The 102,198-nt window shown below is 53.2% G+C and overlaps 4 protein-coding genes, 2 non-coding genes and 2 pseudogenes across 11 annotated transcripts; 3 read left to right on the forward strand and 5 right to left on the reverse strand.

Annotated features, from left to right (window-relative positions):
- Positions 1 to 3,867: 3,867 nt before the first annotated feature.
- Positions 3,868 to 4,605, forward strand: LOC142432705 (optic atrophy 3 protein-like). Its single transcript, XM_075537936.1, has one exon. It carries the CDS (start codon positions 4,004 to 4,006, stop codon positions 4,391 to 4,393), a length of 390 nt encoding a protein of 129 aa, XP_075394051.1. The 5' UTR covers positions 3,868 to 4,003; the 3' UTR covers positions 4,394 to 4,605.
- A 1,263-nt stretch (positions 4,606 to 5,868) lies between these two features.
- VASP (vasodilator stimulated phosphoprotein) lies at positions 5,869 to 20,349 on the reverse strand. 4 transcript variants are annotated; one of them, XM_075537935.1, is made up of 13 exons: positions 20,015 to 20,349; positions 12,647 to 12,818; positions 12,396 to 12,561; positions 10,708 to 10,792; positions 10,272 to 10,327; positions 9,914 to 10,155; positions 9,721 to 9,818; positions 8,154 to 8,205; positions 7,991 to 8,024; positions 7,688 to 7,733; positions 7,464 to 7,554; positions 6,892 to 6,949; positions 5,869 to 6,758 (listed from the first exon to the last, which is right to left on the reverse strand). In XM_075537935.1, the coding sequence occupies exons 1-13, from the start codon at positions 20,017 to 20,019 to the stop codon at positions 6,721 to 6,723; spliced, it is 1,143 nt and encodes a 380-aa protein (XP_075394050.1). In that variant the 5' UTR covers positions 20,020 to 20,349; the 3' UTR covers positions 5,869 to 6,720. The 4 variants fall into 4 exon arrangements, with proteins under 4 accessions (XP_075394050.1, XP_075394049.1, XP_075394048.1 ...); XM_075537934.1 differs by having other exon boundaries at positions 7,991 to 8,027; XM_075537933.1 differs by having other exon boundaries at positions 9,721 to 9,821; positions 20,015 to 20,348.
- Positions 20,350 to 37,039: 16,690 nt separating this feature from the next.
- On the forward strand, positions 37,040 to 51,064 carry RTN2 (reticulon 2). Of its 2 annotated transcripts, XM_075536244.1 has the most exons (10): positions 37,040 to 37,238; positions 39,943 to 39,987; positions 40,170 to 40,646; positions 40,756 to 41,013; positions 45,301 to 45,508; positions 45,853 to 45,991; positions 46,114 to 46,183; positions 46,711 to 46,757; positions 50,121 to 50,179; positions 50,573 to 51,064. In XM_075536244.1, the coding sequence occupies exons 1-10, from the start codon at positions 37,205 to 37,207 to the stop codon at positions 50,652 to 50,654; spliced, it is 1,419 nt and encodes a 472-aa protein (XP_075392359.1). In that variant the 5' UTR covers positions 37,040 to 37,204; the 3' UTR covers positions 50,655 to 51,064. The 2 variants fall into 2 exon arrangements, with proteins under 2 accessions (XP_075392359.1, XP_075392360.1); XM_075536245.1 differs by lacking the exons at positions 37,040 to 37,238; positions 39,943 to 39,987; positions 40,170 to 40,646; positions 40,756 to 41,013 and adding an exon at positions 41,688 to 41,780.
- A 2,475-nt stretch (positions 51,065 to 53,539) lies between these two features.
- LOC142431589 (cyclin-dependent kinase 1 pseudogene) lies at positions 53,540 to 61,309 on the reverse strand (annotated as a pseudogene).
- On the forward strand, positions 56,185 to 56,271 carry TRNASTOP-UCA (transfer RNA opal suppressor (anticodon UCA)). The gene has a single exon. It is a non-coding gene; the product is annotated as a tRNA-Sec (tRNA).
- LOC142432870 (U6 spliceosomal RNA) lies at positions 59,067 to 59,168 on the reverse strand. The gene has a single exon (XR_012780970.1). It is a non-coding gene; the product is annotated as a U6 spliceosomal RNA (small nuclear RNA).
- An 861-nt stretch (positions 61,310 to 62,170) lies between the features above and the next one.
- On the reverse strand, positions 62,171 to 62,551 carry LOC142432022 (cytochrome c oxidase subunit 6B1-like; annotated as a pseudogene).
- Positions 62,552 to 66,356: 3,805 nt separating this feature from the next.
- On the reverse strand, positions 66,357 to 73,652 carry FOSB (FosB proto-oncogene, AP-1 transcription factor subunit). 2 transcript variants are annotated; one of them, XM_075537368.1, is made up of 5 exons: positions 72,979 to 73,652; positions 70,685 to 71,005; positions 70,323 to 70,430; positions 69,107 to 69,262; positions 68,851 to 68,972 (listed from the first exon to the last, which is right to left on the reverse strand). In XM_075537368.1, exons 1-5 carry the CDS (start codon positions 73,102 to 73,104, stop codon positions 68,970 to 68,972), a joined length of 714 nt encoding a protein of 237 aa, XP_075393483.1. In that variant the 5' UTR covers positions 73,105 to 73,652; the 3' UTR covers positions 68,851 to 68,969. The 2 variants fall into 2 exon arrangements, with proteins under 2 accessions (XP_075393482.1, XP_075393483.1); XM_075537367.1 differs by having other exon boundaries at positions 66,357 to 69,262.
- Between the last annotated feature and the right edge of the window lie 28,546 nt (positions 73,653 to 102,198).

Raw genomic sequence — 102,198 nt, forward strand, 5'->3', positions numbered from 1 at the left:
TTATAGAGCCAAGGGAATCCCTGCCGTCGTTTCAGAAGTCCTGGGTGCACGAGCTGGTATGTGCGCACGTCTGTTCAAACTGATACGCTGATTCTGCAATTGGCCAGGATTCAGTCCGACTGGCCCCAAACCCAAGGTCTGAGTAGCTGCCCTGACTGCTGTTTTAATGATGGCTGTGATACTTTTTCAGGGAGAAGCGCGGATCCTACCCAGGACCTGGGCACCACGTGGCCTGGCTGAACCGGTCCCCAGGTTTAACCCCCTGCCCCTGCCCATCGGGGGGGCAGACATTAGGACACCGCACACTGGTGTTGGGAACGAGCTCACACACCTGGTCAACGCTACGCCCTCGTCCGAGGGGAGCCCGCCCTGGCACACCTTGTTTCCGATCTCCCGATCTCCGATCTCCCGGAAGAGCAGATCTGCCTCCCCACAGGCCTTCAGGATCAGCGCTCTGCTGCAGCTTCAGGTCTTCCCCAAAGGATGCTACCTCCACGGAACTACCCCTGTCTCCATATGGTGTCGGCGCATCATTTAGATCAATTAGGTAGACACCGGAACAGCCTCTATGAAGACAGCCAAGGAGCCCTGGTGGCCTCGGGAGGTTTACAGTTGGGCTGCTAACCTCAAGGCCAACCGTTCGAAACCACCAGGTGCTCTCCAGAGAAAGTTGAAGTTTTCTGTCCTGTAGGGCCGCTGTGAGTGGGCGTCCACTAGATGGCAGTGAGCTGGATTGGGTATGAAAACAGCCAGGAACCTGGGATGGAGTGGTGAAGTGCTGGCTGCTAACCAGGCGCATCTCTGAAGATGTGGCCGTTGGCGTCACAAAGCAGTGCCAGCCTTGAAAACCTTCCCGGACACTGTCTGATAAGGTCGCTGTGAGTCAGAATCATCAAGTAGTAGGTCTGGTTTTATAGAAACGAGAGAGGCTTAGGGAGCTTTTTTATGGGTGGTGGTGGTCCAGTTAGTCCCTTTTGGGGGCGTACGAGCTGCTAACCAAGAGTTACACTCCCAGAAACCCACAGAGACAGTTCCATCCTGCCCTACAGGGTCACCCTGCCTAGAGAGCTATAGTGGGGTGGGTCTTAAAAAAAAAAAAAAGGTGCTTAAACACCCTGCTCTTGATCCCAGGGGCACTGTGAGCTATGGCAGGATCTGAGCAGCGGCAAGGTCGGAGGCAGACTTGGGCTTTAGATTGATCCTTCCTGCTGCAATGGGGAGGCCGGGATGGGGGGGGGGGGACAAGGCTGGGGAAGCGAGACTAGTGGGAGAAGAGGGGCCAGACTGGGACAGCAGCTGCACAGGGAGGAGAGGACCCCAGGAGAGACACCTGGCTCCATCCCTGCTCTGGACAGCTTCTAGCTTCCCCACTGCCCACATTGTCAGCCCCTGACACTTTCTCCAGTCTCAAGCCGCAGCTCTGACCAAGCTCAGGGAGAGCCCTCCAAAGTGGGCCTGCCACGCTTTACAAAGGCAAAACATTCTGACAAAGACTCGAGGCAAATCATGCAGATGGTTGCTGAAACAAAACCGTAAAATACTCCGAAGGGAAAGCCCGTGAAAGTTCCCAGAGCAACGAGAGTGACGGGCACACCGGGGCGCGGAGAGCCGTGGAGGACCAAGACAGGGCAGCCATCCCAAGTAGGAAGAGTTCCGACATAGAGAAAAGGGAGAGGAAGGAAGTGCATGCTCAAGAAAAATTCCCAGGACGAACAGAGAAACTGGGCTCAGATAGATGAGTGGTGAGTAAGGGAAATATGAGAAAGAGAGAGAGAAAATCTCCCTCCGTGCAGTGTCTGTGCCAGCGCCCCAAAGGCAGAGAAAGGCCCCTCCCCAGACTCCAGGCCTCCAGACTCTGGAACGACTGTGATTTTTTGCACCAAGGGACCGTGGGCCCAGAAGCGCTCATGCTGTTTCTGGGGAAGGTGGAAGAACTGGTGTCTTTCAAGCATGGCAAGGATCCCAGACGCTTACCTCCCAAGCACTCTTTCCGACCTAGATCCTCCAGGCTCCACTTCGGCCAAACGAGAGTGGGATTCAACCAAGAGGAGCCTAGGGTTTCTTCCCCCAGGCGTGAAGAACAGTCTGAAGACACTCCCTGCCCGCTGCAGCAGCCAGAGAGAAGCCAGTCACCGCGTCTGCGAGGGGCCTATTTAAAAAAAGAGCAAGCGTGTGAGGCCCTGGGTGACCGCGGCGACCTGGTGAGTTAGGCGTTTGTGGTCACATCTGGCAGTTTGAGAAACAGCACCCTAGGCACATGTCCATGCGTCACACAGTATAACCCAGATCTTCAGGATGAAGACAGGAGAATGTGGGGGGCAGTGAAGCAACCCCACGGATGCTTCGAGGGGGCCCTTTAAGTTACCGCTCCCGCGGGCCCTGCTTCCGTAAAATAAAGTCCCATCTTCATTATGGGTCCGGGGTGATTACGCTTTGTGTCATCTTAATGAATTATGTATGCACTGTACTTTCAATTTTAGACTCCAAAACACACTGGGAACTCATTGTGTCCTCAGACACCTGATATGGTTAATATGGTAACGTAGCAGGCAGCCCAGAGGAGGCAGAGTGCAGGGGGAAAGGTCAAAAATGGCAGTGAACCTACTTCCAGGTAAAGTTTGCCGAAAGCCACCATGCCAGGCACATTGTTTAGCGTCACTCATCAGCAAGTAAACGTCGTTGGTAAAAATGGGGAAGGTGGAGGGACTGGGCTAGAATATCCCCTGTATTTCATGTCAGTGGAAAATCCAGTGATCGCATATTTTGTTTTTTTTTCCCCGTGTGTAAAAAGACAGCAGGTGTGCTCGCTTCTGCAGCACATGCACTATAAAAAATGCAGCGGGTAACAAAACGCGGCATTTCAGCTCACACACTGTGTATAAAGGCGTCAACACACCACTTCGTCATCGCGCAGAAAAGTTCCAAAGTGGTTAACTCAAGGAGCAGGATGAAAGTTGGGGGAGGGGAGGAAGACTTGGGATCAAGGCCCACCAGCCGCTCCCCAGGAGCAGGGGCTGTCTGCTCCAGTAGGGACTGACCGACAGCGCGGTTACTGCAAAGCCAGCGGTTTGAAACCACCAGCCGCTCTGTGGGAGAAAGAGGAGGCTCTCTTTTTTTTTTGCCTTAAAGGGTCTCTCTGACTTGGAAACTCACAGGGGGCAGGACTGCCCTGCCCTAAAGGGTCACTTTGCTGTGAGTCAGAATCAACTCGGTTGCAAGGTTTTATTTGTTTTGTTTTTGGCGGAGTTTGATGTCAATCATGCCCCCCACCTCCAAATGCGATTTTTCTAACTGAAAGGCAGCAAGGGTACATATTTCAAGCGATCAGAGTGTGGTTATGTGGAGGATAACTGGAGGTGCGAAATACTTGTAAAGGGTTGCCAGAATTGCAAATGATGAGCTGGGTGGGGGTGGGGGTACCCCCCCACTCCCACTGGACCCCCTTTCTTCCCCTCCCAGCCAGCTCAAGTATCCCAGGGCTGAAATACTGATTAGTGCTGGAGCGTCTCAAAAGAGCATTTTTGCAGCTTGACTCCCAACAGAAAGGTTGACTGTTCAAATCCACCCAGGGAACAGCATCGATTTCTTTCGGTGTGGCGTTGATTTCTGACAAGCCTAGCTGAGAAGCCTTGTGCGTGTTCAAGGAGAACGTGAGGAAGGGGTTCTCCTTAGAGCAGTGCCCCTCAACCCCTGAACACCTTCCTTGGGGTATACCAGCACCCCCATTTCTGAAGCCAGAACCATTCCTCTTTCCGGAGGGGGTGGTCGTTCCGCGTGCGGACAATCGGATCCCTTTCACCTTTCCCTCTAAGTGCTCCCTAAAGGGCCTGAAACTGAAAAGACACCCTTGGAGTGTCCCTGGGGCTGATTCCTGCATCCCGCTCCCCACTTTGATTCTGAGGATGGGGAGGGGCGGAGGGGCGGGGCTCGCAGGGGTGCCCCAGCCCCTGCCCCGCCCCCCTGCCTGACCCCTGTCTCCCCTGCAGTGTACCACTGGGTGGAGATGCGGACCAAGATGCGCATCATGGGCTTCCGGGGCACCACCATCAAGCCGCTGAACGAGGAGGCTGCCGCCGACCTGGGCGCCGAGCTGCTGGGCGAGGCCACCATCTTCCTTCTGGGTGGCTGCTGCCTGGTGCTGGAGTACTGGCGCCACCAGCGGTTCCTGCGCAAGAAGCGGCTGGAGCGCAAGGTCGCCTGGACCAGCATGCGGGACGAAGTGGACCACCTGTCCTTGGTGCTGGAGGCGCTGGAGGAGCAGGTGCAGGCCCTGCCCAAGGCCAGCGCCCTGGAGGAGCTGCGGGCCCAGCTGCGGGAGGTGCAGGAGCAGCTTTGTGCCCAGGACCAGGACCAGGACGGGCCGCCCAAATCGCCCTCCCCTCCCGCCCCGTAAGCCCAGCCCCAGACATTGGAGCCTCGGGCCTCTGCTATATGCCATCTGAGCTGTTTGGCTGGCGACATCCCACAAGGCCTACTCTGTGCATTGCCCCTGGCCAGACGGACAAAGAGACCCTGGAACAAAAGGACCCTGGACTGGGGCTGCTCCAACTGGCCTTTAGTACCTACCTTCTCCCGCAGGGACCAACTCCCTCCCCCCTCCCGATACCGCCCCCCCTTCTTCCCCTGCACCCTGGCTGCACAAATTCAGGTCTAGCAAGGGACCTTTCTCAGTCGTGCCAGGTGCCCTTTCCAATCTCCCATTCGGGAACACTCCTGCACCATCCCTTTAACCCGAGGGAGGGCTGGGTGGTGCCCCCCCAACACCTGTCAACACAGGAACCCCCCCTCCTTTTCTCTTCCTCAATGGCCCACCTCCTTGTATTGAAAATGGGGCTTCTCTGCCTGGTCCCTTCCCATCTACCTCACTCCTTAGGGGGAAAGTTGCAAAAACAAGTCTTGATCTGGGGGATCACTATAGCTCAGGCGAGTTGGCCTGGGTTCAGCCTGGAACCCACCTGCAGGTGGGACCCACCTCTCAGGGTGCTGTTCCCGCTGTCCTGCCCCCCATCAGGGAGTCTGTGGCAGGCCACTGCCAAGGCAGGGTCTCCCACTCAGTTCCACCCAACCCCCAACTCCATAAGAGCCTGGCTTTTTGGGGTGGCTAAATGTACCCCAACTTGGCGAGTCTCTCAGGCACCACACTCTGTTTCCCCACATCTCCAGAGGCCAGACCTTGCTGCCTGCCTTCCACCATCTTCTGGGAACTCACCTGCCCCTCCTACCACATGGGCCACATCGTCACTCCCCTCACCTCCCACTCAAACCAATACCTCCAAGTACTCAGGGATCCCCCTCCTTTGTGACCTGTGCCCAAGCCCCACCGCCCCCCTTTGTTACCCCGTGGCCCCCATTGGTACCCTTGCCGTTCATCTGTGAGCCCCGACTCTACCCCAATGGAACATTCCTTGTTAAGAGCTTTGGACTTTTTCTTTTTCAAGCTGTTGATTTTATAATTAAAAGAGCACTGTGAACCTCCATGTGCGGCTGCAAAACGGCTTCGTTACGAACAGGAGGAGCCGGGCAGGATCTGACAGGGAAGGGACAGTCCTTCTGGGAGCCCGGTCCTAGGGAAGCAAGCGAGACCCAGGGGAAGAAAAGGGACTTGCCCAAGGTCACCCAGCTGAGGGTGGGGGCGGGGGGGGGCTGTCCCAGAGCCTACCCCCAGCCTGGGGAAAAAAAGGCGCAAGGGGGAAGTTAGGATTTTCCTGGGTGCTGGGCTGGCGAGGAAGATGGGAGAAGGCAGATGACTGAAAAGAGGGCCCAGTTTGTTTGGCTGGGAGCACCCAGGTTCTCGGAGGCGGAACCAAGGGTGTCCCCACCCCACCCCCACCCAAACGCTCCCCTGAAATCATGCCAAGGGTCTTCGAGTTTACAAAAACTGCCAGATTTATTTTGCAGGGGAGGGGTGTAGGGCGTTTCCAAGGGAAAGATGGAAGCGGGCGAGGAGAGCCTTCCTTCCCTCACCCGTTCTCCTGCATCTTATTTTCCCCTGGGGAATCAAAGTGACCTGACTCCCAAACCTACCCCCCACAAAGAAGAACAACAAAAACTGAGGTTCCAAAAAGTTACAGCATCTTAATTCCTCATAGAAAAAGTGAAGGAGCCGCAGGGAAGGGGCGGGGTTTAAGGGGGTGTTCCTGGATGGGGGTGAGAAACCCCCACAAAAAAACCTATTGGGATTCTCCATTAAATAGCTGCCCCAAATGGGACAGACTTGGGGCTCTAGCATTTAAAAACTCCCCACACCCCATTTTATCAAAACCAAAGAGAAAAAAATGACCCCTTCCCACCCCGCCAAAAAAACCCCAAATATATAATATATATATATTTATTTTCTTAAAAAAAAAATCGAAGGCATTAAGCGATAAAGTGAATCTAGAACCAGGGAATGTGTGAATTCCCTCTTTCCTTTCCCACACCCCCGACTGTGGGGAGAATTGGTACATCCCCAGAAGAGGAACCAGCCCTGAGGGGATGGCAGAGGGGAAAGGACCAAAGGGAACAAGGGGTCGGGCCTCCCCAGCCAATCAGCAGCCAGTATAGGTGTGGGCATGGTGCCAGGGAAGCCACACCCCCTTGGGAATTTTCCAAGCAGGGAGGGGAGTGGGGAGATGCATTCCTGTGTAGTCTTCAGCGAATTCCAAGTCAAGTCGAGGCAGAGACAAGCTGGGTGACAGGCGGGGTGTGCAGAAAGGGGCCAGATCTTCAGGGTCCCTGTGGTCAGGGGGAACCCCGCTTCTTCAGCTCCTGGACAAAGGCTGGGCAGGAACATGGTCCGCAGGTCAGAGCAGAGCCTCGACCCCCTCCCCCCTCCTTTCCAAAGTGGACACTTTCCAAGGGGGCACCATCCTTCCCCCAGAATGCCCCCAAAACCACAAGAAAACCCCTCACCTTCGATGATTTCCTCCTTCACTTTCTGCAGTTCTTTTCTCACCTCTTCTAGTAGTTCCTGTAAACAAGGGCATATAGGCAGTCAGGGGGAAGGAGGGCTTGAGGAACTGCAGAAAGGAATGCCCTCGACCTATTGAATTTAGAGCCCGGGAAAGAAGGTTCAGGATCCAGCCCTCTCCATCAAAGGCAAGGTCACGGATGACTGGAGGCTTTTACGGGAGAATTCTGGGTCCCTGGAGCCAGCAGAAAAGTACTGGAGAGCATCCAGTACCAGGGCGGACAAATGCATTCCGGACTCCTGCCAACTCCAATCAGTGCTGGATGTCTGTCTGGGGTGGTGTGAAGCAAAAGATCCTGGGTACTCATCAGGGACGAGAGCGGCGGTGGACTAGTGAGGTCTGCCACAGGCATGGGCAAAAGAGGTAGAGGTATCTGTGCCACCCCTGACCTGACACACTAGCTCCAATTCTCAGGTCGGCAGTTAGAAGTCAGGGACAGAGTCGAGGCTCGGGTCATTTCCTGTGGTCCCCTCTGGCCCCCGTCTTTACTCCCACGGCCACTGTGAGGGTTACCTGTTTCACCCGCTCCAGGTCTGACTCCTCATGGGAGCTGGGCGTGGAAGGGTGGGCCTCGGAGGTGGTCACTGAAGTAGATGACTTCATCCTGAGAGTCGGAGTGGTTTGGGACAAAAGGGCCAAGTTAGAGAGAACACCTGCTTCTCCCTAGAAATTTTGGGGGTTTGGCTTTGGGGGGGTGGGGGTGGAGAAGAGGGCGGATCCTGGTATTCAATGCCCACCTTGGCAAAGTTGTGCTGTTCTTCTCCCAGGGTCTTCGCACCGGTTCTAGGGGAAGAGCAACACCACCAACACATCAGAAAAGTAAGGGACAAAAAGTAGTTATATAGTAGAATATATATTCTCATGAATATTCTCCTCCGGCCTCCCTCAGCCACCTCCAGGCAAAGAACCATCAGGAGACTACAATCCCCAGTAGGATTTGCACAAAAAAACCCTTCCTTGGAGAGCTTTACCTGTGCACACAAAGCATCCTGGGAATAGTAGTTCCATAGCCAGAAAGAGGGGGGGGGGGTCTCACTCACCAGTCTGGGCTGGGACTCTGGCATCTGGCTCCTCCTGCTGGTGGGAAATAAAACTGTCAGGAGCCAGTCCCAGCTCATAGCCCCTCTGGCTCAAACCCAGCCCACCCCTATCAACATCTGCCAAATTGTGTGCCCCTCCCCCCGTGAGACAACCTTAACTCACATTGGCAGATTCGTCCTTGTGGGGTTTCTCCCCAACCAGTGTAGCTTTCCTTCTGCAGGAGGGCAAGGAAAGAAACAGGTGGCTTCAGCTCCCCTCCCCAGCCCCCCACATCTCCTTCCAGAGTTCTAGAAACGTCGATCCCAGTGTCTCAGCATTCTGGTACTCGTGAAAGCCAAGAGAGCCTCCTTTTAGAAGGTAAGGCTTCGCGTGTTTGGGAATCCCCAAAAGGGGCGGGGGTGGGGTGGGGGAGGCTGTTATTTCAGCATGCTGGGGTCCTCGAAATGGGATCTGAGGACCACAAAAGCAAGGGCTAGGAGACTGGGGTTTAGAACATTCTAGAGCTTTCTCTGACAGTCACCAACCCGAGCCACCTCAGGAGATGATTGCATCTAGCATTCCACCCCAAACCTGGCAATCCAAGGATGAGTTGCCCCCAAAAGTTGCCTGGCTCCTGGGCTCAGCCAGCAGCCTTGGAATGGCCCAGCCTTATAAGCCCTGCTGAGTGGTGCCGTTCAGCACCCCTAGGTCCTCAAGATCTGACATCCCAACACACCTGCTCTCCTGTGCCCAAATGGCTGAGGCCAACTCATGGAAGACCCTGCCTCGGCCGCGGCTCAGCATTAAAGCACCTGGCTGCTAACCACCAGGCCAGCGGTTCGAACCCACCAAGCTGCTCTCAGAAAGATGAGGGCTCCCTGCTCCCATAAAGATTTATAGTCTCGGAAACCCTAAGGGGCAGTTCTAATCTGTCCGTAGGACATAGGATCACTAGGAGTAGAAACTGACATGTCAAAAATGGGTTTGGAGATCTCTTTTCGGACCCAGATGGCCGGGTCGTTTCTCCCAGCCTTTGGAACCCGGGCGGCACAGTGGTTATACGTTGGGCTGCTAAATGCACGGTGAGTGGTTCGAAAGCTCCAGCTGGTCTAAGGGAAAGATGGGCTTTCTACTCCTGGGCAGAGTTACAGTCTCAGAAACTCACTGGGACAGTTCTACCCTGTACAAAGGGTTGCCATGGGTCCCCCACCTGCTCGATGGCAGTGAGGCTGGGTTTTTGTGGTTAGCAGTTGGGCGCCTAACCTTTGACTCATGGGGCTTCTTAGCTGACCACCCCACTGAAAACAGGACTCACCTCTCACCTGGCTCTAACTCCCTGCCATCAAAGTCGATTCCAACTCCCTGCCATCAAAGTCGATTCCAACTCACAGCGACCCTGGGGGGCAGGGTAGAACTGCCCTGTGGGTTTCCAAGACTGTCACTCGGTTTTGGGGGGCATAGGATTCCCATTATCAAACAAGTCAACAGCTCGGTCACATCAAGAAGCGTCGTAGAATCATTGTACCTCGGTCAGTTTCAGAAGAGACTGTAACTCTTCTACCAGGACAGGTGGCCTCCGCCTTCTCCCAAGGATTCAAACTGCTGACCTTGTGGTTAGCAGCCCAACACGGAACCCACGGACCCATCCTCCTAGCTTAGCATTTCCAGGAAGTGTTTTGGTAACACCTGCCGGATTGGGGACTGGGGGCGGCAGGTCTGCGGGTTCTGGGGCGGGGGCATTACCGCTCACCTCCGGGCCAGCATGGCGTTCATCTCCTCCATGAGGCCCCCCCCTGTGCTCCTCCCGCTCTCGGCTTTGGGGGCTGCGGGGCCCCCTGAGGCTTCCTCCTGCTGGAGAAATGGAAAAGGGGAGTAGGCTTTCTGGCGGGGCCTCCCGGTTACCCCGCTGACCCCCATTATTCCATCATGGCCCCGCCCCTCACCTTGCTGACTTTCCTGAGTTTGGCTCCCGCAAGGGCAGCGGCCAATCCAGGGGCTCCAGCCCCTCCCCCACTGGGGCCCTGTGCCGTGGGGAGTGGGGGTGCTGGGGGTGGACCGCCTCCAGCTCCATGCCCTGCAGCTGAGACCCCAGAGGGTGGCAGACCCGGGGGTGGAGGGGGTCCTGGAGGCGGTGGGGGTCCTGGAGGTGGGGGTGGACCCGCAGCTGGAGGCGCAGGCGGACCTCCTGAAAAACACAGAGACAACCCCCCCAGGGTTCAAGTGGCCACGCCCACTCTCCCAAGGCAGGCCCCACCCACTCGTCCGGTCCAGTTCTGCTTGTATAGTCAGTCCCACGGTTACCTGCATTAGATACTCGGCGTTCCCGCTCCACGTGCTCCGGCTGGCCCGGCAGCTGCCTGTGGGTCGTGGAGAACAGACAGAGCAGTCAGTGGTCACTCAGGGGGCAGAGGATGGCCAGTGACCTCTCCTGCTATGCTCCAAGTTTCCCTGGGAAAGCAGGGGCCAGGGGCAGGAGCCAGCATTCCAGGTATCAAGAGCAGGAGGGGTTTGGGACCCATCAGGGATTTCTTGGCTGCCAGATGCTAAGAGCTCCTGGGACCCCAAGTGGGGCAGGGCTCTCAAAGATGCCCGTTTCTAGTCTTTGGGGAGTTGGAACATTCTGGGCAGGGTGACTTGGCAGCATGGAACCTTTGGAGTTGAGGGTTCTGGAACATTCTAGAACCCTGGACTTGGGAAGGTTCCACGCCCCACCTCCACCTTCCATGTGAGTCCCCACCTTTTTTGCTGCTCCACTTCCTCCGGGGAGGGGCCGTTCTGGGCAGACCAGGTAGGAGGGGCTGCGGGTGGAGGAGGCCCACCTCCTGGAGGTAAAAGGAGAAAATGAGGAAGAGGGCTCTAGGGCACCCTCCCCTCCTGCACAGCAACCCTGTTACTTGGGGTCCCAGCACCAGTTCCCCCTGATAAGCCTCTGTGGAGGAGGTGGGAGAACTGCTAAGATGCCCAAGTGACAGGTTGGAGATCAAGGCCCAGAGGGCAGTCTAACTAGCCCAGAGGGCCACACACCTAGGAAGTCACAGGGACAAGACAAAGCCATGTCACCTCAGGCTCTTAAACACACTTAGCTCCTCTGAGCCAGGCCGGCCCAGTAGCATTCCCCTGAGAGGCCCTGAACCAGCAATGTCCCTCCTGATACTCACACGCTGCTCCCTGAAGCAAATGAACGCCTCCGATGACTCCCGACCCCACACCCACAGCGGGACCGCCTGCCGCTGACTTGATTTCCACTCGCACTGACTTCCATGTGACAGGGTCGCACTGCCCCCTGGGGTGTCCCATCTTCATCAAAGTAGACTGCCATACCCCTTTCTCCCTGAGAGGTTGGGGGGTTCGAATGACCAACCTTTCTTTCAGTGGGCAGCCAAGCTCCTAACTGCTGGGCCCAGAGTTCCTTGCATGCATGGTGGCACCGCCGGAAGCCGTGGCACCAAGAATACTGTCCCTGGCTAGCAGCCTTGGAGTCTGAGGGAAGCCTATGGGAAAAGTAGGGCCTGGGGTGCCCCACCCCAGTCTCCACAAACAGCCTCTCCATTTTCACATTGGGGGTGGGGAGCGCAGCTGGGTTCACCTGCAGCTTTTAGGAAACACTGACCAAGGATCCCCCCCACAAATCTCAATGGAACTATTTAACAATGAAAGGGCACCAGAATGACCTGAGGGGCATGAGGTTGTATAAGGAGACTTGGCGGAGGGGTGCAGAGAATGAGCTAGACCTTGACCTGAAAGGCGGCCACACAGGGGTGTGCCTGTGTTCCCTTGTGGGGGTGGTTAGACAGCCTTGAGTGGGTTCCGACTCCTATCGGACCCCTTGTGCCGCAGAAAGGAACGTGGCCCGGTCGGGCCTGAGCCAGCCTCACAGCGGTTGTGAGGGCTGAGGCCGTGGTGGTCTCAGCCGCTGTGTCAGTCCATCTCACTGAGGGTGCCTTCCTCTTGGTCACTGCCCCTCCACTTTACCAAGCAGGATGGGCCCCCCGCCCCAGGGTCTAGACCCTCTTAACAACTTCCGGCCCTCCCCTATTCTAAGGAGCTACACCCATAAGAATTTGGGGGACCGGCACACCCAGGAGTTCACCAAACCCTTACTTAACGTTCCCTGGTAGCAATGAACCCAGGCGTAAGCCCCATTTTACAGATGGGTAAACTGAGGCCAAAGGTCTCCCTGGGCATTGCAAATAGCTTGCCAGTGCTCAACCACTAATGGAAAGGTAGGTGGAGAAGTGGGCCTATCCGCCTGTCACCCTAGAGCCCGCGGAAAGAGTCGCCAAAAAGGAGGGCCCAGCTCTGCTCCTGCCTGCGGCACTGCTGGGAGTTGGGGGTCGACCTAGCGGCAGGAGGCTTGGTTGAGTAAACCGAGGCCCAGCCTGGCGAAGCACCGCCCCCTGCCCCTCACCCCTGGCCGCTTCTGACCTTCTAAGGCCTCTAGGGCGCTGGCCATGCCCGAGGCGAACTGGGTCGCGTCCTCCTTGCTGCCGAAGTTGAGGCCCCAGACCTGGCGGGCGTCGCGCCACTGATGGAAGATGGGGGTGGCCTGGTTATACTTGACACCTCGGACGATGGCACAGTTGATGACCACCTGACAGGAGGGCAGGTGGATGAGCGGGGGCAAGGAGGAGGGGGTGCGGGGCTCTGCCGGGAGGGAGGGCAGGGACAAGCCTTACCTGCTGGTCGGGCTGCATCTTCCGGCCGACGACGCGGAAGGAGTTGGCTGTGGGGTTGTGTAAGATCTGAACGCGGCTGAAGGCTTGGGGGCCCGTGCCCGCGGGCAGCCAGCGCTTGTTGCCGTCATCATAGAGCATGACGGTGGCCCGGCTGGAGCAGATGGCTGTCTCACTGCGGGAAGGAGGGAGAGGCAGGCAGGGAGGGGCCAGTTAGCCAAGGGGACTCCTGGCCGCCACCTCCACCGGCGGAGACCTGGGGTCCCAAGAAGGAGCCTATAAGGACAAGGGGTCCCGGAGGACCGTAGACAGCACGTGTGAGGATGAGGGGCCAGAGGGCCGGCAATAGATACCCAAAGAGACACACAGAGAGACTGGGAGACAGCAGGGCAGGCGCTGAGAAAAGAGAGGCGGGTGGGGAGCAGGGAAGTGGCAGACATGTGGCAGGGAGAGACAGACATGCAGAGGGGCAGACAGACAAGATGAGTAGAAACATGACAGTCAGGGCCAACACAAGTTGACAAACCAGCGATAAGGATGAGGTGACAGATGGAGAAATGCAGGGACACGGGCAGACGCCACGGAGCCAGAGGACACGAATGATGGAGGCTGGATTAAGGGTGAGGGGTGGAAGCAGGGGGCTGAGCTGGATTCCACGCCACCAGGGGGCTGCTCAGCTCAGGGAGCCCCAGTGGCCCTGCAAGTTAGGTACCAGGCTGCCAACCCGAAAGGTGGGCTGTTCAAACCTACCAGCCAGCCATTCCCTGGGGAAATGATGAGGCTGCCTATTCCCTGAAAGAAAGAATTCACAGCCGCAGGGAAGCCCTCTACAAGGTCCCGGTGAGTCAGGGCAGTGAGGTTCTCCGGCATTTGACACCAGGGTGGAGGAGGAAGCAGGCGTGGGGCTGCATTAAAGTAGGACTCCCGGTTCTTCCACTTTCTTCTCCTCCAGGCGATGTCAAGTGTCCACCCTGTCCCTCCAGCTCCCTGAGACCAGGACTGGCCAGTCAGCAGACACCGGCCAGGCCCCTGTGGGGGGTGGGGGTGGGGCTGGAAATAAGCCCAGCGGTGAGCCACACAGTCTCTGTCCTTCCCTCCTCTTCCCTCCTGAGGCTTTCAGGCCAGTACAGGAGGCAACTAAGGGTGGGGGGTGGAGGGTACCCTGGAGGGAGGAAAGAGGCAACATCAGCCTCAGCCTTAAAAACCAAGCCCGCCCCTAGCCATTGAGCCATTCCGACCCATAGCGACCCTCTAGGGCAGTGTGGAAGACTCCTTTGTGTTCTAAGTCTATAACTTCTTTGACAGTGTTTTATTTGGCACATGGGTGGTCCAAGGGAAAAGAGAGATGAGGAACGGGCTGACGCACCATGGGGCTGCCTGAGCGAATCCGTAAGGCTACAACCCTTTCTGGGAGCACAGAGCGCCATCATTCCCCTGTGGGGTGGCTGGTGGATTTGAACCCCCGACCTTGAGGTTGGCAGCTCAACGTTTAACCCACTGCACCACCAGGGTTCCTTGAAGCTGCCTTGGGAGTCACTGGTTCAGAGTCCAGGGGCTGGGGTCCACCAGCCCCAAGGATCACCTCCGGAGACTCAGACAAGAGACCTTGCCTCTGCTGCAGACAGGGCGGGGACAACCTCTGGGGCAGCAGGGAGGTACACAGAGCACAAGCCGTCAGGCCCCTGTCAGAATCCCTTCTCTCCTCTCCTTCCATGTGGGCACCCCACACAGCTGTCTCCTTCAGGAACCCCCTCTAGTCCTCCTGGGGTGGGGGGCTTCCACACCCCTGCCCTTCAATGAGGAAATGCAGGCTCGCAGACGGGAAGTGACTTGCCCAAGGTCACCCATGGAGCAGAGGAAGTACTCCTCGCTGGCCCCACCCCCACTGGGCTTGTTCCTGAAAAGAGGAAGTTGGTGGTCAGGGGCTTCCGGGGAGAGAAATTAGACACAAACCCCCCACACACACAGTGGCTGTCTCTGCTGTTGCTGTCTTCCCCTTGGGCAGGGTGGGGAAAGCCCCTTATCGGAGTCAGCTCCTGTCACACGGCCCAGCCACTGAGGCTTGCACCCCCATCTTCATGCCAGCCTTGCCCCATCAGGAAAGAGTACCACTCATTTTCTCTCCCCTACCAGTAGGCACTCTGGCACCCTGGCCACAAGCAGGAGAGACCTGCAAACTGAAGCCCAGGACGGTCCCAAGGATTCCCCAAGAACACACACACGGAGAGTGTGGAAAGGGGGAGGGTGTGAACTCTGGCCATCAGGCCCCGTCTTTACTCCCCCAGGCTCTGCATGGGCCCTGCCCAAAAAGCAGGTTCACGTCTCCCCAGAAGTGCAGCCCCTGGGGCCTGTTTCTGGCTCCTGGTGCCCCAGGCAGGGCAGAGTTAAGGCCTCACCCACACCTGCCACCTACTCCTTGGACAGACTCTGGCCAGGTTCCCGGACCTGCTGGCCGCCTGGGGCTACCCCACCCTGGATGCACTTTGCTCATCCAGGTGGCCCTGCCCTGCGGACACACGGACCTGGCCCCTGAGCTGGTCCTGCCCCCATCCAGGGTTTCCCTTCTCAGAAGGATCCTGTTTAAACACAAGTCAGATCCAAGCCCTCCCCCTCAGACTCCCAGCTCTGGCTGAGTCCTAGTCAAATGCTCACCTGGCTTTCCACAATCGGCCCCCATTCATTCTTGGATTTCCTCTCCCTCCTCCCTAGTTCTGTGCTGGCCCCACCGGATTCCATGCCATTCCCTATGCACACACGAAAACGCCCGCTTGCCAGAGGACCGTTCTATTGCCGAGTCAATTCTGACTCACAGTGACCCTGTAGGACAGGGCAGAACTGCCCCCAGCGGGTTTCCAGGGCTGTAACTCTCTACAGGAGCAGAAAGCCTCATCTTTCCCTCGAGGAACCGCCTGTGGTTTCGAACGGCTGACCTCGAGGTTAGCAGCCCAGAAAGAAAGTCACCAAGCCACCACCAACTTCTCCCCGCTGCACATCAAAGTCAAACTCACTGGCCTGGAGTCCATGCTGACTCATAGCGACCCTCCAGGGCAGAGGGTGGAACCAGGCTCATGGATTTGCAGAGACAGGACTTAGACACAGCAAGTACTGAATGGTCCTTGGCGCAAACAGCTCCGTGTTTCACGTAGCTGCGAGGTTGGTGGGGTAGACCCGCCTGGCAGTGCCTTGGAGGAAAGGCCCGCAATCTTGTGAACATCGGAGCCCCTTTCCAGTATGTACCCTCGGGGTGGCCATGACTCACATTCAACTCATGACCAACAACAGACCCGTCTCTGAAACAAGGTGATTCCTCACGGGGAACCAACGGGACCGGTTCAAGCCCCGGTCCCGAGCCCCATCTTTCAGGCACTCGGCTCGCCACGGGCAAGTAACCCGATTTTGAGAGGAGAGGAAACGTGGGAGCAGAGAGGTGAAGACACTGGCTCCAGGTCACACAGCAAGTCAGTCCCCAGAGGGCCTCGGGTGAGAAGGGGGGAGGGGTCGGTTCTTAGCCCCATTTAAAGATGAGAAAACCACCAAGAGGTTTATTTTGGGTTTTTTTTTTTTGTCACGCTTAAAAAAATAAAAGTCAAGGTACAACGTGGTGTGTATCAGAGATCTTTTAAAATAAAAAGGAAAAGATAAAAATATACCAGCACACAGAGGGGTGAGAAAGCCACAGGAGTGTGCTGGGGAGAGGGTGGGCCGCCTCTGAGTCAGGGGAAGGGGGAGACAGGGAGGGAAGGCACTTGGTGGTCGACCCCCTTCTGAATTACTATTTTGATCACTATTTTTCTCTCTCTCCTCAACAGCCCCTCACACACACCCCTGCCTCAGGGCTAGTGTTTTATCAAACCAAGTCACTACTTTCATTGGAAACAAAATCGCAGGAACCAGTCATACACCAGAACAGAGACACCCCCTCCCTTCTAGTTGCTTATCAGGGAGGCTGAATAAAGGTGGGTCCTACTAAGGCCAGAGGTCTCCTGAGGTCTGCCACCCCTGGATCCACCCTGGGAGAGCCTTTGTGCCTCCCCCATGCCTCCACATTCAGGAAAACTCTTAACACATGGGGGACTGGAGTCACTTCCTGCCTGTGCGGCTTCAACTGTCTGGCTCTCTATTTCTCACTGGAGAACCCGTGATCGGGTTGCCATTAAGGAATGCAAGAGCCTCTGGTCATGAGGACTGGTAATCAAAATATAAGGAAGGGAGCCACCCAGCCCTGGAGGTAATCAAGCATCGGGGTTCTGGTTTACCTAAATCTTCCAGACTAGTGGCTTACCCTTTGCTTCCATAGCTACTTGGAACTATCAGATGTGTGACCATCTCTCCAAATTACAAATCCTACTGGAGGTGAAGGAGCCCTGGGGCGGGGACCCGGACCCGGCTGCCAGCCCTGCAGGGCATGCTTGTGTGGCTTGTGCATTCCTCCGCGGGCCTCAGTTTCTCACACATGACCAAGCGGGTTGAGTTGTTTGCCCCCTTTTCTTTCTGTTTAGCTGCATTACCTTAATTGTCCCCCACATATAACCCCCATCTCCTTTTCTTGAATGCCATCATCGCCTGGAGAGGGCCTGGCTTCTAATTCAGCTGGGGTCACCTCCACGCCGTTTTGACTCTGATAGGAAATTGGCTGGGCTACTCTGAGCCTCAGTTTTCCCATCGGTGAACTGGGAGGACTGGACCAGTACCTACCTCTGGCCAGGGTTGTGAGGATTAAATGGAATTGGGGGTTTCGTGGACCAAGTGGGAATCAGAAAGGGCTGGGAGGCTTGTCAAGGATGTCAGAGGTGCCAGAGCAACAGAGAAAAGCTTTGAGCGAGTGAAAGTGATGGCCAGGAAGAGTGGGGTTTGTTGCATTTCAAAGGGAGAGCAACATTCAAAGGGCGCTCGCGCGGGGGTTGGCCTCCCATATTGCAGTTCTTGTTCTTTGTCATTTAGTAAGCCAGGTCTCATAACCAGGGGCCCACCTGGAGCAATAAAGACTGTTATTGAACTAGGGGGTAAAAACTGGTTTAAATTCTTCCCGACCCTTCAGAGCTCTGAAGGGATTCAGAGGCGAGATCCTAGGAACCCTGCCCACTCCCCCCACCCCCCACCCAAAAAAGCCCTCTCAGAACCCCAGGTCAGAGTCTGAGACACAGGAGACACTGGACAAATATTTGTCAAACGGGGGAGGAAAAAAAAGAACGTTATCTTGTAATTTTCCATCTTAACATCCTCTTCCCAATGTCCCCAGCATAACCAGCCAGAAATCAGAAAACTGGATCCCGGCCGGGCCCTACCCCCCTAGAATTGCCTCGGATTTGCTCGGGGGCCCGTCCGCCCGCCCCCTCCCGGGGAGGGTTCCTCTTTGGGCCTCAGTTTCCCCAGCTGGAAAAAGTCTCCAGAATATCCTTGTCCACAGAAAGGGGGCAGAACTCAAGAAGGCTGGGGGTGGTTGGGGGGTGGGGCAGGGTGGTCATGGGAACGAGGGACCCTCGAGGTTCAACTTCTGCCCATCCCTCAGGAGATGATGGCAAGTTTGGAAGAGGCCATCAAATGTGGGGTGGGGGGTCCTGGGGAGGGCCAGGGCTTCAGGGCTGGTGGGGTGGGGTGGGGAGGGCGAGAGGCTTGCCCACAAGCCGCTCCTGCCCTTTTAAGGTCTCACTGTGAGTGAGGCAGCAGCCCTCAACTCGGACGTCCGCCATCCGCCTTCCTTGGGACCGGAAACGCACAGAGGGTGGGGGGAGGCGGGCGGGGGGTGGTGTGTGTGTGTACGGGAGGCGGGGCTGAGAGGGCAGTGGGAGAGCAGCGTCCCTATCCCCGAGGAGACCGCAATCAGCCCCCTCTCTCCAGGGCAGGCCTCAAGGGATATTGCAGTTATGGGGGTGGGGGTGGAGGGGAGCTAGACAGGAAGTCTTAAGGGTGTCAGTGGGTGTCTCCTTGCGCCGAATTTTCCAACAATTCTTTTTTTCCCAGCAATAAGGACCAAATTCCTTTTTATGACCCTTGCAGGGGGAGTTGTCCAAAGCATGGGTCATAAAAAGAATGCCAACCCCATAGCAAAGGCAGGGGAGTGGGGGAAGTGGGAGGGCGCAGGCACCAGGGGGTTAACCTCCAGCTGTCCCCCAGGGCCGTCCCCCGGCAGGCTGGGGGCTTTTGGGGCAGGAAGTCTCGGGGAGAGTGGAGGAAAGGAGATAGTATTGTCAGCCTGAAACCCCAGGGGAGAGATTATGGGGCGGTTTTTCCCAACCAGCCCAAGCCTATCACACTAGCCCTGCCCTCAGGTGAGCACAAGAGTTTTCGGGGCGGCCCCACGGAGATACACCCCTTGGGTGACTTGGGGCCCTCACCCCAGGATTAAGTGCCTAGGAGGATAACTGGGAATCACGGGAGCCTGGGTCCCGTGGAGAGTGGGCTATGATCTTGAAGGTTTCCAGCGCCCCCTCCTCCAACCCCACTGCTCCCAAGGGCCCGGGAGGGTGGAGTGGGGTGGGGAGGTGGGGACGGTTTGGGGTGGGGAGAGAGCAGCCGGTCCACCGCGCTCCTCACTCGCCCCCTACACACACCAGCTGTCTCGACAGGTGAGTCAGAAGGACAAAGGCCCCCCTTCTCCCAGCTGCCGCGCCCCTCCCTCCCCTGGGCTGCGCAGGTGGGGGAGAAGGGCCGCCCAGCTGGCTGCCCGCCGGGGCGCCGCCCTCCGCACGGAGCGCTCGCTCAATCCTAGGCTCACTGGATCCTAGACACGGCCTGTTTCGGGAAGACTGGGTGCAGAGAGGAGGGGGAGGGGAGTCCCAACCAGACCCTCGAGGTTGCCTCTGGGTCCGTCAGTCCGTCCTCACCCACCTCCCCAAAAGGATCTGAGTGTCCCCTCTTAAACACAGGGGAGTCAAAAGTACCCCTTGAAGTTAGGGAGTGCAATTTCACTTGGGGAGACTTTTCCAGAGCCACGTTAACAAGGGACCCTGCACCTCAGCCTCCCCTCCAGGGTCCCAGAGTCCCCAGTCTGGCCCTCCACCATCCCTCCTATACTCCAGTGTTGAGGTTTGGGGTGGTGGTGGGGAAATCCTGACTCCGGTTTAAATCCTGGCAACCTTGCGGAGAGAGTCCACCAACTTAGAGGTCCCCTGGAAAAGTCTCTAAAAATTCGGGAGTCCTCGGAGCGCCCCCAAATCTGAATACTCCCAAGAGAATCTGACTGGCAGCATCCCGAACTTGGGAGTCCCACGGACGTGGCCAATATTTGGAGCCCCGCGGAGGCGATCCGGCCCCCAAGCGAAGACGCGCCGCGACGGGTCCCCCAACCCCAGCCCCGGGCGAGCTGGGGGAGGGGGGACAAAGGCAGGGCGGGGAGCCCGCGCGGAGGGCCGGGCAACAGTGCAGGCTCACCTCATGGCTGCTCACGGGCGAACGGTGCGCCCACGGGGGAAGGGCTCCCGGGGCGCCCCCTGGCTCGCGGTTCAAGGGTTCGGGACTGGCTCCAGGTTCGGCTCAGTCTTCCCTGGGGTCCCGCCCCATAGAGTCCGGCTTCCTAGGGGGGAACGTGGCTAGGGCCGGGGCGGGTCCTCGAACGCCTCCTCCCCTTGGGCTTTGATGGAGGGGGTCTCTGCGGCAGAAGGGGGGTGCGGCGTCCCCTCCCCGGCGCGCCCCCTTGGCCGGCGACTGCTACAATGTTACTCTTACTACTGTACTTCTCTTCTCTACATTTCGTTCCAAAATTCCACTCCCCGCACCCACAATGCCCCGCGCCTTAAAGGAGCCGCGGCCGCCTCAAGACTGGGGGTGGAGGGCGCTTAAAAGGGCAACGCAGCACCCTCGACTTCCGCTATGTTCCCTGTCAACCCCCCATGTGATTGCCTAGGGGTGCACTCGGGATCACCCCCAAATCCTGAGAGCTTAGGAGAGGGGCAGGGGCGCCTGATTCCTAGGTCTCCCCCAGGATGTATTCTTCGGGCGATCGAAAAAGGGGTACAATTTCTCCCTCATCACCCTTTCCACCGACTTCTTCATTTCTTTCCTTGTTGCTCAATTGTGTGCGTGGCGGGGGGAGGGGGCTGCTAGATCTCGGACCCTGCAATTAAACCCAGAATCCTTCAAATATTCTCCCTGAAAGGCTACCTTCGGCGCCCCCCACCCATGTCCCTGTCTCCCCTGCCAAAGTATGAAAGGTGACTTGTAGAGGGGAACCCCCCTCCCCCGCACAGGAGGATGGGTGGGGGGTGCCCACCCCCACCCTTCTCACCGCGCCCCCCCCCAACCGCCCCGCCCCGGGAAGGTGAGGAGGAAGTGGGCGGAGGGGGCGCGGCCCGTCGCTGACTCATAACCGCAGGGTCGGGATGTGGGGTGAGGAGGGGGTGGGGGCTGGGGAGGCTGGCGCGGGTAGGGGCAGCGGTGCTGGCCGGCGGTAGTGTTGGGGCGCCCAGCTCCAGCGAGGTCCCCTCCCTACGCAAGCCCCGTTGGGACTCAGGGCCGCCCGCGGAGGATGGAGGAATCATCCCGGCACTCTGGAGGGCTCGGAGGCAGGGGTGGGTGGGTGCGGGGCTTGGGACATCCAGCCAGGTGTCCACTCCTAGAAGCCCCAGGCACAGAGTACCGGCCGGAGGCTGAGCACCGCCACTTTCCCAGGCTTCCGCAGCGGGTCTCACAAGCCCCGCCCCAGTGACGTCACCGTGCGGCCACACCCCACCTGGAGAGCGCCACCTGGTCTCCGTGCAGTGCCTAGCCCAGGGGCAGGCACTCGGAGCCAGAGCATAAATGGGTAAAATGAGGCTCAGAGGCAGGAAATGCATCTGGCTGACAGGCCTCTGGCCTGGGCCCTCCCCCCCAGGTGTGAGTATAAAACCCAAATCGCTCAGGTCCCAGCCAACAAGAAACCTCCCTGCACCTGGGGTGCGCATCGCCCGTCTGGGCCGGACCCACTGCCCTTCTGTGGGTGGCTTCTGACTCAGCCACTACCCCTTTGGGTTTCTGAGATGATAAATCATTGCGGAAGCAGACAGTCTTGTCTTTCTCCGAGGAAGGGCCTGGTAGGTTTGAATCGCTGACCTTGAGGTTAGCAGCGACTTCACACCTCGGGCCCTTTTCTGGGCCAAGCCGACGTGAATTCTCTGAAGACCTAAGTAACCCCCTTCCCTTCTCCACTGCTCTCTGGAAGGCCTTGCCCCCTGATCCACCAGGGTAGTAATTGTGTCTCTCTTGGCTTCCATAGGTGAGAATGCTTTGGGGGCAAGAGTGTATGCGGATGGATCAATTTCTGAGCTGCCCTACCCCCAGCCCTGCCAGACTAAGAAGCCACACAGTCCACAAACATTTGTTCAATCGACCCTTACTTCCGAGTGGGCCGTGGTGAAGCCCTTTGGTTCTTTCTGTGAAATGAGAGGGGTAGCACTTGTGGGGACCCCCTGTTCTGGAGCGGGGATCATCTGTAAACTTGCTATGGTAAAGGTCCTACTAGTCGGTAGTTCAGGCTTTGTGGGGCACAGCGGCCCTCTTAAACATCTATCGCTGGTTTTGCCACCTTTACAAAAGCTCTTAGTTCACTACAAAACAGGAAGGGCCTGTTGGAGAGAAGACCCTTGCGAACATCCCGTTCGGTGGTCTCTGGGATGGCAGAGATGGCGGAGCCAGAAACTGGAAATCACCTAGAAGCGCTTTAAAAGGAGGAGGGGAAAGCCTGGGTGGCAGCTGAGAAGCAGCAGGTGGATAATTAACACGGACTAGAGCTCCTAATTCTGTTGAATGGGGGTGAGAGGGGGCCCGGGAGAGAAGACAGCCGATGATACGTCCGGAATGCAAACGACAGAGAAAATACTAAACAAAAAACTCCCCCGTCCTGGACTCGCTTCGGACTCACCTGGATCCTCTTAGGACGGGATAGAACAGGCTCCTGAGGGCTTCCGAGCCTGGGGTGGATGGGCTATGAAAAGCCTCAACTGTCCCCCACGGAGCAGCCGGCAGTTTCAAACTACTGACTTTGCGGTTAGCAGCCCCACGTGTAACCCACTCGGCCACCAGGGCACCTGGGAAATACTGACACAGGATAGATTTGCTAGAGGTACACGAGCCGGGGTGCACGTGCGACGTCCCGGTGGCTCAGGGGTTAAGCGCTCACACTAACTGAGAGACTGGTGAGGAGGAGGCTGGGGATTGCTCCCTGCATGATTAAAAACCCAGTGTTGTGAAGTGTAAACAAACAAACAAAATGCCACCACTTCCTTTTGCCACACACATTCACCTCACACCCAAAAGGTCCCCTGTTAGGCATCAGAAGACCCTTCACAAACAAACAAACAAAATTGTATGGTTGAGAACTAGGGGGATCTTAGCAGAATCCCAAAGCCCATCTATAGACATTGAAACATCCCCCACAGAGGTCACAGGGAAGGGTCGCAGTACAGCACCGATGAAACACACAATATTCCTCTGGTTCCTTGAGGCTTCCTCACACACACACACCCTCCACCACCACCACCACCCTGACCCCAGTGATCCCTCTCACTTCGGTCTAGACCGGAGCATGTACACAGGTAGAGATAAGAGATAAGAGCTCATGACACACACAATCTAGGAACAGGAATGGGAAGAGAGATACCAGATGGGTAAGGAGAAGAGGGTGGGGAGGAAGTGGGAACTGATCATAATGATTGACGCACAACCACACACGTTGTTCTTCAGGGCGAAGAACAACGGAAACTATGGGGAAAAGGAAGACAGTGGTCCGTGTGAAATATGAAAATAATAATAATTTATCATCTATCAAGGGAGCATGAGGGGGGGGCAGGAAGAGGAGCTGATACCAAGGGCTCAATAGAAATTAATTGCCTAAAAAAGAATGATGGCAACCCATGTACAAATATGCCTGATACAATTGTTGTATGGATTGTAATAAGAACTGTAAGAGGCCTGAAAAAAAATGATTAAAAAAAAAAAAAAGGTATGGGGCAGGAGCATTGGTAGTGGTGTAGTGGTTTTGTGTCGGGCTGCTACCTGAACCACAAAGTCAATAGAAAGACCAGGCTTTCTACTCCCGTAAAGAGTCACAGTCTTGGAGCCGCACATGAGCAGTTCTACCCTGCCCTATAGGGTGGCCGTGAGTTGGCATCGCCTCGATGGCAGTGAGTTTGGTTTGGTTTGGTTCAGACTCACAAGGAGAGCCTAGGACAGTGACCTCCCTAGGGTTTTGGAGATGGCCCATCTGTAGAGGAGCAGAGAGCCTCCTATTTCTCCCTTGGAGTAGCTATTGGGATTGAACCTCCAACCTTGCAGTTCACAACCTAATGCTCATCCCACTGAGCCACCCAGGGCCCCTTCCTTAAAGATGACAACCTAGGAAACCCTGCGGGGCAGTTTTACCCTGTTCTGTGGTGGGTGTCGTGACCTGAGAATCTATTACACAGCACCTAACAACGGCATGCAAAGCCAAAGATCTGGAAAAAATGTGCCCTCAACTCCTGGCATCCTGAGAGATGGGGAGCGGGGAATGTGAGCACCTCTTGATCACAGAGGTCTCAAGCCTCACCCTGCAAATCCCAACTTTGATCGGCCTCCAGGGCTTCGCATTGGCTGTTCCCTCCGTCTGGGGACACTGTTCCCTGGAGTCTTTACACGACTGGTACCTTCTCTGCTCGAATGGCTTCTCCCTCCACAGTGGTCTTTCTCAATGCAGCTTCCTCCAGCTGTGGGTCTGGACTCCACACAGGGGGCTGAGTAAATGAGTGGGGAAGGGTCATTGTGAGACATCTGCCAACCACACAAGATTTCTGAACGAGAGAGGCTCCCACCCCCTGAATCAATTCAAAAGAAAACATGCAACAAATGCATTGGAGGCGGTTCTGCAAAGTGCTGGCCCGTGCTGCCAATTTCTTGGACGAAAAGAAGCCTCTGGATAGAATATGGACTGGCCAGGGGCGACATTACACCCGGTTTTGTATCGAGTCCACTTCTAACTCCAGTGAATGGTCATTAGCCACCCAGAAAGAGATCATCCTTCTTAAAACCCACACGTCCACCCCCTTGGTCATTTTCTTCCCACGCGGTTGCCCCCACCCCTGTTTACTTTTCCTTTATGACACTTGTCAGTGATGGAGACGACCTTCTCTTAAAGGTCAGTCCCATGATGAAGGGAAGGGGGGGCCGGCCCACAGCAGGTGCCCCAGGGCCGAGTAACCAACCGACTAGATCAGTGGAGGTTTTTTTTTCTCCTCTATGAACGAAATTTTCTTTTGAATTCCTTAAGTAATGAAAATTGCCTGTGAATACCAACCTACCCCCAGTTAAAAGAAAGAAAACGGGAAGAGAAGAGAAGGTTCTTGAACTGGGTGACTTCTGTCCGGCTCTAAGAAATATTTCAAAACGGGCTTGTTTGTTTTGGGGGGTCTGGCAGAAGGAACTTGGAAAAAGGGGAATAAGCAAAGTGGAGTTCCTCTATGGGCCTTCCTTCCGCTGCTGTGGAGAAGGGGGCAGTCAGCTTCTTGAGTTCACTGGGGTAGGGGGTGGGGGGGGTGGACTGCAAGCTCAGGGCACTTTCCATTGGCTTGGCCATGCGCTCCCCAGCCCCGCCCTGCTCCGTCAAGAGTGCAAACGTGGGAGCCAGTGAACGGGTGACCCATCTTGCCCTCTCAGCGCCCACTTCCCCTCTGTCTTCTGGAAGCAGCACTAGGATTTTCCACTCCTGGGACTGCCATTTTCCCTCTCTCAATCCAGCAGGTTTCCAAGGAGTTCTTCCCAGGAGCAAAGGGTGGGCATGGGCCTGAGTCTGACCAATCAGAAACGTGACTCATCAGACACGTGATAGAGTGGAGTCATGAGAACCTACTCTGAGATGACCGCTGGAAAGGCTGTCCATGTGGATTGGGGCATCCCGCAGACACCGCATTGCGATCTGGCCCTTGCTTTTTCCCTAAACGTCTTGTGCGAGCTTCGTGCCTTAGCGGCGACTGTCGAAGTGTGCTCACAGGGATGCACATTTGTGTCTGGTCCTTGTGATACTTTAGTTTCGCATCAACTTGGCTAAGCCTGGATCCTCCGTTGTTTGGCCCTAAGGCCTCCCCCAGAAGGTGCAGCGCATAGCCTAATAACTCTTGAGGGTTGTGGCCTGGTTCATCCTTACAGAGAGACACTGGAAGACTTGCTCTGGTTCTGGGCTTCCTGCTGGCCTGGATCGTGCATCTGCCTTCTTGGGACTTGAATTAGCAGCTTAGCGTGTGGCCCGCCCACGCCTGGAATTGTCAGCAGCCAGCAATGTTGCCTGCTGATAGGGGATCCATTCAACTGGACTTCTACCAGCCTGCCTCTTGATTCATCCTCCTGCTTCCTGGTTAGCCTCTGACCCATGGACTGAAGTCAGACTGGCCTTGCCTGCTCTGCGGCTGGGTGGACTTGATGTAAATGCCTTTCTTAGACATCTATGAGTGTCACTGGTTTTGTCGCTCTGGGAAACCCAGCCTCACACAGTCCTCAGAGCTCCTCCTTAGGGATGACAAACCCCCTCTGGCACTTTCCTTAGCCTCAAGACTTTCCACAGAGCTGACCTTGTAACATCTTGGAGATTTTTTTTAGTTTTTGAGGATCATCATACCTTTCAAATGCAAGGCGCTTAAATCCCAATTTTCCACCTTCCCAAAGGTTACCTCACCTTGGTTCCTTACCGCCACCGCGGTTCTTAGCCCTGGGTTTGCTGTATTTGGGAGCCATCGTGCCCTTCAAAAAAGACAAACCAATCTGTCTTAGACGAAGCATGGTCAGAGTGCTCCTTAGCGATAAGGATGGCGAGACTTCTTATATACCTTGGACATATTGTCAGGAGAGACCAGTCCCTGGAGAAGGACATCAGGCTTGCTAAACTGGAGGGGCCGAAAGGAGAGGAAGGCCCTCGAGGAGGTGGAGCTACACGTTGGCTACAATGATAGGCTCTGATGGACATGTGTCCACGTGGGTTCGAACCCCACTCCCGGTACCATAATGAGTTAGTCTGGACAGACTAAAGAAACAAATCCGCAGACACTCATATGTATGTAAGAAAAAGTTTTATATAAAAGGTAAGTGTACATTAAGAAAGCATCCCAACCCAGTCCAGTCCAAGCCCATAAATCCAACATTAGCCCATATGTCCGACACTGATCTACAAAGTCCTCCTCAAACTCACAAAACACAATGACGCCGACTGCAGGAGGAAAGTCGAATCAGTGAGCATGTAAGCATCTCAGCACTGGCAGGGGTCTCCACACGGCTGCTCCAGCACCCAGGGCTGCATCGGGGTGGGTCCATGCGGCTTCTCCTCAGGGATGTCTTGCAGGAAGTGAGCCTCGCCAGCTGAAGCAGGGAACTGGACCGTGCAGTGTTTCATTCTTTCGTGCACACAATCCTGAGAGATCTGAACCAACTTGAGAGCACCTAACAGTAGCAGTGCCCTTCCTGGTCATCTTTTCTGAAGGAAATGAAACAGCACAAGAATTCTGCAATGCTGGAGGCGTGCGAGACACAAGATGCATGCTGATACCTGCAGCATATGAGTACCATGACCATCGGAAACTTTAGATAGAAAATACAGGGTGTGCGAAAATACAGTGCCAGGAGCACCACGTGTCTTACAGCTTATTGACAAGCCCCAACCCCAAACGAAACCCACGGCCATCAAGTCGATTCTGACTCACCGTGACCCTACCTAGGCTTTCCTAGACTAAAAACTCAATGTCGTGGAGTTGATTCTGACTCATAGCAACCCTCTAGGACAGGGTAGAACCTCCCTTACAGGTTTCTGACATTTTAAATCTCGACAGGCGATGACAGCCTCATATTTGCTCCTAGGGTTTCTCAGGCTTAAGAAATCTTGATGATGGGACAGAGGGGCTCCATCTTTCCCTCGAGAGACGTCCGGTGGGTTTGAACTGCTGGCCTCCAGCGCTTACTCAACAGCGCCACCTAGGCTCCTTACAGGTTATACACAAAAAGGATTTAAAAAAGAAAAGATGTGGCAGGGCAATCACTTTGCAGAGAGGAGATTAGGGCTACACACAGGATGCCCCCCAGAGACATGGTTGCTAGCTACCTCCTGGTCCATGATGCCTTGGGCTGTGAACTAACTGCAAGGTTGGCAGTTCAAACCCACCAACTGCCCCCTGGGAGAAAGATGGGACAGTCTACACCCACAAAGATTTACAGCCTTGAAAACCTTAGGGAATGGCTCTACCCTGTCCTGTAGAATAGCTAGGCGTTGGAATCCACTGGGTAGCAGTGGGCATTAAACCCTTAAGAGACCACAAATATATGTGCAGTCAGATGCTGGTGGGCATATGTTGTAGGGCATGACTTAGTGGGAAACTGTTACCCTCTCCCTTCTGGGGACAGCAAGCTGGTGGGTTGTGAACCTGAAGCTGCAACTCTGCTACCTCATGAGGAGACCTGGCCTGGGGTAAAGCCAACTCTGAGAAAATAAAGGTAAGAGACAGGATTTGGAAGCTGGGATAGTTAGGTTTTGTGTCAACTTGGCTGGGCCAGGCTTCTCGGTGATTTGGCAGTGAAAACCTTGTCATTCCCCCAGGATGTGACCTAACACAATGCAATCAATTCCATAATGGGATCAGCTATGAGCAGCTAATCAAATGTAAGCTTAGGGTGGGCTGCAATCCCCTTACTCAGGTTACGGCTCTGATGCAACAGAGAGTTTCCGCTGGGATATGGCCTACTTCCTATACCAGGCTGTGGTGGAAAAGCTTGCTTGCTTTTTGCTGGATCCTCCATCTGGTTCATCGATCCTCTGGTTCTTTGGGCTTAAGCCAATGGCCTGCCATTTTGCCTACCAACCCTGGGAACCAGCAGAAGCCTGCAGGCTAACCAGCCAACTTTCGATTCATTGGCTTCTCCAGCGAAAAGTCTAACCTGCTGACCATGGATTTATTTGCCTCTGCAACCACCAGCCGGTGGCATTCCTGCTCCTCTTGGGTTCATCAGTCCCCCAAACCACACAGGTCAGAAGAGGCCTCCAGCTAAATATCTGCCCCACGGACCTGGATGCTGCCTTGACAGACTGGACTTGTTTGCTTCTGCAACTGTGTGAACCATTTTCTTCACACACACACACACACACACACACACACACACACACACACACTGGTTTTGCTACGTCAAAGAACCCAACATAACACAGATGACAACATCGGTGTGTTAGGCCAGGTTGACTAGAGAAACCAATCCAGTGACACTCATCTATGTGCAAGGAGGGGCTTTATATCAAGAAACAATCTTACTGCAAGAGAGCCGCCCAGCCCAGCCCAACTCAAGTCCATAAGTCCCATACTAGCCCATAAGTCCCTCTTCAGACTCACACAGCCACAAGCAACGATGCCAAATGCAGGAAGATCATAGCCTGGTGGGTGCAAAGTTGTGTGGATCCAACGGCAGTGGAAGCACCAGGTCTCAGAATGGCCCGCCAGCAGGGGGATGAAGGCAGAGAGAGAGAAGGTTCTCAGGGCCCTCCTTAGGAGAAGGTCACGCCCACTAGGAGCTACCATCAGGTGGTGACTTGATTGACAGGTTGAATACCACCACTACACGTTTATAGATCTTCAAGTGGACATGAAATGTTGGAACTGCCACAATCTGAGAACTGGACCCAGCTATTGCCTTATCCCTGAATGCTTCAATTACATGATCCCGTAGGCTCCATCCAGATGTGGCTTGAGGAGTCCTGGTGGTTGTAGTGGTTACATCTTGGGCTGCTCACCACAAGGACAGCAGTTCAAAACCCCCAGCCACTCTGTAGGAGAAAGATGAGGCTTTCTACTTCACGCAAACAGTTCCAGTCTTGGAAGTCCACAGGGGCAGTTTTCCCGGGTCTTACAAGGTTGCTATGAGTTGGAATTGACTGGCCACCAGCGAGTTTGGCTTTGCAGGCCCTGGGTGGAATCGGGTTTTTGTCACTTACAACCTAAAGGATCCTGGCCAAGGCCAAGACCTCCTTCCACTGCTGAGAAACAATCGCTGGCTCCGCCGCATGCAAAAGAGAATCGCCACCACCCCTCCCCGCCACGCAGACACCCTGGACCTCTGAGGCTCAGCTCAAAACCTCTCCCTTACCGCTGGCCCCAAGCCTCCATGCCTCATCAGCTACCACCTCCTCTGCACCCCTCCAGGGCCGCCAGTTCTAAGTCCAACCCACACCTTCTGCCCAAGACCTGGAACGTTCTCAAGGACATGTATTGTCCTGCATGGGGAGGGTCTCTGCCTGTCACTCAGGCCTAGGGAATAACGGCTACCCTTCCGTGCATTGACTTGGGTGAAGAGGAGCGTAGTACCCTGTTTCCCCGAAAATAAGACAGTGTCTTATATTAAATTTTGCTCCCAAAGATGCTCGAGGTCTTATTTTCAGGAGATGTCTTATTTTTTCATGAAGAAGAATACGGTACACATTTATTGCTTTATTAAAAGAGACCTCGCACTTCCTGTCTGCTCTGGCTGTACGGCGGCGCCCGCCACTACGGTTCAGAGTCCAGAGTTATGGTAGCTTGGGGGGGCTTATTTTTGGGGAGGTCTTATTTTCAGGGGATGCCTGATATTTCAGCAAGAGGCAAAACTGTAAGTAGGTCTTATTTTCGGGGATGTCTTACTTTTGGTGAAACAGGGTATCTTAGAAGAGGGGGAGAAACATGGGGGAGGGGACAGAGCAAACTATTGGGTGATTTGATAAACTGTTGAAGTTATTGAATATAAAAAGATGATGACCTGGAGGGGCACCCTGAATTGGTCTATTGTCTTCCTGGATGGAGGCACGGTGCTTGGGATCATGGACTTCATGCAAAACCAAAGCCCCTGCTATCAAGTCCACTCTGGTCCTCCGTGCCCCCCGCAGGCCAGAGCATGTGGTTTCCATGGTCATCATCGTGCCAAAGCCAACTGCCACATCCTGCTCCCCATGGAGAGGCTCGTTGGTTTGAACAGTGGACCTCTGCACTTCATCCCTGCAGCTCCGGGGCCTCTTTGGCACACAGCACTGAAGAAAACAAAACAACAACCCACTGCCATGGTGTCAAGACCCACTTACAGCCACCCTATAGGACACAGAACTGTCCCGTGGGTTTCCGAGGCTATACATCTCGACGGAGCAGACAGTCTCATATCTCTCCTATGGAGTGGCTGGGGGTTCGAACTGCTGACCTTGTGGCTTGCGGCCCAGCACAGAGCCCATTATGCCACAAAGCTGGTACTCAAACAGCTTTGAAATTAGGAGAGATGATGTCCTTGGGTGGAGCGCTGGTGGCATGGTGGTTACACATCGACAGTCAGTTCACCACAAGGTCAGGAGTTTGAAACTACCAGCCGCTCTCAGGAGAAAGCTGAGGCTCTCAACTCCCGTACAGAGTTACCGTCATGAAACCCAGCGGGGCAGCTCTACCCTGTTCTGTAGGGTCCCTCAGAGTCGGCATCGACTTGATGGCAGCGAGTTGAGTTGGGTGTCATTGTGCATCGTGTCGGCTCTGACTCACTGGACAGAGTAGGACTTGGTAGGTTTTCCCTTGCTTTTATCTTTAGGTAAGCTACAGGTGTTGCCTGCACAACAGGTGAGTCTAGCCACTGACCTGTGGTTAGCTGCTATGTCAAGACATTTGGAAGGCGGTGTGGTAGTTACATAATCGAGTGTCCACTTGCAACGGGGTGGAGTTGAACTGCCCCTGGGTAGGGTAGGGTAGAACTGGCCCTGTGATTTTCCCAGACTGACTACAGCAGTCGATATCTATCTTTCTCCCAAGGAGCGACTGGTGGTTTTGAACTGCCGACCTTTAGGCTCACAACCACTACGCCACCAGGGCTCTATATCATCTGAGCAGCACCCAGCAAGTGGGGCCTTCTAGGTTGGCTTCCTCATCAAAGTCCTCCTCCCTGGATCCCACGCTCTCCCCTATCACTGTACCAAGCTCCACCCCCTCACATCCCACTCCCCCAGGACCAGGCACTGAATAGCATCCAACAGTTCTGCTGCTGCTGCGGGTGCTGGATCTGTCAATCAGGTCGCAGCTTGATGACATCATTTGGAAGCATCACTGAGGTCAATAGCTCACTGGAGGCCCGAGACCCACAGACTCTCTGCTTCATCTTACTGCTGACAAGCCAGATGGTTCTACGCTAATGGCATGAGAGCCCTGAAACTGGAGATCCACGCCAGCGCTGAGATGCTTCCACCACTGGATCCACAACACTTTCCACCCACTGGCCTGTGACCTTTCTTTCTGCATTCAGCATCATTGCAAGTGCTGTGTGAGTCTGAAGAAGAACGTGTGGACTGATAAGGACATATGGGCGAATATTGGATTTATGAACTTAACCTGGGCTGGGCTGGTATGTTTTCTTAAAGTACAATTGCTCTTCGATATACAGTTCTCTCTGACACACATATGAGTGTCTATGAATTTGTTTCTCTAGTCAACCCAGACCGACACAGAAGGCTACCTAGGAGAGATCCATATTCGTGTCCATTCCCAAGAAAGGTGACCCAACAGAATGCAGACGTTCTAAACACCACCTACAAGTAAAACTTTGATCGTGTTTCAATGGATGCAGCAGAACATGCACAGGGAGTGGCCAGAAATTCAAGCCAGGTTTTAGGAAAGGTCACGGGACGAGGGACGTCACCGCTGACATCAGGGTGAAAGCAGAGAATAACAGAAAGATGTTTACCTGTGTCTGGGTGGCTCCACAAAGGCACTGGACTGAAGAAAGCGAAAAACTATTAAGAATGGGAATTCCAGAACGCGGCATTGTGTTCATGTGGAACCGGTACGTCGAACAAAAGGCAGGCGAGAACAGAACGAGGGGGTAGGTCATGGTTTCAAATCAGGAAAGGTGTGTGTCAGGGTGGTACCCTTTCATGATCTATGTGCTGAGCAAATAATCTGCCCAACTGGGTATATGAAGCAGAACAGGGACTGGGGAAAGACGCCTTAGCATGATATGCAGATGGTACAATTTACAGGATGTAAACACTGACTGATGAAGATCAAAGACACCCGCCCTTGGCCCGACCTGAATGTGTTCCGGGTACAAGAACCTTTCACTTGACAGATTTCTTCCCTGGTTGTTTGTTTTTTAATGTTGTTGGAGGTGTTTTCCTTCTTTTGCATTGTTTGTATCTTTATCTGTATACTGTTATGTTTTTATCCTGACCACCTTAGTGCAATTTTGTTATTGTTTTCTGTTGGGTCTCCCCGTTGTGAAGCACAGGGGGAGTTGGATGCATAATGAGAAGAACTGATAGGAGGGGCTACAGGGAATGCAGGGGTGGAGGGTGGATGATGGGGAGGGAAAGGGGACTTGGGGAGTAAGTAATGAAGATGGGAGGGGGGAGGGAGCACTACAACGGATGGTGATCATGTAAATCATTTTAATATAACTTAACCATGGGGGGCGGTGCTCTAAAATGATGTGGGGCGGTTGTACAATTCTCCTTGATATGATTGGATGATTGAACTAATATGATGTCTGAATCACTTGTCAATAAAACTGTTGGGAGAGAGAGAGAAAAAAAAAAGCCCTCCTACCGAAAACCTAAATCAGTGGTTCTCAACCTTCCTCATGCCACAACCCTTTAACACAGTTCATGTGGTGGTGAAACCCCCCACCCCCCGCCAACCATAAAATTATGTTCACTACTTCCTAACTGTAATTTTGCTACTGTTATAAATTGGGTGACCCCTGTGATAGGGTGGTTCGACCCCCAGAGGGGTCGCGACCCACAGGTTGAGAACCGCTGACCTCACTCCTCCCCAAGTGGGCCGATAAATCATGAGTCACTGATAAGCAGGGACACACAGCAAAAGGATTTCATGCTACTGGGACTTACAATCCACCGCCATGGCACGGGGCAAATGCGCTCTAAGAAAGTCTCTTTCAAAGTGCCACGGAGTGAAGATGGCTCTTTGAAGACTAAGGTGCACCTGACCCAGGCCTGGTAGCTGCAGGCACTTCATATGCACGAGAGATGCATAAGGAAGCCAAGCCGGGAAGACCAAAGAACAACAGACGCCTTTCATTACGGTGCTGACAAAGAATACTGACTTTGTCCCGGTCTTCCAGGAGAGCGGTAGGTCCTTATTGGGAGGATGCTCCTTCGACGTGAGGATGGTAAGACGTCCTCTCACCTACTGTGGCTATGTTATCAGAAGAGCATCATGCTTGGTGGAGGGTCAGTGAAAGGAGAAAGATACTGGACCAGGTGGACAGCCACAGTGGCTGCAGCAATGGGCTCGAGCGTAGGAACCCTTGTGAGGATGTCGCAGGACCCAACCATTTGTCCTTCTGTCGTCCGTTGTCACCACGAGTCTGGAACAGACTCTATGGCACCTGAGGACACAGCAGCCTACCGCGAACGTCTCAATCTTCAGGTTCCTCTCTTCCTAAGATGGCCCGCCCACCCGCAAGGTCAGCACTTCAAAATCACCAGCTGCTGAGAGAGAGAGAGAGAGAGAGAGAGAGAGAGAGAGAGAGAGAGAGAGAGAGAGAGAGAGAGAGAGAGAGAAGGCTTTTGAGCTAGCCTCCATTTGATGCCAGGAAATTATTATTTTTTTATTCCAGTAGGCCAGAAGCCCTTGGTAGGGTAGTGAGTTACTTGTAGTGGCTTACTAATGTATTGGGCTGCTAACTGCCAGGTCAGCAGTTCAAACCCACCGGTTGCTCTGTGAGGGAAAAGGTGAGGCTTTCCGTCCCTGCTAAAGATTGACAGCCTCTGAAGTCCCCAGGGACAGTCCTACCCTGCCCTACAGGGTGACCATGAGTCAGAATTGACTCAATGACAGAGAGTTTGGTTTGGTTTCATTCTGGAAGGTCACCTGTGTTAGGGGAGTTCCAGCCACCCCTCCCCCTTCCCTTTATCTGTACTCCTATCCGAGGGGGCATAGTGGTTAAACTTGGCTGCCAACCAAATGGTTGGTGAATTCGAACCCAACTAAGCAGCTCCGACTAGTTCTACTATGTCACATATCATAGTCAACTGCCCCAGTGATTTTCCCAGACGGACTCCCAAGGAGCGACTGCTGGTTTCGAACTGCTGATCTTTAGGCTCATATCATCTGAGCAGCACCCAGCAGGCCTTTGAGATCTGCTTCCTCATCAAAGTCCTCCTCCCTGAATCCCACCCTCCCCCCATCACTGTACCAAGCTCCACCCCCTCAAGTCCTACTCCCCCAGGACCAGGCACTGAATAGTGTCCAACAGCGATGCACAGACAAGTTCTGCCTCCAGGCGGCGGGTGCTGGACACTGCATTCCACACACTGTGGGAGACCTGAGCCTTGAACTGCCAGGGCAGCCACCTCTAGGCTCTGGGCACAAGGCCAGGGAGCCCTGGATGTGCTGGTGGCGGTCTTGGATTTGTTCGCCCTCCCAGGGCCACAAGGGCTGACTAGCGCGGCTGTTGGGCTGTCAGTAGGACAGGAGCACGAAGGCACACGTTGGCACTCCGGGGGCACGACACTCCGGGGGCACGACCTGGAGAAGCGTCCAGCTCAAGCCTGGGACGCAGGGCCCAGGGCCTAGAACACGTGGCCAGCAGAAGACAGGCGCTCCGCCTTGGGGTTTAGCCCAGCAAAGAAGGCCCAGCTCTGAGGCACCTGAGGCACGCCAGAGCTCCGCGCCATGTGCAGGGCCCGCATGCGCATGCTAGTCTGCGTGCGCTGTGCTCGCCTCAAAGTGCACGTTCTAGGGCGCTGTGCGGCGGGCGCAGCCAGTAACGACTGAGGCCTGCCTATAGTTGGGGGGGGGGGCTTTTCAGCTTATCTCTGGCTGTGGTGGGCGAGGGCCACCATCTTTATAACCCCTAAGATCAGAAGGTCCCACCCTTTGCACTAGACCTGCTCCCACCCAATAATCAGCTCTGCACTGAGATTTTAAATCACCTGTAGGTCAAGGCGAGTTCAAAGAAGAGATTGGAGGCTAGAGTTTCTCGCTCCTTCAAAGTGGGACCCGGCGATGATTAAAAACAAAAACAACATTCATAGCATTTACCTGTGTGGCTCACAGAAGGTTACCCCGTGATCTCCAATCGACAGAAAAGGAAACCGAGTCACGACCTACCCATAGGAGCAGCTAGTCATTGCTGCTCCTAAGACTCAGTCTTTAGAATCCGTGTTCTTTATTAACTGAACAAGTCGGTTGGCAGCTGCTCCCCAGCAACCACACCCCCTAAACCCAAACCCCTCCCACCTCCACGCCCCCAACTTAATAATCTTTATCTCTTTATTCATTTTCTTGTTATTCAATCCTTGCGGCCCAAACCCCTATTGTTTCCCTACCGGTCATCAACTCAAACCCATAGGCTCCCATGTTCTAATGTGTGAAATCCTAGCTTTACCTGCAGCCCATGCTGAATCTTTCTCCGGCTTCTCTGAGCCGGCCTCTGCGGCTCTTACACCACCCTCAAGGACACGCTCCCCCTTTGCCTCTAATGGGACTCCTGAGGGGCTCACCCCCCCCCCCAGTTATCTGAATATCCTAGGCTGGCTTCCAAATTCTGCATTGGACAAATCCGCTGCACAATACCTCTTTAAGGTGTTGAGGGCGCAAGGGCGTCAACTTGAGGACTAAAGTTCACCTGACCCAAAGCCATGGTATTTCCAATGGCTTTACCTGTGACAGCCAGGCATTGAGTATGGAAGACTGAAGAAGAATCTATGCGTTCGAATTATGGTACTGCCATAATTATGGACTGCCGGTGGAACAAACAGCTACCTTGGAAGAAGTGCATCCAGGAGTGCTCCTTAGAGGCGACAATAGCAAGACTTCATCAGACTTAGTTTGGACACGTCACCAGAGACCAGTTCCTGGAGAAGGACGTCATGCTTGGGAAAGTGGAGGGGCAGCGAAGAAGAGAAAGGCCCTCGACCGGATGGACTGGGCGACCCCGTGGCTGCAACATAAGCATCGTGAGGGTGGTTCCGGACCAGGCGATGTTTTGTTCTGTTGTGCATGGGCACAGCCATGGCCACACCCATATCTAAGCTCCTCCCCTTACATCAAACTTTCTTCCCACCCATTTCCACTGGCCCTACGCCTTCCAGGAATCTTCGTTACTTACCAAGAACCTATTTCTTTCTTCTCAGTCGGAGCCTAGTTCCGTCCCAACCTCTTTTCGAAGACTCGACCTACCTTCCAGTTATTCTCCAAAGCCCTACAGCCTATCTCCAAGCCCCACCCCTGAACCGCTAACGGCCACGCCCTCATCTGGACGCCACGCCCCTCCCATGTTTTCCACGCCCCTCGTTACCATCCTAGCTCGGCCTCCGGCCCAAAGCCACGCCCCCACAACGGAGACGCCTGCGTATTGCACCGCCCATTGCCCGCCTTCAGGCCCCGCCCCCATCTGGCCCCGCCTCCAGACCCGCGCTGCAGTGCCTTCCCCTGCGCGGCCCCGCCCGCCCCGGCCGCTAGGAGCTGAGGGCGGCGGCAGCGGCGGCGTCTGGAGCGGCCCGGGAGGCAGAGAAGAAGGCGAGGATGGCGGCAGCGGCTTGGGCGCGGTGGAGATGATCTTTCGCGGCCCCGAGCCCAGGGCGGCGCGGCCGGAGTGGGCTGGGGTCCCGATGCAGGCCCGAGGGGGGCCATGGGGCAGGTCCTGCCGGTCTTCGCCCACTGCAGTGAGTATGGGGAAGCTCGGGCCTGGTGTGGGGCCCAGAGGCCCGGGTGGGTCCTCCCCGGTGTCCCCTCCGCGCCAGTCCTGGGGAGAGCCAGGCTGGGGGAATCAGACAAAGGAAGAGCTCCCCTCCCCCCCCTCGTGCACCTCCCGTTCTGGTAGCGACCCAGCGCCCTGACCCGGAGGACCCGGTGAGATGGGGCCAAGGTGGGTGGGGGGCGCTGACATAGCTGGAGGGGGGGATCGCGTTGGGTGCTCTGATACGCTGAGGGCTCACCCCCCCGCCCGCCCGGAGATGGCCTAGTGCATGGGGAGCTGTCCTCCCGCCCTGGTGCTGGCCGCTGCCGGAGGAAATGGGGGCGCCTGAATCGAGAGGCAGAGGCAGCATGCAGGAGCGGAACCTAATCTCCTCTCCCATTCCGCTCACCCCCTCTTCTACCTAGATTCCGAAGCGACCTGGACCTTCCCCAAACCGTCCAACCCCCTGTCCTGGGCAGCAAGCATCCCTGGGTTGGGCTCTGCACGCGTTAGTGGTAACCCTGAGATAAACCCGTGCTGGCCCCGGTCTCCGATTCCCCAGCTGAGTAAACAAGGTGGGGCGAGGGCGTCCCGTGTCCATTTCTAAACATTATCGACCATATCCTACAGGCCAAGCCCAGAGCTAGCTCCGAGGGCTGGGTTCCCAAACTGCTGCTGTGCCGAATCCAAAGGATCCCAACGCCTCGAACAGTCTGGTGTTTAGCGTCTGACAGCTGGGGATCCCAACACCCCCAGATCCAGCCACTCATATATACTGAGAATCCAGATGCCAAAATTCTAAGAATTTGCTATTTCAATATTCTAGAGCATCATCCAACGGTCTTAAGAGCTTGTCCTCACATGACCTGCCTCTCCGCCACCCCATCTACTTACCTTCACCTCCCATCTCCCCCTTAGTCAGTCGCTGTGCCCTACCTGCCAAGCTTAGCACCTGCCTGAGGGCCTTTCCACCGGCTGTTCCCTGTGTCTGAAATGCTCTTCCCGAGGTACACGGCTTCCTCGCTTCACTCAGACCTTCTGCTGAGATGCCAGAGAAGGCTTCCCAGCTACCTGATCTGAAAGAGCACACCCACTTTCTTACACCTTAATCTACTTTTTAAGTGTACTTTATGTATTGAAGCAGGCTAAAGAGGAGGCTTTCTAGTCTCATAAAGAGTTGCAGGCTAAGAAACTCACAGAGGCAGTTCCACCCTGTCCGGTTGGTTTGCCATGAATCAGAACTGATCCAAAGGCAGTGAGTTTGGTTTGCCTTTATGTTTTCATAAAGTGGAAGTGGGCTGGTGGGTTTTTTCTTTGTATGTTTAAAAAAATTTTTTTTTGGCACGGTGGACTTTGCGTTGGGCTGCTAACTACAAGCTCAGCTGTTTGACCCTGAAAAGTGAGGCATTCTACTCCGGTAAAGATTCCCTATGTCAAAACCCCACACGGGCCACTGGGATTCTGTCCTATGGGGTCACTGTGAACCAGAATGGACTTGATTGCATTGAGGTGGATTTCTCAAATTTTACTCAACATCGTGTGTTTCGGTGTTCTCTGACTCCCACCCTCCATACACACAGAGCGTGTAGGTTCCAAGAGGTCAGAGATTGCATCTGTTTCGTTTACAGCTGTAGCCCACAGTAGTACGTGGCATGTAATAGGTGCTCAATGAGAATGTGATTGTAAGGATGTGTGAATTGCAACCTCCTAAGGTTCCTAATTGGGTAAAGCACGTTTGTACAGTTGTTACCCTCATCATTCTCCAAACATTTGATAAGGGTTGTATGAGCCCCCAATAAAATGATTTTTTTAAAAATGAGGAGCTGATTCCGGGAACCCCAGCGGAAAGCGAGTTTTGAGAATGATGAGGGCAACAAATATATGTGTGCTTTACACAATTGATGTATGCGTGGATTGTGATAAGAGCTGTATGAGCCCAATAAAATGATTTATTTAAAAAATAATAAAATAAAATGATTAAAAAAAAGAAACGGGTGGGGGGAAAGTCAAGGGAATTGGCAGTAAATAATGAATGCAGGAGGGGACAGGGAACATTGGAACTGATTGTGATGATGTATATCCAACTCTTTCAAAAAGTATTTAACTATGGGAGTATATACTAGGTGAATATTATATCCAGCAAACTACTAAGAAAAAACAGACTTTTTTCCCAAACCATTTTATTGAGAGTTAAGTCAGATATCATATCATTCCTTATTTCAATCACATCAAGCAGTAGTGTGCAAATGCTACTAAGAAACCCAAGTTGCAACAAAGTTACCATGAATGGAGGAGGAAGAGTTTTTGCTTAGCGTGAAGGAACACTTTAGAAAACTGTCCCAATAATGATTGCACAACACAGAGAACATAACCAATGGCACTGAATTTACATGCAGAAGTTGTTGAATTGCAGAACGTTTTGTTGTGTATATCTTTGCCACAATTTTTTAAAATTTACGTGAATAACAATGAGTTATAAAGAAGAATCAAATGTTCTCAAATGGGGGGGGATGGTTTGGGAGGAGATTTCTAATTGGAAGACAGTAAGACTGCATCCTCTGGATTTCAACTACAGGTGGCAATGAGATTCTAAAGGTCCTGTCACTCAAGCATTGAAAAACCCCTAATATGGAGCATCCCGGCTTCCAGGACTGTGTGTCTAAGGGTTTTGCTTTCTTTCCCTCTCGCAGAAGAAGCACCCTCCACAGCCTCCTCTACCCCTGACTCCACAGAAGGCAAGTGAGGCAGGGGAGTGGGGTGCAGGTGGGTGGGAGCGGAGGAGCCTGAAGGATGTTCACAGTTGAGTACAGAGACTGGTGTGTGTGTGTGTGTGTGTTTACGGGGTGTGTGGGGGGCGGTTGGTCTTCCAGGGTCCTGCTTCCTGGAGCTCATAGCTCTCTTTTATGGTTCAGTGCAGGAGGGAACGACGACTCTGATTTTCGAGAGCTGCACACGGCCCGGGAGTTCTCGGAGGACGACGAGGAGGAGACCACGTCGCAGGGCTGGGGCACCCCTCGGGAGCTGACCTTCTCCTACATCGCCTTCGACGGCGGCGTGGTGAGCGCGGGGGGCCGCCGGGACTCGGCCGCCCGCCGCCCCAGGCCCCAGGGCCGCTCGGTCTCGGAATCACGAGAGCCGCCCCTCCAGCCTGGATTGGGGGACAGCTTGGAGAGCATTCCGAGCCTGAGCCAGTCCCCGGAGCCCGGACGCCGCGGGGCTGGCGACGCCGCCTCTCCGGCCGCTGAGCGCCCGCTGGAGGACCTGCGGCTTGGTCTGGACCAGCTGGGCTGGGCCGCCCGGGGCGCGGGCTCTGGTTCAGACTCCTCCACCAGTAGCTCCACCCCGCTGGAAGACGAGGAGCCCGACCGATCGGAAGCCAGAGAGGCTGAGGATGGTGAGCAGTCCGAGGGGCTGAGCCGTCGGCCGTCGGGGTAGGGGTCTCTCCTCACATTCTCCTATTGGAAAGCTCACAACTGTATTTTTCTGCTCCGCTCCTCCCCCAGAACTGGACCTCCAACTCCGGCTGGCCCAGCCCTCGCCGCCCGAAGGCTGGGCACCCGAGCCCAGCCCCAACTCTGGGACTTCCAGGGTGCACACCCCATCCCCATCCCCATCCCGGGATTCGAACTCTTGGCGAGAGGAGCACTCGCTGAACCCGAAGGAAGAAGAGCCCTGGAGACCGCTGGAACGGGAGCCAATCATGGGGCAGTGCCTCGATAGCACTGACCAATCCGAGTTTGCGTTCATGCCACACCTTCTAGGTAAGCCGGATACTGCGCTCATGATTCACCAAGGCAGGAGGTGGGATATTAAAACCCCAAGACTAAAAACAAACAAACAAACAAACAAAAACCACTGCCAGCATATGGATTCTCACTCCTTACATTAAGAGAAAACAAACTCAAATTCATTGCCAGTGGGTTGATTTTGCCTCGTAGAGACCTATAGGACAGGGTAGTACGGGCCCTATAGGTTTCCAAGACTGCACCTCTTTCTAAGAGTAGAAAGCCAGATCGTTCTCCCACAGAGTGGCTGGTGGCATTGAACTGCTGACCTTGTGGTTAGTAAGCGCAGTGCATAACCGCTCATCCTAAACTCTCTGATGGAGGAGAGGGGATGCTGAAGAGAGGAGGTGGTGTTATTGGCTAGACGTTATATATAGCCCGTCTTGTAAGGTCCCTGTGAGTTGAGACCCACATATTGAGAGTAAGTTTGAGTTTCCTTGAATATTTATAAGTCAAATCTTACCCCTTTTAAGAACTCGCCCTTTCCCTGACGTGGCCTAATAGGCCCCGCCTCCAGTGGGAAAATGCTGTCTCCAAGAAAGGCCTGGAGCGCCAGTGTACAAAGAGAGCCCGCCCCATTTGGGCGCGGCCTATTCCCTCTGGACTGCCATAGGCTGGGTGCGCACTGGCCCCGCCCCTAACCCCGCCCTCTGGGTGCCAGCGAAGTGAAGGGAAAAAAAAAAATCCCCGAGAAACAGCGGCGGTCCGCAGCCTCTAGCTCTCCGCGAAGATGGGGACTACAGGTGGGCTTTCGGGGCAGCCTGGGAAGGGGGTCTGAAGGACCGAGGATAGAAGCCTGGATTTGCCCTCATCTCGCCCCCAAATCCGGAGCATGTTTCCTATAGGTCCCCCGCTTCCCCAGAGCAGCAGGCTGGGGCTGGGAGGGGTGGGGAGGGGGGCGCTAAAGGGGTGTCTAGGGAGGGTGCCAGGGGAGCTTAGGGTCCTCGCTTCCTCTGAGCTGGGACTTTGGGGCGCAGAAGCCGGAGACCCCTTCCCCCAGCCTCCAGCCCAGGCGGCGCTGTCACTCAGGGGCTCGACAGGCCAGCACAGCTGCGAGCGAGGCCCCCTCCCCCCAACGTGCCTAAACTTAGTCCCCGCCTCAGGCGACCTGGCCCTTCCCCCCACCCGCTGGCCCTGGCCTAGGGGAGCCTGGCAGAGAGCGCCCTGTGTGTGCGTGTTGGGAGACCCTACTTAGAGGGAGCTAGTCTGTCAGCCGAGAGGGGTGGAGACCAGGAGGGGAATCAGTCGGGATGGGGGGTGGTGGTGTGGGTGGCTGGGTTTGGGCTGGAGCTGGGAGGATGGTGGACTGGGAAGGGCCTGAGTGAGCCAACGGGCCTCGTTTTTCATCTCACTGCCATCGAGTCGATTCCGCTCATAGCGACCCTCTAGGGCCGGGTAGAATTGTGCCTGTGGGTTTCTGAGAATGTAACTCTTTACAGGAGGAGACAGCCTCATTTTTGCCACCCCACCCCCCCAGCAGCTAGTGGCTTTGAACTGCTGACCTGTGGTTCGCAGCAGAACCAGTAATTATTACACCACCAGGGTTCCTCTTGAGTCTCAGAGTTTAGGGGACACAAAAAGGCAGGCAGCGAGGGTGATGTTGCTGTTAGTATTGACCCTCCCTGCCATCGAGTCGATGCTGGCTCATAGCAGCCCCATAAGACAGGGTAGAACTGCCCTTGTGGGTTTCTGAGACTGTGATTCTTTGTCTTTTTTTTTTTTAATGATAAATCATGTTGTTGGGGGCTCTCACAGCTCTTATAACAATCCATACATCAGTTGTGTCAAGCATAAATATTGCCACCATCACTTTCAAAACGTTTTCTTTTTATTTGGGACCTCTATCAGCTCTTGTTTTCCCTCCCACCCTCCGTGAACCTTTGATAGATTATAAATGATCATTATTTTCATATCTTACACCGTCACCCTTGGTCCCATTCGTCCCCTTGGGATGGGGGACTGTAATTCTCTTACAGGAGTGGACAGCCTCATTTTTCTTCTGCAGAGCTGCTGGAGATTTCAAACTGCTGACCTTGTGGCTAGCAGCCCGATGCATCACCACTACCCCACTAGGGCTCTTAGTACCTTTACATCTCCCAAAAAAGGGCATTGGGGTTGGGGAGGGGATCCTGGAGAAATCGTCTTACATGTAGCCCTCTGGTAAAAATTCTCAAAAGCACTCACACATCCGTTGCTGAGCAGGCTCTTGGGCAAAGAACATGTGGATGTGTTGCTTGTGGAAAAGGGAGTCCCTGGAGTCTAGCTACTGAGCAATCCGGCAGCATTTCTTTCTGACTTTCAAAAATCCATGCAACCTGTTGGCACAGTGGGGCCTCCTCCTTCCCGGGGGAGACTAGTTCAAAAATAGAACGTCTGGCAGGTGAGGCTCCCTCGCAGGGACAGATGTTGCTTACAGACAAAAAGGAGGCAGAGAGAATGGCCTAGCGAGTGGGGGGTGGGGCTGAACAAGGGAATGGTCCCTTGCCTTAAGGATGGGGAAGAGCAAGCTGGTTCTGACCATAAGCTGAATAAACCCCAAACCAACTCGCTGCCATTGAGTCAATGTCAACTCACAGCGACCGTATAGGACAGGGTAGAACTGCCCCCTGTGGGTTTCCAAGCCGATTCTTTCCTGGGGTGGAGAGCCTCATCTTTCTCCCCCTGGAGCAGGTGGTGATTTCTAACTGACCTTTGGGGTTAGCAGCCCAAATATAATGACTGCGGTGCCACTCCAGCTCCCAGGAGTTGAGTACCCCCACCCATTGCCTTTTATTCTCAGTGGATTAGCTGGGACCTGGTGGCCCTTTGGATTAAGCCCCAGACTGCAACTCAAAGGTCAGCGCTTTGACCCCATCAGCTTCTCTGGCTGCTCTGTAGGAGAAAGACCACACAACTTGTTTCCCGAAAGGTTTGCAGCCTCAGAAACCCATGGGGGCAGTTCTACTCTGTCCTCTAGGGTCACTGTTAATCAGTGGTGATGGGGAGGATGTTTTTTTTGTTTTGTTTTTTAAATAAATTTGATTTGGCTTTGACTTTGGGTGTTGGAAACATTACATAGCATCTTGGGAAAAATCACGGCCATTGATTCCATTCCGACTCACAGCGACCCTAGAGGACAGAGCAGGACATCCCCTGTGGGTTTGCAAGGCTGTCAGTCTTCAAGAGGAGCAGACAACCTCGTTTTTTCTCCCTGGGAGCGGCTCATGGGTTCGAACTGCTGACCTTGCAGCTATCAGGCCAACACGAACCTGCTGAACCCTCAGTTCCTTCAGACACTTAGAGAGATGTTTCCATCGGCAACTACAGGCTGAAACATAACCGCAGCCGTAAGGCTGGTGCAGCCCTAGGAGGGGCGGCATTCTGTGGGACACTGGGTCGCCATGAGTCGGAACCGATTCCCCAGAACCCCACCACCACCACAGCATAAAATATCAGCAATAAAAATGGATAATCCTAAGTGCAGTTTGTTGTAATGTGACTTCATCATAAGTCGGGACTCCTGGGCAAAGTGGAGAGAGATTAGCATGATGTCCAAGAGGGTGTGTGTGTAAAAAATATTTCCATTTTCACAATTAGTTATCAAAAGGCGTAGCTGTGTATATGTATGTCTATACAAGAGGACAAGAAACAAGTTTAAGGAAAGGATCCCCCATGACACAGAGGTTAAGCACCTCAGCTGCTAACAGGAAGGTCAGCAATTCAAACCTCTCCAGGGCTCTGCAGTACCCAGACCTGGCTGGCTCGCTGGCTCTGAGAGAGGAAACCCTATGGGGGAAGTTCTGTTCTGTTATGTGGAGCTGCTTGAAGTTGAAATCCACACAACAGCATCTAACAACAATAAAAACGTTTAAAGAGCCTGGCTGGCTGGGGAGTGGGCTTGAGGGGGGAAGGAAAAAGGGGCCTCTCATTCCCTGCCATCAAGCACATTCTGATGCATAGCGACCCTACAGGACAGGGTAGAACTGCCTGGGCGGGTTTCTGAGACTGTGACTCTGGGAGCAGAAAGGCTGGCCCTTTCTCCCACAGAGCTGCTGGTGGCTTCGAACTGCTGACCTTGGGGTTGGTTAGCAGGCCAACACCACCAGGGAGAAGAGGACTGGGAATGTGGGGAAGAAGAAAACGGGAGTCACTGAAAAGTGAATCATTGGTTTAAGGCTCCGGTGGGCGGGCCTGGGGATGGGGGTTCGGTTCAGCACTGGGATAGGAAGCGCGGCCCCGCCCCCGCTGAAGCCCCGCCCCATCGATGCCCCGCCCCCTCTGCAGTGGCGGACCTGCTTTACTGGAAGGACACGAGGTCGTCGGGAGCTGTCTTCACGGGCCTCATGGTCTCCCTGCTCAGCCTTCTGCACTTCAGCATCGTGTCGGTGGCCGCCCACGTGGCCCTGCTGCTGCTCTGTGGCACCATCTCTCTCAGGGTTTACCGCAAAGTGCTGCAGGCCGTCAGCCGCGGGGACGGCGCCAACCCTTTCCAGTGAGCACGGACCCCCAACAACATAGCCACCCCTGACCTCTCACCCTGGCCCTTCCCCTTCTGGATCTATTTCTCAGGCCCCAAGCGGACTTTGAACCGGAAGTTAAACCAGGCTCTGTCCTGACCCCCAGCCCTAACCTTTTATCCCTGGTCTCCTCCAAACCTGACATGGACCCCCAACCCGTTCCTTTGACGTCCCCCCCCCCTGCACCCCAATCCTGGCTCTGTTCGTGCACTCCCTGGCCCTCCTCATTTCTTACCCTTGCCCCAGCCCGGGTTCAATGCACAGACTGCATATGTCACTCTGTGTCCCCAACCCCCCCACCCCCCTTTTGTCTCCTCAGGGTCTACCTGGACGCGGACCTGACCCTGACCCGGGAGCAGACAGAGTGTCTGTCCCAGCAGATTGCCTCCCGCGTGGTCTCTGGGGCCAGGCACCTGCGGCATTTCTTCTTGGTTGAAGACCTCGTGGACTCTCTCAAGGTGCTACCCTCTGTAACTTCCTGAGTTCCCCACATTCACCCCCATGCCCTGGAGGGTGGAGGGCCTGTTCCCCGCTTGCAGCCTGCCCTGTGGTCAGCGCTGATCCTGACCTTCACCCCCAGCTGGCCCTCCTGTTCTACATCCTGACCTATGTGGGCGCTGTCTTCAACGGTTTGACGCTTCTCATTCTGGGTAAGCTGGGAAAGCAGTGGGGGCCGTGGGGGCGGGGAGTGCGGAGGAGAGAGGCAGGTCGTTGGGGTTTGGTGGGGGACAGGCCTAAGGACAGAGCTGTTTCATCTCCTGGCCTGACTCTTTGCACCTGACCTCCTCCATCTCTCTGTCTGACCCCCATCTCTGCACTTGACCATCTTTCTGCTTGACTCTCACCTCTGCACTTGGCCCCCCATCTCTCTGCCTGACCCCCATCTCTGCACTTGACCCTCCATCTCTCTGCCTGACCCCCATCTCTGCACTTGACCCTCCATCTCTCTGCCTGACCCCCATCTCTGCACTTGACCATCTTTCTGCTTGACTCTCACCTCTGCACTTGGCCCCCCATCTCTCTGCCTGACCCCCATCTCTACACTTGACCCTCCATCTCTCTGCCTGATCCCCATCTCTGCACTTGGCCCTTCATCTCTCTGCCTGACCCTCATCTCTGCACTTGACCACCACCCCTCATCTCTCTCCCTGACACCCTGCCCCATCTCTTTCCGCAGGAGTGATTGCTTTATTCACTTTGCCCCTGCTGTACCGGCAGCACCAGGTGAGTGCCCTCCAAACTCCAACCTCAACTGTCAGAACCTCAGGCAAACGGGCCTGAGTCACTGAGCCAGACACTAGGACACTGCATCCTTCCCAGCCCCAGACAGAGCCAGGTCTGACCACACATGTCCCAGCCAGTCCCGAGTTGGCTGGCCCCTGCCCCTCCTTGCTAGAGCTCGATTGTGACTCCCAGGGACCCTGGAGGGTACAGAGGAGACCCACTCCCTAGGGTTTCCTGGGCTGTGACTTTTATGGAAGGCCAGCCAAATAGAAGACCCTTCACGAGATGGACTGACCCCGGGGCTACAAGACAGAGCGGGCGGGCACAGGACCAGGCGGTGTTTCGATCCGTGGTCACACGGGGTCTCTATGAGTCAGAGCTGACTGGACCACACTAATAACAACAGCAACAATCACAGTGGAAATAGGTCACTGGATCTTTTCTTCCAATATCCTGTGTGGGTGGAGTGAAACCCCCGACCTTGAGGTGAATGGCTGAGCACAAGAGAACGCGAAACCCACTGCTGGCCAGTTGATTCCGACTCATAGGATCTCCCTCAGACAGCCCAGAACAACCCTGTGTGTCTGTGAGGCTGTCAGTCTTTATGGGAGCAGCCTCATCTTTCTCCAACAGAGCAGTTCTGGTGGGTTTGTGGTTGGCTATCCCATGCTTAACCCACTGCACCACAAGGCAGTCTTGTAACAGGGCTAGTGTCTAGCTAGCAAATACAAAAACCTCAAAACCCAAACTCATCGCCACCGAGTCAATGCCGACTCATAATGGCCCTACAGGGCGGGGTAGAACTGCCTCTCTGAGTTTCCAAGACTCTTAACTGTTTATAGGCATAGAAAGCCCCATCTTTCTTTCTCTGGTGGATTTGAACTGCTGACCTTGGGATTGCAACTCAATGTGTAACCACTATGCCAGCAGGGCTCCTTGCTGCAGATACAAGGGAGATTCAAAAAGAGGGTGGAAAACTGGGATTGAGAGATAATGGAATCTTTCCGTGAACTCTCGGAAGCCCCACTGTATATTTTGGGTGTCAGAGGAGGACATTCAGATTGGTGTTCCTGGACAGAACCAGGGTCAGCTGACATGCCCCAGCCCCTGGCAGTTGGGCAGATTGACCCTCCAACATGATGACAGGTCCAGGGTCTGGCTGTCACCTGATCCTGGTGCTGGGCCACATTTTTCCTAGCTGAAAGCAGGCAGTCAGATCAATGGCCTGCCCACCCAACACCACCAGGGACTGGCAGACACAGATCCAGGTGCAGACAGACCAACAGACTCAGGCCATTTCTCCCTAAGCATAGCTTGGGCCTGACTGACACCTGTCCCAGCCAAAGACCAAGATCAGCATGCTGACTCCTATCCCCAACTTCCTGAAACAGCCCCTTGGGGCAGGGTCGCCTCTCAGCTGCGTGGTGCTCATCCCTCCCTGGACATACCTGCTGACATGCCCCTGCTCTGAGAACAAGCTCTACAGACTCCACCCAGCGACACAACAGATCCCAAACCACACCCACTGCCATCAATTCCAACCCATAGCCACCCTAGGGAGGCTTTCTGAGACTGCAAATCTCTCCAGAGGCAGACAGCCTCATCTTTCTCCCACGGAGCGGCTGGTGGGTTTGAACCACCAACCTTGTAGTTAGCTGCCCCATGCCTAACCCATACCACCACTAGGGCTCCTTATACCCTAGCAATAAAACTCAACAACAACAAAACAAGCTCACTGCCAGTAAGTCGAGGCGGACTCCTAGCGACCCTGTAGGACAGGGTAGAACTGTCCCTGTGGGTTTCCAGGACTGTCACTCTTGGAAAGCTTCGTCTTTCTCCCATGGGATGGCTGGTGGGCTCAAACCACTGATCTTGCAAGTTAGCATCCCAACATGGAACCACTCCGCCAGCTGCCTAACTCCTCTCGCCTGCCCGATCGAAACTCACAATGTGAATTAACATCGGGAAGCCCAGCCAATAAAGGGTTGTCCGTTGAGTTGATTTTAGTTCATGCCCCTCCCCTTTATGTGTCTGAGTGGAAGTACTCTCCTTAGGGGTGTCAAGGGCTTCTTTGGGGGATGGTAGATTGCCAGCCCTTTCTAAGGAAGCACTGCTGGGTGGCCTCCAACCTCCCATCTTTCGGTTCGCAGCTGGGCGTGTTAATCATTTGCACTCAAAAGAAATCATTAAGCAAATAGAGCGTTACTATTAGAGGGATAAACAAGTATTAATATCAGAAAGGACCAGTTCTTGGAGAAGGGCAGCCTGAGAGTAGAGAGGCAGTGACAGGAAGAGGAAGAGCCTCACGGAGATGGGTTGACACAGTGGCTGCAACAAGAGGCTCAAACAGAGCCACCATTGTGAGGCTGCTCCAGGAGCAGACTGTAGTTCATTCCCTTGCTCGTGCATAAAGTCGCTATGAGCTAGGGTTGACTTGATGGCACCCAGGACCAGCAGGAAACCAGTCACAGACTCACCTGACCAACACCTGTGTCCTCTACACCCGCAAACACAAACTCGCTCAAAGATGAATATTTCCATCCAGCCCTGCTCTGTAGAAATCTATTTGTCTCACTGCATACGTGTCTGTGGACTTGAAGCCTCATAAAGCCTGTTTATTATCTTACAAATTCAAGGTCCATGCAGTGTTTCCTAACAACAAAGGGGCATTGCTTTGCGACCTGCATCAAAACAGGATTGTTACTGTATTATCATGGTGAAGATGTTTTAGGGTATCCAAAAGCATATCTTAAAATTTTTATCCATAGAAAATGATTATGGCTATTTGGCTAATGGACAGCGACTATACCTGACTTACATACACATTCGATTTAAAGACTGATTTAGTAACGGAACTTGCTCATAATCCGCTGCCTAGACTAGGCCCAGAGGTTCTCAACCTTCCTAATGCCCTGACCCTTTAATACAGTTCCTCATGTTGTGGTGACCCCCCCCCAACCATAAACATTATTTTCGTTGCTCCTTCATAACTGTAATTTTGCTACTGCTATGAATTGGGCAACCCCTGTGAAAAGGTTGCGACCCACAGGTTGAGAACTGATGGACTAGGGTGTTGATACAACGTCCAAATCACAAAGCGTCCTATCCGTAGAGTATATTTGAACATTGAGCATGCATTAAGTTGGAGGTCACTCTTCACTCCAACTCCGTGTGACCCAACCAGCTGACTCCATAACCTGCCCTTCTGATTCCCCTTTTTAATGTTTAGGGTTGAAAGTGAGCAGTAGTTTACTTCCCTAATTCCCGGTTCAGCGATGGGCGGTGGGGAGGAAGCAGCCTTCCTAGAGGAATTAAAAAGAACTCCTTCCAATGCCTCCCTTCACCACTTTCTGGTCTTCCCAGGTCCAGATCGACCAGTATGTAGGCTTGGTGACAAATCAGTTGAGCCACATCAAAGCTAAGTAAGTGCAAGGGCTGGCGATGGAGGGAAGGGAAAGCTGGGGGACTTTTACTTATTACATTTCCTGGGCAACTTCGGAGACCAGCATTCAAGGACTAGGGAACCTCACCTAACCTTGGCAGCTGCTTTCCTTGGCAGCTGCTTTCCTTGGCAGCTGCTTTCCTTGGCAGATACTTTCCTTGGCAGATATTTTTCCTGCCTGTGCTCAAGGCAGACATCACTAATCTATCCCCACACTCTTCCTGCTCCTTGAATAGCTCCCTCTCTGAGACTGGTTAGAGCCAAGCCGGTGGCGGGGAGGGGACACTGAGCTGGCCTTAGGGTCCTCGGCTAGTTTCTCTTACCCACCTTTCCCTTCACTCTCAGATACCATCCCCTTTTATTTCTCCCTCAGGATCCGAGCTAAGATCCCTGGGACCGGAGCCCTTGCTTCGGCAGCAGCTGCAGTCTCCGGATCCAAAGCCAAAGCTGAATGAGAGGGGTGTCTCTGCCCGTGGGACACCTGCCCCTATTCCCCGCATCCGTTTCCCCCTTCCACCTCCCTTCCATGCCCACCCACACCCCCCTGGCTCCTTTCCCTGTGGATGTCAGGATCGCCCTACCAGGGAGTTTGGGCAATTGACCTGAGCAACCGGGACTACATTTCCCAAGAGGCTCTGCTCTAAGAGTCTAGGAAAGCGGAGACACCGTGACCGTGTGGCCTGCTGGGACTTGTAGTTGTCTAGACAGGGTACCTACCCACCCTGCACTAACGCAAAACGGAGAGTGGAGGCGCCCTGCGTGGTTGGTGTCTCTTGGATGCCACTGGTCCCTGTGCCCGGGCATTGCATGGGGCCCAGAGGAGGCCTGAGCTTGGATTTACACCGTAATAAAGACTTATGTGGAAAACCCAAAGCTGTCTGTGCTACCAGTGTTCGCCAGCTTCTACTTTTCCTGTACTGAAAAGCGTTTCAGTGCCACCCAAAGGAGAAGCCCGCGCCTCCATCTGGAATGACTGCTGGGAGTATGCTGACCACCCACTTGGGGCTAGTCACAAATCCCTGCCTGTGCACAAAGCAGACGTCACTAATCGATCCTTGCACTCGGCCCTTTGCACAGGTCTCACGAGCCCCAGACCCTCGTGCCCAAGGGCCTTATGGACAAATGAATTCCTTGCCATCTCCCAAACGCCTCAACCTTCATGACCCCTAACTCCGGGATGCCCCCACTTTGTCACAGGGTCAGAGAACTGTGTGTGGGCTTGGACTGTTTCCACTTCTTCACGCCTCACATCTAATCAGCCACGGAACTCCTGTTTATTCTTCCCAAATGGGTCTCACCTAAATTTTGCCATCCCGATTGCATCACGACCTTCTGGGCCTCAGTTTACAAAGCTGTAAAGTGCGAGAGAGGAAGGCAGCAGGAAACACAACTAAAATCCCACAGGTCCGATTTAAGTCCTAGCTCCACTGCCTCGTGGCTCTGTGACCTTGACCAAGTGACTTCACCTTTCAAAACCTGTTTCCTGAACGGCAAAGCTGTCACGTAAACATACAATCGTGCCAGCCCAAGGCTTAGGGCCTGGCACACAGAGATGCCCAGGAAACAAAAGTTGCTATTATTAGCTAAAGGAACCCTGGTGGTGTAGAGGTCTCATGTTGGACTGCTAACTGCAAAGTCAGCGGTTCAAAACCACCAGCTGTCCCTTGGGAAACAGGAGAGGCTTCTTACTCCCATCAAGTTACAGTGCCAGATACCCACAGGGGCTGTTCTGATCTGTCCTATAGGGTAGAACAGAATTGATTCGATGGTCATTAGCTAAAATATAATATCCCAAACTTCCGTCATCGCTTACCTTCTTCAAGACCTTTATACCACCTGTTCTGCTAGTTACCTAATATTTTTTCCCCTCTAAGACAGTTTATTTAAAACATAATAAACACAAAAATAAATGCCTTTTCAAAAGAAATGCTTCTTCACACCCTTAAAAGGAAACCAGTGGGGCTGGCCAGAAATAGACAATAACCGTCAAAATTAAGACCAACAAATGATTCACATTTAAAACGTTGGTTTGTTCGCTGCCTAAAAGCATCTCGCTTGCCCACAGTGATGCTTGTCACGTGTCAGGAAATAGATACAATGTTGCAGGCAGTGGTTACAGCTGCTGGGTTTGTATCCTGGGGGATTTAGAAGCAGCCACCCAATTAAGACAATGGTGCAACAAAGTATGGCCGTGCAGAGGGTTACACATCTGGCTGCTAACACAAGGTCAGTAGTTAGAAACCATCGAGATAGGGATGAGGCTTTCTGCCCCTGGAAAGAGCTGTTGTGACCTTGGAAACCCACAGGGGCAATTCTACTCTGTCCTGGAAGACGGCTATGGGTTGGAAATGGACTTGATGCCAGTGAGTTTGCCACTTTGGTTTCATAAGCACACAATCTGGCGGTGTGCAATTGATCGAGGCAGAATGTAGTCCATCCCTTTTTCCTAGTTTCTGCTAATGGCTGGGGACCCTTGATGTTCTTCGGTTTCCAGGCACAGCCTTTCAACTAGGCCTTCCCATTCTCTCTCCTCTCTCTCTCTCTCCCTCCTTCTCTTCCATAATAAACCACTCAGATGGGATCAGAGTGATAAGCACAAGGTGTCAAGGTATCTCAAAGGAGTAGCCCCCTCAGTCACTGTCCACGTCCAAGAAAGGGAAGAGGGACAACTGGTTGAGATGATGGGGCCAAGTATGACAAAATGTCCAAGCCCATCTTTGGGACCCCTCTCTCCCCACCTCCACCTCCATTGCAGGCAGGAAACTGGTTGGAAATGGAAATAGCATTTATTGATCGCCCCCTAGTGGCCCGGGCCTTTACTTTAAAAAACTAAAAAAACCTCCATTTCTCTGGTTCTGACTCTTAGTGGTCCTGTAGAAAAGGATAAATAAATAAATAAATAAATAAATAAATAAAACTGCCCCTGATAGTTTTATTAGGGGCTCATACAACTCTTATCGCAATCCATACATACATCAATTGTATAAAGCACATTTGTACATTCATTGCCCTCATCATTCTCAAAACATTTGCTCTCCACCTAAGCCCCTGGCATCAGCTCCTCATTTTCTCCCCTTCCTTCCCGCTCCCCCTCCCTGATGAACCTTTGATAATTTTTTCTGGATCTATAACTTTATTGCAGTAACAATTTTTATAGTGGGAGATACACACAGACAGAATAGATTTAAATTCATATAGCACAATATTTACATTAAGTTACACTTTAGAAACCAGAAAATGGAGTACAGCTGAAGTTTGACAAGGGAGAAAAGCACACAAGGCAAAACAGAGTGAACAGTGAAAGCAGGAAGGATATCTGCTCTTGAGACAACTCCTGAGTTTCTTCGCTGTTGTCAGAAAACTACATCTTCTTAATCTGCTGGTCCAGATCATTAAAATATGGGTGATTCAGGGCCAATTTCCCAGAAATGCGCTTGGCAGGGTCATAGACTAACATTTTCGAGAGCAAATCCAAGCCATTTTCACCCAGGTTTTTGACGTGGGCCGCCAGGCTTCCTGGTTTCCATTTAGGAAAGGTGTTCTTACAGTCTTGTAAAGATTCCACTTCAGGCCACACTTCATTATTGGGGGTACCCAAAGCTCTGAAGATCCTGAAGAGTTGATCTATTTCTGAATCCCCGTGAAAAAGTGGTTTCTTAGTTGCTAGTTCTGCAAATACGGTGCCGATACTCCAAATGTCCACGGGAGTCGAATAGCGAGCTGACCCCAACAGGACCTCCGGAGATCTGTACCAGAGAGTCACCACGTCATGTGTGTATACTCTAATAGGTATTCCGAATGCCCTGGCAAGTCCAAAGTCGGCCAGTTTAATTGTGCCTTTGTCATCGATCAGTAGGTTTTGTGGTTTCAAGTCTTGGTGCAGAACTCTTCTTGACAAGTGAAGACTCCATGAACTGACCAGGAGGGAGAGATAAATGGCTCCATGAGCCTTGCCTTTCGAGTTCTTGGGTCTCCTGCTTTGTGGTGATCGGACCAGGGTACAGCTGCCTTAGCCAGTTCCCTGCTTCAGCTGGCAAAGCTCACTCCCTGCAAGACATCCCTGAGGAGAAGCCGCATGGACCTACCCCGATGCAGATGCAGCCCTGAATGCTGGAGCAGCCGTGTGGAGACCCCTGCACGGTGCCAGGATGGCCTGCTGCCCTTCCCGTGCAGGGAAAGGAGATCCAGGCAGAGGGATCAGCAAAGGCTGTGTTCAGCAGCAGTCCTGTCACCCAGTTCCTTTCCTCCTCGGGCCCATCCCCTACTCCTGTCTCACGTCTGACAGGATTGGCCCGTTTGGTGAGAACTTTGGCTTTTATTCTGAGATGGAAGAGATAAAAGAGTGCCAAAGGATAATTGACTGAAGCTATGATGTGTATCCAGGGTGCTCCCTTGGGCTTTCAGTGGCTGTAAATCTCAGACCACACTCATTGTCAAGTTTATGCCTACCGAGAGCCATCCTACAGGACTGGGTAGAACTGCCCCTGTGGGTTTCTGAGATTTCGAACCACTGATCTTGTAGTTAGCAGCCCAACGAGGGACCCACTACATGCCCCCAGAGCTCCAATCAATGGTTATAAGCTCATAGATAGGGGCCCTGGTTGGCGCGATGTGTTGAGCTAAGGGAAAGATTGGTGGTTTGAGCTGACATGCCACTCTGTCGGAGAAAGACGTGGCAGTCGGCTTCCTTTAGATCACACACAGCCTTGGAAAACCTGCAAAGCAGTTTCCTGCTGTCCTATAGGGTCGCCAGGAATCGGAGTAGACATGATGACGTCCAAGGGCAATTTAACGAAAGCAGATCACTAGTCTTCTGTAGCACTGCTTGGGTGGGTTTGAATTGTCCTTGTGGTAAGACAATCTGTATTGGCACCGTCTAGGCCTCCGATTGAGGAATCCTGGTGGAATAATGGTTATACATTGGCTTGCTCGCCCCAAAGTTGGCCGTTTGAAACCAGCAGCCTCTCCAAGGGAGCAAAATGAAGCTTTCTACTCCCACATAGAATTATCTTAAGTCTGGGAAACTCACAGGGGGCCGTTCTGACCTGTTCTATAGGATTCCCAGGAGCCAGAATCAGTTCGATGGCAGTGGGGAATTAGGTTATGATAAACCAAAACTCGTGGCCCAGGCTCCTTCTTCACTGGGCAGCCCATCGCCAGGCCTGTCTTTCACAGTATAGCTGGGTGGGTTGGGATCACCAAGTTTCAGGTTAGCAGTCTAGAGCAGGCAGGGGAGAAGGGGGTACGGCGCTCTGCGGTTTTAGTCCTCAGCTTTCCCGGCTCTAAAATGCTGGTGTAGGACTTTAGTGAGTTGGCTCAAAGAGAACAAGGATTCTCTCTCTGTGACCATTCATTGCACGGTTCAGGTCCCACGACTGTGAGGTTCAACAACCATTGAAATGCCCAACCACCATTGGAAGGAACCCAGGATCGCGTAAGTCTCTGCAGTTCCGTAAAAGGCCAGCAGATGCCGCACCAACCCCATCACCCAGAGCATCTCTGAAAGTGGGAACGGAATACAATCAAAAGGGGGGGGGGGCGGGTACTCTGTGCAGAATTCACTCCGACACAGAAGAATAATTCTGATTTCTCAAGGAAGGGGCTTGACGGTGCTTAATTACGAGTGTCTCCTCATGAAAACAAAACAAAACAAAACAAACAAACAAAAAACAAAACAGACTTCTCACTTTAACAAAGGGGCTCCTGGCCCTTTAACAGCCAGAGCCGTGTGGACTCAGCACCTGGGGCGCCTCTTCCCAGAATGCTCGGCGCTATGCAAATTAGACAGTTTATTAAGCGAGAATAATTCACCCCTCAAAGAGTAGAGGCTACATTTGAGAAGAATATGTTCTGTGATGATAAATATACAAAGACATGTTGTAAGTATAGCGATAAACAGATTTATTTCTAAAAATATGTCACCATAAATTAAAAATGATCAACTATTTTGGCCTTCATATAGCGTCAGGATGACATTTGTATACTGCCCGGATGATCCTCAGTGGTCTGGGGTGCAGGCTTCAAACCTGTAGCTGTCTAGCGACAGAGTGGTTCAATTCCACCTTTCGGGCGGTCCTGTATCCTTGTAAGTTTGTCCCGTTGGTCGAGAAGCGGAGAAGAAAACTTATGTATCATTTGGGCTCGTTTAAAGCCTTCTTAAAACCTGGGCAGGACCCTCACGCACTCCTGTTACTTGGCCAATTCTGTGTTTTGGTTTTTATAAAAATCATTTTATTGGGGACTCATATAAATCACCACAATCCACACATCCATCCATCGTGTGAAGCACACTTGTACATTTGTTGCCCTCATCATTCTCAACACACTTACTTTCTACTTGAGCCCTTGATATCAGCTCCTCATTTTTAACCCTCTCCCCAACCCTCCCTCATGAACCCTTCATAATTTATAAATTATTATTTTGTCATATCTTACACTGTCCGACGTCTCCTTCACCCACTTTTCTGTTGTCTGTCCCCCAGAGAGGGGGTTATAGGGAGATCCTTGTAATTGGTTCCCCCTTTATCAGTTTAATTGTTCTTCCTTTCTACCTTCATTTGTCAGGCACATCGGGCCAGGCAGTAAGTAGCTCCCCCCACTGCACCCCCTCACTTCGAAGGAAACCTCAGTCTCACTCTTGAGGTTTCAGTTTCCTGCCATTAACCTCGGTTTGAAAATATGAAGTGGAAAATTCCATAAATCAACAGATTCCTACATTTCAAATTGCCCCCCTTTTGAAGAGCCTCATGAGATCTCCCGCCAACAGGGATGTGAAGGACCCCTTTGTCCCCCGTGTCTGCTGCCAGCCCTTTTGTTCCTTAGACGCTGGTTCAGTTGTCCCGGTATCATGGTGCCTTTCGTTAAAGTCACCTTTCTTGTCCCCATTTGAGTATTTGTGATTGTTATTCATTGCTCACTGTACTTGACTGATAACTCGAACTGTCTCAGTATAGGAATTTATATGTATAGGAAATTATATGCATAGGAAACCATACAATATGTAGGAGGGGGGAAATTCATGGGGAAAATGCCATTATCTTTGCCCTCAATTTTCCCATGAACTTTAAAAAAGTTTCCTGGTAAATAGGTTGAGTTTCAGTGGCTTAGTGGGTGATGTGCTGAACTGCTAACCACAAGCTCAGTGGTTCGAACCTGCCAGTCTCTCCTTAAGAGACAGTTGACCTGTCTACTCCCTCGCAGATTTAAGCCTCAGAAATTTTTTGTCAGTTGTACCCAGTCCACTCATTGGGAGTCCAGATCGACTCGGCTCCTGGAATGTCTGCCCCACAGATAAAGGGGGCAAGGTGTCGCCTGTATTGGCTTAAGTGTCTGTTTGGGGCCGGGGCTGGATAACTGCCATCACCTTGGCCTTGGCCTCCATCCAGGAGGAAAGACAAGCATCAACAATCAGGAATTATACACCGAATTGATTACAAAGGGGCTGCAGAGTCTGGAAAGACTATGAACATAGGCGATCAGCATGACACTGGAGAGAGACCGTGAGGGGATGAGTCTGAAGAAAACCCAAACCCTGAAACTTGGAGGTCTCTAGAACTCAATGGAACTGGCTGTGTATGTGTGATAATTATATTAAGATATCATTCGGTCTCCAAATTTACAATGTGCATCTCAATGGTCTTTAGTCTCGGCGGCTCTGATTTCTGTTCCTATAGATTTTCGTATGCTGGACATTTTGTAAATGTAAATTGTAAATACAACCTGTGACATGTTGAGTATGGCATCTTTTAATCAGTGTCGTTTCCCATGGTTCATCCATGCGGTGGCACAAATTAGTCTTTAATTTCTTTGTTTGAAACCAGCTTGTGTGTCACAAAAGAATTTACGTCAACTTCAGTTTTATTTTTTTCCCCTCCTAGCCGCTCGGATGAGTGTTTAGGTCTGATAGGCAGGGTTTTGAAGGTTGTGACCCTGCTATTAAAAAAAATAAGTATTTGACAAAATAATAATCTATAAATTATCAAGGGTTCATGAGGAAGGGGGGAGCGGGGAGGGAGGGGGAAAAAAAGAGGACCTGATGCAAAGGGCTTAAGTGGAGAGCAAATGCTTTGAAAATGATTAGGGCAAAGAATGTACAGATGTGCTTTATACAATTGATGTATGTATATGTATGGATTATGATAAGAGTTGTATGAGACCCTAATAAAATGTTTTAAAAAACCCACCCAAAATAAGTATTCATTTATGAGTATAATTTCATATGCAGAGTATGAAACTTTATTACTGAAAGCAAAGAGAACTTGAAGCACTTTTTTTTCTCATTCATATACTCATTGATATTAGCGCTCCACCTCCCCCAACCTCCCTCACCATTCCCTAAGAAACTGTTAAGCCAGTTACTGTCTCCATAGATTTACCTGGGCTGGATTTCACATAAAAATATGGAATGCAATGTATGTATGCACACACACACACACATACACAGATATTCACGAGACTTCAGAAAAAGTCATGAAAGAACAGAGGTAAATGATGGTGGAATTTTTCCGTGAACTTTCTGAATTCCCCCTGGTGTGTGTGTGTGTGTGTCTTTCCTTCGGTCTCTGATGTTGTCTTCTGTGTTGGGGAAGCGGCGCGACTTGCCCTATGTACGTTCCACCTTTTTGTCAGTGTCTCCTTTCAAAGTGCACGTTCAGGTTCAGCTACAAAACCTTGTGTTGTTTTTATGGTGTACTTAGAGCGTGTTGTCTTGTGGACTGTATTTTATTTTTCTGTTTATAATCCTTGTTCTGCTTTTGCTCCCCAGGCTTATGCTTGGGATTAGGATACGTAGCCTCCCAAAATAATAATAAAAATAAAATTAAAAGATGAAAAATATATGGAATATACATGGAATATATATATATGGTATATATATGGAATACTTCACAAATTTACGTCATCCTTGGGCAGGGGCCATGCTAATCAGTTCTATATTACTATCAATTTCAGTCTGGGTGCTGATGAAGCAAGTCTGCAATCTTGAGGGGAATAGGTTGCCACCTCTTTCTCCTAGAAAGCCCCGTCTTTCTGCCGCTGAGGGGCTGGGCAGGTTTTGAACTGCTAACCTTTCAGGTCGCTGCCCCAATTCAAATGCATAAACACTATACCATCCCGGGTCCTCCACCGGCAGCTAGGGCACCCTTTTAACCAGGAGAAACCCAAACCAAAGAAATCCAATGCCTGGAAAATGAGAAGTTGATACCAAGGGCTCAAGTAGAAAGAAAGTGTTTTGAAAATGATAATGGTAACAAATGTACAAATATGCTCGACACAATGGATGGATGGATGGATGGATGGATGGATGGATAGATGGATGGATTGTGGTAAGAGTTGTACGAGCCCCCAATGAAATGATTTTTTTAAAGAAAGAAAAAAATTAAAAATGAAAAGAAAAAAGGAAATTCAATACCCCCGAAATGGATTCCAACTCAAACTACTAACTAGGCAGAAGACAGCTGCCCCACAGGATTCCCAGACCTATATCATCCCTGGTGGCACTGTGGATTAGCCATTGGACTGCTCCCCTCAGAGCCAGCAGTTCAAATCCACCAGCTGCCCTGTGGGGGAGGAAATGGAGGCTTTGTCTGCTCCAGTAAGGAGGACCTGATGGTAGTGTAGTTAGTGGGTTACACATTGGGGTGCTAACTGCAATGTCAGCAGTTCAAATCCACGAACCTCTTCTGCAGGAGCAAGGTGAAGCTTCTGCTCCAATGTTGGAATGGACTTACTGTGTTGTGATCACTGTTGGTATTAAGCGCCATCAAATCCGTTCTGAAACACAGCGGTGAAAAACTAAAGTAGACCCTGCTTGGCGGTCCTCAACAATGTTTGTTAAGTTTGAGCACATTTCTTTGGCTACTGTGTCAATCTGTTTCCTGAGGGTCTTCCTCTTCTTGCTGAGCCTCTATTTTACCACAGGGTCAGTAGTTCAAACCCATCAGCTGCTCTGCAAGAGACAAATGAGACTGTCTGTGTGGTAGTTACATCTCTGGTGTCAATTTGGGACTTGAGAGGATTAAGAGTGAAGGGGTGGCGGGATGGTGGAGGGAAGGAGAGGGAGGAAGGGGGAACAGATTACACGGATCTATATATAACCTCCTCCCTGGGGGACGGACAGCGGAGAAGTGGGTGAAGGTCGGACGGTGTAAGATATGACAAAATAATAATAATTTATAAATTACCAAGAGTTCATGGGGGAGGGGAAGGGGAAAAATGAGGAGCTGATACCAAGAGCTGAAGTAGAAAGCAAATGTTTTGAGAATGGTGAGGGAAACAAATGTACAAAAGTGCTTGACACAATGGATGGATGGATGGATTGGGATAAGAGTTGTATGAGCCCCCAATAAAATGATTAGAAAAAAAGAGTGAAGGGGTGGAGTCTGGTCTGTCAATCGGGTCATAGCCAATAGGGCCTCTGTGTGGGCATGGCCTTCGCTTGAGGATTCTGGGGACTCCCGTATTTCCTCCTTGGAGGTGGGAGGCAGTCTCTCTCTCTGCTCAATCCCTGAAAGACACTCTACTGACAAGACTAATGGGACTACGCTGATAGACCCCATGCCCTGGGAACTGGAGGAACCATGTGGAGACCCCTGCCAGTGCTGAGATGCTTCTACCGCCACTGGATCCACAAGACTTTGGACCTACTGGCCTGTGATCTTCCTGCACTTGGTGTCATTGCACGTGTCCATTAGTCTGAAGAGGAATTTATAGATTAGTATCGGACATATGGGCTAATATTGGGCTTATGGATTTGATCTGGACTGGGATGGGACGTTTTCTCAATATCCAACTGCTCTTGTACATAAAGCTCTTTCCTATAGATGTAAGAGTATCCAGGAAGTTGTTTCTCTAGTCTACCCAGACTAACACAGTCTGCTTCCCATAAAGAGTTCATCTCAGAAACCCACAGGGGCAGTTCTACCCTGTCCTGTCTAGTTGCTATGAGTCGGAATCGACACCACACCAGTGCATTTGGTTTTGTTCTAAGCCTCTTAAACTGAGAGAAAAGACATATCTGTGTCTGAAAGGCTCCCACTGTGGTAGCTCTGTCATCACAGCAATCGAGAACGAAGACGCACCTCTTTGTGACTGTGTTGGTCTGAGGTACCATCGAGTCAGTGCTAACCCATAGCAACCCTTTGGACCACAAGAGAAAGCACCACACGGTCCTGCACCGTCCACACAATTGTGCCCACACCCGGGCCCATGGATGCAGCCTCTGTGTCCATCCACCTCCTGGAGGGCCTTCCCCCTTTTCACTGCCCCTCCACCTTTCCAAGCAGGATGTCCTTCTCTAGGGACTGGTCTCTCTTGACATGTCCCGAATATGGGAGATGAACAAAGTCTTGCCATCTGGGCCTCTAAAAGAGCACTCTGGCCGCAGTGTTCAACGGGATTCTCTAGAGAAACAAAGCCAGAACACTAATAATTTTATATATATTTATACAGATAGATAGATGTATAACATAAGAAATAAACAGTTAATTAAGTTATAAAGCAGTACAAATGGCTCAGTGCCACTCACTCCCGTGAGGCAGTTGTGAGACACTGGCAGTCCTTCAAGTCTTGAGGGCCGCCGGGTAGACCTCTGTAGAGCAATTCAGGCTATCTGGGCACAGGCAGCAAACAGCAAGGCAGGTCACCAACAGTCAGCCAGATGACAGGGTCTGACAGTCCCCAGTTCAAGAGAGGTAAATTCCAATGGTGTGGCAAAGCAGGTCTTGAAGGAAACTCAAATTATAGCGACACAGTTCACAGGTTAGGTGTCCTACAGGTAGTGTAGCTTGCAAACTGAGGCACAGAACAAGCAAGGCAGCCGCACACTGGTCCGATGATTAAAGAGCAAGAGACAAGAAAGGCGAGGCTCTCCAAGCCATTTATCCCTCTGCCCTTCAATTAATCCCACATGTGTTTATCGGTCAGGTTGGCACAATAAACTACCTACCTCACGGCATTTCTTCCAAGACTGATGTTTGTCCTTTTTTTTTTTTTTCACGTGTTCAATGAGTTTTTATTAGTAGGGAAGTCAGGAGTCAGGATCCCAGGAGAGAAGTGAGGCCAGTTCAGATCTTCCCAGGAAATGTGCCTTCTGTTCGGCGGTCATCCCAAGCGGTCACCCAGGAAATGGGGCAGAGGGACTTGTACACGCGCTGATACCACTGACACATGGAGACGTCGCCCCCTTTGGCATTCATTGCCTTCTCACAGCAGTGGAAGTCCAACTAGTTCTGCCAGCAGTTCCTGGTTTGGTTCTGGTTGGGGAAGCGGCTGTCAAAAGGCGCAGTTCAGTAGTTCTTGATTTTGGTCTTGATGTCTTCTGCCATGGTGGTGACTCCTAAAGCGCGCCCTCAAATCGCAGGCCGATGTTTGTCCTTTTATGGTATGTGCAATATTGTTCTCCAGCACCACAATTCAAATACATCAATTCTTTTTTGGTCTTCCTTATTCAATGCGCAACTTTCGCATGCCTAGGAAGCGATGGAAAATACCATGGCTTAGGTCAGGCACACCGTAGTCTTCAAAGTAACAGTAATGTCCTAGCCTTTCTTGGCGTAGAGATGCATATTCTAGAATTTGCCATTGTCACCATTTTTTAATTGTGCATTTCAATGGCGTTCATTACATTCACCGCGTTGATCACCCATCCCGACATCTCTCTCCAAACCTGCATCATCAACCCACACGCTGTGCCCCTTCGTCAAGAGTCCCCCATTCCCTTCTGTGCCCATTCCCTAGTCACCAGGATGCGACATTTGGTGCCAGAAATGCTCAGGTAAGTGGGACGGTTCAACGTCTTTATCATGGTTTAATCAGTGTCATGCTTTTAAGGCTCATCCACCGTGAATGCATGAATCAAGCCTTCTTTCCTTTTAAGTGTCTGGTTCTAGTGGTTATGTGTTGGGCTTTGCTCTGCAAGGTCAACAGTTCGAAACCTTGAGCCACTCTGCAGAAGAAAGACAGGGCTTTCTAGACGTGTTAGCAGTCACAGTCTTGGAGACACGCAGGGGCAGTTGTAGATAGGGTCACTATGAGTTGACATCAACTCCGGGCCAGTCAGTTGAGTTTAGTTTCCCACCCCACTCCCACCCCTGGATCCACCTCATTTTGTTCATTTATTCACCTGGTGGTCTGCTAAGGAGCCTTGGTGGCCTGGTAGGTTATGTGTTGGATTGCTGACCAACGTCAGAAGTTCAGTCCCAACAGTGGGAGAAAGATGAGGCTCTCTGCTCCTTTGTTAGGTACCATGGAGTCAGTTCGGACCCAGACTGACCTGATGTACAACAGAACGATACGCTGCCCCGTCCGCCACCATCCTCAACAAATGGCTCTACGTCTTAGCTCCTTGTGACGGCCACTGCGTCAATCCATCTTTCAGGGGGCATTCCACTCTTCCACTGCCCCTCCTCTTGACCAAGCATGATGTCCTTCTCCAGAGACAGGTCTCTCCTGACAACGTGATCCGGAGTTTCGCCATCCTTGCTTGGTTGTGCTTCTTCCACAATAGATTTGTTTGTTCTGTTGGCAGTCCACGGGACTGTCAATGAAGAAGGACAGCCACAGGAGCCCACAGGGACAGCTCGACGCTGTCTGTAAGGTCGCTATGAGTCAGGACTGGCGCGATGGTGGTGAGCTTGGTTTGGTTTGGTTCGGACCCCTTGCGTTATTTCTACCTTTTGTCACTGGTGAGGAAGGCCGCAGTAAACGGGTGGCTCACAGGTATCTGTGTGCCACCCTGCTTACCAGGCTTGTGGGTATATATCTGGGGGTAGAACTCACGGGTCACAGAATCCCTGCTGGTGTAGTGTGTTAGGATTAGGGCTTCTTGCCACAAAGCTAGTAGTTCGAAGCCACCAGTTGGCTCGTGGAATATTGAATCTAGGTGGCTGAGTGTGCGTGCTTAATGGGGATTCTGTGTTTAGCGTTTCCTGAGACGGCACCACAATGACGCCTTCGTTTTACATGCCACTAGCAATGCATTGTGGCTCCACTATGTCCACATTACCATTGGCCCTTGTCCCTGACCCCCATTGAAAACATCTGCATGGGTGTGCAGAGGTCTCTCGCTGTGGGCTGTATTCGCAATGTTCCCTGATGACGAATCATGTTCAGTATCTTTTCATGTGCGTACTGGCCAGTTTCCACCGAGCCCAGCTGCTAACCCACGACGTGCCCAGCCGGAATCCTTTTCTCACCAAGCAGATCTTCACCTTGAACTCCTTTCCGCGTTTTTTTCTTCCCCCTTCTGCCATCGGTTCATCCTCTGCTTGAGCCCTGGTGGCTAGTGGTGATGCTAACCGTGAGGTCAGCAGTTCAAAACCACCAGCCGTTCCGAGGGAGGAAGGCGAGGCTTTCTATCAGAGTGGAGACCCGAAGCCCATCTGCAGACAATTGGACATCCCCTTACAGAATGGTCACAGGAAGAGACAAGCCAGTCAGGGGGCAGTATAGCACTGATGAAACATACAACTTTCTTCTAGTTTTTTAACGCTTCTTCCTCCCACTATCCTGACCCCAGTTCTTCCTTACAAATCTTGCTAGACCTGAGCATGTACATGGGTACAGATAAGAGCTGAAAATTCAGAGAATCCAGCACGGGTAAACCCCTCAGGACCAATAATGAGAGTTGTGATACTAGGGGGGGAAGGGGAAGGTGCGGTGGGGGCGGGGTGGGGGGGGGAAGGAGGAACCAATCATAATGGTCTATCTATAACCCCCTCCCTGGGGGGCAGACAACAGAAAAGTGGTGAAGGGAGACATCGGTCAGTGTAACACATGAAAAAATAACAATAATTTATAAATTATCAAGGGTTCACGAGGGAGGGAGGGAGGGTGCAGGAGGAACAGAAAAAACCAATACCAAGGGCTCAAGTAGAAAGAAAATGTTTTGAAAAGGATGATGGCAACACATGTACAAATGCGCTTGATACCATGGATGGATGGATTGTGATAAGAGCTGTATGAACCCCAATAAAATGATTTAAAAAAAGAGTAACAGTCTCAGAAGCCCACAAGCGCAGTTCTATTCTGTCCCACAGGGATGCTATGAGTCGGGGGTGACTCATTCGATGGTAGTGAGTTTGGTTTCGGGGGCTGAGTACATCCTCTGGACTAACTTCATCTCTTCTCTGCTCCCAGAGGTTCCCTATGCCTCCTGCTGAGCCCTCCGCCCTACCCAGCCCCATGGGCTATTCTCCAACACAGACCTGGCCACTTTGGGTACCCTCCAGGTCAGTGAGCCCTAAGAAAGCACTGTGTGAGACTCTCTCTGGCAGGGGATGGAGTAGGTGCTCAGCAAGTGCTGTTGAATGATGGAATTGATTCCACCTGACAACTTCCCCAGCGCATTCATTTAGGAAGCTGTCTGAACGACCTCTGACCCCACATTTCTCTTCCCAGAGTGCATGCTGCTATGCAAATAAGGTAGGACTTGTATTTCACCATGGGGGTGGCTGAGCGGTATTTTTGGAGGCAAAATAGCAATATTTTTTTTTGTCCTGGATGCCCCAGTATGTTCATAGCACACAATGAGTCCCAGGAAAGATTAAAAAAAAAAAGGGGGGGGGGTGGGGGAGGAAAAACAGTCGCCCTGTAGTGTAAAGTGATTCAGTTTCTTGTGATTCATATAGGCTTGGAAAAAACCCCACTTGATACCCAGCTGGTGCGTTCTAAGTGTGGCGATGGATACAATGTTAACTCAGTGCTTAAAGCCAGGTGTTACTTTTCCTGCACACCTTCGCCACATCCATATTGCAGCTGCTCCTATGAGTTTGAGTTCAGCGGGACCCCATTTGTGTCAGAGTAGAACTGTACCACCCAGAGGTCCAGCGCAGGTGTTTCAAAAAGGCCACCTTCCCCAGCGCCCCTGGCGGAGTGAAACCACCAATACTTGGGCACCTGTGTGTGTCACCGCTCCACCTCAGCACATCACACATCTGTACCTCCTAGCTAATTTCTGTGGGGTGTGTGTGTGTAGGGAAGTCCTCCTGACAGTCTGCCCTTCTTCCATCCTGCTGTAGCTGCTTCACTCGGAGTTGTCCCAGGGAGTGTAGGTCCCACTGTACTGTCCCGCCAGTCCTCCAACCCCCCTCCCTCCCTCGTACTGCAGGGAGAGACAGGAGTCACAGGGACTGACACTTGGTGGTTGTGTTTTAAGCTCATTTTTTATTGGAGGGTAGGAACATGGCGACAGTGCAGAACCTGGGAGGGAGGGGAATGGCCCAGTGCCAGTCTGCCCTGGCCTCCGGGGGTCAGGTGCAAAATACAAAAATAGAATCACAAATACAGTCCAGGAGGGGAGGGGCCTTTGGGGAAGTCTATACATTGTGGTCGGCAGGGGCAGGCCCTGCCCACCGTCTCACACTTGCACCCGGATTCCTGAAGGATCCTGACAGTCAAAACCCACCATGCCTTAGGCTTGCATCCAACAATCACACTCCCTGCGCCCCCAGCTGGCCCAGGTCAGAAGTCAGCTGGGGAGTCAGGAGCTGGCAGAAAGGAGCCCCGTCGGAAAACAAAGAAGACAGAGAGAGAGAGAGAGACATCGGAAAGGAAAGGACAGCCAATCTTTCTCAAACAAGCCGAGGGAGAGAGACAGCTAGAGACAGGGCAAGCCCTGGGCTGCGCAAATGCTTCACCGCCCAATTGCTAGGCAAACGTCATCAGTTCAAAGCCACCCAAGGCTCTGGGAAGCCAGGCCTGGCCATGGGCTTCCCGACAATCTCACCCTGGAGACCTGAGCCGTTTGACTCTGGGACCTGTGGTCCGGGTCGCCAAGAGGCAGCGTCAACTTAACAACAGAGAGAACCAGGGAAGGGAGACAGAGAAGGTGAGAGAAACAGGTGGATTCGAAGCACAAAAGCGGTATTTCCAATTTCGAAGACTCGATCCTCGAGGCCGAGGTGACAGACGGAGCCCAGGTTTGACAGAAGCGGTCACGCTTGCGCACGCACACACACACACGCACGCACGCACACGCACACACACCCATATATAATATATTTATTTATACATAATAGATATAAGTGCCTTTCGGAAACCAGGAAAGGGATAAATAGCTGGGAGGGGAGGGGAGGGGTCTGGGGCTCTGGGACAGGGTGGGGGGCATGTGGAAATGTCTTCCATGCAGCACAGGCAGGTGGGGGACCTACCTCAGATATTAAAAAATAGAAATTTGTCTCCTGATCCAATTTCTCAGGAGATGAACCACAAGGAATGGTGTGGCGGGGAGGAGGCAAAACCAAGGTGTGATCGCTAAGGGAGTTGAGGGAGGGGCGGCTGGGATGGTGGGAGCCCCAGCCTTTTTGAGTTTACAGTCCGAAAATATTGGGGAGGGGGTGGCTGGGGAGGCGGGAGCAAAGCCTCAGCCCTTAATTCTTCTCCAGAGAAATGGCAAAATCTCCTTACAACCATCTCTCTCCTCTTCCTCCAGGGGAGGGAGAAGTTGGCGTCCTAGGCTGGGGGAGGGGAGACCGCCTTAAAGACAAAGGCCAAGGTTTGGGGCTGGGGGTCCTGAGAAGAGAGAGCGCCAGGCCACACATCATTGTCACCTCCTCTCAATTCTGTCACCCCCCATGAATCTAACTCAAAGGTTGGTGGGGGGTGGGCGGGAAGGAGGCAGATGGAGGTAAGGGAGACCAAGAAGAAGCTCTGGGGGGTCTCAGGAATGGGGGACCTGGGGGGTGGGGTGGCCACAAGCTGACCAACTTCAATTCACAGTATAAAACACTCCAGCAGAAGAGGCATCACAGCCCCCCCACCCCCTGCCTGATAATAGAAAGGCCCAACAAGGAAGTCCAGGAGGGAAGAGGGGTGGAGTGGGGTGGGGAGGGCTGGGAGTAATACTGCAATCAGAAAGGAGGGCTGGGGGGCTGACTTTTTGGGTGGGGTGGGGTTCTTCAGGAAGTGAGAAAAAATGTTCAGAGCCAGTTTGGAGGGGCGGGGGGCGATGGATCAGGGCAGAGTTCACATTTCAGAATAGTCTGGGAGGGGCAGAGAGGATCATCTGGGGGCGTTTCCACATCCCTGGAGGTGAGATGGGGTTGGGGGTGGGGGGGAGGCTCAATTCTGCCGCCCAGTCAGTACAAAGGGAGGGTACCACCATGTGGACATGGTAGATAAATACTCTGAGATTTAGGAGGGGCAACATGGACACCCCTGTGAAGGAAGAAGGGGTGAAAGCTGACAAGGAGGGGGTGGCATTTCCTTGTTGGACCTTTCTGGAGACGAGCCCAGTCCAATCCCACCACCCATCACCCACTGCCGCACCTCCACCCCCCTCTGGCACTACCCAATGGCGGCAGCTCCTCCCTCTCCACTCCCCCAGCCCCAGAGGTTGGGTGACTGCGATAGACCACCAGGAGGTCCTGCCCGGCCCTCCCCCTGCTCCCAGAGTCACCGACTCTCCGATTTCGCAGGGGTTGGGCACAGAAACAAGAGGCAGCCTGCCATCCAAGGAGGTCCTGTCCGATGGCAGTGGTTGGCAGAGGGTCAGATGGGAGAGGCAGGGAGGCCACACACCCACTGGTCTCTTCCCCTCTCTCCTCCTCCTCCTCTTCCTCCTCCTCCTCCTCTTCCGTCTCTCTGCCCCTCGAACGTGTGTCTACAAAGTTCAGAGAGCAAGAAGGGAGGGCGAGTTCAGGGGGTCGGAGGGCTGGTCACTGCCGCTGGGGCGTTGGGCGCCGGCGAACGCAGAGACTTCCGGGCAGGTGAGGACAAACGAGGAAGTGTACGAAGGGTTAACAACGGGGAAAGGGTCGCCGAGGACTTGAACTTCACTGCGTGTAAAGAGAGAAGCTGTCAGGTTGGGGGCTGCGTCCTGGCTGGTCTGGAAGGGCAGGGGCGGTGGTGGCGGGGGCGGCAGCAGCCAGCCGAAACCGTCGTCCTTAGCTGACCCTGGCAAATCTCTCACCTCCGCCAGCGGGCCGGGCCCCGGCCCCTCTTCAAAGGGGATCTTGCAGCCCGGTTTGTGGGCCACCAGTACAAACTCCAGTCGGTCCTTCTCCTTTTGCAGCTCGGCGATCTCTGACTCCAACTCAGCTTTTTCTTCCTCCAGCTGATCTGTCTCCTGAGGGTCCGCGGAGGTCCAGCAGGAGAGGGTGGAAGGAGGGGAGGAAAAGGTCGTTAGCGATTGGAGCAGGTGGGTCCCGCCTCCAACTTTCTCCGCTTCACTTGCTACCCAGGCCCTGGACCGAGCGGGCAGACCACCGCCCCACTCCCAGCCTGCAGGTGCATACTGGTATGCTACGGGGATTGGGGCACGAGTGTTGCCTGCTGAGCCTCAGTTTCCCCATCTGCCAAGTGGAAGGCTAGGGAGGGAGAGGTCTGGTGCACCTGGAAGCATCTCCAGGCATGCTGAGCGAGGCACCAGAGGTTTGATGAAGGAACATGAAATTGATGGTGTGTGTTTTAACTGTCACCTGCTTCCCCCACCCCACTCCCACCACCTGCTACCCTAGTTTCTCATCCTCCTGAAAAATCGATCAAGGAGATGGGGAGGCTGGTGTGTGTATGTGTGGGGGGGTGAGTTCTCTGGATACCTCTGAGGGCTAGTGGGTCATCCTTCAGGTATATGAGAGAGCTTTAGAAGTTCAGGGGACAATGTATTCTTTTCTGCCCAAAGTTCAATGGTACCTCCTCCCACCTGCCCTCAGGACAGCAAACCTCAAAGCTAAGAAGGGAACCTTGGGGTTCATGCCCCAGGGCCAAGGTCTGAGAATTATGCGGGGCTTGGGGCAAATTGTGGGACTGACAGAGGGACACCGGGGGGGGGGGGGGGGGGGGGGAAAGAATGAAGAAGAATGTTAAAGGTCCTAGAGAGGCCCTGGGGCAGGGGGTGTTGATAAGAGGTTGAAGAACTGGAGAAACGACCTAAGACCAAATGGATGATGAAGCTCCCAGAGTGTCCACTATTGGGGGTCCCTCCACATGCTCAGATGATGTAAAGACTCAGGCGTGGCGTGGCCAGGAGCTTACCAAGCATGAGGGAGGGTCTGCCCCTATTTGCATCTAGCTTCTCTTGGGAAACCGCTGGTTCCCAGTCCCAAATAAGGGGACAGAGAGACCCCTAATCCCCTCCTCCCGCCCAGCATCTATGGGCTCTGCTCGCCCCCAGGGTCCATCCTCACCGCCTGCAGTCGGTCGGTCAGCTCCCTTCTACGGTTCCTGCACTTGGCGGCAGCCAACTTGTTCCGCTCCCTGCGGACCCTTCGCTTCTCTTCCTCCTCAGGCGTGAGCTGAGCAGGAAAGAGAGAGGCCTGTGAGGTTTGGGGGGCAAGGGCACCCCTCCCCAACCTCCCCTGTAGAACCCCCCAGGAACCAGAAAAAAAACACCTCTGGATGTCACCTGCTGGAGAAGGAATGATCCTTTCTGCCATGTTGAAACCTCAGTGGTCCCCCACCCCAATCTCCAGAGTTTCTGCCACTTTGTTTCTTGCTCACCGCCCCCCCCCCACCAAACCCAAGGCCTGATGGCTCCTACCCAACTCACCGTCTCCTCTGGGGGTCTCCTGGACCGGGCTCGGGCCGGGCGGGCAGGCCTAGGTCCACCGGTGGTCCCACTGGTGGAAGGCCCACCACTGCCACTAGTTCCACCACTGCTGTAACCGCTCAGCCCTGGTGCGGAGTAGCTGGTTCCCGGCATATCATAGGGGTCGACCGCCGGGGGCTGGGAGGCCAGTGGCTGTCCCTGGGACTGGGCCATGGAAGAGATGAGGGTGGGTTGGACAAGCCACTGGAGGTCCTGGCTGGTCGTGATGGCGGTGACCGTGGGCACGAAGGAACCGGGCATTTCCCCGAGACCGGCGCACTCCTACGGGGTGACACATACACACAGGCGTAGACACACAAACAGAGACACCGACACACACACGCCCAACACACAGACACACACCGACCCCGTGAGTGAGCACAGGGGGAGCGGGTGTGGATGTGTGTGTCACAAGCAAAAAACCACAACACCCACCCTTCCACTACACCGTGACGCAGTGGTTAATGAAAGGATTTCTGCTCAACTGCCTTCTCCCTCCTCCTCCTCCTCCTTCCTCGGGGGAAAGGTTGCACGGTTGCAGCGGGTGGTGACTCACACCCCAGGCTTGGTGACTCTTAGGTGTGGGGGGTGGGGAGGAGGCTGGACACAGCCGGTGACAGAACTCCCGGGATGGAGCCACAGTCACACAGCCACTGTACCCCACCCCCACCCCAGAGGCAAAGGGAGGGAGAAGGAGAGGCCTGGGACCAAGCCTTCCTTCCCTCCACACACGTAATAACCCCCTGGAGCTAGGGGTGGGGGGAGCGGTTCATGAGACCCTCGTGCAGGGACAGGGCTGTGCAGGGACGGGGCTTTGCAGGGACTGGGGTAGGCAGGGACGGGGGTCCTAGTTAAAGGGTGCTTGGCGGCTGGGTCTAGTTTAGAACAGCATTTCAAGTAACTGTCTCTCTACGGCGACACTGATCAGCGACAGACTTGGGAGGACTGATAGGTCCAGAAAAGTGACAGCCCGGAGCTCTCTCAGACTTTCAAGGAGGGACGGTGTCTGTAGGTCCAGAGCCCCCAACTACAATTGGCGCTCGGTTCCCCCCATCTGCAAATGGCATTTTAGATTTGCTCAGGATTAACTACTCTCGGGGGCGTGGTAAGGGAAGGGCTGGCTCGTCGGCCAATCAGCGTCCTGGGAACCCTGAAGGGGCGGGGCTTCTGGAGGCCACCTGGTTGGTTCTCCCCCTCCTTGGGTACCGGGTTCTAGTCCTAGTTTCGGACACATTGGAGGGATGGAGTGTCCGAAGCAGAGGGAATGTGGGTGTGTCTGGAGAAGTGACCGACGTGGAGACATGGTAATGTCTCCCAAAGACATTTCGCCACGCACACAGACACCCCGCGCCCCTGAAAGCCGAGCACGCTGAATCCTGGACTCCACAACGTCCTGGAGGACCCATCGGCCTCGGAGGATCACTCCTGTCGGGACAGGAACCCCTTCGTCCTGCCGCTAGAGTCCCCAGAACAGAGAGCCCAGCGCCGAAGAACGGCGGGGCCGCGGAACCGAGCCGGGGAAGGAAACTGCGCCCCACAAATAGGAAGGGGAAGCTGATTGGGCACGGTCGGCGCGGCGGTAGCCAATCGAAACGCCGGACTGCCCCCTCCCTTAGCAACGTGGCCCCGGCGTTCCAAAATAGAACGCTCCCGGGACGTCAGGGGCGGGGCGGACGAAGGGGGCGCCGCGCGCCGTGCGTGCCCCGCGTCTGACGGAGGATTCCAGCGCGTCAGCCGTTACGCACGGATACCCCGTTACGTCGCCGCGCAGGAGGCGGATGCAGCGCGGCTGAGGGTTCGAGGCCCGCTTCCCCGCGGGATAGAGGGCGCCTGAATGCCCGAGTGGGCACTCTGAAGGAGGAGGAAAGGGGAGGAGGCTGCTGGAAGCTTCCCAGGGGGTTCCCCCACCTGCCTACCCGTGCCAGCTTCGGGTTTGGGGTCTGAGCTGGGGACAGTCCCGGCACCTAAAAGTTCTCAGCTCTAACAGCGCCTACACGTTGCATCGAGCAGCGCATCTTCCCTTCCTTGCTCAAGTTGACTCCTCCTGGCGCCCAATCCACCCAATCAATTGCAAACATCTTTCTTTTCTCTGCAGTTTGCAAAGCGCTCTGCGGACCTATGCCCTTTCAAATCCTGGCGCTTTGGGGAGGAGGGAGGGGTGCGAAAGGCGGAGACACATTTTCCACTACCTTTGACTTTAAAAATAAATCCCATAACGTAGGACACCCCCCCAAAAAAAACTTTCTAGAACTTACCTGGGAGGCGGCGGCGGTGGGTGGACTGCCGAAGGAGTCCACCGAAGACAGGTACTGAGACTCGGCGGAGGGCGAGGAGCTACACCGGGAACCGGAGTCGAAGTCTCCGGGGAAAGCCTGAAACATTTCCCTGGGCACAGGGGGGCCCCTGTGACCACGCTGGGGTCGCCGGGAAGCCAAGGCTATAGCCGGATGTAAGAACAAAGGTCCGGGGGAGCCCAGCGCGTCCCCAAAAGAGCAATCCAGAGAAGGTCGGGGCGGGGGCAGAGTCCCGCTCCAACCAAAGGCAAAGTTCTGTGCAGTCCCTCCTCGGTGCCCTGCCCCCAAGAGGAGGTCACTGTGTCTTCCAAGAAAATCAAGGCTCCAGGAGACCCAGGGGCTTGGGGGGTCCGCTTCCCCAGCGGCCGAAAGTGCTGTCCCGTTTTACAGAATCCACTTCAGGTGCAGTCTCCTCCACGCGTCCGCCGGGTCCCACGCGGGCAGGGATGCCAATGAAGAAGATGAGAAAGTAATTCGCTGCTCCAAAACCAAACTGAAGAATTCTCGGGAGGAACCCTGCCCAAAACTTTCTCTCCGGAAAAAAGAAAAATAAACCGGATATCTCGGCTCCCAAGAAGAAGAAGAAGAAGAACCACAACAATCAAGCCCCCTAGTCCCCGTCCCGCGTGTCCCTATCCTGGCCGTAGCTCTCAGTCTTATGAATGAAGCTCAGTGCCGCCAGCCTGTATTTATTTGCCCGGGACCCGTCCCCCTGCTTACGTCACCCGCGCCTCCCTCCACAAACTTCCCCAAATCTCCGGCCACGCTGCACGCAGCCCCGCGCGCTTTGGCCCGAGGTCTGCCCCAACCTCGATCTGATCCTTCGAGTGGTTTTCGCTCCCCGGGGGGTCTCGGGGGCTGCGTTCCGGGGCGCGCGGCAGGAGGGGATTCCGACCCCGCCTCCCCAGAGTTCCTGTGACGCAATTAGCCATATAAGGAGCTCCACCGCGCCGGCGGAGTGTTTGTTTGGTATCCTAGCAATTACGTCAGAGGGAATCCCTCGCTCGCGCGCGCACCCTGCGCGCCTGCGGAACCCGCCCGCGCCTGCGCAGTGCCGCGCCGCCCCGGGGGCAGGTATTAATAGGTGTGTAACCTAGCCCGGGGAAGGCCCGCTGACCCGGGCGGGGAAGACCTCCTGCTGGCGGGTCCCCCTTGCCTGGGGACGGGGACAGGAGTGGGGGTGAGGGAGGGGGAGGGGCGGAGGCTTCCTCCCATCTTCTCTGCCAGCATAGCGCCCCTACTCGAGAGGACCGGCAGGTGTCCATCCACTAAGGGACGCTGGCTAACGCAGAGTAGTCACTAGGGCGGGGAAACAGAGTCCTGAACCGGGTGGAAGGGTCTGATGAGATCCTGCGGGTGAAAGTGGAGATGGAGTTCTGAGGCTTGTCCCAGCTTCTGCCTGACTGACTGTGTGCGAGTTTGGGAAAGGCTCGCTTCCTCTGGGCTTCGGTTTTCCCAGCTGGCCAAAAGAGTGTGTGCTCTTTACCCTGCAGGACTCCGGGACGAGGGTCGTGCAGGGGGTGGGTGAGCTGTCGGTTGACGCTTCCCTGCGGAGGGTGTTGAGATATCTCTTCTTGGATCCTTATAGTCCATTCGGAGGACAGAACCGTGTGAAGGGGGAAGAAAAGGACACGGGACAGCAGCGAAAGGCCGAAACTGGGTTAGGCGGAAATCGGTCTGAGAAGAAACTGACAAACCGTGTCCCGAACTAAATGGGAACGACGGAAAAGTGGTCCCACCGCGCGCTGTCAAAGTCAGAAAACTTGCGAACCCGGGAGGAGGCAGGCAGTCCCCTGGGGTTCCGGCTCTCCCAGGATTCACAGTAATAGTAATGACTTTTATTCGATTCATTGGCCTTAGCGCTGACCGAGTGTAAGCGCCTGGGGTAATAAGTCTTTTCATACAAGATTCACAACAAGTAGCACGACTTTGGAAAGGTAAGGACAGAGCCCAGGGTGTCTGGCCCTGCTGATGCCCTCCCAAAGCAGAGCCAGGCACAGCCTCCTCCCACCCCAAGTCGTTTTAAATGGTTGAAGCCCATAGTAGGCCCCCAGAGGGAAGAGGTTTGGCTCAGGGTCACTCAGTAGGTCTGAGGCAGCTCAGGAAAAGGTGGTGCTTCCTCGTTCCTGGGCGTCCTGATTCCCAGGGAGTTTGGGAAATAGAAAGCTGGAGGTACGTGTGGGACAGCAGGGAGGCTGCAGTATCCAGAGAAAACCCCGCCTACCATCCTCCTCTTCCACTTCCCTCTGTCTGCCACCAGTTGGGACATAGGGACAGGGACTGGGGGATGACACATTGGCCACCCACCATGGGCAGTGACTTGGCCTCAGCATCAGACTGGGGGTGACCTCCGATTTCCCAGTCTCCTCCAGGCCCTTCATCTTCTCTCCCACTCTTCCACGAGAGGGTCCCAGACACCCAAACACCTCCCCTGGCTGCCCAGAGGCCTTCACACCCCGACACAGGTGACCTGTCCATCCACAAAGGCACCGCCACGCCCTCACAGCCCACGGGTCTCACAAAGGGACACTAATATCCCCCCTACAGCTGCACCGCCACATGCACAGAGCACCTCCCCCCACATGGTTACAGCACACAGGTTCCCAACACCCACAGGCTGAGACTGTTACACACACGCATGCACACACACACACACACACGGCCAATGACAACATGTTCTTCAGAGGTGCCAGGCTTACAGCCCTTCTCCATAGCACTACAAGAACAAATTGTTCCAGAACACTTAATTCTCACAACAGGCCGATGAGGTCAGGGCTATTGGTAGGTAAGGAAACAGAGGCACAGAGAGGGGCAGCGACTCGCCCAGAGTCACACAGCCAGCTAGTGGCAGCAGAACAGCAATAAGCCAGCCTACATGAATTTCAGGGCTGGCCCCTAAAACTTAGTAGCTGGGTGCACTTGACACTCAGGAAGAACACCCGGTTATGGGGCCATAGGAGGTTAGAGGAAGTTCCCATGAGTGATCACTGCAGGTGACCTGCATGTTGTTGTGGCGCTGGAAAGGAGGCCTGGTCTCATAGTGGGTTGTGTACGCTTGGGCTGCTAACTGCAGTTTGAAGCCACCAGCAGCTCCTTAGGAGAAAGATGAGGTTTTCTACTCCTGTAAGGAGTTGAAGTCTCAGACATCCTCAGGGGGCTGTTCCAACCTGTCCTATAGGTTGTTGAGTTAGAATGGATACAATGGTAGTGAGTATGGTTCTTTTTTTTTTCTGCGAGAGAACGGCTTGGTGATCTATTTCTGAAACATAGCCCATGATGAAAACATGATGGATCCCGACAGAATACTCTCTGACAGAGGGTTGGAGCATGAGGCCCCACCTCAAGCTGGAAGGCCCCACCTCAAGATGGACTCACCCATACCAAGGCCAAGAGGGTAGTGCAGGCAAGGTGGCGTGTCCTGCTGCTGGGGTTGACTCAATAGTAACATCAAGAAAACTTCTGGAACATTCCAGGCACATTGTGAGTGCTTGGTTTTTATGAGAACAAAGCCATGTGGACCCTCCTGGAGATGTCACGTACCGGCAAAGCCACACCAGAACACACTGTCACTTGCACAAGCCCTGGCCACGTCTGCCTCCCTGAGCCTCTCCCACATAAACCCTAATATTTTCTGACTGCCTCGGGAACAGTGAATGCATCAAGGTCAAACAAGGAAACTGAATAACTTAAGACTGGACTGAACAGTTCTGTTATTTCTTCTTTAAAAAAAATCATTTTATTGGGGGCTCGTACAATTCTTATCGCAATCTATTCATCCCTCCATGGTGTCAAGCACCTTTGTACATTTGTTGCCATCATCCTTTTCAAAACATTTGCTTTCCACTTGAGCCCTTGATATCAGCTCCTCATTTTATAATTTATAATCCTTCCCTTGATCATTTATAAATTATTTTTTTGACAATTTAGAAATTATTTTGATAATTTATAAATTATTATTTTCTTCCTAACACCATTTTTCCTCCTTGTTTTAAAGAAACAAACATTGCTGTGCTCCTAAAGCTTCAGAGGTCCTAGAGACTGCGCTTCAGGGGCCTGTGTGAACGGCAGCCCTGGAGGCTCACACCACTGAAGTCTCTCTCAGATGCACCCCCTCAAACTCATATCCAGTGTTCTCCAACACACACGCACGCACCCATATGCATTCCCACAGTCCCTGTCAAATGCACATGCATTCACCCATGACCACACCCACCCAGTCTCCTGGAAATGTACATACACTCACAGAAACACACACACACACACACACACACACACACACACACACACACACACACAGTCTCCCTATGTTTCACGTCTTCCAGAAACAGCGGCCAGGGCATTTTCTAGGTGGGTCTCCCAGGAGGAGGAGGGCTTAAGCAGGGTTGGGTCCAGGCAGTGCCCTCTGCTCTGTCTCTGCATGGGGAGGGACTCAGCATTCCGGCCCCCTGCGCCAGCGGGTGGGGTGGCCTGGTCTTGCTCTTGCTCTGCTTGCTCAGAACATTCTGGAAACAGCCCGGGGCAGAGGCTGCGAAGGGCAGGCCTCAGCGCATTCTTCCCGCCTTCCCTTGGCAAAACCCCTTGGCTCTTCCGTTCCTCAGTTTCCCCATTGGTGGCGAGGACAGGTTGGGTGACGTGTTTTCTGAAAGTTCCCTGAGGCCCTGACATATAATTGTAAAAAAAAAAAAAAAAAACAACCAGGCAGAGGCCCTGGGTGCTTACTCAGCCTGTGCTGTGTTCGGGGCGTGGCACCATCTCTGCTAATCCTCACACCAGCCTTGTGTAAGTGGGTTCTCTGACAGCCCCACTGTGCAGAGGAGAAACCGAGGCGCGGGGGAGGGTGCGTCTCCACATGGTGGGTGAGCAGACTTTCTAAACCATGGCTGAGTGCAGGGATCAGCCAGTGAAAAACAACTTCCCGGGCACACAAGCTCCTGGGATGCTCTTCCGGCTCCTTCCTGTGAGAAGGACGGGCTTCCCAGGTTTCTGAGTGTGCACACATGCACATGTGCATGTGCACGTGCGTGCATATGTGTGTGTGTATCCTGATGTCCTGGGACCACTTAAAAAAAATTCCCACACCTTTTAAAAGACCACACCATCATGTCTGTAGAAATAAATATGGAGGGTGGTTCTTGGGCCCTTCCTTAGTGATTCCAGAGAGCACGGTTGGAAAAAACGACAAATAGGACGCATAGTCAGCAACCATCCCTTTGTCGACAAATAATAAAGTGTTCTGCATTTGCATGACAAAAACAACAACAAAATCATTGCTAAAGTAGGGAGCCAAACAATGGCCATGTCAATATCTTTTTTTTTTTACATTTTATTAGGGGCTCATACAACTCTTATCACAATCCATACATATACATATACATACATCAATTGTATAAATCACATCCGTACATTCTTTGCCCTAATCATTTTCTTTTTTTTTTTAAATCTTTTATTGGGGCTCATAAAGCTCTTATCACAATCTGTACATACATCAAATGAGCAAAGCACCCTTATACATTCGTTGCACTCGTCACTCTCATAATTCACCTTCCACTTGGGTTCCTGGAATCAGCTCGGTGGCCATGTCGATATCTTATCTAGATTTTTCACAATAAAGTCACATTGGTTGCAGCCATCATGTGGCTCAACCATCACTTTGACCTGCTTCTAAATGACAGCACAATACACAGAAGAAATGCAGTGCCCCCCCCGAAACAAATTCCCCTCCATCGCGTCCATTCTGACTTAGAGCGCACCTGGAGGACAAGGTAGAGTCGCCCCTATGGGCTTCAGAGAACTGTAACTGTTTTTTCTTAAATTGGCATATAATTTACATAGCATACAATTCAATAGCTCAGTCATATCAAGGAGCACTGTACTATCATTACCACATCAATTGTAGAGCATTGCCTTCCATGATTAAACCACCTTTAAGATGAGTTATGCGACCACAATCTGTTCTAATGCTCCCTCCCGACAGTGGAAAGCCTCATCTTTCTCCCGCGGAGCAGCTGGTGGTTTCAAACTGCTGACCCTGCGCACTACACTCCCAGGGCGCCTAGGCTCCTCTTTCTTTGTATTCCTCCTTCCCACCTCTGGTAACCGCTAATACACGTTGGCCCTGAGACATTTGCCCGCTTTAAGTCGCTTTCACATAACCAGATCCGTACGACGGAAGCCCTCATGGCGTGGTGGGCTAGGCCTTGGGCTGCTGATTGCAGAGTCAGTTTTTCGAACCCACCAGTGGGAGGAAGACAAGGCTCTCTACCCCCGTCCGGACTTGCAGTGGGTGTCTCAGAAACCCCAAAGGAAGGGCAGTTCTACCGGAGGGTTGCTATGAGTTGGCAGTGCAAAACTGGTGGGGGGTGGGGGCCCAGGATGGGGCCGTGTTTCATCCTGTTGTTATCTTGAGGGGCTGTGTGGCTAGTCAGCCCCTGACCACAACAGAGATGTCGCGCCTCTTTTCACACATGCTTGTCTTCCCTGGTACCATGTCACTGGTCGAAGTCGGGTCTGCTGAATTGAATAGAGCTGCCCCTGGAAACCCAGCTGGGAACAATGATTGGTACTGGTTGGACAGGCCAGCTCCCCAAGGGCAATCTGGGAGGCCGGCGTGGAGGAGGTGTCCGTAGAGTCTCAGAACAGCGGGGTGGGCCAGACTGGGGTCTCCCAGCTCGATCATCTATGTCAGGTTTGAGGAACGTCCACGGAGCCAGGGGGCTGAAGACCTGCAGAATCGATCTTAACAGTGGCAGATCCAGCCACCACATTCCCAAACGAAACTTCCTGCCAGCAAGTCTATTCCGACTCAGAGTGACCCTCTAGGGCAGCGTTCAACTGCCCCTGTGTATTCGCTCCTAAGACTGTAACTCTCTTTTTAAAAATCATTTTATTGGGGGCTCATATGTCGCCATCATCATTTTCTAAACATTTACCTTCTATTTGGGCCCTCGGTATCAGCTAAGATGGTAACTCTTTAGGGGAGTAGACAGGCCGGTCTGTCTTTCTCCCTCTGAGGGACTGGTGGTTTCCAACTGCTGATCTTGCAGTTACCAGCCCAATACGTAACCACTACGCCACCAGGGTTCCTGGAGCTATGACCTTGGAGTAAGTTAATGAAATGTTTGCCCAACGTGGCCTGCGAAGGTTATAAATGTGCTAGAAATATCCAAATGGCCCAGCGAAGAACAGAGGTTCCCCACCCCTGGCGGATATAGTCCTGTATTCTGGATCCAAATTGCCTCCCACCCTGCCCAGGGCCCATGAAACCCAATACTACCTGTGCCAGGCCTACCACGCCAGTCTCACTTCGCCCCACCTGCCTTCACCTTCCCAAGCAACTCAGCTTCTCCCTCTTGTCTTCCAGCCTCTGTATCGATTCTTCTCTCCAACTGGAACATTCTTCCCTTGGCTTCCTCTGCCTCCTACGTCCGCATATGCCTCGGCTTCTGCTTTCCCTCCTCCAGGAAGCCCTCCCTGATCTCTAGGCTGGATCAGTTCCCCGAACCTACACCACCACCCCCCATTCTCCCCCGTTGTATCCCCTCTGGGTCACCCCTGTCTGGAGGTGACAGCTGGGGCTGACCTGGCCCCCACCATGGTGTTCTCAGCCCAGTGCAAAGCACACAAAGCCCATGGTGGCCGAGTCCCATTCTGTCTCCTGGCAAACCCCCCTGTAACCGAGCAGGACTAAGGTGAGACTTTCTGCTCCTTAGGGTCACCAGGAGTTGGTATGGACTCGACGGCGGTGGATTTGTTTTTTGATTTTAGTAAACACACCACCACCACAAAGAAAATGCCAACAACACACACAGAACTAGGCATAAGGATTCCCTGGTGACACAAACAGTTAAGCGGTGGACTGCGAAGTACATGATTGGTGGGTCAAACCCACCCAGTGGTGCCTCAGCAAAAAGGCCTGGCAAACGCCTTCTGGAAGGTCACAACCTTGGAAACCGGGTGGAGTAGTTCTTGACACCTGGGGTCACCAGGTACAACAGCCACAGAGCTATACAAACAACTGAACACTCACTACACACACACATCTAATCACACAGCTACTAGCAGACATACACCTTTGTCTACACCAGTGGTTCTCAACCTGTGGGTCGTGACCCCTTTGGGGAACCAACGACCCTTTCACAGGGGTCACCCGATTCATCATAGTAGCAAAATGACAGTGATGAAGTAGCAACGAAAATAATTTTATGATCGGGCGGGGGGGGGGGGTCACCACCCCATGAGGAACTGTATGAAAGGGTCGCGGCCTTAGGAAGGTTGAGAACCACTGGTCTACACAGACACACAGATCCTGGTGCACGCACACAGTGACACACACTTATAGAATAGACACACCCCAGACACGCACACACACACAATCACACAGGTACCAAAGATACACGACTGCCTACGCATAAACTGATGGTGCCAAGCAGCCCGCTGGCGACAGTTTCGCGTCCCCCCCTCCAGTGTGGATGGCAGCAGGCCCTCAGTAGCTACATAGGCATTTGTTCGGTGGTCACCCACGGTCACCCAGTCACAAAGAGCCTCTACAAACCCTCCGCTTTGCTGAGCTGCATGAAACCCTGGCAGAACAAGGCGCTGCTGTGCGCCTGGATTCTCTGAACCCCAAGGCCACACCCAGCCTCTCCTGGGGTCCCCTGCACTCTGAAAGCCCCCCATGCAAATGTGCACACACATTTTCACACTCATAGCACACACTCTCTTACAAACACACACTCTCATTCACACAAACACACCCAAGTCTCTCCTGTCTTACACACTCTGAAACTCATACACACACGCCCCACAACACACACTCGCCCAGACATACTCACACACATACTCTCTTGCACACACGGCCACACACACACACACCTCTCTCCCTGTCTTACACATTCACACACACACACACACACACACACACACACACACACACACACACCGAAATCAGGCATCCTCCGGTGCACACACACAGAGACACAGGTCCAGAGCAAAACAGAGGACATTCCCAATTTAGGCTTATACCAGACTCTGGGCCAGAGACCCCCTGATGCCTTCACCGTGGTGATCAGCCATGCCCTCACCCTCGCTCTCCCTGATCCAGACACACACCACCTGACGCAGTGTGACTCCAGACCCTGGGGCGGGATGGGAGTGCCCAGCCAGGCCAAAACTAGCCAGAAGGCCTTCTAGGTGGAGGTGGGCAGAGACGTCCCTCTAGTCACGTCCTGAGAAGATCTGGACAAGGAAGGAGTGGCCGGGAGCGCCCTTTCCCTAACACCTACAGGCAGGTGAGGAGGAGAGGAAGCAGGAAAGACTGTGGGGGGCTAAGAGGAAGGACCAGACCAAGGTGGAGTGGGAGGACTACTTCGGAGACCTTTCTAAGTGAATTTCGAGATGGAAAACAACATCGGCAGAGGTCGGAAAGTAGTAATAGTAAAGGAGGCCTGTGCTGGGGTACAACAGTCAATTGGTCCAGCGATTGATCAGCACATGAAAGGTGGGCGGTTCAAACCCACCCAGGAGCACCTGGGAAGATAGGCCCTGGAGGAGATGAGTTCCTGGAACTTGGAACGGGGTGGGGCCTCGCACCAACGATGATGGTAGTCTTGTGTAGCGCTGTGAAATCGGTCTGCCCGGTGACGTCATAGGAGCGGGTGGAAGGCTCAGAGCCCGTTTCCAAGTTGTGACCTTTTAGAAGCAGATCTCTGGGACCCCCACCCCCACCCCCAATTCCGGGCTCCGGCTGTCAACTTTGAGGTTAGCAGTTAAGCACGTAACCCTTGTATCCCCAACGAACTCCTCTCGGAGCAAGGTTACTATGACCGCGGTGGTTAACTTGTGCGCAAGGGCCCAGGGGGCAGAGTGGGTTATGCTCCGGACTGCCCACTGCAAGGTCAGGAGTTCGGAACCACCAGCCCCTCTTGGGGAGAAAGACGATGACGCTTTCTACTCTGGTAAAACTACAATCCCTACTCCCGGTTACAGTCTCTACTCCGAGTTACAGTCGCTATTCCGAGTTACAGTCTCTACTCCGAGTTACAGTCTCTACTCCCGGTTACAGTCTCTACTCCGGGTTACAGTCTCTACTCCGAGTTACAGTCTCTACTCCGAGTTACAGTCTCTACTCCAGATTATAGTCTCTACTGTGAGTTACAATCTCAGGAACCCACAGGGGCAGTTTGATTCTGTCCAGTAGGCTGGCTGAGTGGGAATTGACTCAACGACAGGAGTTTGGGTGATTTGGTTGTAGGTGCGGTGGTGTTGACTCTGGGTCAACCAGAGTAGAACTGCTCACAGGGCTTCCTACCTGGCAACGTTTGCAGAACCAATTGCCAGATCTTTCTTCCGTGGACAGCTGGGTGGGTTCGAACTGCCAACCTGGCAGCTAGCAGCCGCGTGCCTAACCATTGCGCACCAAGCCTTATTATACAGTAAGCACCAGGGAGGGTTCCCATTGGACCGGTGAGAAAACAGAGGCCCAGTTTCCTTAGGGCGGCTGCTCTCTATGTGCAGCCTGGGGGAGCAGGACACAATGAGGGGGGTGACTCGGTGGACCCAGCAGGGGCTTCCCACGCGAGGATTCTGCGCCTGCGTGCACGTGTGCTTGCGTGTCTGCGCTGAGTGTTGCGCGCACTTTGGCCTCTCCATTGTTCTTTGACCGTCTGTCTTGCGCCTCCTCCGAAGTTCCCTGCGCAAACACCCAGACCTCATCCCACAGCCAGCCCGTCACCCGTCACCCACAGCCCACAGCCTCCCGGTCCCACCCACCTGAGCTTCCTCTTACACTTTCTCCCGCCAGTCCCTGGCGGGATGGGCCCTGGCTGCAGCCTCTGAACCCCTGACTCAGGCCCTGCGCCCCCTCACTAACCCCTGCCCGGCCTGAAGCCAGACAGCCACGCGGGGGTGTCCTGGGGGGTGACAGCGGGCCACGTGCCCGCGCCTGCGGTGGCTGAATTCCGCCTGTGATTCAGTCCGCTTGCTGAGACCGCCTGGGGGTGCCCTGACCTGGTGATGTCAGGGGCCAGGTATGTGGCCGGGGTTTCTCTGAGCTGACTCATGCCCTCTCCCTTGATGCTCTGGGCCTCTGTCCAGGGCTGGCGGTGACCGGTGACCGCTGCCTTCCTGGTCCTTTCCAGGCCCTCCCTCTGCAGCCTGGAGCTGTGGGAACAGCAGGACTGGCAGGCTGGGGGAGCTGGGGCTGGAGGTAGATCCCAGAGTCTAGGGCCCAATGCCACCCCTGGCAGCCCACCAGACCCTCCCCAGCACTCACAGATGGTCGTGGATATTAATGCTTCATTCATTTATCCATGAAACATATTTACTCAGCGCCCCCTCTGCGCCAGGCATTGTGGGCGCTGAATTCACCCTAGAAAAGGCTGACTTCCCCAAAAGACTCCCATCAGAAGGCACACACGCTGCCGTGTGGTTATTGTGACTCTTCTGCCATCGTGTCCGACTCAGCAGTAGTTTCGCTTCCTCCTGGCAGTGCTACAGCATCCTTTCATTCCCAGGCCCCAAATGGTCCTTGAGGGGGAAGTCCTTTCTGGTGTCTGACTTTCATCAAGCCTGCTCCAGCAGAAACGCCTTTTTCCTTTTTTGACTCCAAGCCACTCAGCCTCTGTTGACACTGCTTCCCTTGGTCACTCACTGTCACAGAGAGGACTCTGGCTCATAGCAACCCTATAGAACAAGGTCGAACTGCCCCTGTCAGTTTCTGAGTCTGTGACGCTCTACAGGAGTAGAAAACCCCATCTTTCTCCTACAGCGGAGCAGCTGGTGGTTTTGAACTGCTGACCTTGTGGTTAGCAGCCCAATGCATAATCACTATGCCAGCTCCTTGGTCACCGTCCCTTACCCACAGTTACCAACAATGTCAATTAGTGCCAAGCACAGTTGTAAATGCGCCCCCAGTGTGGATCTGTTTCCTCCCTCCAATAGCCTGATGTTTGGGCACAATTAGGATCTCCATTGTACAGATGAACAAACTGAGGTCCAGAGAGTTTTTTTTAATGGTCATAGAGAGAGACCCACACAATTCAAGTACACAAACGTGGCCTGAGGCCCTGCGATGTGCCAGGCTCTGGGTTGGGAGAGGAAGATTAGCCCTCTCTTGCCAGAAAACCAAACTCACTGCCTTCGAGTTGATTCCAACTCATTGCAACCCCAAAGAGAAGGGTAGAACCGCCCCGGTGGGTTTCGGAGGCTGTAACTCTTCACCGAAGCAGAAACCTCCTCGTTCTCCTTGGAGGCGCTGGTGGTTTCGAACCACTGACATTGCGGTTAACAGCCCCGCCGTGTAATTTACGACATCCACCAAACTATAGCTACAGAGGAGTCAAAGCCAGGCACACCCAGGGAATTACCACCAGAAGTACAGAATGGACATGGTGACCCAGATGTGTATGGCGGACACGGGCACTTATAGAACATAACCATTCATTTTTGGCACCAATTATTACCAAGATCCCATGGTGTGCCCTGGTGGCCTAGTGATTGTACATTGAACTGCTAACTACAAGGTCAGCCGTTTGAATCCACCAGCTGATTTTAGGGAGAAAAATGAGGCTTTCCACTCCTGTAAATAAGTCAAGGTCTTAGAAACCCAAAGGGACAGTTCTACCCTGTCCTATGGAGTCGGTGTGAATCAGAATCGGTTCAATGGCAATGAGTTTCGAGGTTTTTAATTGTTTGTTTGTTCGTCTTACTGTGTGCAGGCCAGCACTGGGGACTCGGTGGCAGTGAGGACAGTTCTGGGTTCTACCACCATGGGACTCACAGTCCAGTGGGGGAGGCGGACAATAAATCACTCCGCAAATGTGTCATTAGAAATGGAGATAAATACTGCAGGGGACGCACTGAAAACTAATCTACAGAAATCACAGGTACCTGCATGGTGACGCATGGATGATACTACACGGAGATTCAGAAATTCATCCATCCAGAGACATACACACACACACACACACACACAGTTTCACAAACAACAACAAAACAACCCCCAGACCTGTTGGCGTTGGGTCCATTCCGATTCCCAGCCCCCTCTGTGTGTGGCAGAGTAGAGCTGCTTCATGGGGTTATCTAGGCGGTGATTTTTAATGTTTTTAATCATTTCATTGGGGACTCGTACAGCTCTTATCACAATTCATCCATCCATTGGGTCGAGGACATTTGTACATTTGTTGCCATCCTCCTCAGAACATTTCCTTGTACTTGAGCCCTTGGGCTCTGCTCTCATTTCTCCCCTCCCTCCCTGCTCCCCTCCCTCAGGAACCCTTGATCATTTATAAATTATTATTAATTTTTCATGTCTCCCTTCACCCACTTTCTGTTGTCCATCACCCAGGGAGGGGGTTATAGGTCGATCATTGTGATGGGTTCCCCCTTTCCCCCCCCCCACCTTCCCCTTCCCCTCCTGGTATGGCTACTCTCATTATTGGTCCTTAGGGGTTTATTTGTCCTGGATTCCCTGTGTTGAGCTCTTATCTGTACCCGTGTACATGCTCTGGTCTAGCCCGATTTATAAGGTAGAATTGGGGTCATGAGGGTTGGGGGTGAGGAAGCATTAAAGAACTAGAGGAAAGTTACATGTTTCAATGGTGCCATACGGCACCCTGACTGGCTCGTCTCTTCCTGATGACCCTTCTGTAAGGGGATGTCCAATTGTCTACAGATGGGCTTTGGGTCTCCACTCTGCACTCTCCCTCATTCACATTGGTATGATTTTTTGTTCTGGGTCTTTGATGTCTGATACCTGATCCCATCGACACCTCATGATCTCACAGGCTGGCGTGCTTCTTTCATGTGGACTTTGTTGCTTCTCAGCTAGATGGCCGCTTATTTATCTTCAAGCCTTTAAGACCCCAGACGCTACATCTTTTGATAGCAGGGCACCATCAGCTTTCTTCACCACATTTGCTATGCACCCATTTGGTCTTCAGCGATCGTGTGGGGAAGGTGAGCACCATGGAATGCCAGGTTATTAGAACAAAGTGTTTTTGCACTGAGGGAGTACTTGAGTAGAGGTCCAACGTGCTACCTTGATACCTAACATATAAATAAATGTACATAGATCTAGGCTGTGATCTTTATGAAAGCTGGTAGCCAGGCCTTTCTTTCGTAGCACTGCTGGACAGGGTTCAAACCATTAAGCTTTAAGCTTAGTGGATGAGCCCAGTTTGTGCCACTCAGGACCCTTCCATAAATGCAGACACACACACACAGAAACACACAGCTAGATGCCAAGCCTTACAAATCTAGAGATACTTTCACATCCATGGTTCAGAGAATGGTAACTGCACACACCTCCCACAGTCAGTCAGGCAACTGGAGACCCATCCCAGGATGCACATCGCTGCAAATCACTTGCTCAGCCGGGCAATCACTCTCATCCCAAACAGGGGGAATCCCTCACCACCCCTCTCCTCACACAGGAAACACCAGCTGTGCACACAGGGGCCACTCACCTATGATCACATGTATTCCCCACGGTCACACACCCTAGTTCCTTTTTCAGCTCAGAGAGTCGCCCCAGCCCTGGTCACATGTGTAGCTGCTGCATGGGGGGAGTGGGGTGGGGGTGCTGGGGCCCTGCACTGGAGATGAGCTATGTGCACTAGGACCTCCCAGCTATGGACAGCTTCCCAGACACAGGAGGGCAGGACGGTGAGGCTGCCTGGTGTGAGGGAAGAGGCTCAAAGACAGGTGGGGAGATCGAGGGCATGCAGGAAAGGTAAGTGGGGAGCAGCGGGCTGTCAGGCTGGGTCTGTGTGTGTGTGCGCGCTCTTCTCTTTGCGTCTGTCCGCACTGGCTGCAACCCCAGTCGCAGCAGCGCACGCAAACAGCTGGGAGTCTAAGGCAACGAGACAGGCCAGAGAAGTGTCTTAGTTGTTATTGCTCAGGGGTGGAACCCGGGGCGCAGTGGTGCGACGCTTGTAGGTGAACGGACAGGTCACTAGTCCCTCCACGAGCGACAGACGTGGCAGGCTGCCTTGGAAACACTCTGGGGGGAGTTCGGTTCGGTCCTGTTTGGTCTCTTGATGTTGTGGGTTCGGTTTGGGGGGATAGAAGGCAGCCAGAGTGCAGGAGGCACTGGACAGACAGACAAGCCGGGGCGGAGGGGGCGGAGACCGAGATCCCCCCCCAAGCGGAGGCGTCCCGGGTCAGACAGCAGGAGCGGGCGACCGGCAGACGGCGGCTGTCTCAAGGGAAACCGGCAATTTGGGGGCCCGGCTCCCCCTGGCGCCCATCACCGCAGTCCCCTCTCCCCCACCCCCGCGGGCTTCCCTCGGGCCAGTCTGTCCGCCCGGCCGGTCCCCGCGGCGTCCCGAGCGGTCGCGCGGCCCGGCCTGGGACAGTCTGGCGTTGCTAGGCGACGGCGTTCCACAGCCCGGCGCGTCAGCACGTCTGCGCGGGCGGGGCAGCGGAGGGGGGCTGCGGGAGGCGCGCGGAGACGGCGGGCGGGTCGTTTGTTGACGTTGCCGGGCAACCGCCGCCGTGCTGCCTGGCAACGCCGGCCGACTGTTCGTTCTCTTAAAGAAGCAGTAGCCTTTGCCCAGCGCCGACCCGGCTGGCCTCCCCGGACCGACGGAGGCGCTGCGGGAGAGGAGAGGGGCGCTGTCCCCCGGGCATCGGGGCGACTCGAAGGATTGGAGGCTGGCTTGGATTTTCCAGGAGCTATTGGTATTTGGGGGTGTTAGAGTGATCATCGCAGGCGTTAGGGGCTTGTACATAGGTTGGCGGTGGGGCCCAGGGAGACCTAGGTTCAAGTACACTCTCTGGGGTGACCTTGCCTCCGGAGTGTCTTTCCGGGAGTTTGTCGCCTTGGTGAGACGGACGTGTTAACATCACTCACCTTCCGGACTTGGTTCCCCACCCAGTGAGTGCCCCGGACCTAACGGGCACCGTGTTCTTCAACAACCAGTCTGTGCCATTCCCACCCACCCCCACCCCGCTGGGTTTGGAAAGTGCTCCCAGGCCGTCGCTGCCGCCTGGGGCTGTTGCATTTAGACGCGAGCTGTTAGGATTTCCTGTGCCTCGTGTGGAACACCCCGGGCGCTGGCTCCCACTGCTTTTGTCTTTTTTTTTTTTTTTTGAATCAGGAAGATAAGGAGGTTGGCAGCCCGGTTCTGCTGCCTTCGGGCTGTGTGACCCCTGGGAAATACCCTGCCTTCTCTGAGCCTCTGCTTCCACTTGGGGGGGAATCCCCAACCCCTGGCACCTTGCCAGGCTCACTTGCAGGTAGAGAGGTTCCTGGGGGCGGGGGTCCCTCTCTGGCTGGGCTTGTTGGGTCAGCGCCCCATGTCTGTGGCATGAATCACGGAGCCGGGTTATGTAAAGCTCGACTTAGATTGAACAGAGGGCAGATTATATAAACGTGTTCAAGGTATATGCTACATGTCTGGCTAGGGAGGAGTCCTGGCTTGGTAAATGTCTCAGCAAACTGGGGCGCTGGTGGCTTCCAGGAAGTAACCCTCAACCCCAAACCACATCCATCAAGTCAATTCAGACCGACCCTAAAGGACAAAAGAACTGCCCCTGTGCATTTCTGAGACTATAAAACCTTATGGGAGTAGAAACTCTGGTCTTTCTCCCTAGGGAGCTGCTGGTGGTTTCAAACTGCTGACCTTGCCTGCCGGTGGCAGCAGAAATAAGGTTTATCACTGGAATGAGCCACTGTCTCATAAAAAAAAAAAAAAAGAAAAGAAAAAGAAATCTCACCCTTCTCGCTGGCGGTCTCTCTGAATGTCTGTTTCTCTCTATATCTCTCTGACTTGTATCTCACCACCCCCGGCTCTGTCTCCCTGTCTCTGTGTGTCTGCTTTGGTCCCCCTCAGTACTTTTGTGTGGCTCTGCTCGTCCGTCTCTATGACGAGACGTGCTGTCCATTTCTTGATCTCTCTCTTTGTGATTCTTTTAATTATTGTAAAACTCAAATTTAAAACAAAACTAAAGAATCAAACCCCACCAGGGTAGAGTTGATTCCGACCCCTGACCACTCTGCGTGTTATAGGAGAGAACTGCTCCTACCGGGTTCTCAGGGCTAAAGCCTTTTGGCAGTAGATTGCTAGCAATAGCTTCCTCAGTGCCTCTGGGTGGATTTGAACCACCGATCCAGAGGTTAGTAGTCAAACACTAACCTTTAGGCAAAATTGAGTTCACTGTGGTCAACATCCAAGTAGCCCCAGTGGCGTGGCAGTTGGTTAAGAGTTGGCTGCTGACTGCAAGATCAGCAGTTTGAAACCCCCAGCCTCTTCGAGGGAGAAAGAATGCTTTCTACTCCCATAAAGAATAAACGCACAAGGGAAGGTCTGCCCTGTCCTGCAGGGTCGCCACGAGCCAGCATCAGCTCCAGAGCAGTGAGTTTGGTTTTTGGTTTCGTGGTCAATATACAAATAACAAAACATTTGTCATCTCAACCATCCTCACGGATAATATTAATTATGCTCATGGCATTATGTCCTTCAAGTTTGTCAACCACCACCCTCATCTGTGCCACCAATTTTCCAGCAGCCTTAACAGAAGCTCCGTGTCCTCTAAGCCTTGAAGCTGGCTCCCCGCCTCTGACCCATTCGCCCCTGGTGACCATGGATACACTTGGAGCTCTGTACACTTGTCATTTCTCCATATTTTATTTGAGGGGGACTGGACCTCATGTACCCTTTTGGGATTGCTTATTTCACTCTAAGGAGCCCTAGTGGCCTAGTGGTTATGGCGTTGGGCTGTTAACTGCAAGGTCAGTAGTTTGAAACCACCAGCTGATCTCCCTGATTAGGGGGTGTGGGGGGGGGGAGGCAGGGAAACAAGACTTTCTACACTGGTAAAGAGTTACAGACTCAGAAACTCACAGGGGCAGTTTCACCGTGTCTTGTAGGGTCGCGATGAGTCAGATCGACTTGCTGGTGGTGAGTTTGGTTTGGTTATTTTTACTCTGGGTTTGTTTTATTGTGTGACTTGGCTTAACCCCTTCCTCTGCCACCAAAGAGGCCTGCAAGGGACCGCACTCAGTCCTGGTTTGTGCTGACTGCTGCTATGTGATGTGGGTGGGGTTGGCTTCTCTGTCCTCTGGGCCACTGCTCTTTCCCAGTTTGCAAAAGTAGGTGGGCGCGCCAGTGTGAGCACACAGGGGTCCATTCTCTGCGACAGCACTTAAGGGAGGGAGCCTGTCCTCAGGGGTCTCAAGGAAAGATATGAGTCCTAGAGGGGGCCTGCAGGGCAGAGAGAAGGCACTTGTTGGCATGGCCCCCCAGAGCATGAGATATCCGGCGCTGCAGGAGGGACTCCTGTGTCTTCCTGGTCAGAGGAACTTCCAGACTTGACTTCCTTGTCTCCCGATCCCCACCCCAAGGTGTAGCTAGGGTTTCTTTCTGTGTGGCTCTTGCCTGTGATGATGGAACCCAGCAGAGAAGCAGAGCAGGCCTGTAAGGAACGATGGCTGGTCTCGGGACTGGAGGAAAAGCTTGGTGGGTGGAGCGAGGTCCAGATTCGGATGGGGATGTCCATTCCCCTTCCTGAAGCTGGGGAGAGCTTCTTATATCATTGAGGGGCTGCTAGGGTTGCCACAGGAGTATGGGGGAGGGTGATCTCTGGGTGATTCTAAGATGCCAGCCACAGACTTGTCTCCATGCCAGCTTTTGATGCCACTCCATAGGTGAGGTTTCACAGAGACACCTGGCAGGGACAAGGGTCATTTCACTGGGAGTCTTGAGTGCAGAGGAGGGAGAGAGACAGGGCCTCAGGGTAAAGCTAGGGCCACAGATTTTTAGAGACAGGGGGACAGGGGGGCGGCGATTCAGAGACATCCAGAGAAAGGGAATGGTGTTTTTGCGCATCCTCAGAGCCAGGAAGGCAAGCACGCGCACAGGGGGGCTTGTGCATTGTCTTGAACAGGTTTCTGCAGGCAGCAAGGGGCTGTGCCAGGTGCAGAGTGGCTGGGGCTCCTCCTCAGTCTCCAGACACTGCAGGAGGCAGATTCTGAGCCCCGTGGTTTGGGGAGGACACGGCAGGCATGTGCCTGCCTGCCTGCCTGGAAGCCTGTGTCCTGGTCCAGTCGAGGTGGCAGCCAGCCCGCCAACCTGTCAGACAGCATTCTCCTGGGCTACCACTGTCCACACCCACTGGGTGTGGCCCAGGGCAGGACCGGTGCAGCACTGGGGAACAGCCAGCAGTTGAATGGCACCCAATTGACTTGTGAGTCCCTGAGCAAGTCGAGGGACTCCTTTGGGGCCTGTTTCTGTACCTGTAAAACAGTGACTTGGATGATTAATCCCACCTGCCCGCTCAGATCCCTCTCAGCCATGGCAGTAGGCGCCCCCTCCTCCTTGTCCCTGGTCTCCCTGCCTCCACCCCCAATTCAGCGGGAGGTTCCTGTTAACAGTCAACACCACTTCAAGTCTCTTTTATTAGTACAGCTGCCTACTCTTTCAGAGAAGTCAAAGAAATCTTCAGGCCCCTTGAAATTAAATAAATAAATTAAAATTAAATAAAAAGCCAGAGACGGGTCCTTGGCCGCAGTTCTCCAGCAAGGCGCCTGTGGGTGGGTGAGTTCCAATGGCCTTCAGCAGGTGTGTCACTCAGAAAATCTCCCAAGGTGCTTTGTCACAGGCTTAATGGGGCCTTCATGTGGCTTCACTGTGGGACCCCCGCCGCCCTCCCAGTGGAAGCTCCAGTGAGACATTAACGGCTGCCTTGCTCATTGCTGTCTACCCGGGTTCACCGCCGGCACATAGTAGGTGCTCGTTACATAACCGCTCCTTAAAGGAATACTGAATTATATGAGTCATGAGATCTGGGCTTGAGAACTCTGCACCATGACCACAGTCTCAAAGGTGGGGGGAGAAAGGGGGAACCGATCACAGTGATCTACCTAGAACCCCCTCCCAGGGGGACAGACAACAGAAGAGTGAGTGAAGGGAGACATTCGTCAGTGTAAGACACGAAGAAATTATAATAATTTATGAATTATCAAGGGATCCTGAGGGAGGAAGGGTGGGGGAAGGAGGAGGAAAATGAGCTGATCCCAAGGGCTCAAGTAGAAAGAAAATGTTTTGAAAAGGATGATGGCAACATATGCACCAACGTGCTTGACACAATGGATGAATGTATGGATGGTGATAAGAGCTGTAAGAGCCCCAATAAAATGATTTTAAAAAATCTCAAACACCAAACTTAGTGCCACTGAGTTGATTCCATCTGATAGCGACCTTATAGGGCGGGAGGAACTGCCCCTGCGGGTATCTGAGACTGTTAACTTTTTACTAGAGTAGGCCTCAACTGTCTCCTACAGAGTGGCTGGTGGTATCGAACTGCCTACTTCGCGGTCAGCAGCCCACTCATAACCACTATTCCACCAGGGTCCCTTGCCGCAAAACTCTGCAGCAGAACCTTCTCATCTTACAGCTACCACACGGAGAGTCCCAATAAAGGCAGCCCTGGGACAGAAGCGCCCCAGGTATGTGATTCTGTCACCAGGGACTCATGTTGCCCAAGGAGGCTCCGGGCGGATTTCTGGGACCGGCCCTGGCTGGCTCTGTCTGACTTCATCCTCTCCTGAGACCTCTGAGTTTCTAGCTCCGGGCTCTGAGCCAGGTTCCGGTTTCTCCGGACCTCGCTGCCCTCCGGAGACTCAGGCCTGGGCACAGTGGAGGCCAGGGCCCGGGAGCTCTGGGGCAAGGCCTCCTGAGTCCGTCTGCCGGCCCCGCCCCCGAGTTGCAGGCTGGCCCGGGCGGAGCCTGTTGCCTGGAGCCCAATGTTTTGCAGTAGCAAACTGGGTCTCTGGGCCACCGCGGGGGTGCAGCCTGGGAACTGGCGCCCGTGGGAGCCGGCGGGGAGGCCTGGGCCTGGGTGCAGGGAGGCCCATCTAGGCCCCCGGGAGCGCTGCCCCGCTGTTAAGGGTTCAGAGACACCAGGGAAGCAGTAGGTTTTGGGATTAAGGGACAAGAAAGAAGATTTACAGAGCTGCGGTCGCACAAGCAAGGAGTCCCTAGTAGCATATCCGTTTACTGACTGGGCTGCTGAGCTCAAGGTGAGTAGTTCGATCCCAACCAGCCCCTTGGAGGGAGCCAAATCGAGACTTTGAACTCCAGTAAAGAGTTACAGTCTCTGAGAAGGATGAGAGCAACGAACGTACAAATGTGCTCGACACAACTGATGTCGGTATGGATTGTGATAAGAGTTGTATGAGCCCCTAATAAAGTGATTTAAAAAAAAAGTGTTACAGTCTCTGAAACCCACAGGCACAGTTCTGCGCTGTCCTTTAGGGTCACTCTAAGTTGGGCTTGACTCCATGACAGTGAACTTGAGGACATGAAGGTTCACTACAAGGTCAACAGTTCTAACCTATTCAGGGGCTCCGCTGGAAAAAACCAGACTAGCTTCCTTAAAATTATTGTTGTAAAAAAAATTATTGTTGTTAGGTGCTGAGGAGGGGGCTGGGACCATTCATTAGCCAGCCAATGAGCCACAGAATGAAAGCCCAGCAGGGTCCCGAAGCGGCCACTGTGGCAGTCCATCTCGCTGAGGGGCTCCCCCTTTTTCACACCCCCCTCTACTTTACCAAGCCCAATGTCCTTCTCCAGGGACGGGTCCCTTCTGACCACATGCCCAAAGGATGTGAGTCCAAGTCTCACCATGCTTGCTTCTAAGGAGCAGGATTCTGGCTTCTAAGCAGCCTTTCTCAGACAGGTGTGTTTGTTCTCCTGAAGTCCATGCTCCTCTGAGTGTTCTTCACCAACATCCGAATTCAAGCTCATAAATGCATCCTTCTGTACTGCTGCTTGTCCGGCTTTCTCGTGTATCTGAGGTGACAGGAAAGACTGTAGTTAAAGATTATTGTGCCAACCTGCCCGATAAACACATGTGGGGTTAATTGAAGGGCGGAGGGATAAACGGCTCCGCGGTGAGCCTCCTTTTGAGTTCTCAGGTCTCCTGCTCTGTGATGGTCAGACCAGGGTACAGCTGCCTTAGCAGTTCCCTGCTTCAGCTGGCAAGGCTCACTTCCTGCAAGACATCCCCAAGGAGACGCTGCATGGACTTACCCTGATGCAGTCCTGGGTGCTGGAGCAGCCGCGTGGAGACCCCTGCCTGCGCTGAGATGCTTACACATTCACTGACTCAGCTTTCCTCCTGCAGTCAGAGGCGTCATTGTGTGTTTTGTGAGATGGAGGAGGACTTTGTGGATTGGTGTCAGACATATGGGCTAATGTTGGACTTGTGGGCTTGGGCAGCACTGGATTGGGATGTTTTCTTGATGTGCACTTACCCTTTCTATAAAACCCTTATTATACATATGAGTGTCTGTGGATTTGTTTCTCTATTGTACCCAGACTCACACATCCTCCGAAGGACATTGTTGCTTTTTATGCTTTAAAGAGGTCTTCTGTGCCCGATGCATGACAACACATGTTGGGTCTCTTGGCTGCTGCTTCCATAGGAATTGATGAAGGATCCAAGTAAAATGCAATCCTTAACAGGGAGGTTTCAGGTATGGCACACTCAGAAAGGTACATGCTGTTTCCGGAAAGTGGGCAAGGCTTTGAGGAACCGACGGCGCAAGAGTTCGTGACTGCAGATGGCCACAAGAGCGGAGCCAGAGAGGGGCACACAGGTGGCCCCCCCCACATACATGGGAGCGATCCCACCCTCGGACCTGAAAGAGGGGTGCACCTGCCCTCAGTCTATTTATACCCTCCAATCCCCTCTGGCTGGAGAACATGGTTGAGGGTATTGGCCCATGTGAGTGGCCCAGTTCAGGCACACCTGTGTGTCACAATGTCACTGGTGCCTAATGTGTATGTGTGTGTCCAGTGGATCTCCACCTGGGCAGGGTGACCTAGGGCTGAGCATGCTCAGCTTTGGGTAGTCCCCACGGGTCTCTAAGGTGTGCCTGCTTTCTCTCCAGCCCCTTCCACTGTGGCACGGACAGCTCATTTTTGTTTAGCGTAGGCAGTCAGTAGAGACAACCCCGTTTTTTATCCCTAATCTATCGACCCCTCATTTCCACACAAGCATGATAAAGTGCCCTGGGATTCCCATCCTGTACAAAATGAACCATAATGTGGTATGCTCCACACAGCCTTTGTGTAGTCAACAAAACACAGGTAACCATCTTTCTGGTAGTTTCTGTTTCCAGCCATCTGTTGTCATCCTGAGCCCCCATCCCTCTTGAATTGCGTCGGTTTTCCTACTGCTAACGGGGTAGCCTGACTCTATTCCGCGGGTCACTGAGAGTCTGATTGGACCCCCCAAAAAAAACCCCAAAACCCAGCAGGTACTATTTAGGCGGCTATTTAAGGGGAGTGGGGAAAAGTTTGGTGGGGAGACATACCGGTACTAGGGGAGCCCTGGAGGCCATGGGCAGGAATAGGAGGTATGGGGTTCCGAGGGGTGTGGAAGAGGGCATGAGACTGTTGTGGGAAGCAGCAGGGTTAGGGGAGTTGGAAGTTTCAAGTGGGAGAAGGGTTGGACTTTGGGGAGGGGGATTTGGAAAGTCGAAAGGGCAGGGAGGTGGGGAAGGGTAGAAAGGCTGTTTTCGGACTTGGGAGGATGCCAGCGTGTGGGGTACGGGGAAGGGGTGCAGGGAGAGAGCATGGGAGATCTCTGGGGCGCAGGAAGCTGAAACAGGAAGACAGACGGGTGAATCAGCGGAGGGAGCGCCCATGCCACTTCCAGCCTCCTGGCGGGGCAGGCGCTCCCCCGCCCAGCCCATTGTCCCTGGCTGGCCAGGACATCCGGCAAAGTCCAGCAGGACCCGACAAAGTCTTGTTATGTAACCAGCTCTGGCCCCGGGGGAGGGGCCGGCCTCCCGGAGAGTGGAGAGGGAGGGGGATGAGTGGGGATCTCAGATGCTTGGGATGCCAGAAGGGAAGGAGTCCACCCAGAAGGGGCAGAGTCCACCCAGGCTTTTTTTTTTTTAACTCTCCATGTCTCAGTGTCCCAGCGCTGCTGTTACACAAATAGCAAGAGTGAGTGGCTTTAGCAATCACAATTTCTTCCCTCGCTCCGAAGGGAGGCTGGAAGTCCCAATTCAGGGTGTCCGCTTGCTCAAGCGGCCGGCTTGCTAGGCTGGGGCAACGTCCTTGTCTCAGCCTGGGAGGTGCCAGCGCTCCTTGTGGAGATCCACCTGACTCCGCGATCTTTCTGGACGTTAATCAGGGTGCCTTTCCCAGTTGGCTTCTCTCTCCTTTGACCCCTTGTTCGATGACAGGAGATGCAGGCCAACTCCTTACCTTTCTGACTCACAGTGATGTGTAGGACAGGGCAGAGCTGCCCCTGCGGGATTCGGAGGCTGTAACTCTTTTAGAGACTGTAAATCTTTAAGGGAGTAGACAGCTTGTCTTTCTCGGGAAGTGTCGGCTGGTGGTTTCAAACTCCTGACCTGGTGGTTAGCTCAAGCCCGACTAGAAACCATGGCGACATTGCCAGGACTCCTTAGGGCGTGCCATTCCTCCTTAACCCCCTGACAACGGATTGACTGATCATATCATATCATGGGGGATAATGACATCATTACATAACTGTCCGACCACAGAGAGGTATGACCCAGTCAAGATATGACATATTGGGGGGGAGGGGGACTTCACTCAATTCATGACAGTCTCAAATGAGGAAACTCTGAGACCTGAGACCCAGAGTAAGGTGAGGTATCCTAGCGACACCCTTGCCTGAGGCGGCCCAGTAGAAGGACTGTTAGCCTAGAGTGTAACCGGAGTCCCCCGCCCCCCAAGGTGTTGACACTTTGATTCGTCCATCAGCAAAGCTATACCGGGAAGGACATGCTTGGTATATGTGTTAGTCTGGGTATACTAGAGAAGCAAATCTATAGACACTCCTATGTCTATAAGAAAGAGGATTATATACAAGAGCAGTTGAATATTGAGAAAACATCCCAGACCAGTCCAGATAAAGTCTATAAGTCCATTATTAGTCCTTATGTCCCATACCAATCTATTAAGTCCTCTTCAGACTTGCGAAATATATGCAATGACGCCAAATGCAGGAGGATCACAGCCCAGTGGGTTGGAAGCCTTGTGGATTCAGCGGTGTTGTAAGCATCTCAGCGCTGGCAGGGGTCTCTACTTGGCTTCTCCTGCTCCCAGGGCGTAGCGTCATGTGTCTTGTCAGTAGAACATCTCCAAGGGAGTGAGGAGAGAGAGAGAGAGAGAGAGAGAGAGAGAGAGAGAGAGAGAGAGAGAGAGAGGAGTCTCCTGCCTCCAATCAGGAAAATACAAGAGTTCCCATAATTCTCAGGAGAAGGCCAAGGCCATGCCCACTGTGATAGTTAGTTTATTGTTCCAACCTGGCCAATAAACACATGTGGGCTTAGTTGAAGGGCGGAGAGTTAAATGGCTCCGTGAGCTTCACCTTTCTAGTTCTTGGGTCTCTTGCTTAGTGATGGTCAGACCAGGGTACAGCTGCCTTAGCCGGTTTCCGGCTTCAGCTGGCAAGGCTCACTTCCTGCAAGACATCCCCTAGGAGAAGGCTCATGGACCTACCCTGATGCAGCCTTGGGGGCTGGAGCAGCCATGTGGAGACCTCTGCCAGCGCTGAGATGCTCACACGCTCACTGACTCGGTTTTCCTCCTTCAGTCGGCATCATTGTGTATGTTTTGTGAGATGGAGGAAGACTTTGTGGATTGGTGTGGGACATATGGGTTAATGTTGGACTTGTGGGCTTGGGCAGCACTGGGTTGGGATGTTTCCATGATGCACACTTAACCTTTATATAAAATTCTCTCTTATACATGAGTTTCTGTGGATTTGTTTCTCTAATGTATCCAGACTAACACACCCATGCAGAGGTCTCATTGGCTATGACCCGATTGACAGACTAGACTCCACCCCTTCACTCTTAATCCTCTGAGGTCCCAAATTGACACCAGATGATGTAACTACCACAGCCTGTATCTCAAGCTGAAAGAACTGAAGAGCAATTCAAGCCTCCAGTTGCAATACTGAAAGAGTCTATGAAACACTAACTGGAACGCTTCAACACACGGAGACAGCGCAGCTACCTGGCCAAGTAACTGGAAGAGATCAGAGTTGGGTCCATTCCAAAGAAAGGCAATGTAACAGAATGTAGAAATCAGCACACAACATCATTCATGTCATAGCAAGTATATTTTTTGCTGATGGTAATTCACAAAAAAATGGTCTCAGCAGCACAGCAATATGGGACTGTGAGAAATTCCAGCCAGATTCGGAAGAGGGCATGGAACAGGGAACAACATTGTGATGTCTGATGGATCTTGGCTGAAAGCTGAGAATACCAGAGGATGCTTACCTGTGTGTGTGTGTGTGTGTGTGTGTGTGTGTGTGCGCGCGCGCGCGTGTATGCAAAAGCATTGGACTGTGTGGGTCATAACAAACTCTGTTTAACATCGTGAAGAATGAGAATCCCCGAAACACTTCATTGTACTCACAACTGAACCTGTACCTTGACCAAGAGTCGGTTGTTCGATCAAAACAAGGAGTTACGGAGTGGTTTACAAATCAGGAAAGGTAGGAGCCCAGGTGGTGTAAGGGTTACGAGTTGGGCTGCCATCTGCATGGTTGGCAGTTCAAAACCACCAGCAGCTCTGTGGGAGGCAGATGGGGCTTTCTACTCCCATACAAACCAGGAAGGTAAGATAGGACAAAATAATAATTTATAAATTATCAAGGGCTCATGAGGGAGGGGGGAACAGGGAGGGAGGGGAAAAATGAGGAGCTGATGCCAAGGGCTTAAGTGGAGAGCAAATGCTTTGAAAATGATGAGGGCAATGAATGTACAGATGTGCTTTACACAATTGATGCATGGATTGTGATAAGAGTTGTATGAGCCCCTAATAAAACGTTTTAAAAAATCAGGAAGGGTGTGCAGCAGGGTTGTATCCAACACCATACTTATTCAGTCCGTGTGCTGAGCGGCTAGACTCAGGGAGGAAAGATTGGCGACGCCTGCTATATGCAGATGACATGAGCTTCCTTGTGAAGAGCAACGAAGATCTGAAGTACGTACTGCTTAAGATCAATGACTACCTACCGCCTTGAGTGTGGGAAACAGAGAATGGGAAGAGAGCGTATGCAGACGAATCCTTTATTCTCATCTAGTAAGGAGCCTGGCAGGCTGGGTTTCTGGGGTGGAGGGAGGCCTTCACCCTTGGGAGTTGGAGGTGAGTCCCAATCCCATTCTCATCATTAACATTGTTCCCCACTATAGCCTGCCCTCACAGTGCTGCCTGAAAGTGACCTCTTACAGGCACATGGCTGGTTGCTATCTAGCCGGCAGCTTGGACGACAGGAGCAGACGTGCACTATTGCTCTCTAGGTTCTGAAGACAGCCACACCCCCTTACCTGCCCCAGCACTGGTGTTAGGTGACTCCTCCAACTTTTAGGGTAAGGGTTCAGCCCACTTTGTTACATATGTGGTTATCTGTAATTAGGAGGGCCTGTACGCCCCCCAAGAGTATATAAGCCTTGGTTGGAAATACAGTCTCTCTCTGTGCAGACCCGGCTCCTGAAGTCACGGTGGTCCCGGAGATCAAGACGTGCACGTTTTATCGTGTCTGCTGTCTCTTTAAGTTTGCTCCTCAATGACATAACTGCCCACTGGACTCATTCAATTGTGGGGGCTGTACCCCACACTTCAGTCGGGATCATTGTGGTTGTCAGGTACCACCCAGTCACAGCGACTCAGTGCACAACAGAACCAAACACTGCCCGGTCCTGGCCCACCCTCACGATTGTGCTCACGTTTGAGCCCATCCAGGCAGCCGATGTGTCAATCCATCTTGACCAAAGTCTTCCTCTTTTTCGCTTTCCTGATACTTGACCCAGTCTGATTGTCCTCCTTCTCCAGGGACAGGTCTCCCCCGACAACATGTCCAAAGGAGGTGAGATGAAGTCTGGTCATCTTGCCTCTGAGGAGCGTTTCGGTCTGCTGATGGATTACACTTTGTCGTAGAGAAGCCGAAACTCTTCACAAGTGGACCAATAAGCCACATCACGCTAAACGGGGAAGAGGCTGACGTGGTCAAAGGTTTCCTTTTACCTGGCTCCACATCGGATGCTCGTGGAAGCAGCAGTGAAGAAACCGAATGATGTGCTGTGTTGGAAAGATCTGCTGCCAAAGACCTCTTCCAAGTATCAAGTGCACATACACACGCAGAGGTGTCCCTTTGAAAACTCAGGTGCGCCTCACCCCAGCCATGGTCTTTTCATCAGTCCCGTGACTGCGTAGAAGCTGGCCAATAGGAAGGCAGACCGCGATGCCTCCGAATCCCGGTGAAGAATGCTGAACATACCATGGAATGCCAGAGAGTGAGCACATCTGTTTCGGAGGATGGCGAGACTTTGTTTCCTGTCCTTTTGGCCTCCTTTTATTAAGAGGAACCAGTCCCTGGAGAAGGCTATCCTATTTGGAAAGCAGAGGATTTGCAAGAAAAAAAGAAGACCCTTGGGGAAATAGATGGACACGGGGGGCGCTGTGTGGTAGTTACATATTCTGGTGTCAACTTGAGACTAGTAAGAGTGAAGGGGTGGAGTTTAGCCTGTCAATCAGGCCTCAGCTTGATGACCTCATTTGGAGGCGCGAAGGAGATAAACAGCTTCATGGAGGCCAGGCCCACTCTCTCTGCTACACCTTCCTGTTGACAAACCACATGGAACTACGCTGATGGAGCCAGATCCCTGGAGCTGGAGGAGCCACCTGGAGACCCACGCCAGCGCTGAGATGCTTCCACCGCCACCGGATCCACAAGACTTTTCACCCACTGGCCTGCGATCATCCTGCCTTCGGCGTCATTGCATGTGTTGTGTGAGTCTGAAGAGGGATTTAGTGACTGGTTTTGGACATAAGGGCTAATACTGGACTTATGGACTTGACCTGGACTGGGCTAGGGTGTTTTCTCCGTATTCAATTGCTCTTGTATATAAAGCTCTTTCTTATACACATATGAGTGTCTCTGGAATTTTTCTCTAATCCACTGGGACCGGCACAGGCTACGACAATGGGCTCAACATATCAGTGACTGTGAAGGTGATAAGGGTCCATATTAGGTTCACTCTGCATCAGAACCGCCGAGATAGCGCCTAACAATAACAACAGCGATCTTCGTTTCAGAGTGGTGCGGGGATTGGGCTTCCGACTTCTACTTGAAAGGCCAGTGATTGGTGCCCACCGGCTGTTCTGCGAGAGGAAGCGCTGG

Source organism: Tenrec ecaudatus, chromosome 18 (genome assembly GCF_050624435.1).
Source record: "Tenrec ecaudatus isolate mTenEca1 chromosome 18, mTenEca1.hap1, whole genome shotgun sequence".
Taxonomy (NCBI): Eukaryota; Metazoa; Chordata; class Mammalia; order Afrosoricida; family Tenrecidae; genus Tenrec; species Tenrec ecaudatus.

Bases quoted from the DNA above. Each gene is read 5' to 3' on its own strand.
- FOSB (XM_075537367.1), bottom strand. From the start codon at position 73,104: ATGTTTCAGGCTTTCCCCGGAGACTTCGACTCCGGTTCCCGGTGTAGC. The intron at 71,006-72,978 runs GTAAGTTCTAGA...GTCACCCCGTAG, and splicing joins CCACCGCCGCCGCCTCCCAG to GAGTGCGCCGGTCTCGGGGA. The intron at 70,431-70,684 runs GTGAGTTGGGTA...TTTCCTGCTCAG, and splicing joins GGAGACCCCCAGAGGAGACG to CTCACGCCTGAGGAGGAAGA.
- LOC142432705 (XM_075537936.1), top strand. From the start codon at position 4,004: ATGCGGACCAAGATGCGCATCATGGGCTTCCGGGGCACCACCATCAAG.
- VASP (XM_075537932.1), bottom strand. The intron at 10,793-12,395 runs GTCAGAAGCGGC...TTTTACCTCCAG, and splicing joins CGCCCTAGAGGCCTTAGAAG to GAGGTGGGCCTCCTCCACCC. The intron at 10,156-10,271 runs GTAACCGTGGGA...TGTGTTTTTCAG, and splicing joins ACGCCGAGTATCTAATGCAG to GAGGTCCGCCTGCGCCTCCA.
- RTN2 (XM_075536244.1), top strand. From the start codon at position 37,205: ATGGGGCAGGTCCTGCCGGTCTTCGCCCACTGCA. The intron at 45,509-45,852 runs GTGAGCACGGAC...TTGTCTCCTCAG, and splicing joins GACGGCGCCAACCCTTTCCA to GGTCTACCTGGACGCGGACC. The intron at 45,992-46,113 runs GTGCTACCCTCT...CTTCACCCCCAG, and splicing joins ACCTCGTGGACTCTCTCAAG to CTGGCCCTCCTGTTCTACAT.